Consider the following 140,832-nt stretch of genomic DNA (forward strand, 5'->3'; position numbering starts at 1 on the left):
TCCCCCATATACCCAAGCTTCAGAGGAAGAAAGAGGATATGCATTAAAGACAGATTGCGAAATCTGTGCTCACACTTCAACTGTGGTGACGTCATTGCCAGGAGTTTCTACGGCTGCTATTGGACACAATAGGGTCCTACCACCTGTTTGACAGACCTATCATCGACAGCCCCTCGTGCTCATCCAAGAATATGCTGTAACATCATTCCTTCACAAGCAATAAGTAGGATGGGGATTTTATATAGCACACATATCCATGCAACTAGTACATGCTCAAGGCGCTGGTATTCTTTTCTTTAGGAAAGAAATTCGCAGGAAAAAAGTCATGGATAAAAAGTCACAGGAAAAAAAGTCACAATACAATAATATATGTACTAGTAATACAATATATACTAGTGGGTTGTAAAATGTCTCAAATGTTATAACAGCTTCTGTTTCGGTATCATTATTTTGTCATCTGGTTTATATATTTAGTGGTACATGTACATGTATTTCATCTGGGTACGGTCTTCAAATCAGCTCCTCGGAGACGTGTTAGCCAATCCAAACATGACTTGTATATTTTCATGAATAAATTATGTTTAAAATGGCATAAACAATATATTGTTTATATCGTAAAATAGTATTTGTAAATGCCAATTTTATGTGTTTCGACAGACGATAGGAAGAGCTTGGTCAACTAAATTGACAAGTATGGTTTAAATGAAATTTGTATATGTGGTTTGACTTTGAAATATGTGCTCATCCAGCGTCTCTCGAACCTTGTCTCTGTATTCCCTTACTGTTGTTTTGCAGTAACTTGAATATGAATTTTACTCATACCAGTGTGTGTGCACGCGGTATTAATTAAACACGCATTAATAGCCTAATTATTGCCGGAAACGGATTTATACTAATAAGGGTAAAGGATACCAAGTATTTGTTTGAAGTTTGGAAGAGTGTATGTCAAAAAGCCACTGAATGTGATACCTGAAATTCTATTATCTACACTATCTAGCTCTATTGCAGCGTAAGTCTACTATCTACAGTATCTAGCTCTTTAGCAGCTAGCTCTATGGAACTTCTATTTCGAAGCACTAATACATTCTTTATATCAGTCTATCTAAATCCTATTTTGCCGAGCTGTCACCCAACTCCAGAAACAACCGAACTCAAGGGAAACCTGAACTCAACTGACGTCTAAACTCAATTACGTCTTTAACCCAAGCATAACCTGTACACAACTGACCGATTCGACCGTTTCCCGTGGTCAAGAGCACGTGGTCTGACCGCACGTGAAAAGCTAGCTTCTCGGTGAGCCGCGTTGTGCGTTTACGCGATCTGTTCCAAATGTTTTGTCTCTAGACCAAACAGAGTGCGATATATATAGAAGACAATGAAGGTCGGCCTTCAAGGATCGAATCCCAGCGTCGATGATTCGGTAGCGACGTCTACGGACGGGATCTCTCTGCTGTCCTTTGGATCTGCTGAATTTTAACTTCAGTAGCTGACTGTTCTTTTGCAGCATCTTCGCACAACCTCAAACACATTGGGATGTGTCTTTATGGCATACTTGTTGATTTTGTTGTGCCAACCTTCCAAATTATTGTTAGTTCTTGTGTCCATCATTTTCAACATGATTCCAAGTTGGCTGCGTCCATTGCATTTGACCTTCTATCCAGGTGGTAGTAATATAATCCAAATGTATCCGAATAAATGTTTTCAACAGCATTTCCATAATCCTGCTACGCCCAATATCTAAAATAATGTATAAGCTCTTTGTTTATTTCGGGCATTTTTTGCATGTTAAACTCCAAAATGGTAATCCTTCCCTCGCATAACGTAAAAATAATAGTCTGTTTGCAACCTTAATTGTCTTTACAAATTGTTAAAAAAGACATTCTTCATAATTAACTTAATTCATTTACTCACACATAGCCACTTGCAAACCACTAAGCAAACATTCTCTTTCATTAATTAACACCGTCACGGTATGTTGACCAAGTGATGTCGACGCACCAGGTATTTTTTTCGGTCCCTTTTGTTCTGTCGACGGTTAGCAACATCCTATTTTTCATTTGTCGACAGATCGGGCTGACACCAATACAACAAATAGCAAATAATCCCGTGTTTTCACAAGGCGATAATGCGGATTATGCGGTTGACGGCTCAGACACCAGCAGAAAAGTACTATATTTCGTCCATTTCGTATAATTTCATTGTAAGCATTCTTTACAACGACTTGGTAAACCACTTTACACTGCTCTGCTGACATGTACAATTTGTTAGAATTGTTTACATTGTAAAATCTATTAAATGGTAATATTACCTGAATGTTTTGCGGTTGCATGAGCTAGCAAATGTTAGATATGCAAAAAACGGTGATGTACATCAATCGGACATGATATATATATCTTACTTTTCATTTTCTTAGTAACATATTGGTATCAGGTATTGACAAGATATTAAGCATTGACAGTTTGGTACATTTTACAATTTACGGCACCTGCCTCTCAGTTCGAATGACAGAAACATTCTAAAATATTGCCTGTTTTCGTTCATTTTAAGACGCCAGTGGTGGAATGTGATTCATGATTAAGTCGAACAAACATTGGAATTCGACTTTCTTTGGAAATTAGAAGGAATCAGAGAAGTTATTATTAGATCTTACCGCGCCAGTTATTACAATTTGCCGCAGTTTGTTAGAATTTACAGAACCTGCATCTCAGTTCGACTGATAGAAATAATCCCAAATATTGCCTTTTTCGTTCATTTAACACGCCAGTGGTGGAATGTCACCATGATTAAGTCGAACAAACACTTGAATTCGAGTTTCTTTGGAAATGAGAAAGAATCAGAGATTTTATTACAATTTACCGCGCTTGTTATTACAATTTGCCGCAGTTTGTTAGAATTTACGGCTCAAGCCTCTCAGTTTGAATGACAGAAAATATCCCAAAATATTTCAGGGTTTTTTCATTCATATATCATCCCAGTGATGGGATCTGACCATAATGAAGTCAAACAAACACTGGAATTGACTTTCTTTGGAAATTAGAAGGAATCAGAGAAGTTATTACATTTTACCGCGCCAGTTATTACAATTTGCCGCAGTTTATTACAATTTACCGCGCTTGTTATTACAATTTGCCGCAGTTTGTTAGAATTTACAGAACCTGCATCTCACTTACGACTGATAGAAATAATCCCAAATATTGCCTTTTTTCGTTCATTTAACACGCCAGTGGTGGAATGTGATCATGATTAAGTCGAACAAACACTTGAATTCGAGTTTCTTTGGAAATGAGAAAGAATCAGAGATTTTATTACAATTTACCGCGCTTGTTATTACAATTTGCCGCAGTTTGTTAGAATTTACGGCTCCAAGCCTCTCAGTTTGAATGACAGAAAATATCCCAAAATATTTCAGGTTTTTTTCATTCATTTATCATCCCAGTGATGGGATCTGACCATGATGAAGCCAAACAAACATTGGAATTCGACTTTCTTTGGAAATTAGAAGGAATCAGAGAAGTTATTACATTTTACCGCGCCAGTTATTACAATTTGCCGCAGTTTATTACAATTTACCGCGCTTGTTATTACAATTTGCCGCAGTTTGTTAGAATTTACAGAACCTGCCTCTCAGTACGACTGATAGAAATAATCCCAAATATTGCCTTTTTCGTTCATTTAACACGCCAGTGGTGGAATGTGACCATGATTAAGTCGAACAAACACTTGAATTCGAGTTTCTTTGAAATGAGAAAGAATCAGAGATTTTATTACAATTTACCGCGCTTGTTATTACAATTTGCCGCAGTTTGTTAGAGTTTACGGCTCAAGCCTCTCAGTTTGAATGATGGAAGAAATAGCCCAAAATATTTCAGTTTTTTCATTCATTTAACATCCCAGTGATGGGATATGACCATGATTAAGTCAAACAAACATTGGAATTCGACTTTCTTTGGAAATTAGAAGGAATCAGAGAAGTTATTACAATTTTACCGCGCCAGTTATTACAATTTGCCGCAGTTTATTACAATTTACCGCGCTTGTTATTACAATTTGCCGCAGTTTGTTAGAATTTACGGCTCAAGCCTCTCAGTTTGAATGACAGAAAATATCCCAAAATATTTCCGGTTTTTTTCATTCATATATCATCCCAGTGATGGGATCTGACCATAATGAAGTCAAACAAACACTGGAATTCGACTTTCTTTGGAAATTAGAAGGAATCAGAGAAGTTATTACATTTTACCGCGCCAGTTATTACAATTTGCCGCAGTTTATTACAATTTACCGCGCTTGTTATTACAATTTGCCGCAGTTTGTTAGAATTTACAGAACCTGCATCTCACTTCGACTGATAGAAATAATCCCAAATATTGCCTTTTTTCGTTCTTTTAACACGCCAGTGGTGGAATGTGATCATGATGAAGTCGAACAAACACTTGAATTCAACTTTCTTTGGAAATGAGAAAGAATCAGAGATTTTATTACAATTTACCGCGCTTGTTATTACAATTTGCCGCAGTTTGTTAGAATTTACAGAACCTGCCTCTCAGTACGACTGATAGAAATAATCCAAAATGTTGCCTTTTTTCGTTCTTTTAACATGCCAGTGGTGGAATGTGACCATGATTAAGTCGAACAAACACTGGAATTCGACTTTCTTTGGAAATTAGAAGGAATCAGAGAAGTTATTACAATTTACCGCGCTTGTTATTACAATTTGCCGCAGTTTGTTAGAATTTACGGCTCTAGCCTCTCAGTTTGAATGACAGAAAATATCCCAAAATATTTCCGGTTTTTTTTCATTCATATATCATCCCAGTGATGGGATCTGACCATGATTAAGTCAAACAAACACTGGAATTCGACTTTCTTTGGAAATTAGAAGGAATCAGAGAAGTTATTACAATTTACCGCGCCAGTTATTACAATTTGCCGCAGTTTATTACAATTTACCGCGCTTGTTATTACAATTTGCCGCAGTTTGTTAGAATTTACAGAACCTGCCTCTCAGTACGACTGATAGAAATAATCCCAAATATTGCCTTTTTTCGTTCTTTTAACACGCCAGTGGTGGAATGTGATCATGATGAAGTCGAACAAACACTTGAATTCAACTTTCTTTGGAAATTAGAAAGAATCAGAGATTTTATTACAATTTACCGCGCTTGTTATTACAATTTGCCGCAGTTTGTTAGAATTTACAGAACCTGCCTCTCAGTACGACTGATAGAAATAATCCAAAATATTGCCTTTTTTCGTTCTTTTAACATGCCAGTGGTGGAATGTGACCATGATTAAGTCGAACAAACACTGGAATTCGACTTTCTTTGGAAATTAGAAGGAATCAGAGAAGTTATTACAATTTACCGCGCCAGTTATTACAATTTGCCGCAGTTTATTACAATTTACCGCGCTTGTTATTACAATTTGCCGCAGTTTGTTAGAATTTACAGCACCTGCATCTCACTTCGACTGATAGAAATAATCCCAAATATTGCCTTTTTTCGTTCATTTAACACGCCAGTGGTGGAATGTGACCATGATTAAGTCGAACAAACACTTGAATTCGAGTTTCTTTGGAAATGAGAAAGAATCAGAGATTTTATTACAATTTACCGCGCTTGTTATTACAATTTGCCGCAGTTTGTTAGAATTTACGGCTCAAGCCTCTCAGTTTGAATGATGGAAGAAATATCCCAAAATATTTCAGGTTTTTTCATTCATTTAACATCCCAGTGATGGGATATGACCATAATGAAGTCAAACAAACATTGGAATTCGACTTTCTTTGGAAATTAGAAGGAATCAGAGATGTTATTACATTTTACCGCGCCAGTTATTACAATTTGCCGCAGTTTATTACAATTTACCGCGCTTGTTATTACAATTTGCCGCAGTTTGTTAGAATTTACAGCACCTGCATCTCACTTCGACTGATAGAAATAATCCCAAATATTGCCTTTTTTTCGTTCATTTAACACGCCAGTGGTGGAATGTGATCATGATTAAGTCGAACAAACACTTGAATTCGAGTTTCTTTGGAAATGAGAAAGAATCAGAGATTTTATTACAATTTACCGCGCTTGTTATTACAATTTGCCGCAGTTTGTTAGAATTTACGGCTCAAGCCTCTCAGTTTGAATGACAGAAAATATCCCAAAATATTTCCGGTTTTTTTCATTCATATATCATCCCAGTGATGGGATCTGACCATGATTAAGTCAAACAAACACTGGAATTCGACTTTCTTTGGAAATTAGAAGGAATCAGAGAAGTTATTACAATTTACCGCGCCAGTTATTACAATTTGCCGCAGTTTATTACAATTTACCGCGCTTGTTATTACAATTTGCCGCAGTTTGTTAGAATTTACAGAACCTGCCTCTCAGTACGACTGATAGAAATAATCCCAAATATTGCCTTTTTTCGTTCTTTTAACACGCCAGTGGTGGAATGTGATCATGATGAAGTCGAACAAACACTTGAATTCAACTTTCTTTGGAAATTAGAAAGAATCAGAGATTTTATTACAATTTACCGCGCTTGTTATTACAATTTGCCGCAGTTTGTTAGAATTTACAGAACCTGCCTCTCAGTACGACTGATAGAAATAATCCAAAATGTTGCCTTTTTTCGTTCTTTTAACATGCCAGTGGTGGAATGTGACCATGATTAAGTCGAACAAACACTTGAATTCGACTTTCTTTGGAAATTAGAAGGAATCAGAGAAGTTATTACAATTTACCGCGCCAGTTATTACAATTTGCCGCAGTTTATTACAATTTACCGCGCTTGTTATTACAATTTGCCGCAGTTTGTTAGAATTTACGGCTCAAGCCTCTCAGTTTGAATGACAAAAAATATCCCAAAATATTTCAGTTTTTTTTTCATTCATATATCATCCCAGTGATGGGATCTGACCATAATGAAGTCAAACAAACACTGGAATTCGACTTTCTTTGGAAATTAGAAGGAATCAGAGAAGTTATTACATTTTACCGCGCCAGTTATTACAATTTGCCGCAGTTTATTACAATTTACCGCGCTTGTTATTACAATTTGCCGCAGTTTGTTAGAATTTACAGCACCTGCATCTCACTTCGACTGATAGAAATAATCCCAAATATTGCCTTTTTCGTTCATTTAACACGCCAGTGGTGGAATGTGATCATGATTAAGTCGAACAAACACTTGAATTCGAGTTTCTTGGAAATGAGAAAGAATCAGAGATTTTATTACAATTTTACCGCGCTTGTTATTACAATTTGCCGCAGTTTGTTAGAATTTACGGCTCAAGCCTCTCAGTTTGAATGACAGAAAATATCCCAAAATATTTCAGGTTTTTTCATTCATATATCATCCCAGTGATGGGATCTGACCATAATTAAGTCAAACAAACATTGGAATTCGACTTTCTTTGGAAATTAGAAGGAATCAGAGAAGTTATTACATTTTACCGCGCCAGTTATTACAATTTGCCGCAGTTTATTACAATTTACCGCGCTTGTTATTACAATTTGCCGCAGTTTGTTAGAATTTACAGAACCTGCATCTCACTTCGACTGATAGAAATAATCCCAAATATTGCCTTTTTCGTTCATTTAACACGCCAGTGGTGGAATGTGACCATGATTAAGTCGAACAAACACTTGAATTCGAGTTTCTTTGGAAATGAGAAAGAATCAGAGATTTTATTACAATTTACCGCGCTTGTTATTACAATTTGCCGCAGTTTGTTAGAATTTACGGCCCAAGCCTCTCAGTTTGAATGATGGAAGAAATATCCCAAAATATTTCAGGTTTTTTTCATTCATTTAACATCCCAGTGATGGGATATGACCATAATGAAGTCAAACAAACATGGAATTCGACTTTCTTTGGAAATTAGAAGGAATCAGAGAAGTTATTACATTTTACCGCGCCAGTTATTACAATTTGCCGCAGTTTATTACAATTTACCGCGCTTGTTATTACAATTTGCCGCAGTTTGTTAGAATTTACAGCACCTGCATCTCACTTCGACTGATAGAAATAATCCCAAATATTGCCTTTTTTCGTTCATTTAACACGCCAGTGGTGGAATGTGATCATGATTAAGTCGAACAAACACTTGAATTCGAGTTTCTTTGGAAATGAGAAAGAATCAGAGATTTTATTACAATTTACCGCGCTTGTTATTACAATTTGCCGCAGTTTGTTAGAATTTACGGCTCAAGCCTCTCAGTTTGAATGACAGAAAATATCCCAAAATATTTCCGGTTTTTTTTCATTCATATATCATCCCAGTGATGGGATCTGACCATGATTAAGTCAAACAAACACTGGAATTCGACTTTCTTTGGAAATTAGAAGGAATCAGAGAAGTTATTACAATTTACCGCGCCAGTTATTACAATTTGCCGCAGTTTATTACAATTTACCGCGCTTGTTATTACAATTTGCCGCAGTTTGTTAGAATTTACAGAACCTGCCTCTCAGTACGACTGATAGAAATAATCCCAAATATTGCCTTTTTTCGTTCTTTTAACACGCCAGTGGTGGAATGTGATCATGATGAAGTCGAACAAACACTTGAATTCAACTTTCTTTGGAAATTAGAAAGAATCAGAGATTTTATTACAATTTACCGCGCTTGTTATTACAATTTGCCGCAGTTTGTTAGAATTTACAGAACCTGCCTCTCAGTACGACTGATAGAAATAATCCAAAATGTTGCCTTTTTTCGTTCTTTTAACATGCCAGTGGTGGAATGTGACCATGATTAAGTCGAACAAACACTGGAATTCGACTTTCTTTGGAAATTAGAAGGAATCAGAGAAGTTATTACAATTTACCGCGCCAGTTATTACAATTTGCCGCAGTTTATTACAATTTACCGCGCTTGTTATTACAATTTGCCGCAGTTTGTTAGAATTTACAGAACCTGCCTCTCAGTACGACTGATAGAAATAATCCAAAATATTGCCTTTTTTCGTTCTTTTAACATGCCAGTGGTGGAATGTGACCATGATTAAGTCGAACAAACACTGGAATTCAACTTTCTTTGGAAATTAGAAAGACTCAGAGATTTTATTACAATTTACCGCGCTTGTTATTACAATTTGCCGCAGTTTGTTAGAATTTACAGAACCTGCCTCTCAGTACGACTGATAGAAATAATCCCAAATATTGCCTTTTTTCGTTCTTTTAACATGCCAGTGGTGGAATGTGATCATGATTAAGTCGAACAAACACTTGAATTCGAGTTTCTTTGGAAATGAGAAAGAATCAGAGATTTTATTACAATTTACCGCGCTTGTTATTACAATTTGCCGCAGTTTGTTAGAATTTACGGCTCAAGCCTCTCAGTTTGAATGACAGAAAATATCCCAAAATATTTCAGGTTTTTTTTTTTCATTCATATATCATCCCAGTGATGGGATCTGACCATGATTAAGTCAAACAAACATTGGAATTCGACTTTCTTTGGAAATTAGAAGGAATCAGAGAAGTTATTACAATTTACCGCGCCAGTTATTACAATTTGCCGCAGTTTATTACAATTTACCGCGCTTGTTATTACAATTTGCCGCAGTTTGTTAGAATTTACAGAACCTGCCTCTCAGTACGACTGATAGAAATAATCCCAAAATATTGCCTTTTTCGTTCATTTAACACGCCAGTGGTGGAATGTGATCATGATTAAGTCGAACAAACACTTGAATTCAACTTTCTTTGGAAATTAGAAAGAATCAGAGATTTTATTACAATTTACCGCGCTTGTTATTACAATTTGCCGCAGTTTGTTAGAATTTACAGAACCTGCCTCTCAGTACGACTGATAGAAATAATCCAAAATGTTGCCTTTTTTCGTTCTTTTAACATGCCAGTGGTGGAATGTGACCATGATTAAGTCGAACAAACACTGGAATTCGACTTTCTTTGGAAATTAGAAGGAATCAGAGAAGTTATTACAATTTACCGCGCCAGTTATTACAATTTGCCGCAGTTTATTACAATTTACCGCGCTTGTTATTACAATTTGCCGCAGTTTGTTAGAATTTACAGAACCTGCCTCTCAGTACGACTGATAGAAATAATCCAAAATATTGCCTTTTTTCGTTCTTTTAACATGCCAGTGGTGGAATGTCACCATGATTAAGTCGAACAAACACTGGAATTCAACTTTCTTTGGAAATGAGAAAGACTCAGAGATTTTATTACAATTTACCGCGCTTGTTATTACAATTTGCCGCAGTTTGTTAGAATTTACAGAACCTGCCTCTCAGTACGACTGATAGAAATAATCCCAAAATATTGCCTTTTTTCGTTCTTTTAACATGCCAGTGGTGGAATGTCACCATGATTAAGTCGAACAAACACTGGAATTCGAGTTTCTTTGGAAATTAGAAGGAATCAGAGATTTTATTACAATTTACCGCGCTTGTTATTACAATTTGCCGCAGTTTGTTAGAATTTACGGCTCAAGCCTCTCAGTTTGAATGACAGAAAATATCCCAAAATATTTTTCAGGTTTTTTTTTCATTCATTTAACATCCCAGTGATGGGATCTGACCATAATGAAGGCAAACAAACATTGGAATTCGACTTTCTTTGAAATTAGAAGGAATCAGAGATGTTATTACAATTTACCGCGCCAGTTATTACAATTTGCCGCAGTTTATTACAATTTACCGCGCTTGTTATTACAATTTGCCGCAGTTTGTTAGAATTTACAGAACCTGCCTCTCAGTACGACTGATAGAAATAATCCAAAATATTGCCTTTTTTCGTTCTTTTAACACGCCAGTGGTGGAATGTCACCATGATTAAGTCGAACAAACACTGGAATTCGACTTTCTTTGGAAATTAGAAGGAATCAGAGATTTTATTACAATTTACCGCGCTTGTTATTACAATTTGCCGCAGTTTGTTAGAATTTACGACTTCTGTCTCTCAGTTTGAATGATAGAAATAGCCCAAAATATTTCAGTTTTTTTCCATTCATTTAACATCCCAATGATTAGATCTGACCATAATGAAGTGAAACAAACATTGGAATTCGACTTTCTTTGGAAATTAGAAGGAATCAGAGAAGTTATTACATTTTACCGCGCCAGTTATTACAATTTGCCGCAGTTTATTACAATTTACCGCGCTCGTTATTACAATTTGCCGCAGTTTGTTACCGTTTTCGATTAATGCCGATGTTTTCAAAGTCCGGGGTTTGATTTTTGTAAAGCTGGAATTCGACCTTCTTTGGAAAGTAGAATGAATCAGAGATGCCGATGTTTTCAAGGTCCGGGTAGGGATTTTTATAAAGCTTAGTCTCACATTTTAGCATCATGAATGTTTCCTTGCATAATAGGCAATGAAATGTATTTTATTACATTTTACCGCAGGGGTTATTACAATTTGCCGCAGTTTCAGTTATTACAATTTGCCGCAGTTTTTATTACAATTTACCGCGGCTCAGTTATTACAATTTACCGCGTTTTTTATTACAATTTACCGCGGTATTACATTTTACCGCGGTGTTATTACAATTTGCCGCAGTTTATTACATTTTACCGCGTTATTACAATTTACGTCGTAACATGCCTAGATGTACAGACAGAGTGTTCACTCCAATGCGGCGCTTTTATTAAGTTCGACGCTTCAGGGCGCACCTCAGGTTTTGATTGGCTCGTCTCTAATAACCAATGCGCCGCCTCAGCAAAGCGCAGCGCTTTGTCTCAAGGCACTGCTTTCATTCAATCCCATGTTATCTACTAGTGCGTCGCTCGTATTCAGAGCGCCGCTTTACTCCAATGTGCCGCTCTCTTATGTATCAACGCTTTCATCCAGTCTGGCACTTCCAGAGAGTGGGTCGTTTCTGCTGGTTGTACAGAGGTAGTAGTAGCTATGTCAGTAGTGCAGGCCTCTAAATTACGGATGGGATTGATGATCCCGGATCTTGAAGATTCCTCCGTGATCTACCTTCTGATCTTCACCTTTGATGAATGATTCGATTCATTGAATCTACCCTTCGACGTTGATATCAGCTCTACAGCCACTTGGTTTGGCATTAATACCAGCTTAATATTCAGGAATATTAACGACGCTTCACTGAGTCCTGTTAATACAGATTACTCGTAGCAGCGTCACTGTATGATGACAGATGGAAGAATTTTGAAGCGTACTGCAAGGCGAAGGGTATTGTATCTCCCACTACAGCATCGCCGCAGATTGTTGCGGAGTACCTCCAGCATCCTAGAACTTCCAAGAAATTGGAGGGTTCTACCTGGCCGCACTTAACACAGTTATTGCGCTGGCTATGGGTGTGAAGGTGTCAACTGCCCCTGAGCTCCAGTCTCTCCTCAGATCTTAAGTTGCTGATCAATCCCTGAAATCATCCAATCAAACCTCATACAGCTTGGCTGATCTCCAAAGACTATCCTGAACTGAAGAGAGCAGCAGTATCCATCATCAGAAAATGTGCTTCATGGAGACCAGGGAGAGACACAGGGGTGTGCAAACTGTGTGACAGAGTATGTGCAGACCTCCTGACTCATGGTGTATGTCAATGTGAGCCAGCTACCAGCCTGAGGGATACCCTGTGGTCTGACATCAGTTGTGTTGGGCCCCTTGAGATCAGCGTATGTCTTCACGAGAAGCCAGATGTAGACATTGTTGCATGCCTGCTGTCGTGCAACCCACCAATGCAGACCGATGCAGAAACCAGCCAACTATACGCCAGGAGTGTCATAAAAGACTTTTCTATCTTCACCTCTATTTTCTGTAGCGCATAGCAAAGTGCTTAAAACATCCAAATCTAACTGTAAATATATGTAAATAATCTTTCGCCATGTCCTTGTACTCTCCTTTGGAGGAAATAAAAGAATATATGGGTGTGGAGGTGTCAACTGCCCCTGAGCTCCAGTCTCTCCTCAGATCTTAAGTTGCTGATCAATCCCTGAAGTTAGGGCCACCAGCCTGGGACCTTTCCCTTGTTGTTAATCATCTCACGTCAGAGGAATATGAACCTCTGGCGGAGAAAGATTTCAAGCATGCCACGTTTAAGACTTTCTTCCTCCTGGCTCTTGCGACTGCTGCCCACATCTCTGAGCTTCACGGACTGAATGTCATCCGGTTGCGCTTCGAGAAGACCAGACATGCCACAAGTGCCGTGCTACACAGAAACTGCTCCTTTCACGCCATCATGGAGGGTTGTTTTTGGAGATTGGACACGGTCTTCGCCTCACAATACTTTTGGGATCTCTGTCTCTGACGTGGAAGGTCTATTGGTTCTGGCACAGCAGTTGTCGTCGCTCGTAAACGCCGATAAGATGCAGTTCCTACCTTCGTGTCAGTCTTGCATTCTCTATATCAATGAAAGATATCGATCCTATCTGTCTTGTTGGTATGGATTATATTTTGGCATAGACCACCTCACCTAGCTGGAACTAGGGCGTGTTAGTACTGTCATACCCATGACTCGATAGACTGTGAGGCCAGTCTTGTACTACATGCTGATGTTGTCGACACTCCACTTGTTGACCTCTACTCTCTGAGCAATCATATAAGCGAATTATCCACATGATTTTCGAAGCGTTCTGCTCCTAGGTGCTTTCTCACCTTTGATAAGTTAGGGGGATTGGTACTGAACATTAAACGAGTTGAGCAACCGGGCTGTTCTCCCTTTCGTCGCCTTCCAGCGTGTGTATGTGGGGGATAGTTTCGAAGCAGGGGCTGTCCAGATTAAGGTCTTCGACTTTAGTTCACTGGGGTCATCTGACAAATCGCGGAGAGGCAGGGCCTACTTGCCAAACTGTCCTTTTGCTTGTCATTAATTCGGGATCGCCCACACCCTAGAGGTTTTGTGCTGTGTAAGCCAAGGGGTTATCACTTAGAAGCAACCCATCACAAGTTCGGAGTTAGCATGTCGGGAGTTGGTGCTTTCTCCAGGTCTCCTTGTGTTATACAACCTCACGGTTGTAGAGTTGACACAGGGTAATCTGCGGACCACCATCCAACCGTGGGATAATGAATACCGTGAGATAGGATAAGTTTAAAAATTTGGAAATTTTAACCATAAATTGTATATTTGTATACTTACCCTATCTCACGCGATGGATTCCCACCTGACCTGCACCACATCACTGATTTCTGGAAGCTCCAAAAGGGACGTCACGTGATTATTTGAACGATCTGCACGCTTATAGAGATGATTGACAGGTCATGCTATCGGAGTGGGGGCAGAGGTCATGTGGTACAGAGGCCGAAAGATTTGATTCAACTTAACCTACAGCACGTTTCCAAATATGGGTCGAAGAAGAAGGGAGAGGTGCATACCGTGAGTAGGATAAGTGTACAATATACAATTTATGGTTAAAATTTCCATATTCTGTGAACATGCTACTTTCTCCACGAATGGCCTTTGAACATTACATTCTGTGACCTTTGAAGCACATGTTCTAAGAACCGTACACACGGTAACATTAGCTATTGTCACTATTTGTTTAAAAAGATAAAACATTTTATCATCTGTACATTATGTGTATACAACATGTTTGCTCGCAGAAGGCTCTATGACGTTTAATTATCAAAGTACACTCTTTTATCTGGATATAGTTGTATTTCCTGATCGTTTTACCAATGTAGACATTCATACCACTTCAAATTTGTTTTATTGGTGATATACACCAGTTATCTGTTTTCACATTCGCATATAAAATGCAAGGGAGATAACGCTTTCCTGTACAAATGTAAGTTGAACTATGAAGAAGCCAAAAGCACTGTTCATTACAAGTTTTAATAATATTCTAAACACAGATATTGGCTGACAATTTTATATGTTACGTACGTAAAATCCTATTTCAAAGATCTATGTCTCCACATTGGTAGCTGATCTCTTACGTGTTGGTGTGTCACGTGCACGATATATGAAAGTGTTCACAATGAAGAAACCAGTGAAAACAAAGTTTGGGTTAAAAACAAAGAAGAAACACTAACATGGACTTATCCTACCACCCTTTACTCCTTAAGTAAACTAATCCAAAAGCCCCCCAAAATTCCCGCATACTTATTAAAACATAGTAATAACTAGAAATAAACTGAGGGGCAAAAGAAACGCTGGCTTCTAATTTTCTCATCTAATAAAAACATATGACAAGGTATGTCAACAGATATCATTGTATTTCACAGACACAACAATTAACATCAGGTTGACCGACGTTAACAACCACATGATGACATTGTAAGGAATAGTGAGCATTCTTGTAACATGTGTTGGATTGTCCATAATTCGTTCACATTCCATTTCATGTTACCATTTCACAAATCAGTTAAAACTCACATTCCATCATCAATAGCGAGTATGTCTACCTATAGCATGTATGCAGTCCCTGACACGATGTCGTACAGACGTTACCAGTCCCCTCACAATGGCTGGAGTGATGTGACGCCACTGTTCTTGCGGTGCCTGCGTCAACGTCTGTCTGTCATGTGGACGTTGCTGACGTTGCCGAATCCGTCTCCAAAGATGGTCCCAGAGGTGTTCTATGGGATTCATGTCAGGGGATCTGGCTGGACACGGAAGAACTTGTATGTTGTTGACATTGAAATACTCTCTGGTAACACGTGCAGAATGTGGAGTGGCGTTATCCTGTTGGAACAGCGTTTTCTTGGGTTATTCTGCAGGAATGGAAGCACGACTGGTGTCAAGACCTGGTTAATGTAGCGGTCAGCGTTGAGGGTACCATTTGTAACCACCAGGTCGGTCTTAGTGCCACCACAAATACTGCCCCAAATCATCACACTTCCGCCGCCACGAGGATGCACTTCTTGGACGCAGCAACGTGACGTTCGTTCGCCTCTACGCCGGTAAACTCGCACTCGGCCGTCAGCACTGTAAAGCTGGAACCTGCTTTCATCCGAAAACAGCACTCTGTCCCAATGTTGTCTTTGCCAGCGTTGCACAATGCGAGCCCACCTCAATCTGTTGAGTCGATGTTGCCGGGTCAAGGTCATTCCCCTAAAGGGTTGGTAAGCTCTCAAACCAAAATGGCGGAGACGTCGGGCTACAGTCCTCCTGCTGACGGGGTGTTGTATAGCATCTCGTGCTGATGACGTCACAGTGAGGAACCTGTCACGGAGGTGCAGCAGACGAAGATGGCGGTCTTCGTTGGCCATGGTTACCCGTGGTCTTCCACTTCATGGTCTGTCTGATGTCCGAACAATATCTCTGAGACGTTTCATCATCCTCTCAATTGTGGTTTTGTGGCAACACATGATTTGTGCAACTCTGGCCTGAGTTGCCCCCATCTGCAACATCCCTATCGCTCTCTCTCGCTGCTCAGACGTCAAACGTGACATTCTTGTTGGTGAAATCCAAACCATTCAATGCTAAGGAAGGATTCTGGGCATGATTTATACCCGATCCTCGCACAGAATTTTCCTTATGCATTTTCTCGAAAACCCCCGAAAAACCCACACTTCACAGAAAAGTCGTGATGCAGATTCAATACGAGGCCAAAGAAATGACCGTTACGTTTGGGAGAATGCTTTTACAATGTATCTAACCATGGTTTTAGGTGTGGATTAAAATTGTGTCAATGTTTATAAAACCAGCGTTTCTTTTGCCCCTGAGTTTACATTAAAACCCTGTGACATTGCAGTGTTCTAGCACTTTTGTCTGCTACATACAATATTGTGGGTTTGAAGTCTAACAGTGGGAATCAACATGGAATGGCATTGGGCCAAAACAGGAACCCTCCAGCAAGTAGGCATCAGTGGGTGGATCGATCCCATGCACCAGGGATGCCGTGCTGATGATACAGTGACGCATATATAACGTGAGTTATAAAGGAACACCCAGTCTTGACTATACCCAGAAACAAATTACGTTGTCAATTTCAGTAGACCCCCAAGTTCAGACTCTGGAGACTCTCGTGTACAGTATGTCACCACTACATGGCAACACCCTTACTGTAGGCAGATGTACGACCTCGCTTACAAACCGTGGAGTGAGTAGGATTTTAAGCCGCTTTTAGCAATATTCCAGCAATATCACGGCGGGGGGACATCAGAAATGGGCTTCACACATTGTACCCATACGAGCCTTCAACGTGACGGACGGGCTTAAACCATCAGGCCCGTACAAACCGTTGAAGATCAGCTTGCAAAGTTATGAGAAAATATATCTCGTGTTTCATGGACTACTGAGTAAAGAGCAAAACAGGATCAATCAGAAAATATGTTGAGAATTTACGAAGATGGCGAAATCCGACGACATTCTTGTAACGAGGGCACACCGGGTACACAGTAAATAAAAGTAAAAGATACTGAATATGTCATCGTCAACCTCGAGTGACTTCTTTGAGTGGCATTTTAATTGATATTTACGATGGACAAGCAGCTTCAAGTAGGGTGTATGGATGATTTGATGAATTCATCCACCCCACCCTCACATCAAGATTCGTTCCATGGTTTTCTCACGTTGTGCCTCTTGTGTAAAACCTCATCTATAGTACAACCTATTATTGACATTGGACACAGTAAAAGCGACAAAAACTATTCCCATTTCCACAACCATACGCAATCGCAGGTAATTTGAGTTATTCGAGCACTGCCGATCACACAACAGGGAAACGATATCGTTATCATATTCCCTATTGTCACCTTCCAATAGAACAAACTACAACCATATCTTTCTATGTCAGGACACACGTAGTATTGTCCACAAGGGAGGTAATCTATATGGTTATCAGTATGGGTTCCAGTTCTCCAAGGAACATTGGAATTTACCACCTTCTGGTTCCCGTTCCAACGAGAAGACGTCATGTACAAGGTCCTGTCTGGTACTCAGCGGCCTGTAAATAACCAAAGATGGACAGAACAACCCAATGAATGATAGGGCCTTTGGTCAGAGCCAGTGATGTGTTAACCTGGCATATTATAAGTTGTAGCATGTCATGATTGGAGACGGGGTTTAAAGCGTCCCGAGGGGAGGCGAGGTTGATAAAACCTAACGAGAGACGCGTAAAACCCCGTATACCCCAATTTATCTTACCTAATGTCTAAATCTCTCTTTATGTAAACATAATAATATGAGAGACTGTAACACATGATCTTCTCAATGTAGCCAAGAAATATGAATTATGGAATACAATTGATCACTTTTCGCAAACAAGTTTCCATCCAAGAGGCGTGGAACAAAACTATACGGCCAAGATAACAGAACATGAAACTGCTCATTGGCACACATTCCTGCAAGATCGCCCTGAATTGAACAGATTCTATAGAATCCATATTAAACTTGTTCCACATAGACTTTGGAATATGAGTATTCTATATAATATCTCTACCAGACCTGAGTATGCACTTTTAAAATTAGGAATGTTTCCAAAACACCACCAGCATTTAATGTGTAATAAAGAGTTCAATGATATGATAAAACACTAACTAATATATTGTACAGCTTTAGCTGATGCAAGAAACATTCTCCATGAGCATCTGTTTAACACATTACATGTGTATCGACGATTGTGCAGATGAAGAAGTCAAAATTGTGACATTACTAGGTGGTATAAAGAGAATGTGAGCCTTGGGCTAAATTCATTGGATGTGTATCACATGTTATAAGCTCCTACAGCCTGCGATCACTGCTTTATCTATAGACAGTGATCCACATACAGCGACTTAATGCTCACCAGAATCATGTAAGTATGTGGCTTTCTAAAGCTTCGTTTTTCTTCATCATAATTCTGTAAGTATGTTGTGTTAACAGAGTAACGAATGTGTGTCACTCTCCGAAGTTATTGGAGGAAATATCATTCATTCATTCATTCATTCATTCATTCATTCATCATCATTCATTCATTCATTCATTCATTCATTCATTCATTCATTCATTCATTCACCGACAGTTCTGGGTGAGGCTGTATAACGCGATCCCAGCACAACGGTGGTTGTTGTATGTTAAGGGCAATACATGCAGCCCAACCCTGATTCATCTGGGAAAGGGTTGAGTTGGGCTGATATTTGTAAGATTGGTTAGTTTGTTGTTTAACGCCGCACTCAGCAATATTCCAGCCATATGGCGGCTGTCTGTTAATAATCGAGTCTGGACCAGACAATCCAGTAATCAAAAGCATGAGCATCGTTCTACGGGATAAGATAATATGTGTCAACCAAGCCTGACGACGAGATCCGGTTAGTCACCTCTTACAAGCATAGGATTTACCACTACCTTTGCGCTAAGATTGTTTTGTGGAACGGGGGTCTATATAATCTTGCTGTATGAAATCCCGCCCCTAGTATTGTTACTTGCAGCATTGAGAAATCTCGGAAACGATTTGTAGAATCCAGTGATCAGTATAATGAGCATCGATCTACGCAACTGGGATACGATGACATGTGTTAACAAAGTCAGCGAGCCTGACCACCCGATTCCGTTAGACGCCTCTTTCAATAAACATTGGTTAGTGAAGACCTATTCTATCCCTTATCTTCACCCGGACAGGTGGGTAATTTTCCAGTTTACTGTTCTGCTACAAAACGAACCACCATGTTTGTGTCTGGCCAAGCTCGACCTAAGATGTGTTTCCATTTCCATTTTCCACATACTCGTGCACGCACGCACGAACGCACGCACACACGCAAGCAAGCACCCAACCAACCAAACATGGCACTCTAACCAGGCCGATCCGTTGTCTCCGAAGTTTGTATCCACAACAAAGACATTGTACTATGGACTGGGGCTACACTGAACTTTCCAGTTACATCTGTAGTTCAACTCCACATATATTAATAATATGCATTCACTTTCAAAATAAAATCATTTTCCGTCCAACCCAAAGCATTGGAGACGACCCTCTGTCTCAGATTTCCCGTAATATTTATCTACCCATCTCATGAACAAACTGTCTTCCTCAATTCTGAGGTGTGACATTTCCATACGGCTCATTCGTATAGGCCTCAGGTTCATGTTGCATTTCGTGCCCAGAGGAGTTTGTTTCAGCAGGATATTCTCTGACATTGACGCCATAATGTGTTCATATCGATATGTTAATAATACATACATGTATCTGATCATGTTCCTATGATGGATACCGATTCCAATAGGTAACAATTCTCACATGAATCTCCATAATGGCATGCCTTGGCGGTTGCCTAGGTATCATTCACTCAAAGAAAGTTCAAGCAAGGTTTCCAAAGGTGTTTAGTTGTAGACGAAGAAACATGTACAAGACAAGTGTCCCACTTGCCGTGCTGATGGCGACCCTATTCTCTTTATCTGCACAGGTGGACGAAGATGAAGTCCGGCTACCATTCGGTCCTAAGATGTGTGTCCAGTGGTGTCAGAGTCTTCGGGCGTGTAACTCTCCCGTCTATGTCATGCACGACTTGTCATGCCACGTGGACACATACAGCACACAACAAGCTAACTCTACAGGATCGTATAAGCTCAGCGTCAATAAGGTAAATCTGCATAGAAAATCATTCTATCAGTATTACTGTTATGCTATACGAAAACCTAAACACGACGTAACGACAGAATCGGTGAGTGAGTTTAGTTTTACGCTCCATTCAGCAATATCCATCCATATGACTAGACCATGCAGTGACTGCCATCGTGAGCATCGATCTACCCAATTGGGAGCCGATGCCCTGTGTCAACCAAGTCAGCTAGCCTGACCACCCGATCCCGTTAGTCGCTTCTTACGATAAGCATGGGTTACTGAAGACCAATTCTAACCCGGATCTTCACGGGTCTCGGACTGCGGAAAATATAGAAATATACACACTACACTTATGCTTGGTGTTGGCGGTTCTTAGCGCTGACAAAACCATTTCCATAATCAGAAGAAATATGTTCAAAAGTCCGTTGTGTGATTCCGACTAAATCCGAGTACGTGTTTTTGAGTGACTATCAACAAGTGATACTACCAGGTGCTACGCTTTCTCTGAACCATAAGAGATGCTTCACAGAGCATTTAAAGGATATATACACTAAAATACATTGGCTGGTTTTCAATCATTTATAAAGCCTATTAAAACGGGTATCAACAACTAAATGCTCTATTAGTAACGAAAACTGTTAACACCGAGCGGAAATGCGTTGTCGTTGTGACTTCACTGTGGCATCATCAGACACTCCCGAGTGACCTTACACATATTCATCCATATCATTAGCGGTTAGTCTAAATAACCTCGACATCAGCAAGAAAAGGAGGTAGCTCGGTTGACTTATGCATCAGTACTTGAGATCATAGGAATTGATGATCAAGTTAAGCAATAAAAATGATTTTAGTTTTTTGATAACCTCCGTTTACCAAGTCTGAGTTCTGAATTGAGCACAAAACCGGATTTGAGCATGAAATCGAGCTCAGGAGAGATTTATAACCTCGGGGCCATTTCATCGTAGTTGAGACGTTTTAGGAACAATGATGAAGTTGCCGATCGCGCACGTGCAGAACATCTACGGCAGAACGGGTGACCCATCTCCATCACAGCTTCCAGGCACGTCTACCTCATTACGAGATACGACAACGCTGTCCCGCCATACTGCTAAACAGAAATGTTTAAAAGGATAGAATCATATTTCACTATAGCTGCCGTGCCACGACATACTGACAAACCAATTTATGGGCATTACTTAGCAATGAACTATAAATTTAGTGATTTCCTAGTTTAACTTTGTTAATTCTTTGCTGGATACCGCAGATATGTTAGGTGTTTTGCAACAAATGTGTTTTGACATTTAAAACTAGCTCTTGACTTCTCTAAGTCTAAATGTATTTGAACGTATAATGTCTCCAAAATTGTCGGGCTCAGATAGGTGAAAGGTGTGTATGCGATTCCCCATGAAGTTGAGAAGAACTTGATTTTGAAGAAATTTCATATTGCTAGAATTGCCCTTTAAACTGTATGCACCTTATTAGACTTGTGTTCTATCTTAGACGCTTCTCCCTGTCTGCAGTCGGCAACGGAAGACCATAAGAACCCGGAATTCAAGGTTTGTAACGGTGCCTGGTAAGTGAACGTATTATCTTTCAGCACAGCGTATGATACAACCACAGTATAATGAAGTAATATGACTTACAGGTTCTATGGATGCCTAAATCCTTTCCGAAACAATTTCGTTGTATTATCTATGAAAATACATATTGCCTTAGATGTAATATGTGTGCGTATGTGTCTTTCTGTCTCGATCGAACGTGGTCCATTGTACCACCTGTCTGAGTGACGTTAGAGTCAGATGACTCGTGTTTGGTGGCCAATTGAGGATGTACCCTGTCCATATGATCCACAGAGGAATGAGGCAAGATTACAGTGATAATATTGACACATGGACACACGTTACAATGACAGTTAACACATGTCTCAATACAAAGACGTGTAAACCCACCCCCCACCCCCCAAACACACACACAAACTCAGTCTAACTCCTCACACTCGCATCCACACGGTTGACGACTACAGGAAAACACTGATTGAAAAAAAAATGAGTTAGTATTATTTGTAACTTTCAGGTGGAGCCAAGACCAGCATCAAAACATCCATGTTTCTTTTGGACAACGTAAATCTATATATGTATGAAGCAAGTGGACAGTCGTGGAGCCGTTTGCCAGTCAGGCAAAAACCGTATTTAATAGCAGGTAGCGGTACCCCCTCGAGACTCTATTTCTTGTATGGCAATGGTATTGATTACAACATTAGCTGCTGTTACGGTGTCAGCAATCCTACCGAGCCAACAATGATTGTCGCACAGGGAAAAGCAGGTAATTACACTGATCTTTCTACAACTGCAAGAAAAGAGAAACACTGACCATTAAGTCACATTTATATTTTTGTTTGAATTCAAGGAGGAAGGGTCAAAATGGTGGCGGATGATGATGCTGGTCTTATACTTGTTGTAAGCATGACGATAATAAACGGCAAACTGCAGTGTCAACTTGTTGTGTTCAAGAACAAAGAGATCCTGAGAACCATCCTTCTGAATACGAAAGTACTTGGACGTGTATTAATATCCTTTCTGCAGAAATATATGTTGATAAAAGAGAGCTACTGTTGTATCGGTCTTATTTAATCGATTCACTTACGATATCACGTTTGCTGCCGGGTTGGGTCATTTTTCTATATATTTTAAATAAATACTTGATACTAAGACAATTGTGCGGTGTAGATTTTCCAATTAACACTATAAGTTCACCCAGAAATCTGTTTAGAACAATTCAGTGTCAAAAAAGCAAAGAGCAAGGGAATCGTATACGATTGTATTATAGCATCACCCAGGTTTACAATGCAATACACATTACTGCAAAGTAAGTATAATGACAGAGCACAATAGAGTGGAAATACAAAATGGCAGTATAAAATAGCAATGGTAAAAGCAATTACGTCAGTGATAATGATATCCACTTTCCAGCAACAAATCACATGCTTCCAAAAAGATGTGCTCAGACAGGGTATAAAATAATTGTAAATATGACATCCGTTTCATCCATACACGTTTACATGGCGTGGAGAAGACTTTCATTGGCACGACAGATAGTGGGTATCCGTGCAAAGTCACCTGGGCACCTTGGTTCCTGCCACCCTGCTATCGGTAGACCTTTCCGGAAACACCACAAACAGGCGCTGTCAAGGCTGGTGCAACCCAGGTGTACCACTCGAGCAGAAGATGCCGAGCAGAAGATCTCGAGCAGAAGATCTGGCCCGTTACGTGAAGCGCGAACCCTTGACGCTGGCACTCGTTTGAAGTTACTCTGGGTTCCCAATAGACGTTTGTCAACTAAGACCGTGTGTTACGATCTCAAGGCTCTTGGGTTGAAGTCCCTAAAGGGTCATCAGGCGTCCAACTCTATTTTGCAGCACGACGCTGGAATCATTGGACCCGGAGACGGATCAAACGTCTGTGCCTCATTTTGATAACCACCCATTGGTAACCCTCCTCATATTGATGGACAGCAGCGCTAGGCCTCATCATTCCCGTGCTGTGGGAGATTTCCTGCTGAGTCTTAATCTGAACCACATCGGGCGCATCTGGGACATTCTTGGTCATCGTTTGCACGCAGGGTCCCTCCATGAGAGTGAACTGGAGGCAGAATTGCACAAGGAGTAAACGTATACGCAGGCTCACTGGTGGAATGAGCAGAAGAAGGGTGAATTTCATCCATACACGTGGATACTGCTGTCGAGCACGTCAGTTGATTTCTAAGTGCCGGTACTAACAGCGAGATCCGTCACTATCTGTCAGTGACAGGACAATACTGAGCTGCTTTTCCACAACAGTGTTGAAATTTCTCGCTTACAGATGATACAAATTAACATATTGTAGTCAGTAATTCTTTCATCAGATAATCATCCTTTACTGCCCTTCTAGAAGTATGAAAATTCTGAAACATTTCTGTTGATACCAGTACAACAGGGGATGCTTAATTAATAGTTAAACAATAGTTTCTGTTGTATATTTGACAGATAAGTATAACAATTACAGAGCCATTCGCTTAATGATACTGTTTGTACTTGTCCCAGCAGCCTATGCACTATTGATGCGATCTCGATACTGAGGTCACGATAGGATGCATATCGCGATACTACATCTCCGACATTTTGCGGATAAGAAGCAGCCATTACTTGGATGGCAAGCTCATACCATAGCTCACAGGTATCAGCCAAGTATCCATCAACCACACTCACAAGTCTGGTCATATTTGATCTTATCAAGATTACAAGAGAACAATGTGTTCAGTTCACTTTTAATAATGCCCTATTTGTATTTATGAAAAGAAGTTTTTTTATAACAGAAAAATCTAACAGCAAAATAAAAATCAATATATGTCAAATATAATCGATACTAAAACAAATGAATCGTGTATCGTATGGTGCAAAGCATGTCGATGCACCGGTTTATCGGTGAATCATGACATTACTACTATGCTTGCCACTTTGCTACTAACTGTAGTCATATGAATAGTGAGTTGGGTTTCGGTCACAGCTACTTTTTATTGACATTTCTAGGAGGAAGGGTCAAAATGGTGGCGGATGATGATGCTGGTCTTATACTTGTTGTAAGCATGACGATAATAAAAGGCAAACTGCAGTGTCAACTTGTTGTGTTCAAGAACAAAGAGATCCTGAGAACCATCCTTCTGAATACGAAAGTACTTGGACGTGTTGATGTGGACAGGGCCCACAGGTATGTTTTTTGTACGCCGTGAACACCTAGGATTTGTCATCGCCTTCTGAGGGATCATAGAAGACTGTTTCTTTCTGTTAATTGTGCATTTAAATCACCTAGTAAATAATTGTGTCAGACAGCCTTTCATCCAATTTTGTTGTACATAGATTGTATTTTATGCAGTTGTTTTATTGCTCCAGTATTTCAAGTGGTTATAACAGTAGTTGCTTATCTCGTGTAAGCTAGTTGGTAGCTTTGGTGCTTTTACTAGCACTTGTAGCAAACTTGTATCTTATCGTAGGTTTTTTTTTGCTCTGGGTAATTTTAAGACAATCATTCTATTTTGTTGTTGCAGGAGTATCTGTTTCACCTTGCAGTGGTGACTCGTTGATCATCTTAATTTCTCTTCAGTCACTCTCTGATTCCGGTTATCAATCCACGTGAAAAGGCCTTAGTGCTTCTCTTTTGCATTACAACTTGAGTCTTGATATGAAGACTCAAATCACAGGAAAGAAGACAGCTGCCATCAAGATGGCCACTACCTCTGATCCTTCTACTGCAGCTGCCACTAAGGAAGGATGGACCTTACAGCTATGATGATGCAGCTCAAGTATTCTTTCAACAGACTGATCAACAAGTCTCAAGGTGAAAAATAAGCTGCATGGGAAACGGAATGGACATGCACCACAGTAAGAATCACAGGAACATATATATTTTAATCCCTATGGATACCCCGGACGAGTTGCTTTCTTGTGTAGAATGAGACCACCTCTGACATCCCTCATATGATGATGGCATTGGATGTGGAAACGTGATGCCTCCTTGGATAGACGTTAACTTTATGCCAAAGTCAAAGCAGGAAAGCTGTATGGAAGTGGTGAGAATCCCTACAAAGCGCTTTCAACGAACCGAAGCAATCCATCTCAATGCCACTATTCCTAGGAATATACCGAATATTTTGAACTCCACACAGATGTCAGTGGTCATGCATTGGGTGTTGTACTCTACCAAATACAGGCTGTCCATGTTGGGGCCATGAGCTGTTTAAAAAAAAGTCGTTGTTACAGACCACCATTCTGCTCTGTTGAGGTTACCAGTGACCAAGACGCTAATGACATGGATCAGATTGCCATATTGTAGCCATTTGTTATTCCACCCATGTGGTCTATATTGCAGACGTCATTGAAGATGGAACCTGACAAGATACGGATTGGTCTTCATCAACCTAAGATAGTCGTTAGAGGCTCATAATGGAATCAGATGGTTAGTTTCACTAATTTGGTTGACACATGTCATCATATCCCAATTGCGTAAATCACTGAATTGTCTGGTCGAGACTCGAATAGGTCCAGTTCCTAGCATATATTATTGTACACTTAAGGAATAGAAGGCCAAACCGGATCAAATATCTGAAAACCCCTTGTAACTGCATCACTCTTAAAGAACTGCAATCAGGTTTAAACGGGAAGTTCTCTACAGAGTTGCTAGCGATAATGGAGTTGAAAGGCTAGTCTACTCTCTCTCTTTTAAGAACTGCAGCATTGAGGAGTCTCTATGACAATATTGTGCACCCAGGACGAGTCCAGACAATATCACTTCTGTGAGAGTGGTTCAGCTGGCCAGGGATAACACACAATTCCTTTCCTTAGAGGAATTCAAAGGAGGAAGAATAGAACATGTCTTTCGACAGATTATCTCACTCGTTTCACCAAAATCGTTTCATTAAAATCCTGAAGACGACAAGTAGTAATGCCTGTGCCTAAACCAAGGAAGAAACTGTTGAATCTAATGAAGATATGATGCGGAGTCAGTAATTAGTTCTTCAGAATCCCAGCGGAAATGCCAACTGAAAAAGCAACACAAGAAATAGATGAGACTACTAGTGAAGAAGGGGGGATGAGGAGTCAGATGTCAATACTGTACATAAGGCCAAACAGGAAGAAGACAGATCTGAGGATGGGGCAACAGGTAGAACCAGATCACGGTCCAGTTTGGTGAGAAGCGGAGAATTTCATTTCTGAACATCTACAATGGCTTCGCCCAGCCAACTATTTCAATTTTCTTCTAGCAGTGTTTTAACTCACGGCTTGTAAACTTTTAGAATGGTCTACTTATAAAGTAAAGAGGTATTGGGTTAGTCCGTGTTTATGTCACTGTGTCCTCTTTGTTTCTAGTCCAAGCCTTATTTCCATTGGTTTGTGCAAACTTGGCACTGTTCATCCACCACGCACTTGACTCATCATCACATTGAGATATCAGCTGATGGTGTAGCATAATATCAATGGGACAGACGATTTTCATTCCTTTCATTGGAGAACACTGACATGCACAGTTAAGGTACGGGGCAGCTGCCCAGGGAGAGCCAACACCGCACTGTCACCCCCAGGAGTGCCACAAACAGTCAAACCACAAACCAGTCAAATAAGGCCTTAGAGCCGTAGCCAGTGTTGGACCTTGTTTCTTCCCATCACAATCCGGTTTCATAGACATGTAGATAGCCGTAGATTCCCAAGATTAAACTATAGCGTTGAGAAACGTTTGGAGCCAGGTACACGAGCGGCTCAAGGATATTTGCTGTTGACTTTGTGTTACTTTTCACTCAGTTAGCTGGGGAGGTGGGATAGCATAGTGGTTACAGTGTCCGTTCGGCACGCCAAAGACTCAGGTTCGATTGCACATAGGTACAATGTTTGAAGCCCATTACTGGTGTCCTCTGCTGTGATATTGCTGGAATATTGCTAAAAGCGACATAAAACTCACTCACTCACTAAGTTACCTTTTACTGAGCTGACGGGGACCTTTATTTAAGAGATTCACAAATCCACACCTTTGCCCATAAGCTGTAAGGCTCTCTTGCAACAGATCAACATCAACATATCACAACGTTACGACGTTCGAGAATCATGCAGAGGCATGTAACACGTGGTCATGCCTAAGCTCTTGAAACAGTGTATGAAATAAGCCAAAATACCAGCCAGACATCTGGGCTTGTAACTTCAAAATGTTACCAGCCCAAAATGGATTTAACCAGACCAGACACCAAGATATGGTGAATTTACTCAGATGTATGGAGCATCTAATTTTTTACCAGACCATTGGGCTGGCTAGCTGTACATTTAGACCGTCCGTCAGAAATTTGGCCGTCTCGGGTGGTCGGACGGGCCTTTTTTCATACACTGCTTGAAATCGCCAGAACTATTAAATAACTACAAGATATGCTTGTATGTTTTGCATTAAAACCTGTGTTAACATTTTCCAGGAAGCTATATATCCTGTTCACATGGGGTTCACGTACATACATGGGGGAAGTGGATTACACGGGACGGGTGTCCAACAAGATTAAAATACAAGGACATTTTCCCGTGCTACCTGCATACGACGAGAGAGGTGAGATCAGCTGGCTGGCTGGCTGGCTGGCTGGCTGGCTGTGTGTGTGTGTGTGTGTGTGTGTGTGTGTGTGTGTGTGTGTGCGTGCGTGCGTGCGTGCGCGTGCGTGCGTGCGTGTGTGTGTGTGTGCATGTGTTATATATCGCTGGTTGCGTCATACAGTATAGTTGGTTTTATACAAAAGAGGTTTCTTCTCGGGGATACATTTCCGACTACGTATTTTTGCTGCGAAATCCATGTGTGTTGTTAGTATCCAAATAGCAACAAAGATATCAACAGTGCTGTCACTGTTTCATGCCCCAGTTAAGTATTACCCAAGAGTGTTGAAACCACGCGTCAGTTCCAACGGATTTGCCTCTAATCACTACTATTATTTTCAATATGCGCATATTCTACCACAGGAAAATTCTCTACTTTTGGAGGCAGAATGTTAAAGCTGCAATATACCGACTTTTTCAGACGAGGTACTTTACGCGCTAGTTCCTGACCAGGGCAGCGTGTATCTTTACACCTTCAACTTTACCAGTGGGTTAAAGCACGTGGAGAAGGAGATCAGTAAAACACTCCGGCCCAACGTCCTCTTGGTCAGCTGCCACTCGCTGGTTCTGATTGGAGCAACAGAGTAAGATAACAGAGTCAGTTATGATCTTTAATCTATAAATAAAAAGGTAAATATTTAAAAGGGTTGACAATTTTGTCCAAACGAAGATTTTCCTTGTAGTCGAACGTCGAAAATTGGTACCAAACCAGCAATATTGTTTTCCGCAGGGGAGAGATCATCGAAAGAAATCCTAAAGGAAGAGTTACTGCTATAGCCGGAAAGAATGCCCTTGCAGGAGTCATCTTTGAACATTCTGGACATGAGGCAACAGCACCGTAAACCGATGGTCTCCAGTCTCTGTGTTTCTCAAGTGATGATCCCGGTCTATATTTTAAGTATATATGTTAGTTTATCAAAATTAACTTTCAGCTGTTATTGGTTGTAACATTCTGTTATCTAGTGTGATATTTTTTGTGTTCGTTAGTTGTTTCGCGCCGCGAGTCTGTACCAGACAATCTATTGATTCAAATGGGCATCAAGGATTGATAGGACCATGTGGAAAACGATTACGTCAGGGAGCCTCACCAACGGATCCCGTTAGTCACCTCTTACAACCTGCATGGGTTGCTGAAGACCAATTCTAACCGTGATGGATTGTTTGAGCGTCAGCGTGGTCGGTAATGAAAGAATAAACAATGAGTTATTGTCCCTACTGAATGAATGATGTTATTCCAGAGGTTTTGAACGCTGACAAGGACTTCTTTCTGTTGTAGTAGTGTAAGTATTTTCTTTACCTCAGTTGATTATAGTATAAATCACCTGAATGTGTATTGTAAGTCATGGAGCTCAACCTCTGAAAGTCAATTGGACGCGAAATAATTTAAATAAACCTATTGGCCCTGTGTAGGTATCTTTTGGATTCTTCACTTCAGTAAGTGTTGAATACAGACGAACAGATTGAACACTAGATTCATAAAGTTTTGTCAAAACATTGTGAGCCATAGCATCTCCAAACTATATATAACTCATGATTATAATATACAGAAAGCCTTGATCGTTGGTGGCCTGAATGATGTCTCGCGTTATATTTCTCCCTTTTTGTCTCCAGGATTAATCCAGTATAGAAAATATTTTGACATTTGTATTTTGCCGAGTTCCCTCATTCACTCGCCTGTGTTGAATATTTATATATAACTATATACTTAGGAAGATGCCAGAAAAGTCCAAGAACGCGATCTGTTTCAGCTAGAATTATACAAACGACCCTGCAAGTTTTTCCTGTTTTTCATTAATTGTGTAACATATTTTTATGACACTTTTGTAACAGCCTTTAAATAAATTCATGCTGTGGAGTAAAATCTTATTTAAAGCTTTATGTCTCCACATTGTTATCTGATCTCTGAAGTGTTGGTGTATCACGTGCACGATATTTGAAAGTATGCACAATGAAGGAACCAGTGAATACAAAGTTAGGATTAAAACAAAGATGAAACACTAACATGGACTTATTCAACCACCCTTAAGTTCTTAAGTAAACTAATCAAGAAGCCCAACAAAATTCCCACACGCATATTAATACAACCAGAAATATACTAGGCACAAAAAAAGGGAAGCATGTATAATTTAATCAGCACAACCGTACGGTAAGTATGTCAGATATACTTAATAACGAGCGTGTCCACCATGAGCAGCAATACATGCACGACACCTTGCAGGCATGCTGGACACCAACCGCTGAATTGTCGCCCTTGGAATCACGTGCGGCTCTTGCTGCAGTGCTCTACCTAACACATCAAGATTTGCTGGTGCAGGCTCCCTGAGATGCACTCGACGCCTTAACATATCCCACAGATGTTTGATAGGGGATAGATCTGGTGTTTTAGCCGGCCAGGGTAAAGTTGTAACACCTTGTTGTTGCAAGAAGTTCACGGCAACGCGAGCTCTGTGAGGAGGTGCATTATCGTCCTGAAACACATAATTTCGACCTGCCCTGTAAGCCATTGGAACCACGTGTGGCCGTAAGATCTCGTCCATATACCGCTGGCCTGTCAAATTACCCCGTACAAGAATCAAATCAGTCCTCCTATTGAAAGAAATTCCTCCCCAGACCACGATAGAGCCGCCTCCATAAGAATCGTGTTCCTGTACCGTGGGTCTCTCATAACACTCTCCTCGGCGTCGCCACACACGCAATCGTCCATCCGTAAATCGCAAACAAAAGCGGGATTCATCACTAAACATCACGTCTGTGGATAGCTGTCATCGTCACGCCTTTGAATGGACGTCTTGACTTAAGACGTCTGCTACGGAGCCTGTTTCGTACAGTAGAGTTTGAAATCCGTGTACCTTTGGTTCTGAAGAATTCCATCTTCAAATCCGGGGCTGTGACAAATCGATTCCTCAGAGCTATAGCTCTCAGGATGTTGCCTTGTTTGGGGTTGTTTTAGGGCGTCTTCCTCGACCGGTCCTCATTTTAACGCCCCCCTGTCTGACGTTAAAGGTTGATGAGACGGGAAATGACGCTTTGGGCTTCCTGAAGAACAGGGCAACATTATTCTGAGATTGTCCACCCTCTATCATGCCAATGGCCTGCCATTTCTGTGCGTTTGTCAGATACTGTCGAGGTGGCATTTTCACAAGAGATAGAGGGACACGCTTACTGTCAGTTTATTGGCTAGAATGCACGTGTGGTGCATGATGCACGTGTATCATGTAAGAGTAATATGGTGCTGACTCTCGTGTCAGCCATAAGTGATTTCCGATCTGGGTTCGAATGCAATCAGCTTGCAACTTTTATGTAGCATTTTTTCAACTATAAATTCCACTTGGGGTTCCCTTATTTCTTGTGCCTAGTATACATGAAAACTCAGCGACATCGCTCTGTTCTAGGACTTTTGTCTGCTACATACAATCGTATGGACCTGCAGGCTAACTGTGGGAATCAACATGGTATGGCATTGGGCAAAACAGGAATATTCCAGCAAGGAGAAATGAGTGGGTGGATCGATCCCACACAGTTTTATTTAATATATATAGTCTTGACTTCAGTATTGTACATCACTTGCTTGATAACGGTGGTAGTAGCTACACAGAAAGAACTCTCCTCGTTGTTCATACATTTAGGCAGTTGGAATATTGTTCTGGCTAGAAGATATTGTTCTGTCTCCGTCCATCTAGAAAATATTGTTCTGGCTCCATCTAGATAGAAGATATTGTTCTGGCTCCATCTAGCTAGAAGATATTATCATGGATCCATCCAGCTAGAAGATATTGTTCTGGCTCCATCTAGATAGAAGATATTGTTCTGGCTCCATCCAGCTAGAACATATTGTTCTGGCTCCATTCAGCTAGAAAATATTGTTCTGGCTCCATCTAGATAGAAGATATTGTTCTGGCTCCATCCAACTAGAAGATATTGTTCTGGCTCCATCCAACTAGAAGATATTGTTCTTGATCCATCCAGCTAGAAGTTATTATTATGGATCCATCCAGCTAGAAGATATTGTTCTGGCTCCATCCAGCTAGAAGATATTGTTCTGGATCCATCCATCTAGAAGATATTGTTCTGGATCCATCCAGCTAGAAGATATTATTCTGGATAAATTCACAGTTACCTGTAAATAAGGATTTGTATGTATAACATTTACCTTTTAATTGATTAAATTCTTGTTTATACTGTCGTTCATTAGTTTCAGTTTTTAAAACGTGGTCAGCTTAAGGCCAACTTGCGGTCTCATTAATTGCCAAGGAGGAGAAGAAAGGAGGCGGAGAGGAGATATATTGTCTAGATGAATGCCAGCAGCAGCAAGGAAAGGATTGACTCTTTGTCCAAGAGGCGGAACAAGAGAAGACTTCTTGTTGTACACATCCTCATCGAGTGGATGAAAGGCACAGTTATAAGCAGATTTTGATTATAGTTTTGTAACATACTGCAAGGAGAGTTTTCTACGGCGTTGGTTAAGAGATGGCTCATTAGCTTCCACGTAGTTACTGTCAACAGGTGAAGTTCTAAAGGCCCCAAGACAAAGTCTTAGACCTTGTTGTTGGACAGAATCTATGGCTCCACCATATACCATGGAGCCGTAATCAAATTTCAAGCGGACCAATGATCTATATAGGGATCCTCTCCCCACTTTGAATTAAAATAACTTTCAATAAATCGAGTGCCTTCAGGCATATATTGTTGGGACATTTGATATGCGGAAGAAAAGTCTCTTTTGTAGAACCTCATACACAGTAAAACCTATTACTGGCATTGGACACAGTAAACGCAGCAAAAACTATTTCCATTTCCACAACCAAACGCAATCTCGGGAAATTCATGTAACTCGAGCACTGTCGATCACACACCACGGACAGAATATCGATATCATTTTTCCGTATTGTCAGCTATCAGTAGACCGAACTACAGCCATATCTCTCTCTGTCAGGACACACGTAGTATTGTCCACAAGGGAGGTAATCTATATGGATTATCAGTATGGGTTCCAGTTCTCCATGGGGAGGAATGTACCGCCTTTCGGTTCATGTTACAGTTAGAAGACGTCATGTATAAGTTCCTGTCTGGTACTCTCGACTGTAAATGACCATATATGGACAGGGCATCAAGCGAATGATTTCATGACTATTGGTCAGCGCCAATGAGTAACTGTGGTAAACTGGCAGTCATATGAACACAGTTCCTGAGCGATATTTGTTCCATTACACCCAGACCTAGAGACCTTCATGAAAACAGTTTAAGTTCCTTACGTTCTCACATGACCTACCATTTGTCTTGCTCTCAGTCACACTGTTATATTTCCTGAGACTAAGGGAACATTTCACTCGGGACTGGGTGAGGCTGTACAAAGCTATCCTAGCACTACAGTGATTGTAACTTGAATACCATAACATATATACTCGTAGATTTGGGATAGTCAAAGTGGTAAGCGGGAACTTTACTATGTACAACAGCACCCTGTGATATAGAGGAACTCTACAGGGTGGCATGGCAGACACATAATGAACGTTTGTTTTTCAGCAAAGTTAGTATTAGCAATGAAGATACTGTACTGCGTGTCGGCACGTACACGCTCCACCTACATTTGAACTGACAACTCCACATGATCTATATTTCTACTTTCAAAAAAACAAAACAAATTCCGTCAAAACCAAACAATCTGACGAGTCGTTATATCTTAGTCCCCTTAATGTATTTCTACTCGTCTAACGGACAAACTGTCTTCCTCAGTTCTGACGAGTGACATTTCAATACGGCTCATTCGTAGAAGCTTCAGGTTCATGTTGCATTTTGTGCCCAGAGGAGTTTGTTCCGTTGGATATTTTCTAGAATTGACTTCTTATAAGTGTTATTATCGATAATTATTTTAATAATGAATACCTGTATCCGATCTTTTTCTGATCTCGGTTCCAATACGGTAACGATTCCCAAGAGAATCTCCATCATACCATGGTGCGCCGCTTAACTTAGGTATCATTCACTCAAAGAACGTTCAAGCAAGGTTTCCAAAGGTGTTTAGTTGTAGACGAAGAAACATGTACAAGACAAGTGTCCCATTTGCCGTGCTGATGGCGACCCTATTTTATTTATATGCACAAGCGGACGAAGATGAAGTCCGGCTACCCTTTGGTCCTAAGATGTGTGTCCAGTGGTGTCAGAGTCTACGGGCGTGCAACTCTCCCGTCTATGTCATGCACGACTTGTCATGTCACGTTGACACATACAGCACACGACAAGCTAACTCTACAGGAATTCATAAGCTCAGCGTCAAAAAGGTAAATCTGTTCAGAAAATCATTGTATCAATATTATTGTTATAATAAACGAAAACTAATATGAGAAGAACCAATTCATACCTGCACCCAGAATCTTGTATATAGAAAAGACAACTTTTGACACTAAAATTCCTAGCAAAATACCTGCTTCTCTTAAATACAACCATTTGCTGTACCCACCCGTACAAACCCATGTGTCAGGGTTGCAGCATGTTTCACTTTAAACCAAATATATACAAAATTAATGTCACAAAACCATTTCCATAATCTGAAGAAATATGCTGTGAAAGCTCGTTGTGTCTGAGTACGTGATTTTGAGTGACTATCAACAAGTGATACTACCAGGTGTTACGCTTTCTCTAAGCCACAAGGGGTGCTTCACAGAGCATTAAATGATAAATATATATAAAAATAGGGGGGCGCCACCTGCGGTCAAGTTGCCAACACGCACGAACTTGAGCTCCGGTCAAAAAATGCAATCTGACTGTTTTGAACACGTTTAACACATAGTCATCTACCCAACAAACTTCGTAAGTTACCCGGGATAACAATGGGGTGAGATATATGTGTGTTCCGACAACGTATAGGCCGTTTCCAGTCAATTTTCATTGGCTTCATGTTGAGACGAGCTCGTAGCAAGGCAGCCATGTTTTACTCCGTGCTGCACGTGCCGGCGTGTTGCCATACAGGACTGAGGTTGTGTTTGTTTCTGGCTCTCCTACTCCTCGTAACCACCAATGACGTGGAGAAAAAAAGCGGCCCGTCGAAAAAACAGACCACTATTGAAGATGACTTTTGTGTCTCCGAACTGGTGAAGGAAATTAGAGAAATGCGACAGGAAATGAACAAGAACTTTGAAAAACTGAACTTAAAAATCGAAACTGTTGAGAAAGATCTGGACTCACTAAGGAAGGAAAACAGTGAACTCAAAGGTATTGTGGTGAATCTAACGAAAAAAGTTAACGATCAAGAAAGCCATTCAAGGAAAAAAATCTAATTCTGTTCGACGTCGAAGAGAATTCTACCGAAACACAGACTGAACTGGAATCAAAGGTGAGGGACCTGATTGACGACTGTACAGATTGTGGTCAAACTTTTGATCTGGACGAGGTTAGGAGACTGCCTACTAAGGGACTTGGACCACGACCTGTGTGTGTCACGTTCGGATCATTTTGAGAAGAGTTGAAGGTGTTGAAAGTGGCGAAACGGTTGTAGGAACGCAACGTCAATGTCTCCAAGGATTACACCAAGTGTGTGAGATCTACACGCAAGAAATTGAAGCCATTCCTCGATGAAGCAAGGAGCGAAGACAAGTTCTCTGTGTTACGCCACGATAAGATACAGATTGACAATAAACTGTACAGGCTCGATACTAGTGACAACAAATTAGTCTTGGTAAAACCTTTGAAATCATTCAGAACCCAAAACGCGACTACCTAGGAGTGTGGTCAAAGCCATTCTAAGGAGCAGTGTAATTGGACCTTTTATTTATGGAACTGCGAAGGTCAAGTAAATCTGTGGTAAGAGACTTTATTTCATTATTTGATATTTTTGGTTTCGTGGAAACGTGGGCAGAGGAGGGTGACACATTTAACTTCCAGGGATATGAACAGTTTCATCAGGTGAGAGCGAAAAAGGCGACTGCTATACGTAATTCTGGTGGACTTTTAGTACTAGTGAAGTCAAGATTATCTCCATTTACGACAGTATTGAACAGTAGTTCTGTGAATATCATGAGGCTAAAAATAAAAGACTCAACACTGCAATGCGGGAAAGCCCCTGGTTTCAATGGGGTACCAGTAGAGTTCTTCAAATATGCACCTAGACAATGTATTGAGATTTTTGTTTAATGCCACTTTGTCAACAGGTGTTTACCCAGAGGCGTGGACTATAGGTGTCATTATTCCCTTGCACAAGAAAGGAGATAGAAACTCCCCTTCTAACTATAGACCCATTACCTTGTTGGATACAGCTGGTAAAATATTCTCTAAAGTTATTTGTAACAGACTATCAGCGTGGGCTGAAGAGAACACATTCCTTGTTCCAGAGCAGGCTGGGTTTCGGAAAGGTTTCCAAACATGCGACAACATATTTGTATTGGATACAATCGTAGACAAATATTTATCTCAATATAAAGGGCGGGTGTATTGCGCTTTCATTGACCTTAAGGCAGCGTTCGACTCTGTCCGGAGGTGTGGACTGTTGTATAAGCTTTTGACCAGTAACGTCAAGGTAGGACATTTAGGTTGATACAGAACATGTACAGCACTGTTAGGTCTTGCGTCTCTTTGAACGATGGACTCACTAATTGCTTTGATAGTCTCTTTGGTGTCAAGCAAGGGTGTCAGATGTCACCATGATTATTTTCATTCTATGTAAATAACATTATTGATTTCCTCGGAAATGCTAGCAATAGATTTGTTGAAATAGGCATTCTGCAGATATTCATGTTATTATTTGCAGACGACATGATGATAACGGAAATCTCGGTTATTGGGCTACAGGAGGTTAGATAAACTAGGTGAATATTTTAATAAATGGCAATTGAAAGTTAATGTCGACAAGACTAAAATCATGGTTTTCCGGAAAGCCGGAAGGTTGGGAAAGTATGAGAAATTTTATCTTAACGGCTCCAAGTTGGAGATTGTCTCCACCTATAAGTATCTCGGTGTCCATTTCTCTAGCACAGGTTCCTGGTCGGTCGCTCAGCAGACACTGTCTCAGCAAGCCCTTAAGCCCTTCGTATCGTCAGGTCTAGTTTTCATAACTTTGCTAATCTGCCATACAATGTTCTCTTCACATTTTTTATGTTAAGGTATTGCCAATCCTATTGTACGGTACGGAGATCTGGGGGTTGCATCCATCACCATGCATATCACGTGTTCATGAATTTTTTTTGTAAAGAAGTCTTACATCTTGGAAGACCCACTCAGAATCTTGTCGCAAGAGGTGAGCTAGGTCGTCACTCATTAAAAGTTAACCAGTTTGTTAAGATTATAAAGTTTTGGGTTCGTGCGTTGAACCAGGTGGATAATGTAGTGTTAAAGAAAGCGTATTTCTATGAGTATTCACTTGCTGAGAAGGGACCTAACTGTTGGGCACTTTTATTAAGAGTTAAGAGACTTTTATTCAGTTATGGTTTTGGTTACGTGTGGATTAATCAGAATGTTACATCCAGCCAGGAATTTATATCTTTGTTCAAAGAAAGATGCATAGCCATTGCTCGACAAACATGGATGGAAGAGGTTGGACTGTATCCTAAACTTGAATAATATTCCAGCATCAAATTATGTTTAAAATTTGAAGATTACTTATCCGTTATTAAGGTACCCGTATATCGTATAGCACTATGTAGATTTCGATGTCCTAACCACAGTTTACTACTTGAAGAAGGACGAAAGTTTAACATTCCTCGCCACGAACGATTATGTCCATTATGTATCATTCCTTGTGTAGAATCCGAATACCACTTTTGTATGGTTTGTCCATTTCATGATATTCTGAGAAACTCCATTTTACCAGTATATTACACTACCAATCCATCATTTGATAAGTTTTTTCACTTATTTTCCTCTACAAACGTCGATGCCATTAACAGTCTTGCACGATTTGTATTTCTTGGTATGAAAAAGCGTGTTCGATTTCTAAAAACTTTACATGTAACAACCTTGGCGCTCCACGTCAGTAATAAGTCTGTATGTACTTGTATAATGGGCCGGTGGCCCCCTTACAGAAATAAACATTTCTCTGTATATATATAGAAAAATACATTGGTCTTCAATCATTTATAACTCGCTCAAAACGAGTTTGGAGGCTACATGTATGATCCGTGGGGAATGTCTCAACGTCAGAAGCCTACAGGTATGATCCGTAGGGGAATGTCTCAACGTCAGGAGGGTACAGGTATGATCCGTGGTGAATGTCTCAACGTCGGGAAGCTACAGGTTTGATCCGTGGTGAATGTCTCAACGTCAGGAGGCTACAGGTATGATCTGTGGGGAATGTCTCAACGTCGGGAGGCTGCGGATATTCATTGGCACCGAAACACCATTTCAACGCAGTTGTGACGTTTTCAGAACAACGACAGGAAAGATGGATACGGGTGACCCATCTCCAACACCGGTTCCAAACTGTAGCGGCAACTAGCCAGACAATTCCAGCCCAACAGTCAGAACACGCTTTCGTCATTACAGGATACGTCAACGTCGTCCCGCCATACTGCTAAACAGAAATAGTTGATAGGATCGAATCATATTTCACTATGGCTGCCGTACCACGACATACTAACAAACCAATTTATGGCCATTACTCAACAATGAACTAGAAATGTAGTGACTTTGTAGTTTAAATTTGCTAATTCATTGCTGAATGCAGAACATATGTTTGGTGTTTTGCCAACAAATGCGTCTGGACCTTTTTACCTTGCTCTTGACTTCTCTCAGTCCAAAGGTTTTTGAACGTATATTGTCTCCAAACTTGTCGGGCCCAGGTAGGTGAAAGGTTTGTAGGAGTTTTCCGCTGAAGTTGTTTCCCCGTGAAGTTGAGTTGATTTTGAAGTAGTTTTATATTGCTGTAATTGCTATTTATACCTTATGCACCTTATTAGATTTGTGTTCTGTCTTAGACACTTCTCCCTGGCTGCAGTCGACAACTGAAGACCATAAGAACCCGGAATTCAAGATTGGTGACTGTGCCTGGTAAGTGAATAGACGTATTCTCCTTAAGCACAGTGTATGATACAGCCACAGTATAGGGGTAATATGGCGTGCAAGTTCTCTGAATGCTCAAGTCCTTTCCGAAAAAGATTTATTACATTATTGATGAAAAATACATATTGCCTTAGGTGTCATAGGCGCGTGTGCGTGTGCGTATGCGTGTGCATTAGTGCGAGAGCGCGTGTATGAGTGTCTGTCTGTCTGCCTGTGTGTGAGACGTGCACGCCCTTTTCGCATAGGACTGTCCCAGAGCGCATTCGCTTCAAAAACTTTACCGGCCATTTGACCATGCCACCTAGTGCCCTCTTTTTCAGTGAATATTCAAAGGTGGTTATTGTCCGGCATTGACCGTTCAAGACTGCTTGAGACCATAACGTATCGAGCACATGCAGAGACTTCGTCGTAACGTTTGATTAACTCTGTTTCACTTTGTATCATTCAAACCACATGAAGTTCTTGAGAGGCATTTAGAAGTGGGACGAACATGAATACCTGACACGTTTTATAGATATCCATTGAAACACATGTCCTGTATTTAGCTGATATGATTCTAAATTCCCCAAATCAGTAATGTGATACAGTTTGTCGTGAGGGGGTAGAAACGATCAGTCGATTAACTGAACCTGGTCCATTGTACCACCCGTGTGAGTGACGTTAGAGTCAGATTACTCGTCTTTGATGGCAAAGTTAGGATGAACCCTGTCTATATCATCTACCACGGGATTGAGGCCCGGTTAATTACTGTGATATTATGGACATATAGTACGCTAGATGACCACCTTGACGGTAAACAAACGTCACAATGCCAGCCGTGACGGTAAACATACGTAACAATGCCAGCCGTAACGGTAAACATACGTCGCAATGCAAGCCGTAACGGTAAACACACGTCACAATGCCAGCCGTGACGGTAAACATACGTTACAATTCAAACTGTGACGGTAAACATACGTCACAATGCAAACTGTGACGGTAAACATAGGTCACAATGCAAACTGTGACGGTAAACATACGTCACAATGCAAACTGTGACGGTAAACATAGGTCACAATGCAAACTGTGACGGTAAACATAGGTCACAATGCAAACTGTGACGGTAAACATACGTCACAATGCAAACTGTGACGGTAAACATAGGTCACAATGCAAACTGTGACGGTAAACATACGTCACAATGCATCCTGTGACGGTAAACATACGTCACAATGCATCCTGTGACGGTAAAGAAAGGTCACAATGCAAAATGAGATTGTAAACATAGGTCACAATGCAAACTGTGACGGTACACATAGGTCACAATGCAAACTGTGATGGTAAACATAGGTCACAATGCAAACTGTCACCGTAAACAAAGGTCAGAATGCATCCTGTGACGGTACGGTAAACATAGGTCACAATGCAAACTGTGACGGTAAACATACGTCACAATGCAAACTGTGACGGTAAACATAGGTCACAATGCAAACTGTGACGGTAAACATAGGTCACAATGCAAACTGTGACGGTAAACATAGGTCACAATGCATCCTGTGATGTAAACAAAGGTCACAATGCATCCTGTGACGATAAATAAAGGTCACAATACAAACTGTGACCGTAAACATAGGTCACAATGCAAACTGTGATGTAAACATACGTTACAATGCAAACTGTGACAGTAAACAAAGGTCACAATGCAAACTGTGACGGTAAACAAAGGTCATAATGCAAACTGTCACCGTAAACATAGGTCACAATGCAAACTGTGATGGTAAACATAGGTCATAATGCAAACTGTGACGGTAAACATAGGTCACAATGCAAACTGTCACCGTAAACATACGTCACAATGCAAACTGTGACTGTAAAGAAAGGTCACAATGCAAACTGCGACGGTAAACATACGTCACAATGCAAACTGTGACCGTAAACAATGGTCACAATGCAAACTGTGATGGTAAACATACGTCACAATGCAAACTGTGATGGTAAACATACGTCACAATGCATCCTGCGACGGTAAACATACGTCACAATGCATCCTGTGACGGTAAAGAAAGGTCACAATGCAAAATGTGATTGTAAACATAGGTCACAATGCAAACTGTGATGGTAAACATAGGTCACAATGCAAACTGTGATGGTAAACATACGTCACAATGCAAACTGTGATGGTAAACATACGTCACAATGCATCCTGCGACGGTAAACATACGTCACAATGCATCCTGTGACGGTAAAGAAAGGTCACAATGCAAAATGTGATTGTAAACATACGTCACAATGCAAACTGTGATGGTAAACATAGGTCACAATGCAAACTGTCACCGTAAACAAAGGCCACAATGCATCCTGTGACGGTAAACATAGGTCACATTGCAAACTGTGATGGTAAAACATACGTCACAATGCAAACTGTGACGGTAAACATAAGTCATAATGCATCCTGTGATGGTATACATAGGTCACAATGCAAACTGCGACGGTAAACAAAGGTCACAATGCATCCTGTGACGGTAAACATAGGTCACAATGCAAACTGTGATGTAAACAAAGGTCACAGTGCATCCTGTGACGGTAAATAAAGGTCACAATGCAAACTGTCACCGTAAACATAGGTCACAATGCAAACTGTGACGGTAAACATAGGTCACAATGCAAACTGTGACGGTAAACATACGTCACAATGCAAACTGTGACGGTAAACATAGGTCACAATGCAAACTGTGACGGTAAACATACGTCACAATGCAAACTGTGACGGTAAACATAGGTCACAATGCAAACTGTGACGGTAAACATACGTCACAATGCAAACTGTGACGGTAAATATACGTCACAATGCAAACTGTGACGGTAAACATACGTAACAATGCAAACTGTGACGGTAAACATAGGTCACAATGCAAACTGTGACGGTAAACATAGGTCACAATGCAAACTGTGACGGTAAACATACGTCACAATGCAAACTGTGACGGTAAACATAGGTCACAATGCAAACTGTGACGGTAAACATAGGTCACAATGCAAACTGTGACGGTAAACATACGTCACAATGCAAACTGTGACGGTAAACATAGGTCACAATGCAAACTGTGACGGTAAACATACGTTACAATGCAAACTGTGACGGTAAACATAGGTCACAATGCAAACTGTGACGGTAAACATACGTCACAATGCAAACTGTGACGTTAAACATAGGTCACAATGCAAACTGTGACGGTAAACATAGGTCACAATGCAAACTGTGACGGTAAACATAGGTCACAATGCAAACTGTGACGGTAAACATACGTCACAATGCAAACTGTGACGGTAAACATAGGTCACAATGCAAGCCTTGACGGTAAACATAAGTTACAATGCAAATTTAGATGGCTAACGCACGTCAAAATGCAAAGACGTGCAAAACGATTAAAACAAACTGCACAAACCCAGTCTGGCCCCTCACAGTCGCACCCACACGATTGACGATCTTCATTTAACAACACGAAAAATTAAAAAAATAAACACAAAGATAAACAATACAAATGAATAAAAAAACTGAGTTTGTACTGTTTGTAACTTTCAGGTGGAACCAAGACCAACATAAAAACATCCATGTTTCTTTTGGACAACTTTATTCTATATGTGTATGAACCAAGTGGACAGTCATGGAGACGTTTGCCAGTCAGGCAAAAACCACGGTTTATAGCAAGTGGCGGTACCCCCTCGAGACTCTATTTCATGATAAGAGATGGTACTGATTTCAACATTACCTCTTACAGTGTCAGCAATCCTACCCAGCCAACAATGATTCTCGCACAAGGACAAGCACGTAATTACTCTGATTATTCTACAACAACTGCACGAAACCCAAAACACTGATCATCGAGTCATGTTTCTGCTTTTGTTTGCATTTATGGATGTTTCATGTCAGTAATCTACTTTGCAGTCATATATGTTGATAAACAGGGAGCTAATTTTGTATCGATCTGATTTATTCGGTTCACTTACGATATCTCGTTTGCTGCCAGCATTGGTAATTATTGTTTTACATAAATACTTGATTCTAAGACAATGTGCGGTGTAGATTTCCCAACTAAAACTATAAGTTAACCCAGAAATCTCTGTATAGAACAGTTCGGTGTCAAAACAACAAGGGAATCTTCTATATATAGAATTACATAGGTATACAATCCAATACAATACACATTACTGCAAAGTAATTATAATGACAGAACACAATGGAGTAGCAAGACAAAATAGCTGTATTAAATAGCAGTGATAAGTGCAATAACGTCAGTGATACTGACATCCACCTTGCAGCAACAGCTCTCATGCTGTAAAAATATGCTCATACAGGTCGGTCAAGGGTATAAAACTTGTAAACATGACATCCGTTTCATCCATACACGTTAAGATGGCGTGGAGAAGACCTTCACTGAAACTGAGATGGCAGATAGTGGGAATCCATGCAGCTGGCATGTCATTCAGGGCAATCGGGGTCATCTTGGTTCTTGTTACTCTGACATCAGTAGATCTGTCCGGAAACACCAACAAACAGGCGCTGTCAAGGATCGACCAAGGCCGGTGCAACCCAGGAAGACCACTCCGGCGGAACATCTAGACCGTTACGTGAGGCGTGGGCACTCGTTTGAAGTAATTCTGGGTTCCCAACACACGTTTGTCAACCAAGATCATTCGTAACCGTCTCAAGACTCTTGAGTTGAGGCCCCAAAAGGGTCATCAAGTGTCCAACTCGGACTCATGAACATCAAAGGTGTTTTGCTGGACGACGCGGAAATCATCGGACCTGGAGACGGATCCATTGGTCAGACGAACGCAGGTCATTGCTTCATGTTACGGATGGTCGTCTGAGAGTTTGGAGTCGCATTAGCATTGTGTATGTGCTTCGGAACATTCATCCTCCTGTTCCCTTTGGTGGAGCTTCAGTTGTGGTGTGGGGATGTGTCTTCCATGACTGAAAGTTGACATTAAGGACTGAACGGGGAAGTCCTCATGGCCAGCGCTACATCACGGGCATTCTTGATCCAGTTGTTGTGCCTCATTTTGAGAACCATCCATTGGCTACTGAGCCTTAATCTGTAGAATCTGGCACATTCTTGGTCGTCGTTTGCAGGCAAGGATTCCCTGTACAAAATGTGGGTGAATTATTGGAGGCAGCATTGCATAAGGAGTGAAGCCCATTGCCCCGAAAACGTATACCCAGGCATCATGGTGGCGTGAGGAGAAGGGTGGAGGTCATCCACGAACGGATCCTTCAGATACCGATGTCGAATAGGCTTATACAAACAGCGACATCCGTCACTATCAGTCAATGGCAGGACAAAACTTATGAACTGCTTTTCCACAGTGTTGGAATTTCTCACGTACAGATCATACAAGTCAACATATTGCCTTCATTTTGTTGATTGTATGTCGTCAATTATTCAATCTTCCATCAGATAATCATCCTTTACTGCCCTTCTAAAAGTATGAACATCCTGAAACCTTTCTCTTTATACCAGTGTTCTAGGGTATGTTTCATGTGTTCAAAGTGTATAGATTACTCACATCAAGTAGCTCATCAACAACAAACAATCGTGTATGCTTCTTTGATTGGCATTCTAGAAGTTGGATAGATGAAGAATGAGGACTATTTTTATGGATATACAACTTCTTTATTGTGCGTAGGCGCCTTTCGACATAGATTCTAATGTCGTTTGCTTGACAATGACATTAGAATCAATGTCGACTCCATCGTCGCCTATACATAATAAAGAAGTTGCATATCCATAAAAATAGTCCTCGTTCCTAATCGTGTATGCTGTATATGTGATAGCCAGACATAATGTCTACAGAGCCATCCGCTTGATGACACTGCTTGTACTTGATAGAATAAGTCCCAGGCAGCCAATGCATTAGGGATGACACGATACAGGAACCTATCTCGATACTACATTTCCGACATTTTGCGGGTAACAATCACACTCACAAGTCTAGTCATATTTGATGTTAACAAAATTACAAGAGAAAACTGTGTCAAATTCACTTTTAACATTGTCATATATGTATTTAAAGAAAAATGTTTTAGATGAAATATCGATGCAATAACAAAATATTAGTCGATACACTCTTCACAACAAGAAACGCATAAGACATTTTTAGAAGAATTTATTGCGTTAGTTAAAGAACAAATATATTATCTAATTTCAATGGTAAAAAGGTGAAACTTCACACGTCCATAGACAAAGAGTTCGCCAACACAACACCAGCCTTGTGTATTTTGTATGACCACCATTGTCAGCAATTACTTCTCGGCACCGTCTCGGCACAAACCGCATAGGTCGGCGAAGTCGCTCTTGCGGAATTCTTCTCCACTCTTCCTGCAAAGCGATTGCCAGTTGTAGAAGTGACTGAGGCGTCTTTTGACAATGACGTACACGTCGATCGAGTTCATTTGGGTCTGATAATCGAGAAGGCCATGGCAAAACATTGACGCTAGAATTGGCAAGGTAGTGGACCATGACGCGTGCTGTATGTGATGTAGCGTTGTCATGATGGAACAACTTCCTCTGACGGTCCAAAATCCGAAGGACTTAGTTGATGGACCGATTTGCTGGCAAATTCCCCTGAACCACCACTGAATCAGATCTTTGCGTGTTGGGCATCGCACCCCAGACCATGACACGGCCTCCACAGAATCGGTCGACCTGTCCAATGCAATTAGGGCAAAACATTCATTTCCCCGACGGCAAACACGCTGTCTTCCATCTCGCCAGTGAAGAAGAAATCGTGATTCATCACTGAACCAGAATCGCCTCCAGTTTCTAAGGTTCCAGTTCCGGGCTCTACGACACCACCACAAGCGATTGCGTCGATGGAAGTCCCTCACAACAGGGGCGACAACCTCTTGGTTGAATCCCCACTTCACGTAATCGATTCCTGACAGTTTGGTCGGAACAAACTTTTCAAATCAGGGATGCGTTGTGCAGTTTCCATGGCTGTGACAAGACGCTGACGCAAGTGAGCAACCCAGATGTTGCGGTACTGGGCATGGGTGGTACCCCCTCGACTCTTGGACGGCCGCTTCTCGGGCGATCTTGGGCGAAACTGGTCTGCAGGAAATGATCCTAAAGCCAGATATGGTGCTCTGAGAAAGGTTGGAATGTTGGGCAACTGCAGACTCATCAGTTTCAAGGCGGCCAATGGTGATATTTCGGTTGGCTGCACTCAGTCATGGGATGATTTCCACTTTTCCAGGCAAAACGAATGTCGAACACAACATTTGAGTTATTATATTGAACGATACTTACTTGCAGTTTGCTTTGCGTGTTATCTTGGTGACGTTTGGCCGAATATTTTCTCAAACGCTACGAAAACGGTGTGTGTGCGTGTGTGTGTGTGTGTGTGTGTGTGTGTGTGTGTGTGTGTGTGTGTGTGTGTGCGTGCGTGTGTGTGTGCGTGTGCGTGCGTGTGTGTGTGTGTGTGTGTGTGTGTGTGTGTGTGTGTGTGTGTGTGTGTGTGTGTGTGTGTGTGTGTGTGTTAAAATTGCCACGTTTTGGCGCTGAAGCTGTTCACAATCACACAGAGATAACGTTTTGGAAATAAATCAAGCTTTTGCCGCAGCTTCATAAAAAAATCACATATTCGTTTCCTTTTTTTTTAAATCGATGAATCGTGACGTTACTATTATCCATGCCCATGGCAATACCTGTAGTCATATGAAAAGTGAGTTGGGTGTCGGTCATAGCTACCTTTCTTTGCCATTTCTAGGAGGAAATAACAAAAGTGAGTTAGGTTACTTTTTATTGACATTTCTAGGAGGAAATAACAAAAGTGAGTTGGCTGTAGGTCATAACTACGTTTTATTGACATTTCTAGATAGAAATAACATAGCTGTGGATGACGGGGCTGGTCTTATATTTGTTGTGAGCATGACGATGATAAAAAACAAACTACAGTGTCAACTTGATGTGTTCAAGAACAAAGAAAACTTGAGGACCATCATTCTGGATATGACTTTAGTTGGGCAAGTTGATCTCGACAGGGTCCACAGGTATGTATGTGCACGCCATGAACACCTGCCTTCTGTTATCGCCTTCTGAGTGACAACAGAGGACTGCTTTTCTGTTACAAGTAACTGTACATTAAATCACCTACTAAATAAGTGTGCCAGACAGCCATTCATCCAATTTTGTTGTAAATATTTTATCTTATTCATTTGGGTTTTTTTTGCTCCAGCATTGTAAGTATTTGGAACAGTATTGTGGTTGCTTAACTCTTGTAACTTAGAAGTTAGATTTGGTGCTTTACTAACACTTGTAGCAAACTAGTTTAAACATATGTTTAGCACTATCTATTGTGTTCTTGCAGCTGTATCTATCTCACGTTGCAGTCATGACTCTATCGTCATCTTTATTTCTTTTCAGTTATTCTCAGATTCCTGACCCGTAAAGATCCGGGTTAGTAATGCTATTCAGTAACCCATGCTTGTCGTAAGAGGCGACTAACGGGATCGGGTGGTCAGGTTCGCTGACGTAGTTGACACATGTCATTGTATCCCAATTGCATTGATCGATGCTAAAGATGCTGATTACTGGATTATCTGGTCCAGACTCGATTATGTACAGACCGTTGCCATATAGCTGGAATATTGCTGAGTGCGAAGTAAAACTAAACTCACTCACTCACCCTCAGATTCCGGTTGTCAATCCATCTCAAAATGCATTAGTGCTTCTCTTTAGCAATACATTTTGAGTCCTGATATAGGAAAGAACACAGCTGCCATCAAGATAGCCACCACCTCTGACCCTTCTCCAACAGCTGCCAGGAAGAATGGACGGGCATTAAAGCAATGATGATGGAAGTCAAGACATTGCTAGAAGTTCTAAGGCAGCAACGTCAACATTCAGCTCAAGTACTTTTTCAACAGCCTGATCAAGAAGTTTCAAGGTGTAAAACAAGCGGCATGGGAAACGGAATACGCCATCACAACTAAAATCATCGTTCAACCCAACTCAGCAAAACCCAGCTTACAGACATTACAGCCTTCATTTGTTCAACGGGTCAATAAACCACCGTCACAATCACAGAAACCCCTCATATGAACATTGGATGTGGTAATATATATTCTAATCCCTATGGATACATCAAGCCGTAGCCGGATAAGAATATATTATCCATCCATTATGGCTTTTCTCAAGATACATAAAGGAAAAAGAAGCCATCTTTACAGGAAAGGTAATGCAGGAACTGTGCCAGCTTCTGAAGATAGAAAGGTTCTGGACAAGCCATACCATCCAATGGAACGATTCAACCACACTTTTGGTAATACATGTATGTTTCGCACCTTGGAAGCAGTTCAAAAGAAGGTACACCCAGGTCATTTCGCCCATGCCTACATGTACATTACAACCAGAAATGATTGAGAATTTAAGATTGTAAATTTTTTTAAAACGTCATTCATTACTCACGTATTAAATGTGCATATTAGCAGAACATAACTCCAGATTCAAAGATAGGTGAACAGTTAGTATGTTGTCAAGTCACCATGGGCAGCAATGCAGGCTTCAATGCGGCGGGGCACACTACTGATCAAAGAAGTTAGAAAGTCGTGGTCCATGCTGTCCCAATATCGGACCACCTCTTCTTTCATTTCAGCAATATTTGTCAGATTTTTCTTATTGACCCTTTCCTTCATAAGTCCCCAAACATTTTCTATTGGATTTTAGGTCAGGGCTATAGCTTGGCCAATCTAATAATGTCATATTTTGGGTCCGAAACCAGGCCTGTGAATGCTTTGAATGATGTTTTGGGTCGTTGTCCTGCTGGAAAATAAAAACATTTCCATAGAACACGTGAGCAGATGGAAGTAAATGTCCTCGAGAATATCTGTGTACCGCTCACTGTTCATATTCCCTTCAAATACATAGAGGGGCGTTGCCCTAAACACAGATATGCCACCCCCACACGTTAAATTTCGGACTGTACTTTGGGCGCTGATACAAAGGTTTTCAGTTTGTTTGGTCCAGAATTTCAGTGTATTAGGAAACAGCCACACAGAACTTTCATCTGAGAAAATCACATTGTCCCAGTTAAAATTTCTATGCTGTAAGCACCAGTTCAACCTTCGCTCCTTTTTGTCTATGGATCAACATCAATAGCTTGACAGAATCGTATTATGACCACATGTTGGAGAGGGAAGGAAAGAGTGTTGCATCGTACTATCCTGCTGCCAGCTTGCTAAACGTGCCACCAGTGATTCAAGCTCTGAAGACGACAAGTGTTAATACCTGTGCCAAATCCGAGAAAGAAAATGACTGTTGAAACTAATGAAGATATGTCTGATGAAGAGTTATTGGTTCTTCAGAACCTTCAGTTCCTACTGAGATCCCAGTGGATAGGTCAACTGAAGAAGCGTCACAAGAAATAGAAGTAGTAGATGAGACTACTACTGAAGGAGGGATGGACGAGGAGGCAGATGACAATACCGTTCATCAGACCGAACAGGATGAACACAGATTGGAAGGTGGGGCAACAGGTAGAAGCAGATCACGGACCTGTTGGGTGAGAAGCGGAGGATGTTATTTCTGAACAGAATGACTTGGCTCAGCCAACTATTTCAATTTTCTTGTATCAGTTTTAACTCATGTCTTGGAAATATTTACAGTGGTCTACTTATAAAGAAAAGGGGGATTGGATTAGTCCATGTTCATGTCATTGTTTCCTCTTTGTTTCTAACCCAAGCCTTTTTTTTATTGGTTTCTATAACTTGGCTCTTTTCATCCACCTTGCACTTGACACATCATCATCACCTGATGATAATACATACAGATCATACGGACAGACGATTTTCATTGTTTTCATTTGAGAATACTGGGATTGACAGTTGAAGAACGAGGAGAGCCAACACAAACCACAAACCCCTCCCACAAACTAGGGCCCCGTTCCTCAAAGCGATCAGTCGTAAGTCTATGTTAAAGTATGGGACTTACATTCATCGTAGCGCTACGACAGTCGTAAGTCTATGTTAAAGTATGGGAGTTACGTTCATCTTAGCGCTACGACAGTCGTAAGTCTATGTTAAAGTTTGGGAGTTACATTCATCTTAGCGCTACGATCGCCTTGAGGAACGGGGCCTAGTCAAATAAAGGCTTACACCCGTTAAGTCACAATCCAGTTACACAATCGTGTAGACAGCCCTAGTAGTTACCAAGTTACCACACCATTCCCAAGATTAAAATATGGCATCGAGAAAGGTTTGGAGTCAGGTGCGTGAGCGGCTCAAAGATATTTGCTGTTGACTTTTTGTCCACGTGCTATCACACACTTGTGTAACTTTTTACTGAGTTGTCTGGGGAGTTGGGGTAGCATTGTAGTTAAATCAATCACTCGTCACGACGAAGACCCGGGTTCGATTCTCCAAATTGATACAATGTATGAAGGCCATTACTGGTGTCCCCCGAAGTGACATTGCTGGAATATTGCTAAAAGCGGCGTAAAACCATACTCCCTCACTCATTGGTCCTTGGTCAAATTAAAGCAATGCTACAAATAAAATCGTTCTATTTCAGGAATGCTTCAAAGCATTTTAGATGATTCATTAACTGAAGAATCTGAATAGTCCCACAAGCTGTGAAGCTCACTTGCAACGGATCAACATAAACATATCACGAAGTTACGGCGTCCAAGATTCACACAGAGACAAGACGAACGTTATCCCCCCTTGAAATCATCTGACTTATTAAATCCCTACGGAATATGCTTGTACATTTTGCATTCAAACCAGTGTTAATATTTTCCAGGAAGCTGTATATTCCCTTCATGTGGGGTTTACGTACATACGTTGGGGAAGTGGATTACAAAGGACGAGTGTGCAACAAGATTAGAGTACATGGGGAGAATCCCGTGCTACCTGCATATGACGAGAGAGGTGAGGTCAGCCAGAGTCTGTCTATAGATCAGTGTCACACACGGTGAGGTCAGCCGGAGTCTGTCTATAGATCAGTGTCACACACAGTAAGGTCAGCCGGAGTCTGTCTATAGATCAGTGTCACACACGGTGAGGTCAGCCGGAGTCTGTCTATAGATCAGTGTCACACAGGGTGAGGTCAGCCGGAGTCTGTCTATAGATCAGTGTCACACACGGTAAGGTCAGCCGGAGTCTGTCTATAGATCAGTGTCACACACGGTGAGGTCAGGCGGAGTCTGTCTATACATCAGTGTCACACACGGTGAGGTCAGCCGGAGTCTGTCTATAAATCAGTGTCACACACGGTGAGGTCAGCCGGAGTCTGTCTATAGATCAGTGTCACACACGGTGAGGTCAGGCGGAGTCTGTCTATAGATCAGTGTCACACAGGGTGAGGTCAGCCGGAGTCTATCTATAGATAAGTGTCACACACAGTAAGGTCAGCCGGAGTCTGTCTATAGATCAGTGTCACACACGGTGAGGTCAGCCGGAGTCTGTCTATAGATCAGTGTCACACAGGGTGAGGTCAGCCGGAGTCTGTCTATAGATCAGTGTCACACAGGGTGAGGTCAGCCGGAGTCTGTCTAAAGATCAGTGTCACACACGGTGACGTCAGCCGGAGTCTGTCTATAGATCAGTGTCACACAGGGTGAGGTCAGCCGGAGTCTGTCTATAGATCAGTGTCACACAAGGTGAGGTCAGCCGGAGTCTGTCCATACATAAGTGTCACACAGGGTGTCATCTTTACCACCTTGGAATACACAATGTCATTTAGAAAGTGGTCAAATGTAACACATGTTTTGTTCTTGAATGGCTGACTATGTGTGCTGACGATTAGGTACACTTATGAAAGTGTAATCATAAATACAACACGCGTTACATTAAACACCTATGCTGCTTATATCACCATCTTTCTCAAACATCCGTGTTTGTGAATGAGTACCCTTTTACGCCGCTTCAGGCAATATTCTAGCAATGTGAAGGTGCGGGACAGCAAGGCTTCACACTTTGGCGCGACGAGCGAACGCTTTGACGACTAGGCTGACCTTAACACAAACGACATCTGAAATAAGGATGAAATCATGTTTATATAACTGACGTTAGACCCAATCGGACTCATTGAACGGGATATGTAAATGCTAATATATTCTCATGGTCGTTGGTTTCACTCTCGATGGAATTAGGCCCCTGCTTGAATCGTAGCACCACAGAGCGTCTGTATATACTGGTGATTGAAGAAAGGGTATTACTGGCCCTTTGACTTTGAACTCTAAACGTCCAAGAAACTTCAGTATGGGTGAGATTAGTTACAATGTATCAAGCACTTTCCCTTTGAAAAACACATTCATTAGTGGCAAATTCTCAAAAACAAAAATTTCTTCCCTATACGTAAGATGATAGTTTCCTCTAAGTAGATGATAAGATCTTTAGGTCCATTGGGGCATATTTTGACCTTGCTGGCACGATTTCCTAACATAGTCAATGAAAACAAAAGGGAAAAGAACACCTGTTTGTGGTTAAAGAACTTCAAAGGTCCTATTTATTGTGTAACAGTTTTCTAAGTGCGGTGCATTATATATGTGGATAGACGGTGAGGGACCTTGATTGTGCTATATTTAGACTTGTTCAAGATTTGGACAGACAAAATCTGGAAAGTGCTACAAGGAACTAATTCCTAGAAATATCTGCTTAAGTGGAGAAATTTCTGGCATTTTGTTCTGTAAGGGGGCTTAACTCTTGTATCTCATCTCACATTACATATCAAGCTCCCACAATACCAGCGAGAGAGAGAGGGGAGGGAGTGTGTGTGTGTGTGTGTGTGTGTGTGTGTGTGTGTGTGTGTGTGTGTGTGCGTGCGTGCGTGCGTGTGCGTGTGCGTGTGTATTCTCAGTTATATCGCTGGTTGCATCATACTGTACAATGGAGTTCAGTTGGGTTATAACAATGGTTTGGACACTGGAATACATTTCCGTCTCAATTTGTATTTTATTGCAGTTCTGATGGGTTCTTAGCATTCGAATATCAACACAGACACCAGCAGGAGTGTTGTTACTAATTTCATACACCACAATCAAGTTTTCGTTTAAGTATAACCCAAACTGTTTGAAACCACGCGTCAGTTCCAACGAATTTGCCTCTAATCACAACTGGTTATTTCAATATGCGCATTTCCTATCATAGGAAAATTCTCTACTTTTGGAGGCAGAATGTTAAAGCTACAATATACCGACTTTTTCAGACGAGGTACTTTATGCGCTAGTTCCTGACGAGGGCAGCATGTATCTTTACATCTTCAACTTTACGAGTGGATTAAAACACGTGGAGAAGGAGATCCATAGAAGACTCCGGCCGACTGTCCTCTTGGTCAGCTGCCACTCGCTGGTACTGATTGGAGCAAGAGAGTAAGATAACAGAAACGGTTATAATGTTTTAATATTTAAATGAAAAGGTTAATATTAAAAAGGAATGGCAATTATGTCCAAACGAAGATATTCCTTGTAGTCGTCTAACAAATGGCAAACGTCGACGTCAAAACGTGATACTAAACAAACAATATTGTTTCCGCAGGGGAGTGATCTTCGAAAGAAAACCCAAAGGGAAAGTCACCACCATAGCTGGAAGAAATGCCCTGGTAGGAGTCATCTTTGAACATTCTCGACATGAGGCAACAGCACCGTAAACTATCACAGGTCACCAGTCTCTGTGTTCCTCTGTGTGTGTGTGTGATATATTTTAAGTATTTATCTAGTTTATTAAAATTATCAGTCAGTTGTTACTTCGTGCACGCCCCACAGTCTGTTATCCAGCGTGATATGTTTCTGTTCCTATGTTGGGTCACCAGCAATATATGTCGACGGCCTGTGCATAACCGAGTCTGTCCCAGACAATCCGGTGATTGACATTCACACATTCATCTGACCATGTGGGACACGATGACATGTGTCAACCATATCAGTGAGCCTGACCACCCGATCCCGTTAGTCCCCCCTTACAGCATGCATGGCTTGCTGAAGACGAATAGTAACCTATCTGTTTACGGATTGCGTGAATAGAGATCTCCAGCGTGGGCAGTAATGAAAGAATAAACTAAATGATTGAATGACTGGTGTTATTCCAGACGTTTTGAACACTGACAAGGACTTCTTTCAACAATATCGATTGCAAGCAACTTTCTAGTGTGTATAACGTTGTCCGATTCGCATGTATTGTTGTACTCTTGTTTTAATAGTGTGATTGTTTTCAACTTCAGTTGACTGTAGTAAATCACCTGAATGTCTCGGAATGTGTATTATAAGGTATGGGAATCAACTCCTGAAAGTCATATTAGATAAGCCTGTTGGCCCTGTGTTGGTGTGTTTGGTATTTTGGGCGTCAACAATTTCAAGTAAGTGTTGAATACAGACGAACGGATTGAACACATGGTTCATAAAGTTTTGTGAAAACATTGTGAGTCAAAGCATCACAGACATGTTTAACTCATGATTATAATAAACACCTCGTACTTGTGTACTATGAGGCTACCTGTACTGTAACTGTACTACTGAGGTAAAATCTGTGAACATGTAACACTCATATATATGCTTAGTTTGACCATTTTACATATTTGGGAATAGCATGATATCGGACAATATGATCAAGGAAACACTGTACTTGTGTACTATGAGGCTACCTGTACTAAAACTGTACTGTACTGTACTGTACTACTGAGGTAAAATCTGTAAACATGTAACACTTCATATACATGCTTAGTTTGACCATTTTACATATTTATGTACTATGAGGCTACCTGTAATTGTAACTGTACTATACTACTGAGATAAAGTCTGTAAACATGTAATACTTCACGTACATGCTTAGTTTGACCATTTTGCATATTTGTGAACAGCATGATGTTAGAGTGAGTGACAAAGGAAACACTGTACTTGTGTACAATGAAACTATGTGTACTGTACTGTGTACTACTGAGGTAAAATCTGTAAACATGTAACACTTCATATACATGCTTAGTTTTTGACCGTTTTTACATATTTGTGAACAGCATGTTATTTGACAATGAGATCAAGGAAACACTGTAATTTGCATACTAAGAAGCTACCTGTACTGTACTACTGAGGTAAAGTCTGTAAACATAATTCTGGGAATAAAAACATGAATTTTTTTATAATAAACAAAAAGCCTTGAATGTTGGACAGATTGAAAGGACTTGTTTCTTGGTATTGATTATATTCAGATTGTTGTAGCCCATGGTAATCAAGATGTACATGTGTGCAGTTATAAGCGTTGTTATTAGCCTGACCTTGCCTCTTCTGAATGTGTACAACATCAATTGACGGAGAGAAAGTGAGAGAATGCGACAGTGACCAAGTGTATACATGCCGTGGTCTCGCATTCTCATATATATGTAATAAAATGTCGTATGAATATTGGCAATTGTCAGATAACGGCAAAAGTGCAACACAAATATATTGTCGAGTTCTCCCATTTTCTCGCTATATACATCGTATATTATATATAATGGTTTGGTAGCTTTCATCTTCGCCATTCGTATGGTGTTCATTTCTCATTTCCAACAAAACCCAGCTAAAGACAAATTATATATATATAATTTCCTCCAGATTGAGTGTTTTTAGTGCGTCTAAACTTTTGATGAGAAGTATATTTCCATCAGTTAAAATGACATTGCTACATACACTGAGACGGTGCAAAGAGAAATCCTTAAACTGGTTGTAAACAATCCTCATTCACATGTCCTATGCATTTAGAAAACAATTTCCAAACTGTTGTTTTTTTAATAAACCAGCTACGATTTAGTTTGACATATATAATCATTTATAAAATACAAGGAATTACGTGATATTTGTTACCTACAAGTACATCTTCCACCCAAAATTTAGTTATTGATGCATTTTCAAATTTGTTGTACTTACCGAAAGTTCCACCCGTTGTCTCTCAGATGAATAAGATAGATATGTAATAATGATTTGTTTGTGAAAAGAACACTAAGTGGTGCTATCTCACTTACATCAAACAAAGGTACCAAAATGGTTCTATTTTTCGTAAAGCTTGAGGTTATAAAACATGAAAGAAACCATGACATGGCTTCAGAGTTTCTATGGTCATTAACATATTGTGCATGCAGAACAACAGTGAATTTGGATGTTAGGCAACATATAACCCATCCAATCACAGGATATACAAGGTATGATGTTGGTATTTGTAGGTAATTTAGAAAATGAGCCTTCAACTTCACTGATCCACCAACTTGTCACTTTTAGAGATTAGTGATGGCAACTAATTTTCATAAGAGGCAAATATATTGACTTTACATTGGTGAAAAGAATTACAAGGTGCAAGCAATTCTATTTTGGACACCTTGTACCCAGCTGTGTACACTTTTCGTTGGAATCGACCATATACACGTGCCTTGCGAACTTTGCTTTACAGAAAAAAGAATTAATAGGACAATGGACGTTCTTCATCATTTCAATGAATACGGAGAATGAATCAGCAAATATTTAAGTATGATTTCAAAAATAGACAACACCAAATATCGTTTCGTCGCGACGGTGTATTGAAATTCTTCGAAAAATTTAAGTATCTTTGTCTCTCAGAAAATACATCTTATAACATGGTACTTGAGGTGTTACGTGTGTCGTCGGTCGAAATGTGTGTGTGTGTGTGTGTGTGTGTGTGTGTGTGCGTGTGTGTGTGTGTGTGTGTGTGTGTGTGTGTGTGTGCGTGCGTGTGCGTGCATGTATGTGCTGTCTTGTGATATTGTGACTCTTTGAACCATTCGTTCGTTTATGCATGAAATGACATGTAGCAGGTCAATAGCATTATTTATCCATGCTGGATCCCAATGGCATCATGAAATAAAATCCCACAGAAGCTATTAGTGAGATGATCCGTGAAGATCCGGGTTACAATTGATCTTCAGTAACCCATGATTGTCGCGAGAGGCGACTAACGGGATCGGGTGGTCAGGTTCGCTGACTTGGTTGACACATGTCATCGCATCAATTGCGTAGTTCGATCATGATGATGATATGGATTGTCTGGTCAGACTCAATTATTTACAAACCGCCGCCATATAGCGATGGAATATTGCTGAGTGCGGCGTAAAACTAACACACTCACTCACTCACTATTAGTGAGATGATCAGCGTCAGCGGTTGTCGTGGAAATTATGTTCCACATCACGGAACACTCGCTTATATTCTCAAGCACGACGTTCTCAGCACCAATGACTGTGTGTTGTGAGCAAAATGACATTGTTTATATGCCTGTGAATTGGGTCACTTCAGACATCTCTTCACCATTAAACTGCCGTGGCTTAACTGGGAAATCTCAAAACTAACGCAATGTAAGTTGTAAATAGCATGTCCTTCACCAACACACCCATTGGGACATAAGCTAGTGGTAAGAGTCAACTACATGACTAAGGATCACTGGATCGTCTGGTCCAGAATCGATTATTTAAACGCCGTAGTCAGTCAGCTGGAATATTGCTGAGTGCGGCGAAACACACAAACAAACAAACAAACACAACAAACAAACACAACAAACAAAACAACAAACACAACAAACAACACTACTGCATAGGGAAACATCCCCTGTATTAAATCACAATAAAAACATGGAGGAAACTGCAATCTGTTTTATTATATATTTATAACTATTTCCTTCCAATACAGGACAAATAAATAACTATCATGTTGATAAATGTCTGTCCATAAGTGTGTAGTCAGTCACTACTTCGTCATCAGTCACTCAATATGGCGGTTCATGAGGAAAACACGATTTAGCTTTCTTATTGTGACGTGGCTCACGAATGGCACACACTTCTTAAATATGCCCATCTAACCTTCTCGACATCAATGTTATATTTTGTTTCTTATTGACATGACTTCCAACATTACCCGTGCCACATACCAGTGTGTATTATATCCCTGCTGTATATTTCCATATTGTACCATATAGAACCGCCACTATGTGTAGCCACGTCCGATATAAATACACTCTCTCAAAAAAGAAACGCAACCCCTATCTAAATATCCGACATCATTTCTAGAATAAAGATGGTGAATGTAAATTAGAATTTTCTTCAAAATACTGTTAATACGTTCCCATCTGATCAGTATAAACTCCCAAACGGAACCATTGTCACACATGATGACCTTTGTATCCGTGTTATTTGAGAAAGTGCGAAATTGTCATGTACAAAATGCTAAAAGCCTGTTGCACGTGCAAATCGTTGAAAACACAGTTCATGTAGAGGGTTTTAAAAGCACGCGTAGTTTGTAATTTTTCTCTCATAATTTGCTCTGCAAATCAAGTTCGAAAATGCCCCGTTTGAGTACAGCAAATCGAAATATTGCCATTGGTCGCATTGAGGCCGGGAAAGCTTTGGAACAGTTGCCCGTCATCTAAACGTACACAAAACAACAATCTCACGACTTTGGAATCGTTACACACAGTTCCATGCAATTGAAGATCGTCCCAGGGCGGTAGACCTAGGATCACCACACCGGCTCAGGATCGCTTTATTCGACTCAGCCACCTACGTAATCGGCATGCCACACCCACCATCACTGCAACACAGGTGCCAGGTTTGAGGAGAGTATCGGCCCAAACCATCAGGAACCGTTTACATGAGGCAAATTTACGTGCAAGAAGACCAGTTGTTGGGCCCGTCTTGAAACGCCAACATCGACGCCAACGTCTCAGGTGGTGTACTAACGTAAGGAGATGGACCCTAAGAAACTGGAGAAGAGTCTGGTTTAGTGACGAGTCTCGTTTTCTTCTTCAACGACGTGACGGTAGACAACGTGTCTATAGACGAGCAAATGAACGTTTTGCACCGAACTGCGTTCGACAGGTCGACAGATTTGGAGGAGGAAGCATCATGGTATGGGGAGCCATGTCTTACAACCAACTGTCAGACTTGGTCATCATTCGTGGCAATTTGACGGCACAACGGTACATTGATGACGTCTTACAGCCACATCTTCTGCCGATAATCGACCAACAGAGGGAGTTGTTTCAACATGACAATGCCCGCCCTCATACAGCTCGTGCAACAGTGGCATTCCTACAGAATTCAAACGTCAACGTGATGCCGTGGCCCTCAGATCGCCAGACATCAATCCTATCGAACATCTGTGGGACCAGCTGGATCGTCGTGTTCGTGCACGTACACCACAACCACACACGTTGATTGAACTGGCCGCAGCACTCCAGGAAGAGTGGAGAGCAATCCCCAGGAAAACATCCGCCGTCTGATTCGTTCTGTTCGAGGAGGTGCACTGCTGTGATTAGAGCTCGTGGCTCTACAACGAGATACTGAAGACAACGCCCTAGCGTAAATTGAGAGTTCGATACTGACCTGCATTAACTGTTACCTTATACCGTGCTGACCTAAGGTTCACCATGTCAAATTTCATGGCATTATCTTTAAAAATACAAATGTAATAACCAGTTAAAATTGATATAAACATTACCCAAAAACAGGGGTTGCGTTTCTTTTTTTTTGAGAGAGTGTACTATCCAGGTAAATGAGATGCGCCTTGTCTTAAGACACATGACTATATGATTTGCCATGTCAAATGTTCGGAGAGTTCATTGGCAGATATTGTGATTGTTGCTTGAGACAGTAGAAACTCCTCCGCACGACGTAAATAGACATAAACAGTTTTCTTTTCGTTTCAAAATATCCACCTTCATCCATTGACACCCGACCAACCACTTTTCCCGGAACACGAAACAAATATTTCCCCAACAAAATGTAACAATTATATGAAATATACTGTTCTTTGACATAATATTTCTTTTATTTGATAACAAAGAAGAAACTTTGGTCCTTTTGTAGGCCTGAAGTTTACTCTTTTACGTCTTTATGTCACAGTAAAATGGAATACTTGTTGTAGCAAATGTATTCCAATGTTTCTGAAGAAAGCTCTGTCTGACTGTGTCATGTATAGTTTCCCTTCCGTCATATCACACTTTCCGATAGCAGGTATGTCGTTTATAGTTTCCCCTCAATCATACTTTCTGATAACAGATTGTAAAGATATTGAACGAAGAATAACGTTCTTTGTGAATATTATGGGTAGCCAATGAGCGTCGGATCGTACGCTGAAGTTAATCCCCACATGGGCACAATGTGTGAAACAGGTGACGTGGTTCTGGTGTAAAACCAAACTCAATCACTCACTCTTTGTAAATATAAAACAACAAAGGTATGAGTCCATTACACGCACAATGAAAGGTATATATAACAGACGTCCGTTGAGATCAACGTGTGTCATCTGGGTATCAGCAGTCACAGTACATTGTCTGGTCCACATTTACATAACAATGTTACATCGTCGATCATTGCAGAGTGATGCAAACTTGCCAGACGCTGGAAAACAATATTACCTGGTCAGAACTAGGAGACCAAGTAAAGTAGTCAACCACAAGAGAACAATTTGGTCAATCATTGGAGTACAATGCAATGTGGCCAATCATAGCAGAACAATGGTCAGTCATAGAAGAACAATTTTATCTGGTCAGTCATAGAAGAACAATTTTATCTGGTCAGTCATAGAAGAACAATTTTATCTGGTCGGTCATAGAAGACTAAAGAAGTGTGATTAATCTGGTCAATACAAAACAATTCTGGAAAATCATTTCCGAACATGTTATCCAGTCAACCCCTGAAAAACAATACAATCAGTGAGTCGGCGTCATTGTTTACTTCTTGCAGTCAGCTTGCAGTGGGCAGAGTTCCCAGCGGTTGCGTTTATCAACCTATGGCAGTGAATCATCAATTGCACCACAATGCTATGAACATACCGGTACACAGTCTTGTAATGGTGAACATATGCCCCCAGTGGAACATTATCTTTTTCCAACGGTTCTACCAGCCTGCTAGTTTGGTTTATCCAGTGTGGTAGAAGATGGTAGATGTCCTAGCGGATGTCCTACAGCTGGTAGATACAGCCCGCCGAGAGGTGGACGTGGCGTGCCAAGTACCCCCATGTTGTGTCGGAGGTAGGCAGACTCGAGACTAGACACCACGCTGGCAGCCTGGGGGTAGAGCTGAGACCAGTAGGGGTTGGTCTGTATGATGCGTTGAACTGCAGCATAGTTGGTGGCCTCTGCTAGTAGTTCTATTCCAACAGCTGTCTGTCGCTTCCATTTTGTTCTGAAACACAATATATAACAATGAGCTGATAAATAATATCATCGAGTCATTTGCAATTCTCTTGCCAGCACTTGTTGAAATGGGGTGAAATAGTATCCAATGTATTTATTTAGTATCATAATTTGCATGGATCAATTACAGAGTGCCGTGTGTGTGTGTGTGTGTGTGTGTGTGTGTGTGTGTGTGCGTGTGTGTGTGTGTGTCCGTGTGCGTCGACTAATGCTCAAGTAAATATATAGGTTTCATGAGATACAGCTATTTAACATGTTTAGTGCGCCACGAGTCGACCAGACCGAGGCGAGTTGTTTTATGAGCGCCAGGGCAACAACAAGTACCATCTTTCAAAGTCTTTTTACCTAACCAGCGACATTCAGCTCTCCCGACACGCGATCCGGATATCGTGGTCACCATCAGTAGAACATATAACAACCTTATATAAACAACACAGGACTTATGATTAGAAGTGTGACACACAGATATCACAGCGAAGTTCATATGTGAGTCAGAAAATGTTATTTACACCTGGGAGGCAGGATAGGGTTGCCCAGGCTTAGATGTGTGAAAGGTTGGCCTTGGGCTAGAAATGTAATACTTTCAATCCCTGGACATGTTTCTTTGTTTGCCAACGTCAGCCCCACCTTGCTAGTTGTGGTTTCATTTATTAAAACGTGAGTAAATATTTTAATCAAACAACAATTAGATAAATTAGATACTTATTACGAACCTGATTGCTTATAGGAAGCTATTGGTATAACTACCTTTTACACAAAGCACTTGATCGAATATTCATAATGTATAATATCCATTAATATAATTCCAAAACTAATGATATTTTAGAGATCTTTCTCCTTAAGAATGTAGAATGATAGATGAAATTATATTGAATAAACCTCAAGGGACACAAAACCAGCAATCACTGAACCCAGGAGCATAATGATTGGTTGATTGACAAATATAATAGTAGAATAACTTCACATCTGTTCAATTTAATACAATCACTGTAGGTAGCACATTTTGTGCCAGTGCGTGCAATCGACTACGCATGACAAGGCATAAGCTGTGAACTGAAACTTCTATATTCCGTACAACTATTTCAATGTTTTAATGATATCCAATAGTGTAGCATAAATAACACAATGGCTCCCAGTAGCAATGTGCCCAAATGCAAGTTGTTTCATTTCATGATGAAATATGTCGATTTTCCCAACAATAATTTCATGTTAGTTGCAGATAAAAACACGATAATATGCAATAAATATGTAAATAGGATACATTGCTGATAAGTAGGATATTCAAGTGAAATACTTGCGATCATTTTTGGCATTCAAACAATATAAGCTGTATTGATGACTGAACAAAGGTTATGTGACATTCAGACCCTCGCTGGCGCTTAAAGGAAATCGCTCCTAACGTATTATTGTAATAAAGCAATCCGGTCTCACAATGTCAGTCGATATTTGCTATATTACTGTGTAAGCTCAATGTTGTACCGTCATATATTATTTAGGGTCATTTTAAAGACATGGTAAATGTATAGCAGTCGTTAGTGACCATATATGTAAATGTCGTCAATAAATATTAATATTTTCTGTATGTTTATATGATTTTTTTTTCACGTATTTGTATAACATATAATTTATCAGTATATGCTCTCTCAAATAGTTTTACACTTTTAAATCAAGGAAATCGTGTAGCTATTACCGACAAAACAATTAAAATTTCAAATAACAAATATTCATACTTAATCGAAATATCTATTCATAACATAAAACTGTCTGACATAAATATACCCAGGTTAACACAATAGTCCACACATACTGCCATAATAGGAACGAACATACTGAACGAATTCAGCACACGCATCGAGGCCTCACACACACAAACAAAAACAACAAAACGCCTTAGATATTGACACGCATTGCGGCTTACTTGTTAAAGAGTGTCAGTTAAAATCTCAGTTAAAATCATAAGTTAGCATAAGTTCATATAAGTTACATATAAGTTCATATAAGTTACATCATTTAGTTACAGAAATAGTGGGTAACTGGAAGACCATATGTGTATCTGGACAGTATGATAAAAAAGACAATAATTGTTCTAAGGATCCTAAACTGAAATGGATATTTTCAATCTCAATGAAAGGAAACGGGGCAAACTATCTGGGGGTGGGGTGACATTCATGGAGATGCGGAGTATGGATCACATGTATATTTGATCACATGTATATTTCTTCTTGACAAACTTCAATCATAACAGCAACACAAACATGTTTTGAGTTCCCTCTGGCACCCTTGAAAAACAAGTCATTACTGTCCCTCCTTTGTTCACTCTGTTTGCCTGTATCGTCCAGATGGGTTGCTCTACAGTGTGGGCATATAATGTTTGCACCCTTCTGAAAACTCTAGTGTTGGTATGATGCTAACGCACACAGATAGGGGAACCCACTAGTACCATTCTCTTTTACTTGACTGTACTTTCGCATTTGAGAATGTTGAAAATGAGCAAAGAAGGTATTTTAATTTGTTTCACTCCATTTCACTTTGTGGAAAGAATATATTCAAACCACACGATCAGACTCTTCTTCGTAGAAGCATCACCTTCCTCTGTATTCTTCTCTGGCTTTACACACACAAACATCGTATTTCCAAGGACTGGAACGGACAAAGCATGACCTGGGACCCTACCCACAAAGCGTTCATAGCACGACACCATTCGTAAACCCATGATAGATTATAGACTTCTGAAAACGCTACTAACAGTGTCCTAGGGTCCCTGGACCTCTTGTTGCACAGGCTATTCATGATTTTAAGTACGTTGAACTGTTAGTATTTAGATATGAATGGGGTGAATATTGTAATCTTCTTGTAATTTATGTTATAAGTTATATATGAATTAGAATTAATTTGATGTTTCCATGTGTTAACACAATAAATGTTTAGGTAGGGATAAGGAGCCGCTTCAAAGTTTCAATGTCAGATACAAAAGCTGATTCCTTAAGTATTTTTAAGCCCCCTTCGGTCAAGAAAGACTGAAAATGTTGGATTCCAGGTGATTGTTTTCGTCAAATCAGGAGTTTAGTTGGAACTATCGTCAGATCTTTTACCAAACGTTCAAAATCATTTGAAGAGTTTTTACACATATAATCTGCCATTCTAATAGTCTCTGGTGAGACTTACTAACGATAAAACCTAATGAAAAGGATTATGTCAGATCATATAAGGAAGTGTTTTTGAAAATGAGAAAGTACTAGACCTATGCCGTATATACATCTGGTGAACATCTCAATTTTGGTAAAGAACCTGCTCATTCTTAAATGCAATCTCTAACTTCCGACAACTCTACTTCCCATTTAGCAATATTTAAGTATTAGGTCATATCAGAAGTTTTACAAACACACAGGCTAGTTATCGGACATCTGAACGAATTTTTTTTCATAACAATATTTCAAAAGGTGTGTTTTTAACTGGAGTAGTGTTATACCAGGACAACCGATAAAACTACTCAGAGATCTAGTCTGGGAAACCAGGGGTGGATACACTGAGCACCCGTGTCCTACGCCGCCAGGAAACTGTTTTGGGCAATCAATCAGTTCATTGAACTTGTCCCATCAAATCCAATTGATTACTTTACAAAAAGCAAAAGAGGGCTGGAGACCGATTGTAACCCCCCAAACCCTACTAGCAATTTGTAGTGAGTAAGTGAGTTTAGTTTTACGCCGCACTCAGCAATATTCCAGCTATATGGCGGCGGTCCGTAAATAGTCGAGTCTAGACCAGATAATCTAGTGATCAACAGCATGAGCATCGGTCTGCACAATTGGGAACCGATGACATGTGTCCACCAAGGCAGCGAGCCCGATCCCGTTAGTCGCCTCTTACGCCAAACATGGGTTACTGAAGATCAATTCTAACCCGGACCTTCACATGGAAGCAATTTGTAGAGCTATGAAGTATATGCGTACTTAGTTACAATATCAGTTGTCACATCTGCCTCCCACAATTCTAAAACTAAAAGCGACAAGCCTCTTTCCATAATCATAAAATAAATCTGTGCTGAACATTGGATCCGTTCTATGGTTCCGACTGTTTATGAATCACTATCAAGTAGTGACAATACAGGTGTTTGCGGGAAGGTGAGGTAATCCTACCCAACCGGTGGCACCCGTGAGTCTACAACGTATTAGTACCAACATCATAAAGTGTGACCACACTTAGAAAATAATAGATATGCGGAGAATTAAACTTATATCTAAAATACTTATATCTCCTGAAAGTGATTATTATTTATTTTGAGTTATCGAAGCAAGCACCTGACCCCACGGGTGAACCTATTCTAACCGGGTCTGCGAGTAGTTGAGTAATAATAATCTGATCAACAACAAAATAATAATAATGATAACAAGCAAGTATGTCCATGTGTTGGCTCACCTTCTGTTCTGGTACCATGTTTTGACCTGCGTGTCCGTCAGTCCGAGTTTCGTGGCCAGCTCCATCCTGTCCTGGACACTGAGGTATTTCTGGCGGTCGAAGCTCTTCTCTAAACACCGCAGTTGGTGCTCGGTAAATGCTGTGCGGGCCTTTCGGGGCTTTTTGGACTTGTAAAGCATTATAGGAGAACCATTAGCATCTTTATCTCCGTCGTCTGTAAACAAAGAATGATAACCTTGTTCTAAATAATATGTATATAATGTATTTGACCATTTGAAACATGGGACACTTTTTTATTGCTTTATATACAGTATATTTCCGTTGTTTATCTGATATTACAACTAAATGAATATCACGCATCGCGCCTATATTTTATTATGTGGAAGAGAATAATAAATTCGATATTATTAATGAAATAAATTTTAAATAAGTTTGATAATTTTGACAAGATTTCAGGAGAGGCTTGCGTACAACATTTAATACAGTTTGTCTGTTATTGACGTCATAAAAGTGACAAGAACAATTTTATGATAAAGGTAATTTTATAGTCATATCCCAAAATTCATTTAGGGACAGATGGCTCACGGAATACCGGGAATTGTGTTTATATTGTTCTCATGTACTATAGTACATGTGTATAACTTTAATATCATATGGTCGTCGCAGCGTAAATATACATGGAACAAGGAGATCTATTCTGAGAAAAATTGCTGAAATGTTGATCGTCTTCTAAAATGTTACAAAACAAATAAAAAAAAATACAATCCAAATAAAAACTATAAAATTGCCATATAAATATTATTGCAATGAACTAAATCTCAATATTGATTTTAAACGTATTATATTTATATCTAAATTAATATGGTGTTTAATAAATGAAATACTTTTTTTATAATTTTCTAAACCTCGGAAAAGATGTCATATTTCACGAACTTGAAAAATACGTCATTCATAGTATTTGTTGTTTTTTTATTTTTCCTAAAGGTTCTTTCGCAATATATGTTTGTTCTGTTTATTTTCATATCACTTATCGGGGCTGTTTGGGAGCACATACATCAAAATTGTTAATAGTACAAATAATAGAAATGTAAATCCAATAAGCGGCCTTGGTCATGATTCTCATGGTATAGGCAGCAAAGATGATTAATAGCTAACAACAGAAGCTGGTATTTATATCTTCTGTCACGCTTCTCTATAACACCAACTGCAATCGTTTCAAGCCATATACAAAACCTTCGGTCTCTTTGATGTGGATTTGTAGTATATGATCTTTACACTCTCTGAGCAAAGCGAAACACCGCACAATGACCAACACAACAGGGTAATGATGGTGTCTATATGCTTGATCATGAGTAAAACGCCTGTTCTCGTTTTGCCATCGTTTAATATCAATTTGAAAAGACCTTTCCCATGGCATATTCACAGCAGAGCCTCTTAAGGACATTTTGTATACATATTAACTGTTCTGCTATTATATTAGGTTGATACACCTGAGGGTGGCAAGTATATCATTTACTGAGCTTCGTACTTAATAATCTCACAAACATGTATATTCACTGGCCTCAAGGTTACTAAGAGCACAGTTGGGTGCGTGGAATGTTGAAATCACAATAGATTTACTTGAAAACAAACCCACCGTTCCTTGACTCATAAGACGACAAATCTCCTTTTCATCTGAGCTCTGGATATTTTCAATCAACCCCGTATTTATTACTTCTACGCCCAATGATATATGGACAAAATTCCCGACATATCTTCTACTGAAAATGGTTAGAATTAAATTATGTCTTAAATGACTTAACTGTTCTACCTAATGTTGATTTATTTAACAAATATTGTTCAGTACCGTGCAATAGACAAACGGCGGGTATATTGCAAGGTTGTAAATCAAAATGGGCTATGGTGGCTTCTACTGAATTGTTCTTTTTTAAAACCAGTAATTATTACAAATGTATCTTCACAACATGCCGTCTTTAACGCATACTTAGGATAAAAACATACTGTACAACGGACTCCGCATTTGTAGAGATTTTTATCAGTATGGAAAAGTGTTTTTGTCACTTTTATAAAATATATCTTCAGCTTCAAATATAAAATATTGCGTTTGTATAACGTGACATGTTATATCATCGACGTCCTTTGGAATTACGTTGAAGATGAAGAAGTAATCAGTCAATGACTATAGACACAGAGATAAATAAGGTCGTCCATTTTAAACTGGAAAAATTATGTCGAAGAAATTATCGGACTGGGATTAACCGCAAATATCAATGGCATAATATAAATATTAATATTTTCAATTATTACATTATCGTATTAACTACAAATAGCCCTGAAATCTTTCGCAGGGAGCCACTGACATAAAACACATATGCCATAAGAACACATAGCTAATAAGATATATTTTTCTTTTGTATTGATATAGTTAATAAGTGTTGGTTAAATGCAATAGGAACATATATTATTCATCCAAGGATATATTTATAATTGTTAAATTACTAAGAAGGCCATAATTGACAAGCTTGTATACCATTGAACATCGTGTCAGACTTAATGTAATCTACTCGGGAATTTCACGTGCTTTCCATTAATACTTTTGGAGAAAACTAGAAAACGTCAACATTTCCTAAAACAATGATTCTGACCCAAACACGAAGAGATTGTGACAGGGTATTAATATTGGCTGTATACGAAAGTCCATCTCAATCGCTCGTGAAGAAAAAAATCATAAACGCAAATACATCATAAATAGAACATTTGTCTCTTTCTTTTGAAAGTAATTGATTATCACATCTCATTTTCAGCGGCAGCGTCATACACGAAAATGTCAACTATATGAGTTAAACAAGAAATGAATGACAAATATAACCATTGCTTGATCAGATAAATCACATTGAAATGATAACTGTTTAAATGTACTTCATCAAAAACACACTGCACCTGATTAAGAAGCTGAATGAAATATAGAGATTATACTATACCACATGATGTCATGATAAAAACAGGTTAATAACCTTTAAATGTTGACCCTTCATCATCCGTGTCATCTGAGTCTTCATTAGGGTATGTGCTGCTGGATATACTGTCTTTTCTGTGAGCCATTTCTGGACATGGCCGCTTAACCACTCCAGGAATATCAGCAAGAATGTCTGTGATTAGGAACGAAGGTCTTTGGTAGGATTGTGCCGTGGATACAGTTGATGATTTTTCTGTTGTTTCTACAGCACGAAGTGACTGAGGTAGGTACTGGCCCTCAAACACACTTGAGGAAGAGTCTCTTGTGCAACGCTCTCTGTTGTGGGTATATTGGTGGATGGGGAACACTGGTTTAGCTGGATAAGTGTCTTCAGATGAACAGACAGAACTAGAATCCGAATGATAGTGCCTCATGGTACCAGAATCAGTTCCAGGAATATGTTCCTCGTGGGTCTGTTTAACTGCCTTTTTTGTAGCCTTCATCAGTCTCTGGATGCACAAAGTCTGGTTTATGGTCATCTCTGCTGGAATTATGGGTGACGGGTTCGACCTCGGAATCTATGTCTGATACAGGGCTTCCTGGAACCCTTCGCTCTCCAGTAAAAGAAGCATCAGACAACGGAGTGGATGATCGTCCCGTCACTTGTGCCATTGTAACAGCTAGTAAACGCTTCCTAATCCAAATGGTGAATCCGTTTTTCGAATAAAAAATGTTGAATAGTCGCCCGGAAAAACTGACAATTCTCACACTGACATGACGGAAAAAAAATCCCAATTAAATTAATTCTAGGATCAAGACTGAAATTAAATACTTTTAAATAGTTCTTGAATTTCGAATCATCCAATGAAACAGAAACTAATTATTAAGTCAAATGAACATCACTTTACGAGAAAATGATAGCTTCATATCGTCTGCGGCGATAGCCTGTCGCGTGCCTTGCCGTCGACCGTGTGGTCCGAATAACGATGTGGCTATCACTTTTAATGGAATTTAAATCTCAAACGACTGAACCAGTCTAGGAGATGGCATTGTCGCGGGACACAAATGCTGGGACAATGGCATAACAGAGGGCTTGTAACATGTCCCTCTTGTGAGCACTCAAACATATGCTACTCGCTTCAATGATCGTCGATGGATCAGTTCTATTCTGTGCGATTACCTCCACCGTCTTTTGACTAGCAAATTGAACGGATCGTTCCTGCATGTTGATTTGAGCTTGCTAGGAGAAGGAAGGGGGTACCAGCACGGCTGAATGCTCGGTGAACGGATTTAAGACTTGTAATGCCCTGAAAGGTCCTCGCAGGGCGGGGCTAGGACCTCCTTAACTCATTGCCGCATTCACGTCTGCCGCTGATAATATTTCCCGCGCTCTCATCGTTAGGAGACGAGAAAGTTTGTAAAGAGAATGGCGTTTATATTGGATATGGTTTGGCACAGGGGACAAGAGGGCAATTATTTCATAGATATCTGTAATTACCTCCACGTTTTCATTTCTTTAGATTTGTAGAAATTTCCCGCCATTTCCATGGAGGCAGACGACAACGATGAAGAGATATTAACTGATGACTCGTTGATTGTAGACAAAAAGATCGTCGGACAATACTGGCAAAATGAGTTGATAATTGGTAGATTTGACAAGAAATTTAATAACTTACGATCAAATGGAGGCCTATTTCTGTCTGAGCTTTGGAGATTTCTATTGAATTACAGGATCTTTAATTGCCTCCCTTTGCCGTACTATCTCAAAACGAGCCCACAATTCCATGCTTGTGCACGCGCAGGTGTTCTTCTTTGTCACTCTAGTTTTAAACTCAAATGTTGGTATCTGTGTCTGAACGGTGTTAAATTAAACTTATGCAAATTAGATATGTACTCATGTCATTGAAAGTAAAGCTTAAATCTGTAATTTATTTTGCGAAATATATTTCTAGTATATATCATGACTTGTGTAAGGCATAAAAGTCTTTTCATGAACTCTGAAATGTATTACGTATTTTTCGAGGCTGTTAGTCGGATTAACTGTTCTGTACTGAAATTTTAAAATTTTGGAAACATAGATTAGTAAAATGTATTACGTGAACAGGCGGCGAGCACAGTACATGTGGTTTATGAATATGTGATAAAAGGTTATGATGTTAACACATGCATCTAAATGTCTTATTTAAGCTTATAGAATGTTAAATCTTCATCTTGTTAAACACCCCCACCTTACTATCCCAAGGTGCATGTATCACAACTTTGGAAAAGTTATTAGATTTTTATAAGTATTGAATTAAGAGATAAACATTGAAATGGCTGGCTTTAAATGCTGGATTGATTTCAGTTTGTTTTCAGCACTGGCATGTGCCAGACGGTTGAAACTGAACACATTAATTACAAGTCATTCAATTCTTATTCAGATTCTTGTAGGGCTACGGAATCAGTATTGTCAATTTCTGTTGTTTATTCCATTGCAATCCGTAAATTCTCAACTCTAGACAAGACGACAATCGGTTGGTAGTATGACAAACGTAACATGCAATCCACCAGGTTACCTAACCTGACCAACCAATCCCCTTTGTAGGCTCTCACAACAGGCACACACAATACATTGATACGAATCTGTGTTAACTCTGAATGAGTATTACGTCAGTGTTGAGTGTTCCGGTGTCCCCGTGATTTTGATTTTCATAAGAGAAGTCTAAACTTAATTTAATGGCTAAATCTAATCTGTAAACGTTTGCTTTTTGAATCAGCGCCAGTGTAAGCGACGGCGTGTAATGATGCGCATGTTATTAACCACCTTAAAATTTGCAAGTCGTCATAAAAAGACTACAATGTTGCATACTGCGGCGAAAAACAACATTGACTCGAAATATTCACAATAGAGAGCTCCGTACACATGGAATACGTGTTTTTCATCAGGTCATTATCAATCAGAAGTCTATTTACAAAGTAATCATTTTCTTTTCTATTTTCTAAGAAAAATCCCTTGCGAGTTGAAATTCCACAAAATCATAATCCGACACATAGCAGACGTATATGGTCACCGCAAGAAATATACCACATCCGTACTTACATGGAAGACGGAAATACAAAACCCACAGAAACTGATTATGATAGACACATCATTTGAAGTATTACGATATGCATGTTACAATGTTCATAGAAAGTGACTATAATCGTTGGTTGTATTGAGTTATGTTCACGTAAATACACGTAAAACATAAACGTAATATTCATAAACATTGGGCAAAATCATCGGGTAACTTTTGGAATGATAAATACATAAATGGTCATGTTCAAAAATTAAATACAATATTCATATTAAAAACATTAATCAGACACGTTATTTGAAATTTTAAAACATTCTTGTTCATGTCAATTACATGAAAAACACTGTTCACCATTTGAAGTATAGCGACATGCATGTTCACATCTAATACAGAATAGGGGCGGTGGGGTAGTCTAGTGGTTAAAGCGTTGGCTCGTCAAGCCGAAAACCCGGGTTCGAATCCCCACATGGGTACAATGTGTGAAGCCCATTTCTGGTGTCCCCCGCCGTGATGTTGCTGGAATATTGCTAAAAGCGGCGTAAACCCAAACTCAGTCAGGCAGTCTAATACAGAATACAAATGTTCGCAGAAACAGAATACAATCTTCCCATTTTTGGAAGTATTATGACATGTAACTTCACGTCTCGTACATAAATACAATATATTGACATCATATAGACGCGCCATATACATTGTTAAACATATTTGTTCATATTAATTACATAAAAACACTGCTCACCAATTGAATTATTAAGGCACGTTTCTTCATATTTAATACACAAATACAATATTTAGAGGAACAGAAAAAAATACCCATGTCGTTTAATGTATTAAATCATGCACATTCATTTTCAGTACATGCACGATTGTAATGTTCAGAGAAAACATAAGATATTAAGACATGAATGTTCATATGTAATACAAAAACAAGAAACTCACAGACTGACTGACTGACTGAGTTTGGTTTTACGCCTCTTTTAGCAATATTCCAGCAACATCACGGCGGGGAACACCAGAAATGGGCTTCACACATTGTACCCATGTGGGGATTCGAACCCGGGTCTTCGGCGTGACGAGCCAACGCTTTAACCACTAGGCTACCCGACCGCCCCAGAAATTCAGAGAAACAGTGGTACAGAGGCAACACATATGAAGTATAAAGATATGTATGTTCGCATCTCAAACACAAATGGCGTTAAGACACTAGTCAAATATCCACGACAGAAAGCAGTCGTTATTAGCCGCATACCTCTGTAATTGGCTAAGCGCGTAAAGGGCAGTCTCGTCCTGCCGTGTTATTGACATCTATTGGGCATTATCGCCCACTTGAGATCAAACAAATTAAGGAAATTGCTGTTTGACTGGCCGGTGTCAAGAAAATATGCGAAATTAAAAGCTCTTTGAGCGTATTAATACGTTATGAGATGGCTTGATCAAGGCGCAATGTTAAATCAAGGGTAAAGATCCGCGACTGCGGTGGTTGCTTGGCAACGTATTTTTGTGAGGAATTTGATGCAGTGTAGTGTGAATATTTCACTGTGAACATTTGCTGATGCCCGGGTGCAGTCCTCACATGACAATGAAGAATCATTCCGGGCGAGATGAGACATCATACAGTTATATGAAACCACTGATTTCTAAAAACATTCTGTTTATCATCACTGTGAGTTATGTTTAGTCTAGAGAATTCTCTTGAACACTTTAAAGAGGCTCTTACAAAACTCCATTCGTTTTCATTAGGAATAAACAGCTATGCTAATTCGATTCGAAAATGATAACCATTAAATAACTGCAATTTTCGTTAAATGTGACTACAACGCATGCGTGTCGATATTCTTTTTCCATTTTTGTTTCTTTACAAACTTATCAGAAAGTATACATTTAAAAATGTCCTTAAAGAGACACAATAATTCAAGTTCTGTGGTGACCGCACTTGTGGGGGAATTATTTTCAAAGGAATTCTGAATATCCAATATGTAAATCTAGGTGACTAATGTTACCTTAAATGTGTGTATCGATGTGAAAGTATTTTCGCAGCCATTTGCTGACAACCCATGAGTCATCAAGTCTGGTACCATGAAGATCTGGGTGAGAATCTTCAGTAACCCATGCTTGTCGTAAAAGGCGACTAACGGGATCGGGGGATCAGATTCACTTAATTGGTTGACACGTGTCATCGTATCCCCATTGCGTAGATCGATGCTCATGATGTCAGTCACTGGGTTGTGTTGTCCAGACTGGATAATTTACCTACTTTAACCAACACATGTGAGGCCAGACCAACACATAGGCGGCTAGGCATCGGTTCTAACTCAGAATTCCTGCTCGGATCAAAACAAGATGCGGAAGACACCATTTCAAGGACCTAAATTTACGAATTTGTAGATGATTAAGAAAGTAACGAAAAAACGTAATAAAGTAAGTAATGTCTATATCATGATTAGGATTTGTTGGAGAGTTACAACGACGTTCGATGACATACGGCGTCCACTATAATGACACAATAACAGTATCGTCAGATTCGACTGTGTGTCTTCAAGCGACGTCACAACCGTGGCGTCATCTACACGTGGAACAAATATGACGTCATTGTTTAAGAATAATTGCAATACTGCTTTATTGATTTCGGTTGGTTATTCATAATTATATATTTCCGCTGAAGCCAATAACTACAAATGATTTGTGCATAATGTCAGGATACAAATATGTTAATTATTTGTTTCAATTCTATAATTCATTATTAATGGCTGTCTTATGTTAGGGATTTTTTAAGGATAAATGCAAATTTTGGTCCCCGAATTTTTCCAATTTATGGTTCTGGGAGGCTTTCTTACACTGTTTGCAAATGTGTTCACGTGGGTTTCAAGTAGCTCTTTGTCTTTCGTGATGAGGAACACTCATGTTTCATGCCCTGAGCTATCATGACATTAGATGCGGATGTACATGTTATAGTTTTATTTCAATAATCCTCTGCAAGCTTTCTTTTGCGATATATTTCCGTGTAAATAATTCAAACGGTTCTTTAAAGTGAAAGTTGTTGATATAATGTTTACTTGTTCTGAGCATAACCAGTTCAAAAGAAACACAGGTTCGAAAATTCAGCATTATACACACAAAAATAAATAGTGAAATATTGTTTGACATCCACGATTCTCATTGTATGCTAACTACCTTAAATGTCCCTCCGTATTTCTTCAGAGGGGCACAAACGATTGAGTGACCAGGAAGTATGTTTTCTTCGTTTGTTTGTTTGTTGTTGTTTTTTGTGTGTTTTGTTTGTTTGTTTTTGGGGGTTTTTTTGTTTTGTTTTTTTTTTTTGTTTTTTTTTGGGGGATTTTTTTTTGTTTTGTTTTGGTTTTGTTTGGGGGTTGGTTTTGTGGGTTTTTTGTTTTTTGCGGGTTTTGTTTTTGTGTGTTCTTTTTGTTTTGTTTTTGTTTGTTTTGTTTTTTTCGGGGTGTGTGGTGTAAATAGAATTTACGCCTTCTGCCAGATGAGAACTGGGACTGGATTCTCCTTGTAAGGCCAGCCCCATGGAACCGGTACGGTTGCGCACATGTGACATTTTGTTCTGTCTTTGTCGTGACGGAAAGTTACATTTAGAAGTATTAAATGCCTCGCTGCGTTGTTTAGTAACACATCGTGCTGGCAACACGTCATCAGACGGCGTAATGTGAATGCGGTGTATCTCTCGCTCAGATGATCATTGTCTAATTTCCGAAAGAAGAATAACGGAAATGGTTCTTTTGCAACCAGGTTGAATTGACAAACGGATGATGGAAACTACATTTACGTCAACGCAAAATCGGTAAAAAAACAAAACTTTCCTTTTGAAGAGATTAAATACAATTTTAATGAAACGTGTAATTCTGACGAGGTATATGTTCGCCACTTTGTAATATTTCAGTTGAAGCTGAGACATCAATATTATTTAAACAGGTATCACACGAGTGACTTATGAATCTCGCTGCTTCCTTTGTTGTTTATAATAAAATATTGGGTGTGTATTTCAGGTGTAAAGTTGTGTTTTGTATCTTCTGTTTGTCAGGAAATAAACTTTGCTGATCTTCTGTTTCTGTCCACTTCACTGCGTGACCTGAAAGGTTGTGTAAGCGGCAGTTGAAACGTCGTAAAGGCATGATTCAGCTGTGTAACAAATCAAGGAATTTGTACCTAATTCACCTAAGTGTTTACTTTGTAACGGGGAAATAGTCGATTTGGAGCTAACAGTAAGCTAACCAGATTCTATGGACGTTAATTATCTTTTTTGATGCCAGAGAATTCTAGGTGGATTCGCAACAGATGTATTACAATACCAGGTTTGTTCTGTGTTTCTGTCCAAACCAGAGCTACATGGACAAAAGCTTGAGAATTGATCAATTTAGAAAATACTCCCTTCGTAGAAGGGAAAGTGAGTTATCAACGGGTGATTATGTTGAGGTAGACGTGCATTGAGCCCAGATGGTTGTCCCTGCATAATAGCTTCACATGAACCATGTCGGATTAAAGACGCTTGAAGAGATTTCCAATGGCGTTAATTCAATTTCTAAAATTGACACCAGGGCATGTTAAATATCCAGGTAGCGATTGTTGTATTTTCGCTGTGTGAATTAAACACAGAGAAACGGCAGTCGATAACAAAAGGCAAACTTGGAAGTGTCCGAAACCAGATTTCTTCGTATTAAGCCGAGAGGATTCCGTACGATACACGATTTCGTTGTGACAAGTCCTCCTGGGGTATTGTCCCCAGGGCGCTTATTACAGATCTTGTTTGCCGGGGGGTCAGAAGACGGCAAGTGCGGACCATTGTCAACGCCCAGAGGCTTTCACTGCCGAATTGACTTCTAGTTAAAATTAATAGACTGAAGAATAAGCGACGAACTGGATGACTTTTCTCTCTTGTCATCCCCTATAGAGTATCTCTGAAGGAGGTATTATTGCCCTCCGTGGAGCTCGGCTACCCCTTCGGGGGTTTTGTGACGGTAGTGAATACCAGGCTTCACTAATATCTGTTACAAGCCCGTAATGACAATACCGGGGTTGCGTTTAGAGCAAAATATTACGGTTTTGAGGAGATTGTGAATTTATTTTTGAATTTTACCAGTCGGGACCAAGGGCAGGTGTTGTCAATATCGCGAGGAGATTGACAGTAGTTGTTGATGTAAGGGTCAGTGTTGACCCACAGGTCATGTTCTTTCTTGTTTAATCATGGGTTTATCTTGTCGGCTACTGCAGCGTTCTGGGGCTGTCCTGACAATCTTCATCGGAGTTCTAATTGGTGTATAAAAAACATATTCAGATTAGTTGCTTTAAATTTCCGATGCAGTAATATAGAACATATACGGTAAAATACATGTATTGAGAAATGAAATTCGATTGCGTCGTTATTCGTCAAAGATAAAGTATCATTGAGACGTCCAGTCGCTTCGTTAGATTTGGATACAACACTGGCATCTTCAGTTATCACAACTATTATGTCTGTCTAATTATGGAACACACCCTATCTGACCAAAGCGTCGTTCCGTCGTTCAGATTCGAATGAGACGGTGCTTCGTGCAGCAATACGAACAAGGGTCAACTTTACTCATGGTGATGATGATAGTGATGTATTTTCAAAACTAAAATGTTTCTGTCGTATTTTAGCTAGAATGTTACACCGAAAAACATTATCTCACTAAATCTCTTTATGAATGTATGTCGATATTTACGCATGCAGAAACAAACCATTGTATGAAATTACACGTTAAAACCTTTATTTTCGCATTTGAAAATACCATGTACGAGATCACAGCTTGGAAAAAATACTAAAACCATTTCTGTTAAGATGCCCGATGCATTTCCCATTTCCAACTTGTACCAAGTGTTCCCGAACATTTAAGGTAAACAGTTGACTACGTGTAGCTGCTGCATATGTCTTTGACGGTTGCCACGGTGGGGCAGAATACGCTCACCTTTCAGCGAAGGTATCATCACTATTTGATGGTGATTCATAAACACATGCTCATGATATTGTCGGAATTGTACAGTTGACTTAGCACTTGGATGCAGCGACATAATCGATATTTTGGGTGATCAAGCTTGCTACTTAAACGGGTCGTTGCTCATAATATCAGCCACCTGTTTCGCTTATGTTCATGCGACCGTTATACAACTATAGTGTTTTTGTCATGAGACATAACACAATGTCCACTCTTTTAGTACTTCCATACTGATGAAGATTAACCTCTGGTAAAATCATTACATTTATATTGATCACACGGCAAGTTATGTTTGTCGGTCCTTTTGTCAATTCCACAATGAAAGAAGATGCTTCCGTGTAATTAATGCGATGGACATAGGAATTAATTAATCTTTATTTCTCAAATGGCATATACATTAAAAAAATACATTATTGTATCGAATCAACAATTACAACAAAAAAAGAAATATATCTTCGTTTCACCTTTTGGGGTACTGGTGGTGAATTTGGTAAATCATATTTACGTACGACTTCACCCAAAAACGTAATGCAGTTGGGAAATTAAGACAACTCATGACAGGTGTGACCCGTGAAGATCCGGGATAGAATAGGTCTTCAGCAACCCATATATGCTTGCTACAAAAGGCGACTATGCTTGTCGTAAGAGGCGCCTAACGGGATCGGATGGTCAGGATCGCTGACTTGGTTGACACATGGCATCGGATCCCAATTGCGCAGATCGATGCTCATGATGTTGATCACTGGATTGTCTGGTCCAGACTCGATTATTTACAGACCGCCGCCATATAGCTGGAATATTGCTGAGTGCGGCGTAAATCTAAATTCACTCACTCACTCATGACAGGGGTGGGGGGTGGTATGTTGGGGTGGGTTTTGTGGTGTTTTCTACCAACTATGACGAAGGTTAACATGTACTTCCCCTCTCCCTCGGAGTGGATCAAGTGTATGTTGTACTAGGATTACGGACTCCGGTCTAGTGGGCGTTTGTTACATACAACAGATTTTAGTCACTTTCGATTTGCATTATATAACCATATATGTATTTAAGCACTGCCTCTGTTTCAAAGATCTGCCTTTTAGTGAGTGGTCCTTGCACCGCAGCAAATAGTGCCAATTGTTTAATCAGAATGGAAACTACTGTTCTGAAACTGTACAAAGCCGCGTCATATCAAGGTAGAATAGTGTGTACACTCTACCTTTAAAGGAACAGCTTTAACGTAATCAGGAAATATTCTTCTTTGGTCATCTGCAATGGAATTGGATGTTTTCTTTTGTTAAACTCATGGCGTGAGGAATTTTTCCCATAGATGCTTATTATACTACTCTGAACTGACTATCGTCCAACTATTCAAATGAACGGTTTCTCTGATTGTATCGTTATGCCTGGATGCTTGTTGCTGCTGCATCAAGTAGATTAAAGTCTCTCTTCACCCCAATGTGTGATTACATGATTCAATGAACCCTGGCTTCTGATCCTAGCACAGTGGTAAAATCTGTACGAATAGCTGATAATTCGTGGGGACACCAGGTGTTCACGAAAGGCAATAAATAGCACGAGATGTTCTCCCAGTATCACCCGTGAAGATCCGGGTTAGAACTGATCTTCAGTAACCCATGCTTGTCGTAAGAGGCGACTAACGGAATCAGCTCGCTGACTTGGTTGATACATGTCTCGTATCGGAGTTTGTGATATTTTTACAGCAACCAGTTTGAAAACTGTACAAATGAGGTTTCGTTTCCAGATCATCATCAAACTATCTAGTGCTTAAGGACATGATTCCAGCAACCTGAGCTGGGTGTAAAGAGTTATACAGCATGTACTGCAATAGATTGGGTGGTCCTACTTGGGGACTTCGTAGCCCAACGGGATGACTCCCAATCATGCGAACCACTTCAGCAACCCATGCTTGTCGTAAGAGGCGTCTAACGGGATCAGGTGGTCAGGACTCGCTGACTTGGTTGACACATGTCTCGTATCCGGATTGCGTAGATCAGTGTTCACGCTGTTGATCACTGGATCGTCGTAGATCAACGTGATCATTGCCGTGAAGATTCGGGTTAGAATTGATCTCCAGTAACCTATGCTTGTCGTAAGAGGTGACTAACGGGATCGGGTGGTCAGGCTCGCTGACTTGGTTGACACATCACAATTGCTTAGAACGGTGTTCATGCTGTTGATCACTGGATTGCCTGGTCCAGACTATTGTCAGTGCGGCGTAAAATTAAACTCACTCATTACAACAGGAAGTGCCAATGAGTGAGGTGCAAAATGTGCATCCTGCTTCATGTGGACATAGACGAGGCATGGGTAGTTCGTTTAGGGAAAGGTCGACACTTGTCTTGCTTCTTTCACATAATAATACTATATAATTTATACATGCACAGCAATCACACCTACTGATGTTAACAGCACCCAGAATTTTTAAAACAGATATGTTAACGTTCACGATTCATCAACTTCAAAACAAAAAGCTATTTTTCAAAACTCCATAACTAAAGCACTTGACTAAGCCAATCGGGTGCTCTTTAAAACAGTTTAGCCAACGCATCTCTACGTGGCGCTGCCCTATCTCAGAAGTCGATTGGCTTATAACGGACCCTTAGAATCATTTATACCTTCCATCAATTTTCTAACCTTTATAAAAATATATCACATCGCAGCGACCACGGTCAATAGTGTCTGATGTCGGAGGCAAACTATTTGACGAAAAAAAACAACCCTTATTGTTCCCTACGGTTGAAGTCTCTCATCGGAAAGAGCTTTTATCCCGTATCAGAACCTGCGAGCATCAGCGACTGTGCACAAAAGCCTTAAAGTACTGATCGCAGCGTTCACAATGGCACGTCAACGGAGCAACACTTCATCCTGGGCGCGCTGGTCGTGTTGCTAATTGATGTCAGAGGCAGAGAATTATGCGAGTTAGTGAGTCAGAAAGGAGAATCTCAACCTGAAGAACTGTTGAGCTAGTTTTCCCGATGATTTGAGAGTATATGCGGAGGAAATTGTTTGATTTCACGATGTTTGAGTCGCAAGGAGAGATGGCTCGCGCTCAAATGGCTGTTTTCAGAGCCAGCCGATGAAACCAGTGCATCTCTGGTCAAGCGCATGTAAAGAAACATTACCGGAACAATGGCACTTGCCAAGCTAGTTTCCGAAAAGTTATTTTCCGTAAAATGTATTTATGATAATATTTGCGCTCAGTTAACCCTCATACGAGTTCCCTTGACCACAGATGGGTGAAAATGTTATACACAGCCAAGATGGCTTCACATAAAGGCAAGTGGCGTAAAACAGATTAAGGTTTTTTTCTTGTTTGTTTTGGCTCTGACATCTTTTTATTGATTCAATATTGATCTGAACTGACAACACATTGTTTTCATGTGTGTTTTGATAGACATAAGTGAATATTTACTGACATGCTATTATGCAATGATTAATTAGAAGTGATGTGCTTGTCAATAAAATGCTCGGATTTGATAAGATCGAGCACAGCTTTGATAATAACAATAAATATGTAAATCTAACATGAATAAAATACCTAACGGCAAATTAATAAACTAATTAACAGAAATAATTGCATAAAAGGTAAGCATAATGTAAACAATTAAGGGACGAGAAACTAAAGCTAAGAAATAGAATGTGTGAAGATGGGTGAATAAAATCAGTAACTGAGCAAAATATATAACAAATTATAACAAGAGTTCGGGGATATAAGGCAGTGACTATAAATATGATTGCAGCAAACAAAATATTGATAATACATAACTACATACGTTGTTAATGATTTGATACAAGTCAAGATATAAATTGAAAAATAAATACAAAGAAAAAAGTGCTTGTTTACTATGGTGGCTAGCACAGTGTATTCGTCTATACAGTCTAACTACCCAGCCTGTCTCAATAGTGAAAGGAACGCCGCCACAAATATGTACGTTATTGCTCCAAACGCACGGTATTGACTACTTAATGCACCCCACACATCTTCTGTACTTTGGCTCAGGTTAGGAGGGGCGGGTCAATTATGTACTGAGAGAACAAATTTCACACGGATTGATAAAGTACAGAACAGAAAGGAGGGCTATTTTAAATGGAAATTGATATAGCGTTCACTACACGTGGTGTTAGGTCTCATTTAATACCTCGCTTGTTCATTTCATATCAATATGGCGGCACATAATGGCGTCTTACAGGGGAGATAATTTCTAATTGCCAAAAGAAGAGGACCGCGTTACAACAACGACAAAGGGGTGTTGAAAAGAGACACAAATTTATTGAGTTGCGTACAATGACTCCTTTTGGGGAAGTGGTCATTCGAACTGAACAGCCCAGGTGATATGTTCGTATGAAAGGATTAGCTATTTAACGAGCCCTGTCACGACTGGGAGGCTGTGCGGTGTCACTCGGTGCAAGACGCGGTCTTTACACGGGGAGAAAATGTGTGGACAAAAAGACAACAAAAAATCCCTACCCCCCGCTTCGTTTAGGCTCGTCACTGGGTCACACGACTACGGCAATTTCATGCAAAGTTTATCAGAAAGAAACCTGAGGTCAAGACTTAGAGATAAGCTCTTGCACTCGAGATTTGGCTTCACTCCGGAGGGAGCGTTCAGTGCAGAAAACCAGATTATTAGATTTATATTATTTTCGTGTTATAAAGGATCACACTTGATTAGGTACAGACTGTAATGCTGTTCTGAAATATAGCAATACGAGGACCCTACCGGTTGATTGACACAAGTTTAAGATTATCTTTTCTGTTGGCATTCCGAGTTGGTGAACACACCCAATTTATGTTAACATTAAATGTTTACAGTTGGTAAGAAGGAATCAATATCGGATAAGTCTTGTTTATGCCTGTGCATCCTGTTGCCTGAAGAGAAGTTGAGACATGACTTTATCCGTTTTTATATACCTTTTTATTGTTGTTTTTATCTACTTTACATTTTATATGATATATTGAGGTGTATCTTAGTATTTCTAATCTTGTTTGTTGAATTATTTTTTGCGACCAAACTCACTCACTCACTCTTTTTTGCGACAGATTGCAAGCATGGGTTTGATAAAATGATGGCCAGAAACACTTTTACCACCCACGTCACTGATGGTTTGAATCTGAAATTGAATACACTCGAATGTGATTATATCAACTGTACATTCTAAAGTCTCTTTCACGGAACATAGAACAATTAACATGAGTAAACACAGTATAAACAATGATTATGTGTGTCTGAAATTAATAGCATACAGACCTATCGTTAAAAGTACAAAATGACGAAATGTGATGACACAAATCTATGTACCTCGTACTCCACTCAATACAATGGAGAATTATACACTGCTACAGTCGCAATATGAATTACAGACTTTACATTAAACATACCCCTCGGCCGCTATACGTTCTTATTGTATGATGTTTTAAGCGAAATGTTCTTGATTGCAAAACCTTAACCTTTCAACGTATATTCCGTTCATATACTACTGGAATAAAGTAACTGTGCATTATTTGATTTTGTGCTATTTTTTAATGCAAAAAGATAATAACATGATTTGTGGTGTTTTCCTTAATCATTGTTTAACTGTTGACAGGTTAATATCGAAATCTGTATGATTTGACACTAGGCAAATGTGTACTTGTCAAAGAATCAATAAAGCACCGAGTTAGAAAGCCACACTTATCTTTGTCTTAAAAGTCGAAAATGTACAAATAGAATATTCCGAAGATTAAAAGATTATTACAAAGAATTAGGTGAACTTTGATCTTGTGTTGTACTCTGAAAGGTCACTAGAGAGTCCATGATCTAGTTCCACATATTGCCCTCAGCGCTGGACTAGCTACAATCTCTGTGGCCAGGCTCGCTGACTTGGTTAATAATTGAATCCCAACTGCCTAGATCGATGTTCATGATGTTGATCACTGGATTGTCTGGTCTAGACACTATTAATTACAGAACACCACCATACAGCTGGAATATTGCTGAACGATAACCAAGCTATAATTTTAGATTACTTTGGTGTTACAACTAGTTCTATACATGCCAACGCCTTTGGGTCTCAACAATTAATATTCCAGATTTATCAACTTTATGTGGGCGAAAAGCTTGGGTGATGCAAGTTTTTATTCGTTTTCCACTTTGGCGAAACCCACAACTCCAACCATGGTAATTACAAACCTAGAAACCTAACCGAAGCGAACCTGGATTCATACTCACTTTCATGGGTTTCTGGTGCCACTTACATATCGTAACCAAGCTGTCTGACCACACAGAAAGCGTGTTGATTTACCCACAACCAGAATACATCGAAGCACACCAGACCAGCGACCCGCGTACACGATGGAGTAATTGACGTTTCAGGAACACATTTGCAAGGATGTATGGCAATGATGAGAGCTTACTCCAAATCTCAACCCAACCGATGTGAGTTTAAAGTAAATCATACCGTGCTTCTTTTCCCACTGCTAACATGTTTACACAAAGCAGCAACATTAGTCTCTGTGAAGAGGGGTAACAACCTGTTAGGTGGGGTATCATTGCAGAGGTCTGTTTAGGGGTAACACCCGACACCATAATAGGGTTTCCAGATTTTTCTGGAATGACGTGTTTATAATATAAATAAGCCCTTCCCTTCCCTTCCACCCACCCAGCTAGAGTACCTAATGACGTTTCCTTGGGTGATGGACGAACACGCCCTTGCCTAACTCGGACAAGACACAGGTCAATGCGGACAGTGGTCAGGCTAGTCATACTGCCCACCCGTGCGGAGTCAGGCAACTAATGCATAGCTTTGTGTGGATTGGTCAGTTTGGCATGAAACCACGTGGGAATTAACACTACACTGACGGTCATCCAACAATGACCTCTGGAACAGAAATTTATACAAACACAAGCAAAGAAGGCAATTAATTCTGCAAACGCACAAACATGTACAATGGTGACAGGCGTTTGTCGTGATAGTTCAATGTTGATCATCAAAGGCAACGTTAAATAAGACCGACATCCCCCTATAACGGATATCTTATCATTGATTAGGAATATAAAACGTCAATCTGAAAGAATGCCATATTTTTAATATTCTCAGAAACAGATTCCGGTCTCTGTAGAGGTCAAACTCAGTGGTGACACAACGTGTCCGCACAGCAGGGGAAATAGCTCGATGGTCATGATAAGTATTTTTAAGTTCTTGAACATACAACTTCGTGAAAAAAATACTGTCGGAATTCTAGACAAAAACACCCCTTGAATGTTAAAAATAGACGGAATGCTATTTAAATAACGAGTAACTTCTGACCTACTACCGTGTGAATGAAGTGTTGTCGATCACAATGATTATTATCGACAGTGTTACAGGATAAAAACTCGAACGAACGAATCCACGATTCACATTATAGGTTTTGTAAAACATCTGATCCGCAAGATAATAATTCAAGTCAAATCAAGCCAACGTCGACTGGAGGACATACTATATCTGAGTCAAAATAACAGACTTTGTCAACACTGCTCCCATGTAGCACTACATGAGATCTGTGGTGAGAAATGCGCGCACGGTCTTTACACATGAGAGAGATAGACGGACACCAGTCATTGGTTTAGATAGGGTGCAATACCACACTGCCCAAGCTCTGGGGCTTGCATACCTGCACGTCTGCCTTTTCAGTTTAAAATATTCCATCATGTCCATGAGGTCACATTATCTCCTAAAATGTCATGGCTATGGCTGTCATGCCATACAGATCATTTACCTTGATGAACGTCATCAGTCTTGAAGCACCAGTTATAATACCTAATGGTGATCCAGGAACGTCATCAGTCTTGAAGCACCAGCTATAATACCTAATGGTGATCAAGAAACGTCATCATCCTTGAAGCACCAGTTATCATACCTAATGGTGATCTAGGAACGTCATCAGTCTTGAAGCTCCAGTTATCATACCTAATGGTGATCCAGGAACGCCATCAGCCTTGAAGCTCCAGTTATAATACCTAATGGTGATCCAGGAACGTCATCAGTCTTGAAGCTCCAGTTATAATACCTAATGGTGATCCAGGAACGTCATCAGCCTTGAAGCACCAGTTATAATACCTAATGGTGATCCAAGAACGCCATGAGCCTTGTAGCTCCAGTTATAATACCTAATGGTGATCCAGGAACGTCATCAGCCTTGAAGCTCCAGTTATCATACCTAATGGTGATCCAGGAACGTCATCAGTCTTGAAGCTCCAGTTATAATACCTAATGGTGATCCAGGAACGTCATCAGCCTTGAAGCACCAGTTATAATACCTAATGGTGATCCAAGAACGCCATGAGCCTTGTAGCTCCAGTTATAATACCTAATGGTGATCAAGGAATGTCATCAGCCTTGAAGCTCCAGGTATAATACCTAATGGTGATCAAGGAATGTCATCAGCCTTGAAGCTCCAGTTATAATACCTAATGGTGATCAAGGAACGTCATCAGTCTTGAAGCTCCAGTTATAATACCTAATGGTGATCAAGGAATGTCATCAGCCTTGAAGCTCCAGTTATAATACCTAATGGTGATCCAGGAACGTCATCAGTCTTGAAGCTGCAGTTATAATCCCTAATGGTGATCAAGGAATGTCATCAGCCTTGAAGCTCCAGTTGTGATACCTAATGGTGATCCGGATCGTCATCAGCCTTGAAGCTCCAGTTATAATACCTAATGGTGATCCAGGAACGTCATCAGTCTTGAAGCTCCAGTTATAATACCTAATGGTGATCCAGGAACGTCATTAGCCTTGAAGCACCAGTTATAATACCTAATGGTGATCCAAGAACGCCATGAGCCTTGTAGCTCCAGTTATAATACCTAATGGTGATCAAGGAATGTCATCAGCCTTGAAGCTCCAGTTATAATACCTAATGGTGATCCAGGAACGTCATCAGCCTTGAAGCACCAGTTATAATACCTAATGGCGATCCAAGAACGCCATGAGCCTTGTAGCTCCAGTTATAATACCTAATGGTGATCAAGGAATGTCATCAGCCTTGAAGCTCCAGTTATCATACCTAATGGTGATCCAGGAACGTCATCAGTCTTGAAGCTCCAGTTATAATACCTAATGGTGATCCAGGAACGTCATCAGCCTTGAAGCACCAGTTATAATACCTAATGGTGATCCAAGAACGCCATGAGCCTTGTAGCTCCAGTTATAATACCTAATGGTGATCAAGGAATGTCATCAGCCTTGAAGTTCCAGTTATAATACCTAATGGTGATCAAGGAATGTCATCAGCCTTGAAGCTCCAGTTATAATACCTAATGGTGATCCAGGAACGTCATCAGTCTTGAAGCTCCACTTATTATACCTAATGGTGATCAAGGAATGTCATCAGCCTTGAAGCTCCAGTTATAATACCTAATGGTGATCCAGGAACGTCATCAGTCTTGAACCTGCAGTTATAATCCCTAATGGTGATCAAGGAATGTCATCAGCCTTGAAGCTCCAGTTGTGATACCTAATGGTGATCCAGGATCGTCATCAGCCTTGAAGCTCCAGTTATAATACCTAATGGTGATCCAGGAACGTCATTAGCCTTGTAGCTCCAGTTATAATACCTAATGGTGATCAAGGAATGTCATCAGCCTTGAAGCTCCAGGTATAATACCTAATGGTGATCAAGGAATGTCATCAGCCTTGAAGCTCCAGTTATAATACCTAATGGTGATCCAGGAATGTCATCAGTCTTGAAGCTCCAGTTATAATACCTAATGGTGATCAAGGAATGTCATCAGCCTTGAAGCTCCAGTTATAATACCTAATGGTGATCCAGGAACGTCATCAGTCTTGAAGCTGCAGTTATAATCCCTAATGGTGATTAAGGAATGTCATCAGCCTTGAAGCTCCAGTTGTGATACCTAATGGTGATCCGGATCGTCATCAGCCTTGAAGCTCCAGTTATAATACCTAATGGTGATCCAGGAACGTCATCAGTCTTGAAGCTCCAGTTATAATACCTAATGGTGATCCAGGAACGTCATTAGCCTTGAAGCACCAGTTATAATACCTAATGGTGATCCAAGAACGCCATGAGCCTTGTAGCTCCAGTTATAATACCTAATGGTGATCAAGGAATGTCATCAGCCTTGAAGCTCAGTTATAATACCTAATGGTGATCCAGGAACGTCATCAGCCTTGAAGCACCAGTTATAATACCTAATGGCGATCCAAGAACGCCATGAGCCTTGTATAGCTCCAGTTATAATACCTAATGGTGATCAAGGAATGTCATCAGCCTTGAAGCTCAGTTATCATACCCTAATGGTGATCCAGGAACGTCATCAGTCTTGAAGCTCCAGTTATAATACCTAATGGTGATCCAGGAACGTCATCAGCCTTGAAGCACCAGTTATAATACCTAATGGTGATCCAAGAACGCCATGAGCCTTGTAGCTCAGTTATAATACCTAATGGTGATCAAGGAATGTCATCAGCCTTGAAGTTCCAGTTATAATACCTAATGGTGATCAAGGAATGTCATCAGCCTTGAAGCTCCAGTTATAATACCTAATGGTGATCCAGGAACGTCATCAGTCTTGAAGCTCCAGTTATTATACCTAATGGTGATCAAGGAATGTCATCAGCCTTGAAGCTCCAGTTATAATACCTAATGGTGATCCAGGAACGTCATCAGTCTTGAAGCTGCAGTTATAATCCCTAATGGTGATCAAGGAATGTCATCAGCCTTGAAGCTCCAGTTGTGATACCTAATGGTGATCCAGGATCGTCATCAGCCTTGAAGCTCCAGTTATAATACCTAATGGTGATCCAGGAACGTCATCAGTCTTGAAGCTCCAGTTATAATACCTAATGGTGATCCAGGAACGTCATTAGCCTTGAAGCACCAGTTATAATACCTAATGGTGATCCAAGAACGCCATGAGCCTTGTAGCTCCAGTTATAATACCTAATGGTGATCACGGAATGTCATCAGCCTTGAAGCTCCAGTTATAATACCTAATGGTGATCCAGGAACGTCATCAGTCTTGAAGCTCCAGTTATAATACCTAATGGTGATCAAGGAATGTCATCAGCCTTGAAGCTCCAGTTATAATACCTAATGGTGATCCAGGAACGTCATCAGTCTTGAAGCTGCAGTTATAATCCCTAATGGTGATCAAGGAATGTCATCAGCCTTGAAGCTCCAGTTGTGATACCTAATGGTGATCCAGGATCGTCATCAGCCTTGAAGCTCCAGTTATCATACCTCATGGTGATCCAGGAACGTCATCAGTCTTGAAGCTCCAGTTATAATACCTAATGGTGATCAAGGAATGTCATCAGCCTTGAAGCTCCAGTTATAATACCTAATGGTGATCCAGGAACGTCATCAGTCTTGAAGCTCCAGTTATAATCCCTAATGGTGATCAAGGAATGTCATCAGCCTTGAAGCTCCAGTTGTGATACCTAAAGGTGATCCAGGATCGTCATCAGCCTTGAAGCTCCAGTTATAATACCTAATGGTGATCCAGGAACGTCATCAGTCTTGAAGCTCCAGTTATAATACCTAATGGTGATCCAGGAACGTCATTAGCCTTGAAGCACCAGTTATAATACCTAATGGTGATCCAAGAACGCCATGAGCCTTGTAGCTCCAGTTATAATACCTAATGGTGATCAAGGAATGTCATCAGTCTTGAAGCTCCAGTTATAATACCTAATGGTGATCCAGGAACGTCATCAGCCTTGAAGCACCAGTTATAATACCTAATGGCGATCCAAGAACGCCATGAGCCTTGTAGCTCCAGTTATAATACCTAATGGTGATCAAGGAATGTCATCAGCCTTGAAGCTCCAGTTATCATACCTAATGGTGATCCAGGAACGTCATCAGTCTTGAAGCTCCAGTTATAATACCTAATGGTGATCCAGGAACGTCATCAGCCTTGAAGCACCAGTTATAATACCTAATGGTGATCCAAGAACGCCATGAGCCTTGTAGCTCAGTTATAATACCTAATGGTGATCAGAGGAATGTCATCAGCCTTGAAGTTCCAGTTATAATACCTAATGGTGATCAAAGGAATGTCATCAGCCTTGAAGCTCCAGTTATAATACCTAATGGTGATCCAGGAACGTCATCAGTCTTGAAGCTCCAGTTATTATACCTAATGGTGATCAAGGAATGTCATCAGCCTTGAAGCTCCAGTTATAATACCTAATGGTGATCCAGGAACGTCATCAGTCTTGAAGCTGCAGTTATAATCCCTAATGGTGATCAAGGAATGTCATCAGCCTTGAAGATCCAGTTGTGATACCTAATGGTGATCCAGGATCGTCATCAGCCTTGAAGCTCCAGTTATAATACCTAATGGTGATCCAGGAACGTCATCAGTCTTGAAGCTCCAGTTATAATACCTAATGGTGATCCAGGAACGTCATTAGCCTTGAAGCACCAGTTATAATACCTAATGGTGATCCAAGAACGCCATGAGCCTTGTAGCTCCAGTTATAATACCTAATGGTGATCAAGGAATGTCATCAGCCTTGAAGCTCCAGTTATAATACCTAATGGTGATCCAGGAACGTCATCAGTCTTGAAGCTCCAGTTATAATACCTAATGGTGATCAAGGAATGTCATCAGCCTTGAAGCTCCAGTTATAATACCTAATGGTGATCCAAGAACGCCATGAGCCTTGTAGCTCCAGTTATAATACCTAATGGTGATCAAGGAATGTCATCAGCCTTGAAGCTCCAGTTATAATACCTAATGGTGATCCAGGAACGTCATCAGTCTTGAAGCTCCAGTTATAATACCTAATGGTGATCAAGGAATGTCATCAGCCTTGAAGCTCCAGTTATAATACCTAATGGTGATCCAGGAACGTCATCAGTCTTGAAGCTGCAGTTATAATCCCTAATGGTGATCAAGGAATGTCATCAGCCTTGAAGCTCCAGTTGTGATACCTAATGGTGATCCAGGATCGTCATCAGCCTTGAAGCTCCAGTTATCATACCTCATGGTGATCCAGGAACGTCATCAGTCTTGAAGCTCCAGTTATAATACCTAATGGTGATCAAGGAATGTCATCAGCCTTGAAGCTCCAGTTATAATACCTAATGGTGATCCAGGAACGTCATCAGTCTTGAAGCTCCAGTTATAATCCCTAATGGTGATCAAGGAATGTCATCAGCCTTGAAGCTCCAGTTGTGATACCTAAAGGTGATCCAGGATCGTCATCAGCCTTGAAGCTCCAGTTATAATACCTAATGGTGATCCAGGAACGTCATCAGTCTTGAAGCTCCAGTTATAATACCTAATGGTGATCCAGGAACGTCATTAGCCTTGAAGCACCAGTTATAATACCTAATGGTGATCCAAGAACGCCATGAGCCTTGTAGCTCCAGTTATAATACCTAATGGTGATCAAGGAATGTCATCAGCCTTGAAGCTCCAGTTATAATACCTAATGGTGATCCAGGAACGTCATCAGCCTTGAAGCACCAGTTATAATACCTAATGGCGATCCAAGAACGCCATGAGCCTTGTAGCTCAGTTATAATACCTAATGGTGATCAAGGAATGTCATCAGCCTTGAAGCTCCAGTTATCATACCTAATGGTGATCCAGGAACGTCATCAGTCTTGAAGCTCCAGTTATAATACCTAATGGTGATCCAGGAACGTCATCAGCCTTGAAGCACCAGTTATAATACCTAATGGTGATCCAAGAACGCCATGAGCCTTGTAGCTCCAGTTATAATACCTAATGGTGATCAAGGAATGTCATCAGCCTTGAAGTTCCAGTTATAATACCTAATGGTGATCAAGGAATGTCATCAGCCTTGAAGCTCCAGTTATAATACCCTAATGGTGATCCAGGAACGTCATCAGTCTTGAAGCTCCAGTTATTATACCTAATGGTGATCAAGGAATGTCATCAGCCTTGAAGCTCCAGTTATAATACCTAATGGTGATCCAGGAACGTCATCAGTCTTGAAGCTGCAGTTATAATACCTAATGGTGATCAAGGAATGTCATCAGCCTTGAAGCTCCAGTTGTGATACCTAATGGTGATCCAGGATCGTCATCAGCCTTGAAGCTCCAGTTATAATACCTAATGGTGATCCAGGAACGTCATCAGTCTTGAAGCTCCAGTTATAATACCTAATGGTGATCAAGGAATGTCATCAGCCTTGAAGCTCCAGTTATAATACCTAATGGTGATCCAGGAACGTCATCAGTCTTGAAGCTGCAGTTATAATCCCTAATGGTGATCAAGGAATGTCATCAGCCTTGAAGCTCCAGTTGTGATACCTAATGGTGATCCAGGATCGTCATCAGCCTTGAAGCTCCAGTTATCATACCTAATGGTGATCCAGGAACGTCATCAGTCTTGAAGCTCCAGTTATAATACCTAATGGTGATCAAGGAATGTCATCAGCCTTGAAGCTCCAGTTATAATACCTAATGGTGATCCAGGAACGTCATCAGTCTTGAAGCTCCAGTTATAATCCCTAATGGTGATCAAGGAATGTCATCAGCCTTGAAGCTCCAGTTGTGATACCTAAAGGTGATCCAGGATCGTCCTCAGTCTTGAAGCTCCAGTTATAATACCTAATGGTGATCCAGGAACGTCATCAGCTGAGTTAGATGCTGCCTGAAGAAATCCTAAAATTATCCAAAACAGCAAATACTTCTTGATTCCGAAACCCCCTTCCTTCCAAAGCATATTCAGTTAATATCTTTTAATAAGTGTGCTATGTTTCCAAGAACGCAGCACATATTTCAAGTGATAACCACGTCCACACATATCTCTACTAAGTACAATAACAGCAATGTTTTGAGACCATTTGCTCCCGTGAGAATACGCTGGCCGGTGTGACGTCAGCACCACGGAACAGGTGTTAGGTATTTTTGGCAATGGGCAGTATCATACATGTATGAGGACACATCAAGTTTCACCTTGTATTGTCAGTAGCATATGCTTTAACTAAGTTCATTTGTGATATTTCATATATGCGTTTTTCATAGCCCTTTGAATTGGATTCATTACATGACGTCATCAAAACCGACAGTATTGTAGTTTAAAATTGGGTCAGAGGTCACGAATTGATTGTTGATGAATATTAGCATACCAGACATTGTTAGTGATAATTATAAGCAAAACCCCTCTTCCATAACCGGTTGTGGGACTCCCAACATGATAAAATCTAAAAGCACTCTGTTCAGATGTCCAATATCAGAAATGTCCTGCCTATTTATTGCCTTGTGTTTCTTGTTTCTATTCATCTATCATGTTTATCATTTTTTGTTCTGCTTTGTGTTTTTCTGGAGGAACGTTACCTATAGCCGAGGCTGGATTCTAAAAATAAACAGAGTGAATTCTTTTTTCTTTTCTTTTTAAAAAAAATGCCCGATAAGAACGGAAAGAATTTGTGAAAGGAGTTTTTGTGATGTGAGGTCAGCATTACTGTTTCCGTGGATTGGAATTTGTGACCTACAAGATAAGAGAAGGTCACCTCTGGCGATATATAGTGATTCCTATCGTCAATGTGTTCTTAGATTCACGGCCATGAGGACAATCGTCTTGTTCCTTGTGTGGGGCAGCCTGTCCTGCTCTGTCCTCTGTGTATGTCCTCATCAGACGCCGGGACTCAGAAGATGGTCCCATGCATCCAGCTGGCCGGGGAATAAGGTGAACTGATCGTTGATAGGTTACGAACTAATATAAATTTAAGATTAGTTTCACCCGCTGGGGTACAGATATACAGGTTCAGTTTTTTCACCAAAAAATATTATTTTTTATTGAAACAGATTGGGCAGTTCGTTCCTATTGTTCCATTGATTCATGGTTGCCCTTTTGCTTGACGTCATTCCAACAATGGAATAACGGAGCTGACGTCTCCATCTTGCAACTGGGAAGCACACATTTGTCATCTGGTGGCGATCATCATCATCATCATCATCATCATCATCATCATCATCATCATCATCATCAGTGTCATGGCTGATTTTATAAGTCCATTTATAAGCTGAATATGGCTGTTCGAGGCCCTCATCTGCGACACTCCACAAGCTCCTCCTCGCTCCTCTCCTAATCTTGTCATTCTGGTGTGAGCGTTTAACAGGCACACCACTAACAATCGCAGTCGACCATGTATTCAAATGTAGCTGCATAACATGCACGCGGGATTCAACAGTCAATATTTGTGACTTGGCAGTCACAGCCAAGACCCTTTTAGCATGGAATAACCTCAAACAAGCCCACGGGTTATTACCATGTCCCTGTCAGTAATCAAAAACATCATCTTAAAAACGATAGGTTCTGTGCGACAATTCTCCACCAGCCATCATGTAAACATCGTACGAAGATTGTTCTACGAGAGAATTATATAATTAGCGAACTATTGTATGGAATCATTATAACAGGCTGAAATCTACGTAGGAATATACACACATGCATATGATCTAACTATCTGACAAGACTCTTGTCAAGAAGAATAAATGTACTGCTATCATTCATTTCACAAACTTAACTGTTGTTGTATTAAGGAGTACAGTTCCTTCACCTTATACTCATCCTGGAGTTGATGCTGTCTCCGCTTCTTCTTTAGTGATGTAATATGAAAATATGAATTCAGTGTGTATTTCTATGTGTTTCTGTTATTCCTTTCTTAATGAATAAGCGTCGTTTAACTTTGTTCATAGCTCAGACACATCCCAAAATAATACATTTGAAATGCGCCCTGTTAACGAGGGAGTGATGGATATACGTATATGAAGCACCTTATAATCACCGAGGCTTTGGACACATTCAATCTCTTCTATTCATGTCGTGAGGCTGACTTGTGAACCTGGCGTATACCTCTCATTCCGTCTCTGGACCATCCTCTATACCTACTGAGTTGCATATAGATCCCCCTACACTAATCCCTGGGTCCATTCCTCAAGATCTCAACTTACCTGCCTTTGATTTGTATTCATATTGTACCGACCAATCAAATTTCCAGATAAGAGGAAACAGGAAATTGGAGGTAACATGATCATTATCCTTTCCAGAGAAAAAAACGAGTTTTGAGAGCTTTCTTTTCCTTGTTAGACATTTGTTTTTCAAACATAAACCCATTTGTAAACATGGGGATGGCCTCCATGATGATAGTAATACCAGCCGAACAATATGACGAACTAGGATTCTGATTGGTCCTTTAGTCTTTTAGATTGGGTAGCACTGAAACGCCCTTTCCTAACATATTGTGTTTGGGGTTTTGGTGGTTCCTCGTTTCATGACCGTTAGTCACAGATGCAGGTTAATCACATGTCTATGGCATCCTCCCTGTCGGATATAATATCTGTATTAAATCGTAGTGAAGCCAGTTCTGTTTTTCTGCTGTTTACGTTATGCCATATATTACACAACCGTTTATTCACAGCCCGTATCAATATGTTACCATTAGCCATAGCTAGGAAACTTATTATGAACCACAATCTAACTTACTGTTGGGATTTATTAAGATTTAAATAAAGATGACATAGCAAATCTAAAAGGACGAGATCGTAAGTTATTCAGATAAGCAACATGGCAACAATTGAGTATCAATGACCGAACACTATGTCACTATCCGGTGTAAACTCCGCCAACTGCAATAACATACATGTCCCTCCCACCTCAATGGCTGTATCTGACGAATGTGATTGTTGGGTGTTCCATTCTTCCCATGCTTGTCTCAATACATCACGTATTTCTATAGGAAGTTCTTTCCGGAGTATTCTGCGACTTAATTATCCTAAACATTCGCCAAAGTCATGCAACGTATCTGGGGATTTCAACGGACGTCTTAGGGTGGTTTATAGGCGATTTCGGATCGTTCTGTTCAACAAACGACGACGTTGAAGCCACTTTACATGAACCGATGAAGCCTTGTGATTCTGTCTTGTGATTCTCACTTGAGGTCGACATGAATCCTGACGACCTTTCATTGGTGTGCTAATGTTTCTGGGAAATCGAGTGAAGGTGGATGGATGACAACAAACATTACATGCAATACCCCTTTAGGTCATGCCAGCATTCCGCATACCAGTAACGTGCCATCTTTGAGCAGTTGCCAGCGGCTTATCAACAACGAAATCAATTGATTTTTAAAGTTACCAAGTTTACTAAACTTGATGTTTGCTAAATGACGGGTACATGTTTTGCATGTACCTCAACAGATACACCTTTTTTACAATGTGGTGAATTTGACATGTTATTTTCAGCAAAATGCTTGTAAAATGAGATTTATACATTTACATTTGAATGTATACACGGCGACATACCAGTCGATAAATTCCTTTTCACATTCACAGAAACCTGGTGCACAATCTCGAGTTTTCATCAATGATGCCATCCTGCTGGACGAATCCCCACCGGAACTACACAGCGTCACCATAGAAACAAACGGGCGTCTAGTGTGGAGCCCGGATGGAGATTACAGCCTGACCACCCAGTACATTTTGATCAAGGGGCGTTTTGACATCGGCAGTGATGACTGCAAGTTTCACAGGAAAGCCAACATCACTCTTACAGGTATCCAGACTACACTGATATGATTAAAACGTTATGCCGACTTCCAGTTTTGATTTCGTTGAAATATAGAACTTACTAAAAGTTACAAAAACCCTGTGCACTCACTCACTCACCCACCGACCCAGTCACTCACTCACTTTAGTGTGTAGCCTAAGGCTAAACACTCTATTCAAACTTCTATGGCGGCGGTGTGTAGATAATCTGTCAGTGATTGACTTTTATGCGCATCTATCTACACAGTTAGGACTCGACTTACATCAATAAAATCACCAATAGTATCAAGGACTAGAGAACATGTCGAACAACCACAAGAACTTCGATCACTGACTGAACGTGCGTCTTTCAAAAGCCAGTTAAAGACTCATCTTTTTACCAAAGTTTACCTTTAGCTCCAGCGTGGACTCAGAGCGCCTTGTATGTATGTATGTATGTATGTATGTATGTATGTATGTATGTATGTATGTATGTATGTATGTATGTATGTATGTATGTATGTATGTATGTATGTATGTATGTATGTATGTATGTATGTATGTATGTATGTATGTATGTATGTATGTATGTATGTTAAATGGTTGCCATGATGCCATCACGTTCACATCGTGTCGTTATGTGACATCACCTACATGGTTACACAATCACAGAGTTACACGTTTCACACACAACAGGCATCCGTGGCAAGTACAGATACGTCATGGGACCTCACCTGTTCGGGGAGAAGTTCATCGGGGTGGCTCCGGGTGGCACCTTGGAACTTCATGGCAGAGAGAAGCTGTCCTGGACTAAACTGACCAGAACTCTGCCCAAACTGACCAGCGCCAATGGACTGCACTACGAACACAAGGTAAGTATTCCAGTTAACTGTTAAAGGGAAACGACACCCTAGCTATCTAGCCAGGGCCATTGTCATTATCCCGCGTTATGACCAGATGCCAGTTAGTGTGAGCGACCCACCAAACTGGGACCAAATAGGAAGGGCCGTGATGACACCGACGGGGTATCCCCTTGAATTCCTTTCACGTTTGACTTGACAGTGCTCAGTGGTGCCTTTCAAGATCCAAATTGGTAACCTTGTTTCCCCCACCTTGTGCCTTATGGTGTCTGCAGGGAAGGAGTACTGTGCAGCGTTCGCATCACTGTGACGTCATCGGTCTCCAGGACGTCACAAATGTTTAATTGTACCCTTTACCCTCAGCTTGAAAATGACTTTTGTGATGATATATAATTTCACCCTTGAAGCTGATTACTTGATACACGTTTATCTCGATCATAAATCGGAATCGTCTACACGTGCTTTTTCACCATGGAATAGGACTTCTCCTCAATAAAGCTTGCCTCGATCTTGAATCTCACTCGTCGATATATGCTTATCTCACCTTTGGGATTCTCTCGGCGATAACGTACTATCTCGCCACAGAATCTCACTCGCTAAATGTTTGAACGTCTTACTTCTCGACAGACAAGCAACCACAGTTCTGATGGGAGTTGGAAGAAGGGCATCCACGCTTACGTCATGGATGGAAGAAATGGTCACGTGATCGACTTTGCAAGCTTCATTCTGGGAGAGTACAACAGTTACTATTCCCCGAGAGATCCAACGTCTCTGGCACAGTTCATTAATAGTAAGAGTAACATAGTACAAACATCACACAAAAGCTGCTTCTGAATGGTAAATAATTGCCTGTTAACAGGTACCATATATCCATTATGGAAAGTGATTAGCATCGCCTATTGCTTATAGTTACATTCAAATATTTACCGGATTTTCTTTCCTCCAACGTTTCCAGGTGCAAAGGATGGGGACATTGTCCAACTGAGTGTCAAGACGAACCTGTTCGAGCCACGGGTCAATCTGACACCTGTATACGAGGCTGTGGAGACACTTACTGATGGACACGTGACCGGAAATGGGCTAATTAGATCTGTCCGGAAAGGCGACGCATACGCTCTCATCATTCAAAAAGGTAATGTCATCACACTACGGATTAAAGGTATTACATTTACTGTCATGAAGGTTTTCTAAAAGAGTCTTTTTTCATTTTTTTTCATACAGATCGTTACTTTTGATGACATATAGATTACACATTTAAACGGGAGATGTTTTCGTTTCATCACAAGAGTTATATGAATTCTCCTGTGTGCATGCTTTAGCTTATAATTCTTAGCTTCTTGAGTTAGATATACTACATTTTAGATTCATGTCATTTATCATTGTTCTCATTTATTCTGTATTTAGGAATGAAATACTGTATTTATCTTAAATATATAAATATCCATATAACACGTTATACTGAGAATATTTCTTACTTTACCGATATTTTACAAAAAAATACACTACGGAGTCAGCATGCAATAATTAGTTGTATGTTTATATTTTCTTATATAATAATTGGATTAAAAAAATAACACTCAAAAAGTCACAACGTGCCATAATACACAAGTCCAGGGGGTATCTTTATCTTTGAAAATCATATTTTTCTTTTATAGGCTCAAATTTCCTTTTCAAATAAGTTTAGGATCATAAAAATGTATTCGAAAACAAGAATATACACATTCATTTTGTTATGCCATGTAATTTGGAAGATCAGGCAATATTTCTCCAAAGAAAAAATCATTGCTTTTTTCAAGTTAATAATCAGGTCTGCTACAATCTAACTACTTCCAACATGCACGTACGCGTAATTAATTCCGAGTTTGAAAATTAGGGAAGCCGGAAACGTTAGACCAGAAGATTGGTGTCAACTACAAACTGCGATCTCAGACTGCCAAGGTCAGTCTGACTCTGTGGGACAGACGTTTGAAGTTCTCTGTCAGCAGCTACATAGACAACAAACACTCCTACTTGAACTCCGTCGACTTTAGGGTCGTGTCAACTCAGGCTGCATACCCCATCCTGAATGTCATAGACGATGTGTCGACATGGCAACCAGGTAAGCAAAATTGTTTCAGATACACCCTCATTTAACAGGTCTATGAATACGAGTACGATGACGCGAAATAATGTGCTGTGCAGAGTTATGTCCCTTGGTAACGTAACCGAATCCCCATATTGTGGTTGTCATGTTAAACCCACACTGATTATAACTCTTCATTTGTAAGCATCATGTCAAACCCATACCGATATGGATACCTTACTCTGACGAAATATACTTTAGTCCCATTGTCCCTTTAACGCCAATCAGTAGACAGGGTAACGACAAGTACCATGTTTTTGTTTTGGTATGACGCCTCGGGTCGATCCAAAGACTTTCCGCCCTCCGACAGACGCTCTATCCAATTGGCCATTGTGATTAGGTCATGTGATTTGAGTATGTCGCAGTGAATGTTTTCGTAAAGCAGTATATAATTTTGACCACGCACAGGTGACAAAGTCATAGTAACATCTACGGACTACCAATGGACCCAGACAGAGGAGGGAACTGTCATCAAGTGTGCCAAGTGTCACCATAATCAAGTCCAGATAGACTGTAAGTCCCTCAAGCACATGAGAACCAAGGTCTGATAGGCCATTTTCGCCTTTAAGAAAGCATACAAGTCATCATCGGGCCAAACTCTTCTCTTTGGTACTTTCGTTAGCCCGTTATTGTCAAAACGTTTTCAGGAATCATTGATTTCACAAGTCAAATTAATAACTGTCAGTTTAATTATTAGAGACATTGCCTTTGTTACAAAGTGCTCACATAGTCCTGTCAGCAGCATACCAGTGTGTGTAAGCTTGAGAGACCTATACCACTCCGGGCTTTCCTCTCACCTCAGGCTGACACACCTTGATAAGGGAAATACTGTTAAAAGCGGAAAGATACGCATTCTTACTGTGACTTACCTTATTATGATCATGTTTCGTCACACATAACTGTTTGAATGAATGACTAATGAAAAACCGGGTGTATGTGTTACACACATTAAAGACGAGATGTGAAGGCGGCATGGCCTTAATGTTCTAGTACATTCGGTCTGTGGATATACCAGAACGGTCAGCTGGTGACATCCAGTACACCGCTTATGTTACAAATGTCATACCTTTATATCATGGGTGCCTATCTAATCCTTAAACTTCCATTGATAATATATACTATTGTGGTTCGACGCGTTTTTTATGTCTTAAATCACAGAAGATTAACATGGTTGGGGTTTTTTCAAATACCCAAGAATGATAGGATATTTAGAGGTACGTGTATGAAATGTTGAATTCACATAAATTTTGTCCCCAGATTCACCGGACTAGTCTAGTATCCATCTTTCTGTGAAAGGCTCGAAGCGTTTCTGTATTTTTCACAGCACCTTTACCCTGAACATCCACCTTGTTGTCTGTTTCAGTGGAGCCGCGCTTCACACATTGGGGGGAGATGTTGGACGGGGTGGACCAGAGAGCCGAGGTGGCGCTGCTCACTCGCAACATCCGGGTTGAAGGTCGCATGGAGAACACGTGCCCACCTAGCAACCGCAACTGTAATATATATAACTATGACACGTATGGTGGCCATGTCAAGGTAACTCAGGACAAACGTTGTTACAAGTTATGATGGAGTGAGTGAGTTTAGTGGGGTAGTCTAGTGGTTAAAGCGTTGGCTCGTCACGCCGAAGACCCGGGTTCGAATCCCCACATGGGTACAATGAGTGAAGCCCATGTCTGCTGTCCCCCGCCGTGATATTGCTGGAATATTGTTAAAATCGGCGTAAAACCAAACCAAAGCATAGACGTAGTAGTAGTAGTAGCAGCAGCAGCAGTAGTAGTAGTAGTGAGTGAGTTTAGTTTTACGCCGCACACAGCAATATTCCAGCAATATGGCGGCGGTCTGTAAATAATCGAGTCTGGACCAGGCAATCCAGTGACCAACAGCATGAGCATCGATCTACTCAATTGGGATACGATGGCATGTGTCAACCAAGTCAGCGAGCCTGACCACCCGATCCCGTTAGTCGCCTCTTACGACAAGCATAGGTTACTGATGATCAATTCTAACCCGGACCTTCACGGGTAGTTACACGTTTTCGGAATAGGTTTCGATGTCACTGTAGCCATAAAGTGCAAATCCACCGCACCCGAGCACACCCACCAGCTGGGAGTTCTAATCCAAAGCCTGCGAGGTCACAGTTATCAGCCAATCTTCTAATGATATCAAACATCCCGCTGTTATTCCAGATACCTTGATCCAATTTCTGGACCTCTCCGCTTCGCAATTTGTTCTCTTTGCAAAACCGAAATCCTTCTTGATTAAACGTAATGCAGTCATCACTGCTAGCTTCTCTCCTGTGTGTAGATAATCTGGATGCTACTGTCATCATCACAAGGCTGTGTATATGAATATATCAAAATGTATTAATTGTACCGTTGTCCTTATGTTGCAGATACTGCGGTAAAAACAGATACTGCGGTAAAAACACAATCTGTCAAAATCTGAAGTTATCAGGATGTAAAGATTTCCACACGAAAGAAACTAATTTTATAAAAAAACCTTGTGTTGTAGTTTGTGAAGGGTTTCAAGGACGTCCACATACAAGGGGTTGAGCTGACTCACATGGGACAACAGTCCGAAAAAGGTAACAGTCATTATAGTTTTTACACAGAATATGGACCGCCTCCGTGGTGTAGTGGTTAGAGCGTCCGCCCGGAGAGCGGAAGGGCGCTGGTTCGATCTCGACCGCGTCATACCAAAAGACGTTAAAATATGGTACTTGTTGGTCCCTGCCTGGCGCTCGGCATTATTGGGTACAACAAGGACTGGTCGGCTCGGAGTCAGTATAATGTGTCTGAGTGGGGTATTCATGCTTCACTGCGGCATGGTATCTCAGTGGGCTAGCACTATAAAAAAAAACAGCTTAAGTCTGGGCTAGTACAAGCAGCCGCACATACACGTACACACGCATGCACGTCGTCATATGAGCGAAATATTCTCGAGCACGACGTAAAACCCAATTTCACCTCACCCACACAGAATATATGTCGCACTCTCAAAACCAGACACTCAGATTCTATGGAAATTCATTTCCTGGCAATTCACGAAAGACACATCTCTAGATATGAGTCTGTGATGATTTCATTACTATCTATGGTAAACGTTAAATTAACGTTTCAACTTTGTTTCTCAGGTTTCTATCCAATCCACTTTCATATGACTCACGATGTCGACAGCGTCGGTAACTATAGCAACCCGGCCTGGGTGCGGCATTGCTCTGTACACCACACCTACAGTCGCTGTGTCACCGTCCACGGCACTCATGGTGCTACAGTAAGTGCTTCAGCCTACAACCTCATTAGCAGTAGTCGTAGTCGTATCAGTAGTAAAAGGGGTAGATGGGTTGTAGTTGTTATGCTTGGTCCTTGGTCGAAAAGATGACGTGAATGTCCATTAAACTTAAAAGTTTAATCTTCAAGATTAAGTTACATTCGCCATGTCTTGGCGCACTGTTTACCAAGGGAAACAACTCTCAGTTGGCTAAAAAGTATTACCGTGAACTAAACGAAACGAAATTAAATCACGTAGTGTGACAGTAGTTGTTGTATTTTTGTTAACTCCGCACTCGGCAATATGATGGTGGTCTGTAAATATGCAAGTCTGGACCTGACAATATACGCAAGTTAGTTTCGATGCAATTTAATCCAAGCAGCTAATCCCGTTAGTCGCCTGATATGTGTTATTCATATTTACTTCCGGTTTCTGTAATAGCACACACTTAAGATGCACAGAGAAATATCTGTTTGACGTGTATCTTCTGAAAGGTACAAGACAATGTTGGATACGACCACCTTGGTCACTGCTACTTCCTGGAAGACGGCGGAGAGAAGAGGAACGTCTTCGACGGTAACCTTGGAGTAGGAACCAGAAAGGGCAGTATTCTACCCTCGGATGGGTACGTCACTGTCAAGATATAAACATACATCTATATTATTTACTGGTTAACATGGCATATTATAACGCTTATCTATTGGACTAGAGGCCAACATGTGCTAATACGTTCCTTCATTGCATGTATAGCGAGGGTATACGCCCGCTGGTAAAAAGTGAGTACGCTGTCAAGCTGCTTTGATGGCAATATCACACCAAGGGACATGCTACGGCTACACACAGTGTACACACATGAAAGCCAGACTGGGCTACACTGCCACACAAGTTCACACAAAAACAAGAAAGGAAACTAATTGTATATCAATGTTGCAATTGAATGAAGTAGCATAAGGATTGGTTTTAAATGATAAGTACTACTCAAAAAAAACATAAAACATTTTTTCATGTGACTGTGGTTAATCTGTCGTGTTCTTCAGCATCCTTTCAGTGGCGTATAAACTGACGTTGAAAAGAAAGTACACACGTGATTCTTTGGTAAAATGTTTTCTTGAAAACAGCATTAATATTTAAAAAGTGTTTTGATTCTGCCTTGTCACAAACATTGTACACGTGTTTCCGAAACCCCACGGATATTGTACCCAATTACAACATTGCTAGCAAAATATTTATGGTTTTATTGGGAATAGTCCCAAAACACGAGGTGTGTTCTTTCTTATGCACGTCAGTATATTATTATACGTCCCTCCACAGCAAGCCTGCCACGTTCTGGATGACGTCACCGTCAGTGTACCTTAGAAACAACGTCGCCGCCGGTGGCGAGGTACGCAGCTTTCTGTATCTGTTGTCATCACCTCGTAATTACACGTGCAGACACACATCTCACGGTGTGGGCGTGTGCGTATGTGTTTGTGAAACCGCATCATTTATGTATGTCGTTTCTCACGGCATCCCTTATCAATAACCTATTCATGTCACATAGAATATGACCAGACTTTTAACGTTGTAAATTTTGAGTTTTTATTTGTGTTTTAGTACGACGTGTGTTTATTGTTTTAGGGTGTAGGTATATGGTACGTGTATCCCGATGAGCCAATGGGTCCTTCCTTCGGTCTGGGATTCTTTCAGAAGAATGAAGCGAAACACACCGCCCTGCTGGAGTTCAACAACAACGTTGCCCACTCCAACTTCCAGGTAGGTCGCTAGAGATGCGAACATGATTAATCACAAGCACAAAAGGACATGAGGACTTGATATCCGTATCAACATCCAGTACTGTAAATCTAGATGGAAGCTCGTGAGTTATTTCACGGCTCCTGTCTGCTGGACGAGAGCCCGAAGTGCTTCCCATGTTAGAGATTTACCAATAAGGTGACACCCACTAGCATGGGTATTGTCCTGGCAAACGCAGAAACAATACCGAGGGGTCCAGGGTTCGAACCTGCAATCATAGGGTTCTGGTGTGCCCAAGGCAGACAAGTCTGCTCGGTGAAAATGCGTCGTCCTAGACGACTGGGCCACGTTGCCCCCAACATGGAGCTGTGGCTGCTGCTGATGGTGTTGTTTCTCTGCTCCCAGGGGATGTTCATGGATGGCATCGTCGAGCCGGACGAGTCAGTCGGGGACAACAATCACTATGACGCAAGAGAGGACCCTCTAAATACAACCTCTCCTTTCAAAGAGGTTGTTCTCTACAGACTGACGGGTAAGTTAATTGTTCTACCTCAAACAGTAAACATAGATGCTTCTTTTTATTAAACTAAAATTACTTGACAAATAGGCGGAACGCGTGCCACAAGGTTTTCCTTCAAACAAACATATACGGGGCGTCAAGCAGGATATTATCACAGAGTAATCAGCTGATTGGTGTTGTATAAAGTCTTCCACTTTCTTACTATGTACTAAACCTTTGAACTAGTATTGACGTCATGCAGAGTATTAAATGACACCTTATACAGATAATGGCGTTTAACGGCTCTATACGTAAAAGGCAACTACTTGGGATGAAAGCATCTCCGGTGATCTACAAAATCGTGATTGCAATATATCAATATATCAGTTGACAATCGATCTTACTGACACGTATTACTTAAAACTTTTCTTGATTCCTAACGTTTTTTACTAAGTACTACTATTACTACTACTTCTACCACTACTACTACTACAACCACTACTACTACTACTACTACTACCACCACCACTACCACTACTACTACCACTACTACTACCACTACTACTACTACCACTACTACTACCACTACTACTACTACTACCACTACTACTACTACCACTACTACTACTACCACTTCTACTACCCCTACTACTACTACCACTACTACTACTACTACCACTACTACTACTACTAACAACAACAACAACAATAAAAAATAATAAATTTAGTAATACCGACAAAGCCCTTTTAATACTGATGAGACATTCCTGTTAAAAGGAGAGTGTCGTAAATATCCTGACCATGGTTTGAGTATCCTGATTAATGACGTCTCCAATGGAACGTCGTTCTGTATTTCTTCACGATCACCTGATATCATCGCAAGTTGATAGCGATCCATATGTAAACACGTACATACATATTGTCGGAATTGTATTTTGACTAAGCTTTCAGCAGAGATTTTGTATGATAACCAGGTTTTGTCGCTGCTGTTATTATGTTGGATTATGATGGATCTCTATACATGTTTCAACAGCTTACAAGAACCAGTATCAGAACGCGTGGATCAGGGGTGGTCTGATACGGATGGATCATTCATCGTAAGTAGCACCCGGAATAAACAGTGATCACGTCATACACACACCCATCTCTTTTAGCGGCAAGTCGACAGTGAACAGTAATGTTCCAGTCAAATAACACGTCATTACAATATGCTGGTATTCATATTCAATATATACCTCATGAAATCAACATATTGTATGAGTCAACATGTCAGTTATCATGCTAAACAGGAACAACAAAGCACTTGATCATCATAGTCTCTATTGTGGCGCAGTTCTCAATGAAACTGACCGGTGAAGATCCGGGGTAGAATAGGTCTTCAGCAACTCATGCTTGCCGTACAAGGCGACTATGCTTGCCGTAAGAGGCGACTAATGGAATCGGGTGGTCAGGCTCGCTGACTTGGTTGACACATGTCATCGGTTCCCAATTGCGCAGATCGATGCTCATGCTGTTGATCACTGGATTGTCTGGTCCAGACTCGATTATTTACAGACCGCCGCCATATAGAAACTCACTCATTGAAACTGTCCCCCAGTCTTAGGCTTAAGTCTCATGAGTAATGGCTTGATGTTGTTTGTGTTTATTTTATCAACAGGTTTGCGGACAGTGGACGGAGCTTGACCATGGCTAGGTATGTTGTATTTCGTGCGCAAACACGATCATAAGCAACTTGAAGCTCTCTTCAGTCAGAATAGGGGAGACATAATGTAATTACAATGTCGTCTATGCGTATGCAGATTGAACACAAGCCTTTAAGATATAGTATTGACTAACGTTAACTACATTTGTTCATTACATATTAACAGTTATGTTTATTAGATTGGTTAATGGTCGGCATTATATGTCTATACGAACTGGAAATGTGTGGTCGGTCACCATATTAATGACAAGGCACTCCCAGCCGTTCATGCTTCTGACAAAAGTGATTGACTTACCAACGAACAATATGACGGTTTCGTGCAAATGGATTTTGGGCTTACTGGAGTCTTCTTCAATCCAGAGCAGCGGCTGATCAATCGCTGACCAACTCCATCGTAATCGGCGAATCCCGGAATCTTGGCGAACCTTCACGGATCTCCCTTGGCAACGACAAATACACCGACATGCCGCGAAGTATTCCACTTCCGTATGACCCGTAAGTTGCTGGTGTCTTTCAGTCTGGCATGGTTAGATCGGCTCCCCATTTACAACGATTCCAACAACATAATGTCAGTGACAGTCGACCCTGTACTACCAGTGAAGAGAAACATGAACAAGATGAAATGCGACCTGTTACCTTTTATGACAACCTTGGTATGTTTGGAAGCCCAGTTTTCCCAGAATTTCATACCAGTTGCACGAGATATATATCAAAATTGAAGTTATAATCAGCTAGGTGTGTTCTGCAAAACGCATACATTACATGATTAGATTTCTTAACTACTTTCTCAAACAGAAATAAAATAGTGTAAGTGAAATTCGTACGCTGTGAGTGTGTAAGTAAATGGTGTGTTTGAGTAATGATGGTAGAATGTTCACCTGACGTGACCTGCGTCGAGAGATTTCCGATTTGGGCAGTGATAAAGAGGAATCAACTCGAAGAGAAAGATCTCCTCTTCCTGAGATTGTGAACACTGTCAGTTGAGAGACAAACATCGGTTACCAAATGTTGGAACAAGCACGTACGTTTTGAAACGTTGTTGTTTAACGCCGCATGCAGCAATACGTCGGGTAAATGAGAGCGGTCTGAAACTAGTCGAGTCTGGACCAGACAATCCACTGACTGACATCATGAGTATTGATCAGTTGAGATACGATGTCTTGCTTCAATCCAATGTGCCAGATCCCGTTAGTCAGCTGCTAAGACAAGCAAGTGTAGTTGGAACTTCACTGGGCAGTTAAAGAGTGAGTTGATTAAACTGTTGTTTTGTACTGAATTTCATTGATCAAATTTTAATGTTATGATTGTATTAATGCATATGTTCGAATGTCAGAGGCGCGGCTGAGTGAGTGCGTGAGTAGGTGGACGGGGTTGTCTCTGAACAGTACATCACTTGACATGACACAAGATACACAAGTCAGCCTGTGATAAGTAACTACCTGTTCTGGTTCACAGCCACCAGCCTCTAAACGGCTTCCTCTTCTACGACGGTCCTGTATATATAAAGAACGTGTGGTTCAGTAACTTCATCAGCAATGTCAACTACACCGCGGGGGCGATAGGCTTCCTTCGAAACAACGGATACAGTTCATCTCCATCCAACATGGCTACCAATGTCAAGTTTAACTTTGTGGACGGGGTAAAGTACAACTTTTACAAACATAAAATCAAAATATAATTGAAACGACATAATGCTTGGAATCAGATGCTTTGCCAAGGCCATGAATGAGATGTATCCAAACATACCTTATACACAAATAAGAGGCGGTGAGATAGCTACATGTTTAGTGAGTTCGATCGTTACGCAGAAGCCACGTGTTCGATGCTGTTTCCAAACTAACTGTTGTACAATCCAAGGTCCAATGTCTGTATGTCTGATGCAGTGTACATTTTACACATCGAGTAGATATCGCTTATGTGTGCATTTCGGCGCTCAGTTCCAAATGAAGGTTCTCCATACTCTGTGTCCGTCAGTTGGTTCCTGGTAACTTATGGCGTGAACATTGTCAATCACGACAGGAAAACAGATGACGCCATAATGAGTACTCTAACGTTTTGACGTGACAAACCACTCTCCCACCCAGAGTTCCATACAGCCAGCATACTACGTCTGACAAAGCAGCCGGCATGTCACGATTTGTTACATTTGACACCGTCTAATAAATATGCCGCATGGTTTATTTTGGATCAGTGTACACTTTTGGATAAACATGTATCATAGAATGGTTAACTTTCATTGAGAAAATATCAACATTGTGAAAAAATAATGTCAATGTGCGTAGTTGTAGTTTGTTTACATTGTTTTTACGGCTCCATGTGCTGTCACCTCCTTAGGAGAGCTAGCGATCCGTCAATGTATTGTAAAATGACATGATGTAATACACCTTCCTGTCGCAGTTGCCGTAGCATATATATTGTATAAAATATATAAAATATACGAGCCTACCGAAAGGCTAGCATAAGGTCAATCTATTCTGATTTCGGAATAAACGCCTTTATTTGCAAACAAGAGAAAAACTTTCCAGACTTGTATACGACCATTAGCCAATCAACAGCAATCATCAATCACGTGTAATGATAATTTTCGCTCCTTGTATGTAGCCCACAACGGGTAACCGAGTGTATGACGGTAATGAGACCATCCACGGGTTTGGCAACGACGACGGCGACAAGACTGCTACCATCAGGGACACCGACGGTTCCCTAACTGGGTACCGGGGGGCAACTGTGGTGAAGCCAGGGTCGTACTACCACAACGCTAGATGCTACCGGCGGGACAACTGGAATATGCAGATATGTCCCCAGGAGTTCGGCTCTGTAAGTAATACCCCCCTTATGTGGGTACAGTATTGGTGTAGACAAACCATCATTATCTGTGTTGGCGTGTAATGCGAGGTGACATGATGATGTTAATAGTCGACTTGTAATACCTATGGTATGATATATTTGTCAGTCAGTATTAATAAAGTCATGTCAATCACTGAGGCATACGCCCGTAGGGAGAATACATGTCATCAGTAGCCTGAGCTTGTCGTGTGGCCGGAATGAATTAAGTTAAGTTGGGTTTTAAGTCACATCGGCATTATTCCAGCCATATAGTGACGATATCAAGTCTGAATTCATATACATTTTATATAAAACGTCCAAAAAAGAGTTGTTTTTACATATATTATATATATATTCATTATATTATTATTTACAAGTACAAAATGTCATAACACCAAATTTAAAAACAAGCAACCCGTCATTCACATTACATGGTTACAACTTATGGTACAGGTCAACTTCCCTCAGGTAGCTAACAATGAGATGACCCCTTACGCGGGGAAATTGATCTTTCATTCTCCCATCATAATGTGGATCCCTTGCAGTCGAAAAGTCCACACAGTCAGGCAGTATACATGTATGCTTGCTGGTGAACACTTCATCGCAAGGGACACACATAGAAGGTCCATCCCCATCCGTTTTCAGCAGATAGTCATGAGTAAACCGACTGTGTCCAATACGACATCGTCGTAAAATTACCTTATCACGTCTTGACTGACAATCCAAGTGGGTATAACTAATTATTGGCTTCAATTCATTAAGTTTATGGATCGGATGGTCAGTCTCGGTGACAATGTTGATGGCATGTCATAGTATCCGTATTGCGTAGATCGGTGCGCGTAATATTGTTCACTGGATTGTCTGGTCCAGATTCGATTATTTTCAGACCTCCACCATATAGCTGGATTATTGCTGTGTGCGGCGTTAAACACCAAACATGCAAAACAAAACCGGTGTGGGATTGAGTGGGTGGACGTCCGAAATCAGTTTTGATGCACCTGAGAAAAATCGTGGAGGAACACTTTAACAACTTTGGGTTCTTGAATATAGCGAAACGAGGGACGCTATTGAGGATAGCCTTCACATAGCTGGAATATTGCTCTGTACACTTGAGCATTTAAGAAACCATTATAACAGTGTTGTGCAACAGAAATAACACTTTAACTGCTATCTCCGTGCAGTTGTCGATACGACTCGGGAGTACTGGGGACCATGGCAAGACACACCCCTTCATGATCAGAGACGATGACCCTGCTGCTAAGATGACGGAGACGTGGGCGCACTCGGCGGCGTTCCCGGTGACGCTTGGGGGACATTACAGCTACACTCTACACTGGAGCGGCATCGTGCCCCACGAGTTTCATATTGTCGGGGAAGGGATTGATAAGTAGGCAAACGGACATTATTGACTATATTGTGCTTATAATTCTAAAATCCAAAAGGAAGAGAGACGATGAAAAATGATATTCTGATTATCTTAGTTTTAAGTTCGCCATGACTGGGCGCGTCCGCAAGTCGGGTAAATCGTTGTGCCAGGTTGGGTCCCTTAGGCGAGACTGAAACTGTAATCATAGGTTGAAATCCCAGAAGCACATAATGTTATGTTTCTAAGCTTGTCAGCTCGCTACCAAACTCGTTCGATACAAGAGTGCATTAAAAAGGGTTGAACCCCTTCATCTAGCCCCCACTCAATCATTTGCTCAACTCTATCTTAATATATTAACGGAAGAGTGGTGTGAAGCGTTCGCTCATCACGCTGAAGATCCGGGTTCGATTCCGCACATGGGTACTATTTGTGAAACCCATTTCTCGTGTCCCCCGCCGTGATATTGCTGGAATATTGCCATGTGACACATCAAAAGTTTATCATTGAGCATAATTCTGCATTATCTAGCCCTAACTGTATGTCCTTTGCATGCCAACGGACGTACTCATTGTAACAACGAAATCAATAATATGACCGCTACAATTAATTGTCGAAAACCGCAGGACTTATTACATCTTTCACATTTTATGAATATTGCATTTCCAATCAGAATGAAAAACATGATACATCCCCTTGATGTGCAACGTGACATTACTGTGTATTACGCGTGTTTATGATATGGGTCATATAGCCTTGAAAGCGTTTGTACTGGACCCCCTGAAGATCCGGATTAGAATTGGTCTACAGTAACCCATGCTTGTCGTAAGAGGCGACTAACGGGATCGGGTGGTCAGGCTTGCTGACTTGGTTGACACATGTCATCGGTTCCTAGTTGCGTAGATCGATGCTCATGCTGTTGATCACAGGATTGTCTGGTCCAGACAGATTATTTACAGACCGCTGCCATATTGTTGGAATATTGCGGCCATGGACTAAACTCACTCACACAGTTGAAAGAAATAAACTTAACTGTTTCGACAACATGGGATATTTCGAACGTTTTTATATCTGTAGTTGCCTCTACTACATTGTTTCCAGAGGTCGATGGCTTAGGTTCGGCGTGTGTCTACCAAGGGATGGCAAGTTCCACATCTGGCAGTTCAAGCCAGTGTATCGTGATAGCCAGTCGAAATGGGAGAACCAACACTGGACGGAACTGACCAGTGTAGCCGACCTCGAGAAGGACAAGTCGGGCACAGGCTACTTCTGGGATAAACATACTGGGTAAGACCCGCGTCGAGACACCACTGTCGTGTGTCATAGTGCTGACTGCGCTGTCTACAGAAATACCATACCGAAAACGGTGAAAGAATGGCGAGCTTTTACTTTCTACCAGAATGACAATGGCAGATACTTTAGGGACAACATTTTCTTTGATATACATGTATTGTGATACGATGTTTCGGTATAGATTCTTACACAGTTGCCTTCCTGAAAATCGGTAAACTTAAACAGAACCAAAAGCAATTTCATCTGATTTGGATACCGATAAATAACGGATAATAATGTCCAATTGTAAAACGTTGTGATTCAAGCAAAAACATATTAACTGGAATATATTAGCTTCGTGGACATACATGCTTGTTAAGACATACCAGAGACGAGCAGATGACCATGCTTCTTGTACGGGACCGTTCAGTGTAGGATGAGAACCGCAGTTCCTCACATTTCACAGGGGTTGAATCAGGGGGCGTGGCGCCAATGTGTCTTCACAAAGGCCCGTCCCAGACTCGAGACCCCGGCCTCCCCGTCCAACAAACTACTAGATACTGACATTGCCCTACCGTCATAAGAAACCGATAATCAACATAGGGTTGTATTGTATGTCCCACAGATTGATGTTCTTCAAGATGTTCAACAACCATGAGAGGTACAACAACGAGACGGACGCTTGTCCCGACGGCTGTCCCTACGTACGCATCCAGGTCCTCTCCGGCAACCTCCACGACGGCGACTGTTCCTCCAGAGCATATGGACCGTACAGACGGGCACCTGTTGTACGCCATCGTAATACCTAGAAATCAGTGTTCTGAAATATGTAAATTCAAGCGCTTAAATCAAGTAGCATTCTTTTTGGTATTTTATGTACAAGTAATACGAAATCAATAATAAGAACACAAATAAAATATGAACATAGGCGCATCTTTATACCAGTGACCTGAACAATAAAATTGTATGTGTGCTGTTTAACTGAATAAGATGATAATACCCTTATATGTACAGTCAGCGTCCTCTTTCACAAAGCGAGATTAGCACTACGATTGTCGTAAGTATGTGTTGCATTATGGGAGCCGTAATGTCATATCTTTGTGTAACGAGTCTCAACACTGAGCAAATGACCTGGGTCCCATACCACTACGCGACCTCAAACCTGAGGTAATCGTAAATTTCATACTTTAACGAAAACCTACCTCAGTCGTTGTGCTGATCGCTTTGGGTAACCGGCCCGTTATATGTCGTCAATGTCCTACAATTATTATTCATTTTTCACAGACTGGAGTTCACGCCCTCCACAAGAACACCCTGCAGGCCACGGCTAGTCAACCACCAAGGGTAACACTGCCTATAATATATACACAATAATGACATGGGGATTTACTATAGGGGTAGCTAGTCTGGTAGGATTCGTTTCAGGATTGTATCATAGTTTGCTGTCACTATCCATCAAAACCGTACGCAAACTTCATGTAAATGTGATGACCAGTGTTCGCTAAGCAACATCTTAGGCGATATTCTGTGCAGGCATCATAAGATTTTAAGATCGAATCTTAATTAGATTAGTTGTCAGCGTGTGTTTGAGGTCTATGACTCGAAGTGTATATAACAAGAAGTGAAAAAATTATAAACCTACAACTTTTGCACCACACTTAGTGGTCGTCGACGTCACGTGTCACACATCGTGGATGACGGTAATTTATGTACGTCCATTACTTCGTTTATGTTTCCAGGACTGGGGTGCAGGACATACACGTCCGTTCCTGACCCGGACCCCAGTCAACGGTCACTATGGTCAGTGGTCAGGCTGGTCCCACTGCTCCAACACTTGCGGGGGTAAGTCATATATATATAATATAACATTCTTTGCCTCACTACTAATGCCTTATGTATATGATTACTATAATATCACGGTACAAATAATTCTTACGGAAGACAGTTAGTCCACTAAAGGATAATGGGTTATTTTGTTTTAAAATGTTTCCTTAAGGAACTTGACGATGCGATAAGCCAATGGTAAGGGTGGTCGCTCTTAATGCCTCGGTTCGATCCACCATATGGATACCACGTATACGGGTATTGCATGTAGAAGCAGACAGCTTCCGTGGTGTAGTGGAAAGAGCGTCTGGTTGGAGACCGGATGGTCGGTGGTCCGAAACCCTGCCCACGTTATACCAAAAGACGTGAAAATATGGTACTTGTCGTTACCCTGCAGTCACTCGGTACTGGGGATACAAAATATTGACTGGTCTGTTAGAAACAGTGTCTTTGTAGGATGTCAATGTTAAACTGTAGCAAGGAATCTCAGATGGCTAGCTCTATGAAATCAGCACATGTCTAAACCAGTACAAGCAGGTTACCAAACACTTGCACGAGTACAAGCAGGTTACCACACATGTACATGCACGATGCAATATAGGTGCATAATGTTGAACGCAAGATTAGACCACATTTCACCAAACCTCATCTCACCTTACCTCACCTCCAGTGGTTAAAGCGTTCCCTCGTCACGCCGAAGACCCGGGTTCGATTCCCCACATGGGTACATGAAGCCCATTTCTGGTGTCCCTCGCCGTGATATTACTGGAATATTGCTAAAATCGGCGTAAAACCCAAGTGGTTTTAAAATGAACCAAGTTCATATTAACCATTATAGATTTACTTCCAATTTACTGTACAATGAATTGTTGGGGATGTGTGTGAGGGTCTAAGTATCTGCTGGATGGATTGCATATTGGTCATGGTTTAACCCCAGTATTTGCTGGATGGATTGCATATTGGTCATGGTTTAACCTCAGTATTTGCTGGATGGATTGCATATTGGTCATGGTTTAACCTCAGCATCTGCTGGATGGATTGCATATTGGTCATGGTTTAACCCCAGTATTTGCTGGATGGATTGCATATTGGTCATGGTTTAACCACAGTATTTGCTGGATGGATTGCATATTGGTCATGGTTTAACCTCAGTATCTGCTGGATGGATTGCATATTGGTCATGGTTTAACCTCAGTATCTGCTGGATGGATTGTATATTGGTCATGGTTTAATCCCAGTATATGCTGGATGGATTGCATATTGGTCATGGTTTAACCCCAGTATCTGCTGGATGGATTGCGTATTGGTCATGGTTTAACCCCAGTCTGTGCTGGAAGGATTGCATATTGGTCATGGTTTAACCCCAGTATCTGCTGGATGGATTGCATATTGGTCCTGGTTTAACCCCAGTATTTGCTGGATGGATTGCATATTGGTCATGGTTTAACCTCAGCATCTGCTGGATGGATTGCATATTGGTCATGGTTTAACCCCAATATTTGCTGGATGGATTGCATATTGGTCATGGTTTAACCCCAGTATTTGCTGGATGGATTGCATATTGGTCATGGTTTAACCTCAGTATTCGCTGGATGGATTGCATATTGGTCATGGTTTAACCCCCAGTATTTGCTGGATGGATTGCATATTGGTCATGGTTTAACCCCAGTATCTGCTGGATGGATTGCATATTGGTCATGGTTTAACCCCAGTATTTGCTGGATGGATTGCATATTGGTCATGGTTTAACCCCAGTATTTGCTGGATGGATTGCATATTGGTCATGGTTTAACCTCAGTATCTGCTGGATGGATTGCATATTGGTCATGGTTTTACCCCAGTATTTGCTGGATGGATTGCATATTGGTCCTGGTTTAACCCCAGTATTTGCTGGATGGATTGCATATTGGTCATGGTTTAACCTCAGTATCTGCTGGATGGATCGCATATTGGTCATGGTTTAACCCCAGTATCTGCTGGATGGATTGCATATTGGTCATGGTTTAACCTCAGTATATGCTGGATGGATTGCATATTGGTCATGGTTTAACCCCAGTATTTGCTGGATGGATTGCATATTGGTCATGGTTTAACCCCAGTATCTGCTGGATGGATTGCATATTGGTCATGGTTTAACCCCAGTATTTGCTGGATGGATTGCATATTGGTCATGGTTTAACCCCAGTATTTGCTGGATGGATTGCATATTGGTCATGGTTTAACACCAGTATTTGCTGAATGGATTTATATTGGTCATGGTTTAACCCCAGTATGTGCTGGAAGGATTGCATATTGGTCATGGTTTAACACCAGTATTTGCTGGATGGATTGCATATTGGTCATGGTTTAACCTCAGTATCTGCTGGATGGATTGCATATTGGTCATGGTTTAACCCCAGTATTTGCTGGATGGATTGCATATTGGTCATGGTTTAACCCCAGTATTTGCTGGATGGATTGCATATTGGTCATGGTTTAACCCCAGTATTTGCTGGATGGATTGCATATTGGTCCTGGTTTAACCCCAGTATTTGCTGGATGGATTGCATATTGGTCATGGTTTAACCTCAGTATCTGCTGGATGGATTGCATATTGGTCATGGTTTAACCCCAGTATTTGCTGGATGGATTGCATATTGGTCCTGGTTTAACCCCGTATTTGCTGGATGGATTGCATATTGGTCATGGTTTAACCTCAGTATCTGCTGGATGGATCGCATATTGGTCATGGTTTAACCCCAGTATTTGCTGGATGGATTGCATATTGGTCATGGTTTAACCTTCAGTATCTGCTGGATGGATTGCATATTGGTCATGGTTTAACCCCAGTATTTGCTGGATGGATTGCATATTGGTCATGGTTTAACCCCAGTATCTGCTGGATGGATTGCATATTGGTCATGGTTTAACCTCAGTATTTGCTGGATGGATTGCATATTGGTCATGGTTTAACCCCAGTATTTGCTGGATGGATTGCATATTGGTCATGGTTTAACACCAGTATTTGCTGAATGGATTGTATATTGGTCATGGTTTGACCCCAGTATCAGCTGGATGGATTGCATATTGGTCATGGTTTAACCCCAGTATTTGCTGGATGGATTGCATATTGGTCATGGTTTAACCCCAGTATATGCTGGGTGGATTGCATATTGGTCATGGTTTAACCCCAGTATCTGCTGGATGGATTGCATATTGGTCATAGTTTAACCCCAGTATTTGCTGGATGGATTGTATATTGGTCCTGGTTTAACCCCAGTATTTGCTGGATGGATTGCATATTGGTCATGGTTTAACCTCAGCATCTGCTGGATGGATTGCATATTGGTCATGGTTTAACCCCAATATTTGCTGGATGGATTGCATATTGGTCATGGTTTAACCCCAGTATTTGCTGGATGGATTGCATATTGGTCATGGTTTAACCTCAGTATCTGCTGGATGGATTGCATATTGGTCCTGGTTTAACCCCAGTATTTGCTGGATGGATTGCATATTGGTCATGGTTTAACCCCAGTATCTGCTGGATGGATTGCATATTGGTCATGGTTTAACCCAGTAGCATTTGCTGGATGGATTGCATATTGGTCCTGGTTTAACCCCAGTATTTGCTGGATGGATTGCATATTGGTCATGGTTTAACCTCAGTATCTGCTGGATGGATTGCATATTGGTCATGGTTTAACCCCAGTATTTGCTGGATGGATTGCATATTGGTCCTGGTTTAACCCCAGTATTTGCTGGATGGATTGCATATTGGTCATGGTTTAACCTCAGTATCTGCTGGATGGATCGCATATTGGTCATGGTTTAACCCCAGTATTTGCTGGATGGATTGCATATTGGTCATGGTTTAACCTCAGTATCTGCTGGATGGATTTATATTGGTCATGGTTTAACCCCAGTATTTGCTGGATGGATTGCATATTGGTCATGGTTTAACCCCAGTATATGCTGGGTGGATTGCATATTGGTCATGGTTTAACCCCAGTATCTGCTTGATGGATTGCATATTGATCATGGTTTAACCCCAGCATATGCTGAATGGATTGCATATTGGTCATGGTTTAACCCCAGTATCTGCTGGATGGATTGCATATTGGTCATGGTTTAATCTCAGTATCTGCTGGATGGATTGCATATTGGTCATGGTTTAATCTCAGTATCTGCTGGATGGATTGCATATTGGTCATGGTTTAACCCAAGCATATGCTGGATGGATTGCATATTGGTCATGGTTTAACCCCAGTATATGCTGGGTGGATTGCATATTGGTCATGGTTTAACCCCAGTATCTGCTTGATGGATTGCATATTGGTCATGGTTTAACCCCAGCATATGCTGAATGGATTGCATATTGGTCATGGTTTAACCCCAGTATCTGCTGGATGGATTGCATATTGGTCATGGTTTAATCTCAGTATCTGCTGGATGGATTGCATATTGGTCATGGTTTAATCTCAGTATCTGCTGGATGGATTGCATATTGGTCATGGTTTAACCCAAGCATATGCTGGATGGATTGCATATTGGTCATGGTTTAACCCCAGTATCTGCTGGGTGGATTGCATATTGGTCATGGTTTAATCCCAGTATTTGCTGGATGGATTGCATATTGGTCATGGTTTAACCTCAGTATTTGCTGGATGGATTGCATATTGGTCATGGTTTAACCCCAGTATATGCTGGATGGATTGCATATTGGTCATGGTTTAAATCTGTATCTGCTGGATGGATTGCATATTGGTCATGGTTTAACCCCAGTATTTGCTGGATGGATTGCATATTGGTCATGGTTTAACCCCAGTATTTGCTGGATGGATTGCATATTGGTCATGGTTTAATCCCAGTATATGCTGGGTGGATTGCATATTGGTCATGGTTTAACCCTAGTATTTGCTCGCCTGTTTTAAACACAACCTTTGAATCTAATCATGTTCTAATCATGTTCTAATCGTGTGTTGCAGGAGGCTCCCAGGTGAGACACAGAGCCTGCGACAACAAGCACGGTTCAACAGACTGTCAGCGTCCACACGTGGAACACAGGATGTGTAACACCAGACTTTGTCCCTCCACAGTGTTGCTGGGATGAACACCTGGGAGACGCCCCTCATCCAACGTGTATACTCACTGAAGGCGTGTCGTACACACTGGCTTGATTGTGTTATAGCTTAGCCTGATGTTCGGACAGATATACGAATAAAGTTTATAGTAATCGCACATGTAGATTTCGTCATTACCTATTTGAGTGAGCGAGGTTTTACACCGCCTTTTCACGGCAGGGAAACGAGCCACTGACTTCACACATTGTACCCGTGTGGGGCTAGAACGTGGACTTTCGGCTTGACGAGCGAACGCTTGGACAATTAGGCTACAAAACAGCCCCCTGATTTGAATGAATGGACTTCATATATGTACTTCATGCATGACGTTTGAGATGACTACGTTAGAGTCAGCATGGGGAGCGTATCTACACATAATGAACTAGTCTCTCAACATTGATTTGGACACCGGGTGTCGCAATCATTTTTCATACAACACTCAAACAAGTAAAGACGAAATATTATGGATGTCAACTTCTCCATCTTGTATACACAGCGTTTCTGAGCTATTCCTTGCCCCTTCGTCAGGTGATAGGGGCAAGTAACATTCAAGAAACTTGTGTATACAATTAAAAAGAAGTTGACATCCATTTGTCTTTTACTAGAATACCAACTTCTATATGCCTCGCAACCTCAACACTCAACCACTTGCGACAAAGGTTGGATATTTTCCAACAATAATCGTTGACCTAACTAGAAATATCAGTTTTGTAATTGCATCCGAACGGATAAATCTCCTGTAGTGATGGAGGTTGTGGAGGTGACCAGACAACTCAACCCCGAGGCTACCCCACGAGGCTACCCCACCGCCCCTATAACAAACAGAGCCTGTCAAACATGTTCGCCGCGTGCCTTGGTCACATTGATATCAAGTCCAGTGATTAGGGAATGTCTTAACACTTAATATCGGTTAGTGTACTTAAAAGTTGTATTTACATGTATATCTTGGAGTGTAGTTAAGGAATGTAAAACATGTGACCTAGAAACACTGACTTTGAACAGTTACCACTCCAACAGATTTATAGTGTAGCCAGTGCGTAGCTTGTGTCTGAAGTTTTGCAATAAATAGTCAACAGTTTGGTCACAGGTTGTGGGAACTACCGCCTTGTGTGGCGTCTTGGATCACTCAATTTACCGCCATCTGCACGGATTAACCGTGGGCATGAACACCTGGGCGACCCCTCGTCGATAACACGTGTTGAACAGTTCAATAGCTACAACATAATTCTCGTGTGGCACGTGCGTAGAACGCTTTGGTTTGAGATCAGCGGCTTCTTTGATCTTCAGGACTTCAATGGCACTTTCCAAGAAACAATATCAGCCACCACAATAAGAAAGGGTATGTTACAAATTTAATATTCTGTTAAAGGGCGGGATTACTTTATTTCAATTCCTGACCTCTCTCCAGACGCTTGTGCTTTCCTGCACGCCCTGAATATCATCACGTCTATTTAACGTATGCTAACGTCCGAGAAATGGACCAATTGACACATACGTGATATGTCATATATTTAACACATTATACGTTCATATAAGCATTTCATGGTAGAAAACACAGCGTGTACACTCATAATGCTACATCAATAAATTCCATCTAGGGTAGATTGGTGAGTGAATTACACTGAAGGATGACTGAATTCTTACGCCGAGCAATGATCCAGCAACGTCACGGCGACAACCAGAAATGGGCTTTGATTGTGCTTCATGGGGAATCGACCCTGGCTTCGGCGTGACGAGTCAACGCTTTAGCCGTGTGGCTACCCCACCGCAGTTCTATTACAACAAGGATAGAAGTCTTACCCGAACATGGCAGCTGAAAACTCGAATTGAGGCAGGAGTTTACCATTTGTTGAAATCCACCAGCACGGGTATCCAAATAGCAAACAGGGGCGATGGGGTAGCCTTGTGGTTAAAACGTTCGCTCAACCCGGGTTCGATTCCCCACATGGGTACAAAGTGTGAAACCCATTTCTTGTGTTAACATAATGTCCCTAGAAGCGGCGTAAAACTAAACTCATTAACTGATAGCAAACATACACACATAATCAAGGCATCTACAGGGCACGATCAATATTTTTTATGTAAGTAATACGACCCACATAGTCAGTTTTTGTTGAACATTGATCGGCAGTTTCTATAGATGTTTCTGATATTTAACTCAACATCATGAGTGAAAGGAGTGTCAGCAAAAAGTAGCTGATCTAAAAAAAGCACGCGTACAATTCATGGTTCTAATCATTAATCGTTTAAATAAGTTCCTCTTGATGGTGGCGTTAGCCACTCGTTAAGGGTGAGTGAGTTTAGTTTTACGCCGCACAATATTCCAGCTATATGGATGGTGTCCTCCCATTACTTAGAGACAGCCAGTTCGCAGACACTTTAAAACAACAACATTTAACAACAGATTATCTACTACCTGTTACCTACACATCATAATGGAATAGTCAAAAAAAACACAGGAACAAACTGAAGCTATATTATTTGTTTCGAAAGATCGACGAAAGATTTGATTTTTATTGCTGTAATATAAAACAGTTTATTTTCATAAACATTTCGGTTTAACCTTCTAGTCTAACGGGAGTCGGCATCATCATGTTGAAAACATCAGCTTGGCTATTAGAAATTGCGACACTGTTGTATCATATAAATCAAATAAAGACAAATGTGAACCTAAATATTATTTATATGGAATAAAGAAGTTGTTATATGTTTAGCACACAATATTAAGATTCTATATATATATATATATATATATATATATATGACGAGTGTACTTAATTATGACTTATTTAGAATATATTTAAAATATGACACATCATGTCAATGTGGACATGGATGAGAATGTTTTCATTACTTCCTTGAATGCAGGGGCGGCGGGTAGCCTAATGGTTAAAGGGTTGGCTCGTCACGCCGAAGACCAGGTTCGAATCCCACATGGGCATGTCAGCCTATTTCTGGTGTCCCCGCCGTGATGTTGCTGGAATATTGCTAAAAGCGGCGTAAAACCAAACTCAGTCAGTCAGTCAGTCCTTGAATGCCCATTGTATACTATACAAAGACATAACATGTTACAATCTTTAGAAAGTATTGTTAAAATTAGAACACTGATTGGTATTAATCGTATCTTACATGGCAATGCAGGTGTCTCATTTACTGCAAATCAGAATGTTTTCTAATATATACATATCTGTATCTCTCCAACTAAACGTTTTCTCAGTTAACTTCTGTTGTACATATGCTATTATTGGGAGGGGGCTTTTCTATCAATAAACACAATCAAGCCTCTCAGTGACAAACCTGTTTTCATATTCGATAGTAATTGATAGTAAAATCAATTTTGAGAAGAGAAATCATTTATCATTTAATCACAACAAAGTTCTATTTACCCACAATCAAACTTCTCAGTAACGAACCTGTTTCAGGCTCACCCTGCTCTACCCACAAGACAGTGGACTGTTCCATTATACCCGTAGGTGTTACCCTAATTAACCTTCTAGTTCAGTGTCTGTCAATTGGGTGTCTGTCAATTGGGAGATAACCATATGGATGCAGTCTGTAAATAATCGAGTCTGGACCAGACACTCAAGTGATAAACAGCATGAGTATTGATCTACGCAATTAGGAACCGATGACATGTGTCAACCAAGTCAGCGAGCCTGACCACCTGATCCCGTTAGTCGCCTCTAACGACAAGCAAGGGTTACTGAAGATCAATACTAGCCCGGATCTTCACGGGTCTCACTCGTTAAGAAGAACAGTTGAAATCATACACATGGTTCTTAATTAAGCACCCCGTTTCAGAATAGTGATATGAACAGAAAGGTGTCAGAACTTTCACACTTCAAGATGGGCAGTAGTTTCTTTGAGTGGCATGTTAGAAGTTGGGAAGTACAATAAAGACAAACTTCATGGATAACAACGTCGCTCTCATGAAATACTTAAGTTGTTATCCTGAATGTTTGTCTGTGGGGCAGTAATGCCTCATTATTTGATGGAAGGTTGAAGAGTTGACTACAGAAAAGCCAAGATATGTAGGCAATATGGTAATTTGTGTGCTCTGTACATGAGAAATGTCAACACTGTTGATTTTGTAGAAAAGTAGTTCATTGAAAACGTATTATCCTGGCACAACACATGATGATATTTCGCTGTCTGTAAAGGCCACGTTCTTGGTTCTTGGAATACAGTCTCCACCTCGTGCCAACAGTGAGCCTGCGAATACGTTCCCGAGGCAAACGACGTCACTCCTTATGCCATTCTGCCTCCAGTTCACCCACATGTTGTACATGCGGGACTCTTCCCTGCAAATGACGACCAAGAATGTCTCAGACGAGCTCAATTAGGTACAGTTCAGGGCTCCTTGCAGGACAAGGGAGAGTCTCAAAATACTCCACAGGAACTCTCCCCGTGCATCAATATGAGGCGGGTAGCCAATGGGTGGTTGTCAATATGAGGCAAAATAATATGATCAAGAATACCCGTGATGTAGCGCCAGTCATTAGGACTTCCCCGTTCAGTCCTTAATGGCAACTTTCAGTCATGGGAGACACTTACCCACACCATGAGTGAAGCTCCACCAAAGGGAACAGGAGGATGAATGTTCCGAAGCACATACACAATGCTAATGCGACTCCAAACACTCAGACGACCATCCGTAACATGAAGCAATGACCTGCGTTCGTCTGACCAATGGATCCGTCTCCAGGTCCGATGATTCCAGCGTCTTCCAGCAAAACACCTTTGATGTTCATGAGTAGTAGTTGGTAGCCTGAGCACATATCCGAGGTGACGTAACGTGACGCAACCCCGAAAATATGCTGCTACACTGACGTCATACACGTATGACGTCACGACGATAGGTCTCGTGACGTCACGATCTACAAACGAAGGTAGTGACGTCACTTGATGGTGACGCAACCTCGAAAATATACTACGACACTGACGTCATACACGTATGACGTGTCACGACGATAGGTCTCGTGACGTCACGACCTACAAACGAAGGTAGTGACGTCACTTGATGGTGACGCAACCTCGAAAATATACTACCACCCTGACGTCACGCCCTACAACGACGGTATTGACGTCACGTGGTCATTGAACTGTCACAAATAAGGGTAATGGTCGTTTAGTACGTGTTCGTGCATGTACGTGTGTGTGTGTGCGCGCGCATATGACATCTACTATTGACGTCACACAGACCAAAATGATAACCATAAGAATCCATCCGTCAAGCTAAATTCTCAATTGCTCTCAGACGCGTTTTTACCTCTTAAATGCACCATTAGCGTGCCAATAATATTTGAGTTTTTGAAAGGAGGCTAGGGAATCTCGTGCTGTCTATGTAAAGCTCTCTACAATACTAGACCGCAAGAAACACCTAGACACTCTTAATCACACGACCACCCCGTCTGTGTAAAGCTCTCTACAATACAAGACGGTAAGACGGTGATATTCTACATGAAACAAAATGTGAGGTAGAAAACGGCAAAGCAGCAAGAGTGGTACGGAGTGTTACGTTCTTTACCTCGTATCGTAAACCCAAAGCGGGAATGAATAATAATTTTGAAGGAGGTCTGTAAATGTCATTACTGCCAATGTAAAGCTCTCTACAATACTAGGCAGCAAAACAAATGTAACAAGACACTCAAAAATAACACACCCTCCAGTTTATGTAAAGCTCTCTACAATACAACACGGAAGGCGGTTATATTCTACCAAATACAACAAAGAAGATATTGAGTCGGACAGTCTATGTAAAGCTCTCTACAATACTAGACCGCGCGAACACCGTATCCCTCGTTGTTTAAACCACCCCAAAACATACCCACGAGGTAGACAACGTCAACACTTTTATATAAAACACAACAGAGACTAGTAAAAACAACATTTCACAAATTTTATTCGTAAATATGCACATCTACATTTCTATCCACAAAGCAACTAAGTTTACAAAACAGGTCTCATGTCAGTATCAAACCTGACGTGATTTTGAGAAATGCGCACGACGGGCTGAACCTGTTGTGTTCAAAGTCTATGTCGTCTTCTGCACACCATTTCCATAGTCTTAATCCACACCATGCACATACGACCTTGTCCGCCACGCCCGTATAAAAGAATCCTCTCCGGGCTAGCTGTCTTCCCTTTTGAACCATTTGTTCTGGCCAGTCCTGGAAAGAAACCATCCTGGCGTAGCCGCTGAGCATTGCTTCGTAACAGTAATTCTGGCTTAAATCCGTCAGTAGCCTCCTAGGTTCCCCCACGTGTCTCCGCGTGTACCCGCAACTGTCTATCACCGTTTCTCCTCCATTCTCCCTGTTGCGAAACGGTAATTTTGAATCCACATCATAATCGCTGAAACGTTGGATACCATATTTCCCGTCCACAGACAAGGTGTCTTCGTTTCCAGAGTCCTTTGATGGCGATACTTCTCCCTTCTTATTGAAGAAAAGTTTACATCTTTCTTCATCGCTCTGATCATTATACGAATCGGGAACGTAGCAGCAGGACATCGTTGTACGGAGCACTCAAAATATACAACCTCACTCGGGCAGACGGCTTCCAACTACTTACTGCGCGTTGGGTGCGTGATACTCGACACCATCAGCGTTACGCGCGAAAAGAATAGGGGGCGTGACCTAAGGCGCATCGTCCTGCCATTGGACGGTAAAGGGTCAAACCCGGCCCTGGACATAATTATACCAATTACATCAAACACAGTCGTTATCGCTGCGTAGTACCTGTCAGCGTAAGCGCTAAAAGCAGGGCTTGACACCTCCTTGTATGATTGCCTAGTAAGACCGGTTTTGCGACGAGAGATGGCGGGGGAAAAAAATCGACAACATTCCTACAGCTCTATCAATAACCTAATTTTTCCCTCGTCAAAATCCATAGCTCTTAAAGTTCTCGAGTATATTCTTCTTGGCATTATCATACCATCTGAAAACCATGGAATCGTTTGCAAGCGTGTTACTTTTACTGAAATGACTAACTATATCGTGGTTAGAAATACCTCGAGATCGCCAGCTACCGAAATATAAACAATGGTGACCGCAAGCTACTGACGATAGACTTTGCACACGAACTCTGTTGTAGGAATAATGCAAACGACCGTATTTTGTCACAAAATCGTGAAATTCGGGCCATATTCGCGTGTAATCTATACCGTACGAGTCGTGCATGTGTAATCTACCGGTGCCTCTACGCTTAAAGCGAGCCAGTGACTTCCGGTTCGCTTTTTCTGTCCGTGTTGCAAATAAACAATATAGGATATTTCAGTCTCTTCATCCCGACTATTTTATTACCACACACCTCTTCCAAAGTATCTCTGCTACTTATGCCGCCATAGTTGTTTTAAGGAAAGGCTCATTACGACCAAACCATTCCAAATCTCGACCGTACAACATTTTAGAAGGATATGTAACTCGTCCCTCGTCTACGCCAGTGTATAGCGGCATTTCTAAAGTGGTCAAATTCTATTACGCTGTCCAGCTCTCTATAACACACTAACGTCAGAGCTCGGGGTGTTGGCTGCGAAAATTTCAATTCTATGCCGACCTTACCAGAGCTCTTCGGATACACGTGTGACATGTCAGCACCTAAATCGTGCGTTAAATCGAACACAAACAATGTAGTGCCGTCTAAAACTCTTTGAGAGTTACTGTGTGCGTGGAATTTCTCCCCAAACCCCCTGTATTTCTAAACAGCTCTAGGTATGTCTGATACATCCGTGTAGAGTCGGGTTCGAAATTGACGGTATGGCATCTTTTGCCTACCTCCTGACCGTTTACTTTAACGGCTATTTCCGTCAATCCAAAAGGCTGGAAATTAAAAGGATTTTTGTTCGAAACCCCCGCAAAGGATTCGTTGTCAACGAGACCGAGTACTATTCTTTTTAGGAATGTGACCCATTATTAAATGTTCGAATTATATTCTCTCAGGCCTTGGGGAATGTGGTGTCCGAAGTTTTCACCTGGGCTATGGGATATTTCACGGTACTTCCACGCGTCAAACCTCTAATATGGCTATCTCTAATAGCTGGTGCTACGTTTACTTGTCTGACATGAAATTCGGCTGAGAGTATATGGCAAGCATAACCGGTATGCGAAAGTACCGGCGCCGTCCGTGAGTGGAGTGTAACATATAGAAGTTATTCGGCCACGATCAATTCGATTTTAAAGGTACCCGTCTATGAGGTATCTATGCTGCATGAACAAATCAGAGTGTAATTTTCCAACGAGTTCTAAGGGCCTACTGGGCACACATTTTTGCCGTCGTTTCGCGAATGCGGGTTGGAATCTTCATTGCCTAGAGAAAAGTTATTAAAACACCCTGCCTTATCTTTACTGAAATTCTGTGCTACCAAATTGTTGTCTATTTGCGCGATTTATCGCAGCTCAGTAGTGTTTCTATGTACGCTCTGTACGGTATGTACCCAAACTGTCTGTTAATTCTAATTGATTAGAGCCCGCTATTACTCTCACCTCCCGAAATAGAGAATGTAGAGTATTTGTCACGGGCGCACACGCCTCTACGCCTAGTCACCGTCTCCCCATCAGCGCCATCACATTGTCAGCGACTGTAGCACGACCATCCGTCGCCTTAAATTCGCATACAATTCTCAGGTAACATTCGCCAAGTCTACGTAGCTGTTTATAGGGTTATTGATATCAAACCTTATGGTGCCGCCCAACTGCCCGAGGCCTGTAACGGGCTATATTTGGTCCAGTGTGAATCCGCCATCGTGGAAACCATACCCGTAATGAAAATAAATCCAGTTCGCTTTTACCGCATTGCGCGTGTTCCATATCCCTCGACATCGTGATGGATGGTATGATATCTCTACTAAAATACCAAACGCCTCTTAGACTTTCTCCTACGCTTCTTTCTGCTCGGGAGGGATCCAACAGTCGGAATTCTCTTTAGACGGCGCGATTTTTTACGAGGTGTCTGAGTACCGTGACTAACGAGTCTACGCTTATGGCTCGACGTCCCCGATGGAAATGATCCCAAAACACCTTTCATCGTGCTTTTTAAGCGCCCTGCTACTACGTCGTTTTATACTTTCTGACGCTTTTGCACTACCCGTCACCACGTCGCCCACAACACCCGCAGCAGCCTTGGCTCCCTCCCTCAATAGTATTTTACCCGTTGACTTTAGCAGGGGCATCGCTATTCTACCTATAGCCTAAAATATTCCCGAGTCCAGCACCACCTTGACCATAATGCCTGCCAACGCATAACCGGTATGTGATTCCCGTACATCCCTTTACGCGCTTATCCCTCGCTTTTAAAATGGAGTATCACCACTGACCGACCGCTAGCAAATGATACGGGTCGTCCGCGATCGTCTCTTATAAGAATAGTCACAGAACGTATCTCTCACAAATTTTAAAGACAGATATTGAATAGGGTTCTTTTCGCACGTATACTACATCTTTTAACATTTTCCTTTGACGGTATCAATGTCAACAGAGGCGCCATTGCGTGACCAACTATCTGGTCGTCTATAATGTCGGCATAGACGTACATATTGTGGAAAAGTTGTTCTTTGAGAAATTGGAACACGTATCGGCTACGGGGGTCGTTCTGGGGTCGAGCACGCATACACGGGTGTCGCCCCTTGCCTCGGGCACTACGGTTGTGAAACCCAGCATGGAAGCCAAGTAAGGAGACACGTCGAATCTAGGACCACAATTGCCTAAAACATGTCTCACCTCTTCAGCATCGGACCCCTCGAAATCGCTTTCCACAAAGCCCGAGGCCATGTAGACTAAATCGTCCTGGGAGTACACATATTTACAAGTCTCTTTAGGGCGCTATCAATTCTATATCGATTTCCACACCACCCCTGCATCGCTATGTTTATGATATTCTTCACGCCACGCTTGCAACCGCGCTGATGGAACTATTCATGGTATCTAAGAGTCTCGCGATCGATAATTCCTTTGCGGCAACATTATCTGCCCCAGAAATTTAGTTTCTAAACCGAATCTATCCTTTCTCACCATACCCTGCTTATACACTCTCTCACGGACGGGGACAGTCATATACGCCGCTGAAAGCGTTATGAGGAACGGGTAAATTGTGCCATGTCACGGGTATCTGCACAGTACTAACGCCAACCCTCCAATTATCCTTTCTGTTTACCTTCAGGGGTATGGTAAATCTACGGTGTAGGTGTGTTGTACATTATCCGGTCGAGTTTCGGACTGGCATCGCTTGGTAGGGTAATGTAAAAATCTGTCGCTGCATCGCTATTCATTCATAATGCGCGGTGCTGTTCTCCCATACGCTGACGTTCGATGACAGACGAGGGTTGTTGCTGTTACGACTTCTTAAAGGGCCGGAGGGGTATGAACCGAGCGCCAGACAGCGATACTTTCAGTAATTCAAACAACGGTTCTTCAACCTTCTTTATATCCTCGGCTAGATCGGACAATGTGGTACCTTTCAGCGACAGGTAGCATACGATCAGCACGCATAGCAGGATGGTGTGTAGTGGTAGCTTCCTCATGCATGTCAGCCCTTTTTGAGGAAATCCCTACCATGTGACTTTCTGGTAGCCATTGGTCGAATTCTTTGCTCGGGTATCCCTTCCATCGAACCAGTATTTCTCTTTACCCGTAGTCTTATTGACCCTTCTCTTTAACACTTTTTCTACTTCGTGACGCCTCTGGTCTCGGACACGACTTGTAACTCATCCCGGTAAAATGTTCCTTTTATAGCGTTTCTATTGTAGTCGCGTATTTTATAGACAGTCGGTTTCCTATATCTAACTTTGTTGACCACGTAAAATATTTCCCTGGTCCAATTGGCCTCGTGAACCTTTAACAAAATTCCCTTTACTCGTCGAAATTCTGACTGGTGTTTGCGGCAATAAGTATTTCTCACGTTTTGGGGAATCTTTTGACTCGCGTTTGCTGCCTGCGCGCTGTGGTTCCATACCGCTATCTCGTCGAGAATAGTTATCACGCCGCTAGGCTTACGTCCTATGGATGTGTGGTATGCGTTATTGTAGGCTTTCAATATTTTAGCCAATACCCCGACATACCGAGGTTGCGATACAGTGTTGAAGTATCTCCACATGCGGGTCTTTAGAGTTCTCTGAAATCTTTCCACGACGGAACATTTCACGCCATCGCTCTGACTGGTATAAAACATTTCCCCAGAACGTCCCTAATATGATGCTTAAAACAACTGTTGACAAATTCGCTACCTTTATCGGTCATTAAGCTATGGAAAACACGAGGCTTAGCACGGTCCAGAATTCTTTTGAAACCGGCGGTCACCGCTTTTAGCCTTTTATCCTTGAGCGGTTCGGCAAACGCCAGATCTACTGAACACGCCTATAACGATAATATAAATTTGTAACCATCGTTGACTTTGCTAATACGCCGACACGTCCGACAAATCAGCCTGCCACAACTGATCCTTTCTACATATGGTTGCGGAATAGGGTGTTCTAGGAAAGCGCTTGGCGGGCGAGGGTCTATGTAGACTGTAAGCGGGCTGTCTCTTTAACCAAACCGTCACCTGAGCAGGAGTAGGTTTGACAGACCCTTTCGCTGCCTAGCCTCCGATAATTTTCTTAAGAGGCCAACCCGTGAATCAAAACCTCTCGATACATCATAATACACGCTGTTTCAACCATTTCAGCCAGTAAGGCTTAATAGCTTTTCCAGCTATTGTCGATAATTGTCGACCCACCGTGTCGCCTTTCTTTCTTTTCCCTCCCCCGACATTGTCCGAGCTCCAACCTTCCTCATTACTTCGTTTCTTCTTCCTTCGCGACTTCCCAGGAGTGTCGCCCCCCTCGATGTATAACCTGTTTTTAATAGCGCCAGTGCTCGCACCAGTGTCTGCCATTCTCGACGACAGGAAAGCAGCTACCTCGTTGTATTTACTACCCCTTTTTTTCGTCAGCTCGTGTAATACGTCGCGCAAGGTCTCCGGTCCCAGAGACGAACCCTTATAGCTCAAAGTTCCTTTGTCCGACACTCCCAAGTCTGGATCGTTTTTAATAAAGTCGGTAATATCTTTAGCATCTCGTCTGTACGTTTTAGGTAAATCGGTCAAAACCTTAGAAAGCGTAGCATCTAAACCCGATGTTGTTACTCCCGGCTTAACCGAGGGAGCTACAGTCGTTGCTACGCTACCGTCGTTTAATGGCTTCCGGGGAAAATGTGTATCATCTCGACTCACGTTTACCCCTTCCACACGCCGGGCTCTCGACTGTAAATCTAGAGCGTCTTCCAATAGGGCGTTATAGCGCAACATTTTTCTCGTAGTTTAACCGCACGGATGACGCCCTATTCGCAACATCCCCTACTCGCCGCCGTCGTCATACACAACATTTCATTTCATCTAAATTGTCTCGCCTTTCTTTCGTTAAAAGAGCATTTCCTTGGAGAGGAGAGTATCTTGCCCGAGACCCTGACCATTCGTCGCGAGAGGAATGCACGAGTCGGGAATACGCTGCCTGAGGTAGCACCACCATCTTAGTAAAGGAGGACATCGCGTGGTTATCTGGAGCCTGTAATAGACCCTACCACACTCGATACGAGGTTTGTTACGACTGGAGCTAAAAGAGGCAACAACAATGGTAATATACCACCCCTTTGCGCCAATATTTTCCTCTTGCCAGCGTGCTAAACTCTGCGTCTCTGGCATAGGGTATGAAGAGCTCTTTTCTTGCGATTTAACCCGAGTCTCTGATCATCTGTCATAGGTAAATTGCCGGAATATACATTAACGGCTGTCTCGCTAAAAGCGCCTATGACTTCTTTGGGTAAACAATTAACGAGTCGGCGCGCCTGACAGCGGGTGGGGCTCTACATAGGTAGTGTATAATGTCCGCGTTGGTTTTAACCCTGTTGACCGAATCGCCTTTGGCGATACCTTTTCGCTTACCATCCGGTGTTCTTCCGCGGCGCCACAGCGAGGTCGAGTGTAATTTACCGTTAGAACGACGCATATTTTCGGTGAATTTACTCGTGTCAGGGGGTAGGTGTCGCTCTACTCCGAGGGTGTACAATAAAATGACGACAAAACTCACGATCTTCGTATTTATGGTTATTTATTTCCTTTTCAGAACAATCTTGGGTATTGGTATAGGAGGTATTATCTGACCTCTGCTGTTGTTACGGCGCCGCTCACCACCCTCGTCGCCGCCCGGGCGAATGTGACACGCTTCTCCGCTGTATACGCTCGTCCTCGGTATCGTCGCTGCTATCGCTGTCGTCGTTATACAAAGCTACATCGTCCCGACAATGTAGCAACGCGGCCGCTGTCCCCAAACGAAGAAGAAGAACTCGTGGTGGTAGGCGTCGTCGTATCGCCTATGCTAGTACTAGAGTCATCGCTGTAGTCGTCGTGATGACGCCGAAGAATAGTCGTCGCCATAGGTGCTGGTGCTACTATTGCTATCCTGGTCTTCGTCCGTCGTAGCTTCCCCAAACGACCGTCGTCTGCTCAGGATTTCATTCCCCGAAACGCAACTCTGAGCGTTATGGCAATCCATTCTATTCACTTTGTTTAGGTCGGTATACGCCTATTTCTCCGTTTCTCTGTTAAACTGGTTTCCACGCACTCTAAACTCGTCGGGCGTGTTCGGTGTTAAATCTAGTAGTATGTAGGTGTGTGGTTGTGATGTAGCTTGGGCGTAAGCCTCTCTTATAAAGCCCGACTGACCCGGAAATATTTGTCTAGCTAAATGCTCTATCTGACTTCTGTCCCGGGGATTCTTGTACACAACAATGTGTGTACAATTTAAGCTGATCGTTCTATGGAACGGTGTTCGCGCAAAAATATTCTGTTGTAAGTATAGTATGCTGGTCTGTCTGTGATGCGATCTCTTAACGAACCATCTAAGTAACTCTTGCTCGTCCTCCTTTGTCAAATCGCTTCGCCGCTGCCGCGTCGCCGACGACTAGCCAGTTATACTTTGAAGCGCCAACGTAGCCTTCTACGCCGTCACTAATCTTTTGCACGAAATGAATGTCGATACCTCCCCTGACGCAGATGGCTTTTATAGCGTCGTATACGGGTTGCGTTTCGCTGTAGACCCATACTATAACGTCTGGTAATTTTTGTAGTAAAGGCCACGGACCATCTATATCGTTTTCTAGCATGTGCTTCACGAAAGTGGTTTTACCCGCACCGCTAGGACCTCCTATTAAGAGTCTGAATATCTTTGGGAATTGGAAATGAATTCTGTCGACTAGGGGTTTCTGCCCGTCAGCGCGATAGTCGTCCATGTTTACTCGGGAGTTGGTGACAACGCTATGGGTTTCTCTCTCTCTCAACGCGACAGTATATAAATGGGGAGTCTCTCTCTCAACACGACAGTATATAAAAGGGGGTAAGAGTGTACGAGTAGAGAAGGGAATACGCTTATGCCGTATTTGTATTGCGTGCGCGTGTATGCGTTGAAAATGTCGAATACCCCTCAAGAAGATTGTCTTTATTTGAAAATGGAAACCACGGCAAGAGACGGAGAAAGAGACTCGTGTGTATCAAAGCATGCGTGTCTGACGGCCCTAGGGCTATTGGTAGCTATCGCGTGCTGCACGCTGATAGCTTTACCGCTCCTCCACTCATACGGAACAACACCCCCCGGGTCATTTGTCGCGGGAACAGGTGTGAATCTAACGGATAACGAGTGTATGCTAATCAGCTACGCCTTCGACAACAAAACGTGTTTCCGTTTGTTTGAAAGAAAATTTACCCATCGTAGATATCAGACAATTTATAGCTGGTAAAGAGACAATTTTAGGTATTTCTATCTCCACGGAGGAATGGCGTAAATTAACCGCTAACATTGGGCGATAAATAATCTTATCAAAGCGCTACCGTGACGCCTTTGTTAAAACGCTGATTACTGACTAGGGTTTTCTAGTGTCCGTAGATTTTACTACTGAAATAAATGTAGGGAGAATGTATAACCACACCGAAGGCATGACACACCGCTCCCAAAAAATTACAACACGCTTTATTCTAAAAGTGTCACACGCCCTTCCCAATGTACGACTTACCGCTCCAAATGTATGACGCGTCGTTTCAAAAGTATGACGCGTTGTTCTAATAATTACACGCACGCTGTTCCAAAAGTATGACAGACCCCTTCCAAAATCGTGTCATTAGTCGTGGACCCGTTCCATAGATTTTACTACTGAAAAGCATGGGTAGAACGAATAATCGCACCAAAAGGTATGACATGCCGTTCCAAAAGTATGACACGCTATTCCTAAAAGTATCCATCGTCGCACGCAATGTAAGACTAACTGATCTAAAAGTATGACGGGGAAAGTTCTAAAAAAAAAACCTGTGACAACCATGCACCCCCCTATTTTTTTTCCAATCCAGATCTCGACATACCCTGTTGGGGGTATGCGAGAATAACGACAGAAATAGCGGAATATACATTTCCAACGGAACACGCGATCCGTTCGTTTATTTTTTTTAAAACAAAATATATTATTATCATCATCGTTGTTATAATCGACACGCCGAGAAGGGAGGGCGGCGCTTGTTCAGGCACCAGTATCGAGCCTGCTGTACTCGCCTATCAGCTCGCCACGAAGCTTCTGCAACTCGATGTCTATCTCGACGCTGGTTTCTCCCTCCCTCGGTGTTGTTCGCCGCCTCCTCGGTGTCGCGATAGGAGACGGTAATGCTGTAGAGTTCTTCTTCTTCTTCTTCTTCTTGTTCTTGTTCTTCGCCGCTGCCGTCGCCGAAGTTTTCTTTGGTGCGCGGTCGGCTTCTTCGGGCGGGTGGTTCGTGGTTGTCGCCGCCGCGAAAGTGTGTTTTTTCGTGGTGGTGTTGATTGGTGGTGCTGCTGCCGTTGTTGGTCGTGGTCGGGTGGTCTGCGCCGTCGTTGTTGTTGGTGGTGGTGTGGTCTCTTTGGTCCCCTGAAGTGACAGGCTGGAGGATGATTGTATACTAAGACGCAGAGCCACCATGACGTGTGACAGGGCGTTCGTCAGGGCGTAGCTTATTTGGAACACGCCGCCGTTCTTACACATATGATCGTTTGACTGTAGAGACATGACCGTAGGTGATGGTGAATGGAGCGAGGTGAGGAAAAGGCTATCATACAGCTGGAGGCTTAACTAAGGGAGGTGTTCGTGGCTTTTATAGTAGAGAGAGCGACTGTCTAGCGAGCTATTACAGGTCGGACGCGGATCGACGAATCACGAGGCATTGGTTTCAGAACCGTAAGGCACGGTATAGGTCAACCTAGAGGTTACGGGTCGCGAATAATGCGACGTTTTGTGTAACAAAACCCGTGATTCTTTAGTTTGAACGGTGGTGTGCACGCCCAGCCCACGCTTTAAGCCCAGCCCTCTTGAGAAAATAAGGGTACGTGACGCTTATCTTCCCTCGGGTTTTTCTAGGCTTAAGAGCTGTCCTGACCATGGCCTTGAAATTCAGACGAGCCGAGGCGCGATAGTTCAAGGTGAAACCTCGAATTTTGCAAACTTCCTGAGGACCTTCACGCGGAGGATGGTGTAGCCTGTAGGCGTAATTTTTCGGTCCGCAGGTGACAAATTCGTCAATCCAATTACCATCCTCTATTTCGTCAGTCCACTCGCCCAAAGAATCACCGAAGCTTCAAACAGAGAGGGGCGCCATCGCTTTGTACGTAAATGACCGAATCCGTGTCAAAGTACAGCACGTTTTCGCCTAAGGCGACCAAGGCCTCATACAGCTTCAAACGCGCTTTGTGCCGCTACCCATGCGGCTAAGACGGGATTGCTGGCGGTATGAGGTATTAGGTGTGTTTCCTTGGGAGAGTAGGTGACGAGTAGAGTGTCGGGGCTAATCAAAACGACGTCTTTCAGTTCTATGGTCTTGTCGTGAAAGAGGTCGTAGAAATTTCTCTCGTCTGTGATGTACTGGCACTGGGTCTTGTCATTAGACTGACCAAATTTGCCCCAGTGACTGTTCATCATAAACTTGGCTATGGCGCGCATACCCCTTTGTTTTTAATATTGGTAGGGTCCAGACGAACACCTTCCTTATTGAAAACCCTGTCGACGAAACGTGCCTTTTACTATCATCCGTCTTACACTCCTCAGGATAGCCGCGCTAGCTTCCTGTTTCAGTTTGTAGAAGTTGTCGACGATTCGCTAACAAACCCCGAGGTGTCGGTTGCTCTGTCGTAAAACCTCGAACCGGGAAAAGTGCCACGCGGAGAAAATACGCCTAACCACATAACCCAGTTCTCGAACCGCTTCTGTACTTCCAGCGCAGGTATCGCATCCACCCACGATCTCTGATCGTCGGTATGCTGACACGCGCTGCTGGCATGCGTTTTCGCACACGTTCGGCAGAGAGGGAAGTAAAGCTTCCCGCTAGTGCGTATGGTAGGAGAGGATGATAGAGACGCCGAGGGGAAGAATGTCACATTTGACGAGACCATCCACCAACAGCTCGTCCGAGAGGGGTTGTGTAAAACGCTGGGGTGAGATATGGAAAGCGACCCGCTTTACACACGTATGGGTACAGCTTAACATACGCCGGCATACCGTATTTTTCTCCCTCGCCACACTTTTTGTGCAAGTGAATCCCATTAGTACGACCCCCGTGAAAACGCTGGCCCCGAGGTTGGAGAGGCGCGACAGCCCGTTAGGTAATTCGCCTTCCCTGGGTCTAACGGCTCTGTAATGACACCCCATATGACGGTATGGCAGACACTTCTGCATGGTCTCGTAAAAGGCCTAAACGATACATGGTAACGGTCGCGGTCTGTCTGCCAGGGTAGTGCCTGAGCCGTAGTGTACTTTGACATTCCGCTTTACGAGGAAAGCACGACATGCAACCATGCCAAAAACATCCCAGGAATTCGTGACACTACTTTGTTGTGCGGATCGTATCCGCCTACCTTGAAGGTATGGCGCTCTCCTCGGCCGTCGTTATCGAAAGCAGTGGTCGCCGACGACGCCGCAGGAGAAGGATACTTCACGGTCCAGTTGTAAACCACGGTTTTCGCTCAAGAGACGCCAACCATTCGGCACATATTTTAGACTGTCGCGTTGATTGTCCTCGTACTACTCGGGGTATTATAGCTATAGTATTGGGTTTCAGGTACTTTGCGCCTAAAGGTCAACATGCAGGCATGAGGCAACGGATGCATTCGTACAAAGGGTTAACGCCGTTAAGGGACATGAAGGCATCTATGAATTTAGCGCAACCCCGTCTTAAGATGGACACATCTTGCCGACAATACTTCAAGAGCTCGACCTGCATGTTGAAAGGTGTCCTGCGGTTTTCCCTATACCACATTAAGAATTTCACGCGATCGTCCCGCGACATGCTATCCGGATCGTAGTAATGTTTGGGTGGTAGTTTACTCTGGATAGCTGTCTGGTACGCGCCAGTCTTATTAAAAAGGTGTGGAAAATATCCCTTTTCGCCGTCTTCCAAAGCAAAAGTATCGCAGAACTTTTTCAGAGCTGTAGGGATATAGTTGTGTGAGTCACGGAAAAGTAGCCTACCGATGGTCATATTCAAAATTTTACCCCCTGTCAAAATAACTTGCGGTTTCTGAGTGAGATGTTCTAACAACGATTTCAAAATGAAATGATTGTCGAACCTTTAGCATAGTGTGCCACGACCACTATGCTAGCGCCACAATCGACGCCATTTGGCGGTAGAATTGTGATTGACCGTGGTCGGTAGACTCACTCGGGCGGGTGGCGATGTTCTCGCAGTATCTCGTGGTTTCTGCACGGGTGGTAACGAGACGAGAAAAACAGCCCTACGAAGTGTCTCGTATGGGGACCGTCTATGACTATTTCCCGCTTTAAAATCAGTAGGCACGCAGCCGGTTTTACTCACTACGCCAAGGGCATGTCTGACACAGGTATTCAGATTCTGATCCCATACACTTGCCGCAACCGAGCTGGAGAACGATAGATTAGGTATGTGTTTACCATTTTCGCCGCACATGGACTCGAAATCGTAAAAACGTACTTAGTCAAATCATAGTCTACCCGGTCCTCATCCTTGACGATGTCGACGGTATGTGGCAGCGGTGCTAAGGTCCGAAAAACTTTTACACCGATAACACACCCTAGCTTTATCGTCTTTGAGACACTCGTGGCTTGCATTTCTATCGGTCTTACATTTAGGACACCAGAATTTCTCTCGCCTACAAACGCGTTGGCGATATGAGCCGCGTGACAGTCCCTCGAGGAAACCACACTCGACACTCTCGACAAGGTTGACCGAACAGCATCAGTTCGCCGACGCCACCATCACCACTACCGGTACGCGCTATGGCGCTGTTGCTGCCTCTGTCGCCGAAAATCGCTCAGACAGCTTTTACCCTTACGCCCGCGATTTCTACACACGCCGCACTCTTTAGTGCATGCATGAGTATTGTCCGACCTGTATCCTCTATGACACACCCTACAATATTTACTATTTCCGTACAACCCTACTACTGTATTGATGCAGTCATAGTGACCATGCGGTCCACCTCTGGGAGTGTTAGCAGGCCACCAGAAAATATCGATACAGGGGATGTGTTCGGCCGCGGTCAAGAGGAGTGTGTGGAGCGCATAAGATAGAAGCACCATTACCGGTGTAATGGTGTGTACATGCAAGCGCACCTCATTCCTTAGACATGTTTGAAGGCCTCCCACGCTGGACGACCTTCCATACACGCCCCGGACGGAGACCCGCCGTCTGTACAATTCATAATGTGGCTATCGCTTGTACACCCTCAAGACATCTCTCAGGAACGCTTCACGCTTCTGTATATCGCTGTTCATGCCTTCTTGGACATCCCCGTGGTTGGCGGCATGCTTTAGAAAATAGAGGGCTACAGCAATAGCCCTACCTAGACATAAATTGTCGCTGTTCTCTATTTTAGTTAAACAACCACCCCTAGTGGTTTTACGGCTGGTAAAAGCCTCCAGCTGATTAGCTCTTTCTTAGTCAATCGACCATTACCTCTACCTACAACGGGCGGATTCCTCACTATGTGTAACCCACGGTCATGGTACTGTCAAACGTAAAAGATGTGTTAGACTGGGCAACGTGTTCCATACCTCGCAATATGATGTCACCCGTGAGTTCTTCAAATCTGACGAACGGTATGGCGACGGGGGCGTTGAGGGCGTCATGATGAATATACAGGGTGACGATATCCTGAGGGTGTATATCTGGGGGGAAAAAGGGTAAAAGAAAAATATAATGGCAACAAGAATGCGCTTATGTCAGCTTTGAAAAGACACGCAATGTTAAACAATTATTAGTTACCACACTGTAAATGTATAGAGCTTATGTTGTTTTTTATACACTTACTTTCCGAGTTACCCAAATGAGCCACGAGGGAGTCGAACCCGCGTGACAGGTTGTCTTCCACATCCACGCTGCCCTGTACTCTCTCCAGAAATTGTTGTAAAAACCCGAAGAGGTACACGATGTTCGACACCCCATATCTCTGACTATCCATCCGACGAAGTTCTCTGAGGAAAAAAACTTGTTGCGGCGAGTAGTCATACTCGCCATTTTCTTCCTCGATAACCTCGCGGGTGTTCGCCGCTATGCGGGAGAATGACACGGTAACCCTTCCTCTACGACCTCGATGATGTCGTCCGCCGTGGTTGTCGCAAAGGTTGACCTGTCCCAGACTGTCGGCATGTGTCGCTGATGAGGCGTTGGTATTCCTCATCATCCGCTTAAAAATATATAAGCATATCATCCTCGGAATGTTCTATAAGAGACATGATCGTATTTTTGCTAGCTCGTTTACGGGTCTTCCTCGCCAACAATGATGAGTATGTTGTCGCGCAGCCATTTTGTGATAAGCTTAGAGAGAAGGCTGTTTGTTTTACGACCGTGATTGAAAGGCTTATATCGTCAACGCACTCAATGGAAGACACAGGCAGAGAGAAATGGCGTGTAAGATGGGGAGGTATTTTCGCGATATTACGCGAGTTTATTTGGGAAAAACTGGTGAGACGATGGCGATTTGACACGCACGACTGTGTATTAGAGACACTTAGGGCAGTTAAACCTGTTGGTGATGTATGTAGAGGCTATTTTCGAGGCGGTAGGTAAGTCTATGTGAAGGGAAAATATGTAGAGACGACGGGGTGAACACTCACGACATCATGTATAATAAGGGACGATTAGAGCGATTAGGTCGATTAACCTGTACGCGAGGGGTTATTTTGAAGGAAAGTGTGTAGAGACGACGAGGGGTGGACACTATGGGTCCTGTATAATAGGGGACGATTGGAGCAGCTAGGCCAATTAATGATGTACGTAAGGGGTTATTTCGAAGGAGAGGGTGTAGAGGCGAAGGGGGTGGACACTCACCGATTGTGTATGATAGGGACGATTAGAGCAGCTAGGACCGATTAACGATGTAACGAAGGGGATTATTTTCGAAGGAGAGGGTGTAGAGGCGACGGGGTGGGTACTCGCGGTTGTGTATGACAGGGATAATTATTATCGAAGGAGAGTGTGAAGAGACGGAGGAGTGGACACTAGCGGCTATGTATAATAGGGGGTGATTAGAGCCGCTAGACCGATTATCCACGCACGGGGAATATTTTTCGAGTGGAGAAGGGTGCAGAGACAGCGGGTGGACACTCACGATTGGCGAGATAATAGGGACGATTAGAGCTGTTA

At 41.4% G+C, this 140,832-nt stretch overlaps 2 protein-coding genes across 2 annotated transcripts; one reads left to right on the forward strand and one right to left on the reverse strand.

The window, feature by feature from the left end:
- Positions 1–61,414: 61,414 nt before the first annotated feature.
- LOC124271587 (barH-like 1 homeobox protein) lies at positions 61,415–97,438 on the reverse strand. Its single transcript, XM_046706739.1, has 3 exons — positions 97,342–97,438; positions 66,119–66,332; positions 61,415–61,691 (listed from the first exon to the last, which is right to left on the reverse strand). The coding sequence occupies exons 2-3, from the start codon at positions 66,295–66,297 to the stop codon at positions 61,415–61,417; spliced, it is 456 nt and encodes a 151-aa protein (XP_046562695.1). The 5' UTR covers positions 66,298–66,332; positions 97,342–97,438.
- LOC124271588 (cell surface hyaluronidase-like) lies at positions 95,207–113,064 on the forward strand. Its single transcript, XM_046706740.1, has 22 exons — positions 95,207–95,230; positions 96,416–96,635; positions 97,304–97,479; positions 98,095–98,257; positions 98,423–98,599; positions 99,341–99,565; positions 99,998–100,102; positions 100,953–101,125; positions 102,104–102,176; positions 102,726–102,865; positions 103,357–103,487; positions 104,174–104,243; positions 104,480–104,614; positions 104,999–105,125; positions 106,126–106,189; positions 106,750–106,785; positions 107,155–107,289; positions 108,250–108,433; positions 109,396–109,611; positions 110,802–111,007; positions 112,085–112,270; positions 112,881–113,064. The coding sequence occupies exons 1-22, from the start codon at positions 95,207–95,209 to the stop codon at positions 113,062–113,064; spliced, it is 3,150 nt and encodes a 1,049-aa protein (XP_046562696.1).
- Positions 113,065–140,832: the final 27,768 nt, after the last annotated feature.

This window comes from Haliotis rubra, unplaced genomic scaffold (genome assembly GCF_003918875.1).
Source record: "Haliotis rubra isolate DU_JTF1 unplaced genomic scaffold, ASM391887v1 Scf1613, whole genome shotgun sequence".
Lineage (NCBI taxonomy): Eukaryota > Metazoa > Mollusca > Gastropoda > Lepetellida > Haliotidae > Haliotis > Haliotis rubra.

What these genes read in the sequence shown, in the direction of transcription:
- LOC124271587 (XM_046706739.1), bottom strand. Translation starts at nt 66,297, where the DNA reads ATGCTTTACAAGTCCAAAAAGCCCCGAAAGGCCCGCACAGCATTTACC. An exon ending in ACATGGTACCAGAACAGAAG is followed by an intron (nt 61,692 to 66,118) that starts GTGAGCCAACAC and finishes ATTGTGTTTCAG; the next exon opens with AACAAAATGGAAGCGACAGA.
- LOC124271588 (XM_046706740.1), top strand. Translation starts at nt 95,207, where the DNA reads ATGGGGATGGCCTCCATGATGATA. An exon ending in GGATGGCCTCCATGATGATA is followed by an intron (nt 95,231 to 96,415) that starts GTAATACCAGCC and finishes TCACATTCACAG; the next exon opens with AAACCTGGTGCACAATCTCG. An exon ending in TAATCAAGTCCAGATAGACT is followed by an intron (nt 100,103 to 100,952) that starts GTAAGTCCCTCA and finishes TGTCTGTTTCAG; the next exon opens with TGGAGCCGCGCTTCACACAT.